At 32.3% G+C, this 143,515-nt stretch overlaps 8 protein-coding genes across 8 annotated transcripts; 4 read left to right on the plus strand and 4 right to left on the minus strand.

Moving 5' to 3' along the window:
- Nucleotides 1–555: 555 nt before the first annotated feature.
- On the plus strand, nucleotides 556–17,549 carry LOC132714383 (serine/threonine-protein kinase MAK-like; the record flags this gene model as incomplete). Its single annotated transcript, XM_060697245.1, is given in 10 exon segments — nucleotides 556–635; nucleotides 4,796–4,928; nucleotides 5,810–5,981; nucleotides 6,564–6,731; nucleotides 6,948–7,193; nucleotides 8,121–8,332; nucleotides 8,890–8,999; nucleotides 11,418–11,603; nucleotides 11,875–11,995; nucleotides 13,711–17,549. Coding segments are annotated over 10 exon segments (1,444 nt in total), but the record flags the coding sequence as incomplete, so codon positions are not given.
- Nucleotides 17,550–24,786: 7,237 nt separating this feature from the next.
- Nucleotides 24,787–29,577, minus strand: LOC132714384 (general transcription and DNA repair factor IIH helicase subunit XPD-like). Its single transcript, XM_060697246.1, has 2 exons — nucleotides 29,429–29,577; nucleotides 24,787–27,502 (listed from the first exon to the last, which is right to left on the minus strand). Exon 2 carries the CDS (start codon nucleotides 27,410–27,412, stop codon nucleotides 25,130–25,132), a length of 2,283 nt encoding a protein of 760 aa, XP_060553229.1. The 5' UTR covers nucleotides 27,413–27,502; nucleotides 29,429–29,577; the 3' UTR covers nucleotides 24,787–25,129.
- A 3,374-nt stretch (nucleotides 29,578–32,951) lies between these two features.
- Nucleotides 32,952–51,817, plus strand: LOC132714385 (probable serine/threonine-protein kinase yakA). Its single transcript, XM_060697247.1, has 13 exons — nucleotides 32,952–33,177; nucleotides 33,926–33,980; nucleotides 40,343–40,464; nucleotides 41,109–41,188; nucleotides 41,799–41,931; nucleotides 42,866–43,037; nucleotides 43,812–43,979; nucleotides 44,704–45,545; nucleotides 46,051–46,109; nucleotides 46,448–46,499; nucleotides 49,708–49,914; nucleotides 50,309–50,379; nucleotides 50,711–51,817. Exons 1-13 carry the CDS (start codon nucleotides 33,071–33,073, stop codon nucleotides 50,791–50,793), a joined length of 2,151 nt encoding a protein of 716 aa, XP_060553230.1. The 5' UTR covers nucleotides 32,952–33,070; the 3' UTR covers nucleotides 50,794–51,817.
- Nucleotides 51,818–53,334: 1,517 nt separating this feature from the next.
- Nucleotides 53,335–56,081, minus strand: LOC132714389 (sodium-coupled monocarboxylate transporter 1-like). The gene has a single exon (XM_060697252.1). It carries the CDS (start codon nucleotides 55,855–55,857, stop codon nucleotides 53,992–53,994), a length of 1,866 nt encoding a protein of 621 aa, XP_060553235.1. The 5' UTR covers nucleotides 55,858–56,081; the 3' UTR covers nucleotides 53,335–53,991.
- Nucleotides 56,082–77,910: 21,829 nt separating this feature from the next.
- LOC132714390 (sodium-dependent multivitamin transporter-like) lies at nucleotides 77,911–79,764 on the minus strand. Its single transcript, XM_060697253.1, has one exon. The coding sequence runs from the start codon at nucleotides 79,762–79,764 to the stop codon at nucleotides 77,911–77,913; it is 1,854 nt and encodes a 617-aa protein (XP_060553236.1).
- Nucleotides 79,765–82,861: 3,097 nt separating this feature from the next.
- LOC132714386 (uncharacterized) lies at nucleotides 82,862–114,138 on the plus strand. The gene is made up of 21 exons (XM_060697249.1): nucleotides 82,862–82,955; nucleotides 87,819–88,951; nucleotides 92,523–92,685; nucleotides 93,509–93,654; nucleotides 95,075–95,232; nucleotides 97,143–97,463; nucleotides 97,800–97,976; nucleotides 99,634–99,741; nucleotides 101,827–101,970; nucleotides 102,853–103,065; nucleotides 103,571–103,735; nucleotides 103,980–104,118; nucleotides 104,945–105,105; nucleotides 105,702–105,797; nucleotides 106,773–106,952; nucleotides 107,580–107,652; nucleotides 108,285–108,443; nucleotides 110,211–110,384; nucleotides 111,449–111,627; nucleotides 112,153–112,330; nucleotides 112,787–114,138. Exons 2-21 carry the CDS (start codon nucleotides 88,486–88,488, stop codon nucleotides 113,140–113,142), a joined length of 3,756 nt encoding a protein of 1,251 aa, XP_060553232.1. The 5' UTR covers nucleotides 82,862–82,955; nucleotides 87,819–88,485; the 3' UTR covers nucleotides 113,143–114,138.
- Nucleotides 114,139–120,626: 6,488 nt separating this feature from the next.
- Nucleotides 120,627–124,053, plus strand: LOC132714387 (uncharacterized). The gene is made up of 2 exons (XM_060697250.1): nucleotides 120,627–120,752; nucleotides 121,076–124,053. The coding sequence occupies exon 2, from the start codon at nucleotides 121,077–121,079 to the stop codon at nucleotides 123,201–123,203; it is 2,127 nt and encodes a 708-aa protein (XP_060553233.1). The 5' UTR covers nucleotides 120,627–120,752; nucleotide 121,076; the 3' UTR covers nucleotides 123,204–124,053.
- Nucleotides 124,054–127,326: 3,273 nt separating this feature from the next.
- Nucleotides 127,327–139,254, minus strand: LOC132714388 (erbin-like; the record flags this gene model as incomplete). The annotated part of the gene is given in 8 exon segments (XM_060697251.1): nucleotides 127,327–129,555; nucleotides 130,416–130,490; nucleotides 131,784–131,876; nucleotides 134,309–134,472; nucleotides 135,216–135,972; nucleotides 136,750–137,392; nucleotides 138,254–138,431; nucleotides 139,116–139,254. Coding segments are annotated over 8 exon segments (2,157 nt in total), but the record flags the coding sequence as incomplete, so codon positions are not given.
- Nucleotides 139,255–143,515: the final 4,261 nt, after the last annotated feature.

The following is a 143,515-nucleotide window of genomic DNA, read 5'->3' on the forward strand; positions in this document are numbered from 1 at the left end:
ACTGTGTTTTAGTGCGTTCTAAAAAGAGTGGTGCAATATGGGTTTTCCTGCCAACAGTTAAGATGGGCAGTTTCTATATAAATGTGATTGTTAAACTTAAAACCAAAAGAAAATTTATTAATACATGTACATGAATATTCTTGACTGTGTGACTATTTTAAATTGGCTATATGTGGCATTATGTGGGAATAAATTATTGAAGCTTAGAATATGTCATTTGACTACATGTATGTTGTAACATTGCATTACACAGATGTACCAATTATATGTTAATGGCAGCATTTTACCTTGGATTGTGTAAAGAAAACTATTAATTTACATTCATGATTATATTGGAGAAAATTATCAATTTATCAGAAAACAATTAATTTAAATGAAAGTCAGACTGAAGAAAATGATCAGTCCACCCCAGTATAATTTTGAAATACAAGAAAATAATGTTTAATTTAGATACATATGTATAGAGATACACCTGGTGGAATCTTGTATGATTTGATTATTGCAGTTCAGTTTGTAAGTGTTGAAAATACAAATGTTTTTATTTTATTTTTTCAGGGACAAGTTATTCCCAGAGTCAGTCATACGAAATGTTATATACCAAATTTTACAAGGTTTAGCTTTCATGCATAAACATGGTAAGTTTGTTCTCTATCTGTCTTCCTTAAAATTTGTGCTGGTGCCCCTTACAGGTGAGGGGTTGTCTTTAATGGTTGAGGCATAAGAATTGCAGCCACCATTTATCCCTGCTTGATGGTAAGAGGTAACTGAAATAGTCTATGCATTTCTTAGCTCCAGCAGATGAGGCTGTTTTGTCCACTAGTGTTCCTTTAAGTTTATAACACCCAATGTTAGCCAAAACCATCTTTCCTGTTTCAGCAACCATATGACATAAACTGTGTTGGTGCGCTGTAAAACTAAAAAAAACAGAACTATTTATGCTCGTTACATGATACAGAAATGTTTTACTAGTTCATGATATTTGATTTTAACAAAAAATAATACTTATTTTATTCTAAATTGTTGAGTTAGAGTAAATATCTGCCAATGTAAAGCCACAAAAACGTTTGTAATGAGCACAATAGAGCTTGCATTCTTATTGTATAAAATGCCTTTTTGTGATATTTAGAGACTCTCGATGTCAAGAAAGTAAGTGTATTAAATAAAATATGTACGCTATTGGTCTTAATTTTAGTAGGTGTTGACCGATTGAATTTCTAATGTAATGCCATAAGAAAACCATAAGAAAACTAAATAAAAATGACTTTAAGCCAAATAAACATTGTGTTTATGTAGATATATTTATAGGAAGCCTAGTTTACAAGATTTTAATCTATAAGTTATATCTTTTAAGCTGTTCAATATTGACATTGTATATATACAGATATATACCATATTTCTTTACATACATGCTGTATTAGAACGCCTAATTGTATATATAAAATATTACGACTGACAGGGTCAGAGGATTTGAATGTGAGGAATTACAGTACATGACCAGAAGATCTTGTGATTAGACTGTTACTGTTAAAATAATAAGCATTATCTTGTAACAAAATATTGGTTGAAACAGTGCACTCAAAATGCCTGTACTAACTGTTCTGTTCAAACTTTGGCAGAGGATTGTTTTCTTCCTGTTATGATTTAATTATAAATAAAAAGAGTTGTCTTATGTGGTGCACTACAGAATTATGTATTATGAACTCGTCTTTTGTATTTCTATTTTCTATCAAAAATTAAATGCAGTTTTACATTTTAGCCTTCTTTAGGCCGGATAAACAAACATATTCCATATTGCAAAAAAATGCCAACATTTTTCCCAAAATGCTGTAAAATAATTCCCAAATAGACATTCATAAATTGGTATTGTTTTTGTTCTACCCTGCAGCTAACATAATTTCATGACTTGAAGTTGACTCACAACTGTTCCAGTTCTGAAAAGGGTGACAAATTAGGGCTGTACTTCAAAATATGTAGATATTGAAGTACTAAATTAGGCAACGAAAATTAAACAGACTTGTCGAAATGCATTTACATGCAGGGTGTCACAAACCTTTACTTCTGATTAGGGCATTATCACAGTCAGTTATAAGGGTTAGAAATTGAAAGTTTAATAGGAGTGCATAAGAAGTTGAAGTATGTCTAATCTTAGGCTTAGAGAAGTTTGAAGTAGACTAAATAATAGAAATGGGATTATAAAAATGTAAGTCTGCACTTCAATCTAATAAACCACTTACCATAAATTATCAGTGTGGCTTTGAATTTTGAATGTTAATGTCAGAATACGAAATTTACTTTAAACGTAAGCTTTTTAGCCTTATTATTATATGTTTACAGTACTAGCAACAGAGCTGAGTAATACTAGTCCCTGCAACAAGTATAAAGTCAAGCTTGTCTGCATTGTTAGGGGCATCATTTTAAGCACTTTCATATTGTATCTTTTATTAATAACTGTCAGTTTTTAAGCTAGGCAAGTCTAATGCGGAACTCAGAGCAGGTTAAAATTAAGGGAATCATACTAAGGGAATCAAACCAACCTTGCCTCACAGTTACTCCGAGTTTGTTGAAAAGAATGCTTTATCTTAGATTATAAACATAATATATCAAAATATGAGTGTCTAATGCTTCAAGCAGATAAGCTTATAATATTAAAAAAAAAGTTACTATAAAAAACGTTATCAAACTTAAGAAACGCCCCCCGTTAAAAAAGCTTCCTTTTTTCTAATATTTCAGTGCATTCCTCTTACCCAAAGCTGCTTATTCAAATAGAATAGCTCTAAATGTTTCAAGGAGTTTCTGTCAATTTGCCAAAATTCAACAAAACATGACTTCAATTTTACTAAGGATTTAATTATTTGATATAAGTGTAAAAGTTCAACACTGTAGGTTTTGTTTTTTTTATATAAAATAGAGACAAGGAAGTGAATATCTTATAACTCGTACGCTAAACTGACAATTATAAATGATTTTTATAATAAGGAGAATAATTTATAATTATTCTTGTAATACTGTATGTTTGTAACATCGCTTTTCATTTGCTAATTGTGATTTTTATATATTTTTATAAACATGGCTGCTGTCAGTTTATGAGGAAATCTTACTTTTTCTCTAAAAAGGGCGTTTGCTGTATTTATGCCCCCACAGAGTGGGAGCATATAGCGTTGCACTTGTCCGTCCTTCCGTCCGTACATCCGTCCGTCCGTCCATCTGTCCGTACGACCCGAAATCTTGTGAACGCAACTCCTCTTAAACCGGATGGCAGATTTTGCTAAAACTTTCAGGGATGAACAACCTTAATGTGTAGATGGTAGTAAAGGAAGGAATTTTCGCTGCGACCAAATTTAACAGAATTATGGCCCTTTGTTGATTTTTTCACAATATACCATGTAAAAATTTTGTGAACGCAACTCCTCTTAAACCGGATGGCAGATTTTGCTTAAACTTCCAGGGATGAACAACCTTAATGTGTAGATGGCAGTAAAGGAAGGAATTTTTGCTGTGACCAAATTTAACAGAATTATGGCCCTTTGTTGATTTTTTCACTATGTACTATGTAGAAATTTTGTGAACGCAACTCCTCTTTAACCGGATGGCAGATTTTGCTTAAACTTCCAGGGATGAACAACCTTAATGTGTAGATGGTAGTAAAGGAAGGAATTTTTGCTGCGACCAAATTTAACAGAATTATGGCCCTTTGTTAAAATTTTCACTATATACCATATACAGTCAAACTTGTATTAAGTGACCGCGCAAGGGAAACATCCAAAACGGTCACTTCATGAAACGGCATCTTAAGACAAAGCATGATATAAAAGTCAAAATTTATAGATGACATCTTTCTTATGCGGTTGGAATGTTTTTCAACATCATTTTTATATAAATGTTAATTAGTACGCTCCGATTATCTAAATGGATGCTTATGTAAAAAATATCTTTCTGATATTTATTGACAAAACAGTTTTGATCCATTACGTACATGTTTGACATTTTGTCGAGAATTTTTTAACTTCTCCGTTGTTTTTCCTTTACTCCAACACGAAAACCCTATTAGTGAAGTGCATTTTTTTCATTAGAAATAAACAACTACATCTTATTGTTACAATTAATTTAATTGCTGATCAAGTTCAAGGTCAATTTAATGCAGTCTAAATGTCAACAAGCGAAGCGTATACACCATCTCAGTAGGGGCGGAGCGTTGCATTGTTTTTTTGATATTATTGGATAATACACGTCACGCATATACTTAACTTCATTTGCATACGCTAAAACGGTTTGGGAAACAGAGTTTTTCACACGTTTATTTGTTGTGTTTGATTTTTGACACTTGTGACTTTACGAGGCGGCGTTCTTTAAAAACACAATTACTTGACGGTAAATGTGGTCGTTTAATGACAAGATTGATCTCAATTAGGTGACAAATTAGCGGTCGCTGGTCGCGTTGAGCAAAAGTCGCTTAATACATTAAAGATATAGAGAGAAAATGATCGGGGGGAATTTAAAGTGGTCGTTTAAGACAAAAGTCGCTTAATACACGTGGTCGCATGGGCAAGTTAGACTGTATATGATGTCGGTGGGGGCATCCGTGTCCTTTGGACACAGTTCTAGTTTGTGTATGTATTTGATAATAAACATTATAAAAGTATGTAGACCAATGAACACCTCACATTGATTCCACCATTGTCTACTATTATTAGCTAAATAGGGAGAGCATTGGTTTTATAATGCAAATGTTAACATAGAGCATTTTTTAAACTTTTTTCATATAGTAAGGTTAAAAGATTTGCTTAATCTTTTTCAGGTTTCTTCCATCGTGACTTGAAACCAGAAAATTTGTTGTGTTCAGGGCCTGACTGTTGTAAGATAGCAGATTTTGGTCTCGCACGTGAAATTCGATCTCGTCCACCTTATACAGACTACGTATCAACAAGATGGTTAGTATTATTATTGATTTAAATATTTCAAATATCATTAAATTGTCATGATTTGGAAGACAAGTTTAAATATCACAGCACATGGATTCCATAATTTAATAGTGAAATATTAATGCAGTGTAATAGAGCCTTTGTGACATGGATGCTAGGTACCAAAGAATTTTTCCTTGCAACTATTTTAGAGTCAGGCTAACATCACATTAATGTTTTGTTTACATTTTACACATACTATAAACATTAGCTGCTATAGTTTTGCACAATTAAATATTGTAATCACTTACATAAATAATTGATAGTTCCAGATTCAAAGCATTGCATGGTTTTGACAAAGTGATCAAAAATGAAAATATAAAGAATAAAAAAAATTCTTACTAACTTTGTAGAGAAAATATTTAAGACCATGATAAAAATATTGATAGTGTATTCATTTGCCTTATCTTAACAAAACACTTAATTATGTGACCTATAAAACCATATTGTATCTTCTTGGCAACACGCCAGATCATTTAATATTATCTTTATGTATAATATCTTACTTTTGTAATTTTTAGACCTCTGTGGCCTTGTGGCTAAGGTTCACAGATATTGAATCACTGGTAATTGATATGGAAGTTATGATTGTTTTTATGAGGAAACTATCCTGCTTATATGCAGACAATTTGTTGTTCTACTGGGGTGCCTACAAAAGCTATAAGGACTGGTACCAAAGAGTTTCTAGTAGGGTCACCAATGGGCTTCCTCCTTCAGTAAATCTAAACAGTGGCCATGGCCATATTACCCTTAAAATGTTTCACAAGAAACCTAATGAAAAATAAGAATTTTTGTAATTTGATAATGTTCAAAATACGATAGATTTTATCGTTATTTGTATGATATTATAGGTACAGAGCACCAGAAGTTTTGTTACGGTCAACAAATTACAACAGTCCTATAGATATCTGGGCAGTAGGTTGTATAATGGCAGAAATGTATACATTGAGACCACTGTTTCCAGGAAGCTCGGAAATAGATGAAATATTTAAAATATGTACAGTACTAGGAACCCCAAAGCAGGTAAGTCTAAAGTGATAATTTAAATGAACACAGAGACTATGAAACATACATAAGAGTTAATGTTATGAAACTTATTGTCAAATAATATTATGAAAATCATTGTTAAATTATTAATGAGAGAGTTTTTGTCTCCTTTTTTAGGACTAAGAGATCTCATGAATCATACAATGTTTAATAAGAATAGAGACCACTCATAATTTTATTGAGTTAATGCAGAGACTATAATGCTTAAAACACACATTATGATTTAGACTTTAATCAGTTAAGATTCAACTTGCTTTGGCAAAGTACACAAATGTAACAATATGTGAAGTTGATATATGTATGTCAGTTTATAGCCCTTATCCTACTGGTGGTATCAGGTTCTACCCATGCAAGCAGTGCAGACCAAGATCAGTCACCTTGTCCATGCATCATGGTCTGTACTGTTTGCTATTCAGTAAGTACACATTTTGAAAATGTAGCCCAAAAATGATGAATGGTTTTGTCAGGATTGAAAGATGGAAAAGTCTTATTTAAAATATAAAGTGGAAAAAAAGAGTTTGAAGATTTTGATGATATGTTTAAATCTTGTATATACAGGATGATTGGGATGAAGGTTTTAGACTCGCCTCTGCAATGAACTTCCGATGGCCACAATGTGTTCCCCAGAATCTGAAGACGTTGATACCAAATGCCAGTCAAGAGGCTATACATCTAATGAAAGACATGATGCATTGGAATCCACACAAAAGACCTACAGCAAGTCAGGTATACAACATTACTTATAATACTCTGCTTTTGTAATGTCAATTATCATTGGCTAATAGTTACGTTTATATAGTTTTATTTACACAACTGGTGTCAATTTTTGAAGAAACATCAAAATTATTTTGCTTTATTCTCTGTAAATTCATTTCCTGTTTGAAATATATACCTCATGGTTTAAATGTACACGTAAAGTTAAAATCATTTGTTTTGTTTCAGTGTTTAAGATATCAATATTTTCAAGTTGGCCAGAATCTTGGTACAGCCATGCCATCCCCTGCTCGTCCACCCGCTCAGCCCATTCACTCACAACCATCATACAAGCCCCCAGAGAAACCCAGTGTACCGTCCCCACAGCATCACATGACAAATAGACCGTTTCAGGAGAAGCCCACTATACCTAACCAACAACAACCATTGGTGCCAAATTATGCTCAGAAACAGCAACAAAACCAGGATATGGATGTAAGTTTATATTATCACGTACCCTTACAGCTTTTTCGACTCTAAAAAAGCTGTATTGCACCATCGTGTATATATTTTGCCAAGACGTCATTTGCAGTATTAGAATATAGCTTAAGGATGCGCTTAATATTAAGGCACATTACGAAAAGTGATTTTTTTTAAAGTGTAAACAGTTTTTATTTTGGATAAATGAGGCTCGCGTAAAAATTTTTTATTTAACTTGTTCAATAAGTTGAGTATTCAACCTACACTCAATATCCTCTATATATTGCCTTTTTTCGCTTGACAAAAAAAACTTTTTATAGAATTTGTTAGTTGATCAATTTTTTTTTCTGTTAAACTACAGCTCAATACAGTATACTATTTGGATAGTGTTAGCGATTTTCCCTAACTTTACTGAGTACCTGGGACTCAGTGCTAATAGATCTGTTACGTCCCAATTCAAATGGAACGAGTCCTCAATTACAAAAATGTCAATGTTTGCATAACTTCATAATACAATCAAATTTGATTTGTGACTGTTGATGTTCGCGGATACCATTGATAGGTTGGCCCAAAACGAGGCCGAGCACTTGCTCCTAGTCTACGTTTGGGATATAAATCTGCATTGCTAATGAGAAAGGAACAAATGAAAATGAGGTGAAAGTCAAGTTCTTATAATACAATTTATTTAAAGTGAATAGAAAATCATTTTCAAGCAGAGCAAAAAAACTTAAGAGAGAATTGACCAATTATCGGGGAAAAAGTGTTACATCCCAGGGACTCAACAGCCCTTTTTTTCTTTCCTCCCTGGCAATTTTAGAGAGTAAATTGATATGTTTACTCAGTAAACGCGAACACTGCAGCCTACGTCTTTAAAACTATTTGTGTCCCTTATATATTAACATGAGTAGTTAGAATATAAAAGTGAATTGAATTGATTTCTAGGATCCTTTCCAAATGTCTGTAACAAAGAAGCAGAGTGCAAGAAAACGTTGGGGTGGTGGAGTGTCAGACACGTGGGATGATTTCGATGACCTAGATTTCGGTGTTCCACGTAAACAAAAGGCGGCACCAGCAAAACCTTTGCCAGGTATCGGTGGTAAAAGAGAGGATAAGAAAGAAAATGCGTTTAATGATGACGAAGATGATTTCTTAGCGTAAGTTAATAGTATTTTTGATATGTTCTGCATTACAATGTTTTTTATAGTAAAATGTGCAGGACAGAAATATATATATAATTAAGATGTGAAACTTTTGTTAAATAATGTAGATTTGAATTTGCATGAATTTTAAGAATCTGAATGAATTTTAATGGCAAGTTATCAATCGTAGCATTGTGTTTAGGTTAGAATTAAGAACTTTTGTTAATGAACATTTGTTAGAAAATTTAAGTTTAACTTAACATTTAGCCTGCTGTCTGCAGCTCAATATACCCATGCAACCAGTGCAGACCAAGATCAGCTGGCACATCCATTTGTCCAGATCATAGTCTGCATTATTCCCTATTCAGTCAGTACATATTTTGAAATTTTCCCTTAAAAGGTTGAATGGTTTTGTCCAGATTGAAAGATGGCGAAGTCCAATAAAAATGTTTAGCGTGATAAGGGTTAAATATTTCTGCTAAAGTGCATTTGTTATTGAAATTAAATCATACCAAGTATTGTGTTAATTTACTTAAATGATATTTATTTCAATACATATATATATTTACCAGGAGTATATTAGGTAAGAAGTCATCAAAAGGTAATCAGAGGATACCTTCAGGCAGATCTCGAGAATCTTCAGCGAAACAACATTATCTCTCTAAAGCAAGATATTTACCAGGTACGTGGTTGTGATATCATATATAACCATTAATGAGCCGCGCCATGACAAAACCAACATAATGCGTTTGCGACCAGCATGGATCCAGACCAGCCTGCGCATCCGCACAGTCTGATCAGGATCCATGCTGTTCGCCTACAAACCTTATTGGAGTAGGTGAAACTGATAACTAACAGCATGGTTCCTGATCAGACTGTGTGGATGCGTGAGACGTGAGAAAATTGCAATATTTTTTAGAGCTCTTAGCACAAGTGAGAATGTGGATATTTTCTTAACCCAATGTAGATATTACTGATTAGACATTACTACAAAAAAAAAAAAAACAACAAAAAAACCTCACATTTTCTTTGTTTGATAAACAAACTTAGTATTTTTGTGCAGGAAACAGGTGCATAAATTAGATTTAACCTTAGACATTAAATGATTGCAAGATTGTTAAAAAAAAAAAACATTAACAAAGATTCAAGTTTAAAGTCATCTTTTCTATGTAAATTTTCAACAATTTGAATAAAGTAGTGATATTTGAATCAAGAAATATGCCACAAAGAATGAAACACAACTAATTTGAATGTAATCATAAAAATTTAAAATTTGCATCAAAGGAAAATGGCTTGCAAAGCTTTGTCACTCACACTATGAGTGATATACTGTGAGTAATAAGGATTTTATTTTACTGATAAATTTTAAAACCTAGTATAACATAGTTAGGACAAAATAAATATTTGTATTAGAATGACAAACAAAAAATGAATATATTTATGGAATGTTAGCGTGCATATATTTGGCTAAATAATTTCTATGAATTTTAAAAGACTAAGTAGCTAGAAATAGTTGTAAGTGATTGTTAACCATCAGATGATGTCAATATTTGTTATTGAAGAGTTCTAGATTTAGTCATTGCTCACTTTATTTAGTATTAAAGTGCATTAGAAGTGTGTTTTAGCCGTGCTTAAGTTAGATAACTTGTTGCTTATTAGGTATATCAGCACCATTTAATGAGAAACCTGGTGGTGCCGCTTTAATTACGGTCAAGGGTCATAAACCGGCGGTCGTTAAGCCCATTGAATACTGGACCAATCCTCAATCTGGTAAACAATGGTGCACATAGACTGGCTTACAGCATTTTATGTTTGATAGAAGATGGCATGCACACATTGTGAAAAATGGCTGAAAGATTGATATGTAGATGTTGTTAATGTTACAACAATAAAAATGAAATGAAATTTTGACATATACATGTAATATATTTTAAGGAAGAAGATTAGCTACATTCATTTCGTCTCAGAAATGGCAAGATCGTCTTCAAACAAAATTTTCATGATACATCCAGTGTTTTACTTGCTTTTTCTAAATTTCTTCATATACATCACCTTTCAGACCATTTCCTGTTTTGCAATCTTTGTTTCTGTACATAAAAACATCATCATATATTTTTCGTCATTGTTATTTTAATATTCTTACGTTTTGTAAAGTTGAGCACAAGGATAATTTATTACAGGATATCTTATCTGATATGACACATTTTAATTGCATCAAACTTGTTTTCATGATAACATCTGGATACTGTTTGCTTTTTATCAAAAAATGTAACTTGTGAGTTGACTTCAAAAATATATCTGCACTCACAGCTGTGATTTTTTTGATGTCCAAATGCATGATGATTAGATAGCTTTTGTTTTTAAATTCAGTCCGCAATTTTCATCTGCTCATTTCCGCAGTGTGTCAAGGTCATAGAACATTGTTAAAACTATGGTTGTTTGATAAATGTGTTAATTGGTGTATCTATTTCCATGTTTTGACCATACACTAGTAAGATTTGTTTGAACCTTTTCAAGTAACTGGAAAATATTTTTTATCATGTATTTTGGATGTGTGGGGAAGTTTGTCGTGATTTTCTTGTGGTAAAAATTCATGGGTAGTGTGAGTTGTTGGGAAAAATAGAAAGGTTTCTTTTTTCCTAAAAAATGATAATAACACCTTTGTTAAAAAAAAAACATAGTTTTTCCCAAGCTAATTTTTAAAAATAATTTAAAAAAATTTTGGAAAAAAGTACTAAATTTAAAAAAGAGTACAGGTTCAAATTTAAAAAGGTTTCATTTTAGATTAAAGATATTTTTCAGCATTTATCACCATATTTTTACTAACGCAGTGAGGGATTTTATGCATATTTGAACCTCGTTTTGGTAATTTACATGGATTTTAGTGCCATTTGCAATGTGTAAATTGCTTTTCTTGTTCATTGCACAATATTTTACTTCTAGATACATTTTTAAACTGTCCATGAACATTAGCATGAATCTGTAGGCATGCTGCTTCAACCAAATTTTACCAGATGCTAAGAATAATGTTGTATATTTGTCAAGGTTTTAGACAATTTTAGAAACCCAAAATATAGCATCTTGTCTCGTCTATTTATAGGAATAAACCCAAAGAGTAGTTCAAGGAAGGAATCAGGAGGACCAAGTCTAGGTCCAAGCACATGGGGCAGTCCAGCCATGAATAAACCTGGTGGTATGAACATTGGACGAGCAAATCAGGGTCAGATGGGTAATCAGGGATCTCCATCATATGTACCTTCATTCTTATCAAGTAATAAACCTAACAGTGAGTATCTACGTTATTGTTAAATATTTGTTCTTAACCTTTATGAATAAGCGTAAGTGCTATGTATAAATTTTGATATGTGAAAAGATTGATTTCCCAGCATTGGTTAACATTTCATGCATTTCAGGACAAATGCGTCTGCTTGCTTATAACTTTAAGTTTAAATGTCATAACTTGTGTGTTTCATGAAAATATTATTTGAAAAGTATGTTAACCATTTTATTTTAAGATTAAACTCTTGTACAATTGTTGTCATACTTTATTTTCACAGATTATTCAAATGTAAGTTGGAAACGAGCACAGCCTGCACCTTTATCATTAAACAAGAATTCTGCCGGCTACAGACAACCTGTGGGCGGGGCAGCAGCTGGCAGAACAGATTGGGCAGCTAAGTATGTACCTTATCAATAAAGCACTATATAGTGGTGGGTCTTGACCTGCTAATGCCATCAATAGACGGTTAATGAACCTTTGTTCTTGCATTAAGGACGTTTTCAGGAGTTTTCATATAGACATATAGGCAAAATTAAAACTGTACAATAGAATTTCTTTAAACTTGGCATGTTGTTAGAATATGATAACAGAAACATTTAAAGCGAAAAAAAAAAATGGGGTCACCCTTATGGTAACCTGCCTCTGAATCAGAATTTTTTACTCATTTGAGGTCATTTCAAAGGCAGATAACTGATAATACTTAAATGAATTCTTGTTTTTACTTCTGGATTATGTTTTTCTTTTTTATTGTTGAGTACAATACATAATTACATGCAATTCCCTGTTAATTTTTTTCAATGAAAAATGTGCTTTATTAATTATCATAATTATCATTAATTGATTTATGTATCGTAACGTCTGTAGGCATACATGGTAAACAGTCATTATTCTAGTTATGTATACCTATATTCCAGTGTTTGGTCAACTTAGTATGGCTGTCATTCTCAAATAAGTGAGGAAAACATTTAAATTTACTTTTGCTTACTTATTTTTCTTTAAGAGAAAATATTTCATAGGAACAGTTAAAGGGGAGTAACTGCTACAATTGTCTGAAAATAAGTATGTGTTTCATGTTATTGAAAGGATTTTTCAGAAGTGAAATTTGTTAATTATTTTATTTTTTGACAAACTTTTTGCTTAAGAAAATACACAAACATCTATTCTAGACACTATAAGAGAATTTCGGAAATAAGCAAAGAAGGCCACAACAACACACTGGTCGTTCTTATTCTGTACAATATGCATTTACATGTCAGTACATAATTATGGTTCATTCATCCCATAGTCCTAGATATCCCTCATTTATTACATGCTTTTCGGTGGTTTATAGAAATTTATCAGTGATATAAAACTGATAACTTCACTGTTTTGAATTTAAGCCCCACAGTACTGGAAACCAACCTAATAACGTGACATTGTAAATGACGTCATGTTGTATTATTATTTGGCGCGCTTTTCATTTAGTACTAGGTTTAATGTCTTTTTAAAAGGTTTCTTTACATATAATTAAAAGGAAATTTGTTTAGTTTAGTGTAAGATCGAAATATATTTCACTTTGTGAAATACCAAAAGTTCATATTTCATTCGTGGCTGCGCCACTTGTGAAATATACTATACCTTTTGGTGCTCACTCGGTTAAATATATTCCAATCTTACACTGAACTAAACAAATATCCTCTATATAAAATGCACAGTCAACAACTAAGTTATCGAATGTTAATTGGTGATTTCAAAATTTGTTATACTCGAAATATTTGCATGAATAATAAATTTATATATGTATTATGTAGTATTAGCAGATTGGAATAGCCTTATAGTCATACAAATGTACACTGTTTTCCTCCCCATAATTGTTCTTGCATGAAAAGGAAAATGTATCTGGATTTTGAGTGATTTTTGATACAATATTGCATAGTATATGAATCAGATGTATCCTTGGTGTTTATCTTTGTGCATATTTGAACTATGTACTGTGCTATATTATAACATAAAGCACTCGAAATGCAGATATATTTCCTTATTCTGATGGAAGAATTTATTCAATTATGATGTGCCATGCATGATTTTATAATGTTTCAAATTTAGTTATCATTTTTTTCTTTTTATTTTACAGGTACTTGAAATCTTGATAACTTCATTCATCAAGGGACACAACTCTACTCAACATTCATTATTTCTGTGTAAACTGGGTAGTCATTATCTGAGTTATCTCTCTTTGGAAAAGAAAAATTGGAACTTCGACGGAAATTAAGTTTTGATGTAATGTAATTGAAAATAAGATCTTTGAGAGTTTATCTGAGGGAAATAAAAACTATTGGTTTTATGTTTACCATAACAAACAGACAATCTTGTAGGATGCATTTCATGTAATGTTTTAAACTTTGTGTATTTTCACACGACTTCCAACATGGCAGTTGTTTGTCCTTTATTTTTTAAAAAAAGTTTATTATAATATGTGTAAAAATTATTGATGCATGTATATATTGTTAAAGACAAAATATATTTAAACTGTGATTTGTTTTTATTGTTTTTAATCATGTTTTGATTGAAGAAATTTGACGATTTTTGCCTGTGATGTCAATAGGTCAGTTTAATTATTTTACACCATTTTATAAAGTAAATCTCTTGCCTTTAGTTGCCAAATCACCATAAATGAGGTACATTAACATGCAGATTCAAGTACCACCTTATCGTAGCAATGAGTTAACTCATTTTAAATTATGTAAGGAGTTAAACCATTACTGCACTAAGGTGATGGTATAATGTTGTAGATAATTCTTACATGTAAAAACCATTATTTACAACAAAATTTCGATGTGCTAATTCTCTTATATTTTCAATGTATTATATATTGATATACATAATATGATCTTTTCAAAGTTTCATTTTATATGCAATTGAAATTGATAAAGAAAAAGTATTCAAAATTTTGACCGCATTTAATTTGTTTCATATATGGTGTGGCTTGCTTTTAATTTAATTTTAGTCGTTTTTGCTGAAACATCTTTCTGATGTATATTAGTATATGTAATTATTTATAAAATAATAGCTCAGAAAGTGTTACTATCAACTGTAAAAGACTAGATGATGAAAAAAATTTGCCGACTTTAGGTTGAAAAAAAAAAAAGTTTTGCAGTATATTGACTCAATGTGCTTATTATTAAACAGAAAAAAAACTTGGTAATAATTTGTTTGTTGTACATTAAATGTACTCTATTTTATGTTTACTCTAATCCAATTGTGCCAGCGTTAAAATAAAAACCTGTAGTATAGTTATTTGTTGAAGTACTGGGGCCAAGGTTATAAAGAAATGAGCCGCGTCACAACAAAACCAACAAAGTGCATTTGCGACCAGCATGGATCCAGACAGTCTGATCAGGATCCATGCTGTTCGCTGTCAGTTTCTCCACTGGTAATAGAGTTGATAAGCAAACAGCATGGATCTTGATCAGACTGCGCGGATGCCCAGGCTGGTCTGGATCCATGCTGGTCGCAAACCCACTATGTTTGTTTTGTCGTGCAGCAGCTCAAATATTCTAATCTCAAACTCATATCTCAGGTATTTGACTGGTCAGAAACACACACAGAATGTGAATTGACCAATGAAAATCCTGAGATTCGAGCTTGATCTTATGAAAAGGTTTTATAACCTAAGACCCTGGTGTACATTATGTTAGCTCATATACATGTACAGGGAATGTTGACACATTCACCTGAAGTTTGTAAAGACACATGAAAGTTTTAGCTGCAGTATCTGCATTTCATACTTACATGTTTATCTTTTGTTTTCAGTCTCATTTCTGTGTAGGTGTACATATATTTGGTAATTTTATGTATCTAATTTAGGTTGAAATAGTGTTTTAATTGTAAACAATTGAAGTTATTCTGATAAGTGACAAAGTCACACATGCAAATATTAGATGTGTATTTTTTTACATTTAGGCTGGACAGAGAAATATTTGGTCCTGATAGTAAAGTAAGGCCAACTGTAAAATGACTTGGACTGAAGTGCCTAATATGTTTATATTATATAACCCATTGCTGTTGGGTTATATAATGTTTCAGTCATTTATACCTGGCCATATAAATGGTCAAATGTCTTAACAACAAATTTATGATACTACAGAATTGTTTTCCTTGATTGAAATAATAAATAAAAAATTAAGTCTTAAATTTGCAGCTGCAGTGTACCATATATTCTTTAATTAATGCCCCCTTTGGGGAAAATGAAATGCCCATGGGGCATTTGTTAGAGAATATATGGTATATATATCAGTGTTGGAATTGACCAATGAAAATCAATGTTTCAAATGTACATAAAGATAACAGTGTCTGTAGTGTTAAATTTCAATATCTTAACAGTGCTTAATTATTTATTTATTTATTAAAATTGAACACAAAAAAATTATTAAACTAAAAAAAAACTGTTTATTCTAAATGAATTATGAATCATTTTTCTTGGGGCACTAGTACAGTGTTCATATAATCAATGAATTATTTCTGTTTTATTTTATGTTTTATTTTCGTGTATAATCTGTATTTAGACCCATTTACTTTTGAATTATTTTGTGTTGATAACAGATAGTACTGAGTATTTTATGTAAGTTAAAAGTTACATGACTAAAAGGAAATTTTCAAACTCATTTTGATATAGATAGGAATGATGAAAAAGTATGTGTGTTACTTGTTTATGAAAAAAATGTGTACAGATGAAATTGTGTGTTAATAAATGAATAACTTGTTTATGATGTTGCAACATGACTGTTTATTAATACAAAATGCTTCATTAGTGAAGAGATGGTCAGTTAGTCTGTGATATGTATGTAATTACCAAGTTTTTAATTTTTATTTCATATTGTTTTGGTAAGATGATGATGTGTAAAACAACAAAAGGTTCAAAGCAAAATGTTATTTTCATTCACAGAATTCACTCTCATATATAATATACACAATATACTCTCATTTATTTAGAACATATCAAGTTGGGATTTTATTTTCCTCGTATATCATATACTGCATCACTTTTCTTGTTTGTACATGTATTTCTATGGGTTTTTTTTAAACACAACTTGAGACAGAGGAAACATGTTTGTTTTAAGTGAGAATATAGGTTTTATTTCATTGAGCGGTGAAATAATAAAAAGGAATATTGCATATGTGTATCACATATGAGATGGGATGAAAAATTTCAAGTTAAATTTTTTAAAATTAACTGGTTAAATTAAAAAATATCCCTCTATTTCTTGATAAAATTTATATACACATGTGCATGTATTGCCAATAATATAAGCTATTAGTATTCAATAGCAAGTTTGAAATCCCTTTACATCACACCATTTTTCTCATTGCCCATAACTTACAATAATTAATGTATTTTGTTACACTGAGTCCGTCCAGAAAGGATATCTCGTACATTTTAATCAACCATTTTAGTCATTATTTATGAATTAACAATGCTTTCACCTTTGAAATTGTTCTTTACCTTTTCAGGAAAAAATGAATGGCTGTTTTCAATTTCTTTTTCAAGGGACACAAATCAGTACTTGGAAAAGTTTATATGTTAGTATACAAAATAAAATAACATAAGTGTTTGAATAATGTGATTTACATGTATATAAATAAATAAACATTGAAAAGTTTTTTCTTTTTAAACAAAAAAAAAAGTCAATTTCAGCTTTATCATTTTATGCGTAGAATTCTTATTAGCCTTTTTTTAGTAGCAAGATTTGAGTTCATTTCATATGTTATATTTTTTTAAAATCATCATAATTACAAAGCATGTTTTTTATTGTATTAATGACCTCAACTCTGGTATAAATGGTTGTATATATATTATATAGTTTTTATGACTTTTTTTCAACATGACAATGTTACACTCTGACATCACAAGAGAACAAACTGTTATACCGTTGTAAACACATTACAATAGAAAAATAAAAGAAATAAAAAGTGCCTCAAATTTTGTGTCTTTTTTCTTTTTTTTTGTACCTATACATGTATATAACAGTCCTATTAAAGTGACTGCAATATATTCTAGCATTCTGAAGTTTAGACAGGAAATTAAAAAAAAAATATTGATCTTAAATGTGTCCATACAACAAAGATTGCTCAACATGTTACATTTTTAGCTTGGTGTACAACCATCACAATTGTTGCACGTGACACATCCGGATCCTTGTTGACAGAATAGAAAGTAGACACACACAATCTGACCTCTGACCTTCAAGTGCAACCTTCACCTTGAGTAGGTTAGAACATGGTTCTTGCATAGTTAAACATGGTTCTTGCAAGGTTAGAACATGGTTCTTGCATGGTGAGAACATGGTTCTTGCATGGTTAGAACATGGTTCTTGTAAGGTTAGAATATGGTTCTTGCATGGTGAGAACATGGTTCTTGCATAGTTAGAACATGGTTCTTGCATGGTGAGAACATGGTTCTTGCATAGTTAGAACATGGTTCTTGCATGGTTAGAACATGGTTCTTGCATGGTTAGAACATGGTTCTTGCATGGTTAGAACATGGTTCTTGCATGGTTAGAACATGGTTCTTGCATGGTTTTAGAACATGGTTCTTGCATAGTTAGAACATGGTTCTTGCATGCAACACATTGATTGTGGTAGAGGTATTTACCTAATATTTAGTCAATCCATAAAGAAATGACAAGAGTTATAAGGCATTAAGTACAACCTTGACTTATAACAAAGGGGATTCTTGTAATGTTTTCAAAAAATCATTTTATAAGGACCTGGTGAAAAGTTCTAAAATCTGAATGGATGACAAAACTTGCTTTGTTAAAAACATATTTTGACTAAAACAACCCCTTGAAACATTAGTCCTCACAAAGCTGTTTCATTATCCAACATGTGTTTGACACTCATGAATATTTATTAGCTTACATAAATGTTTGTTTTGCTTACTTGCTACTCTTAATGAATCTAACTTTATTGTTCCACTTATCAATATAATTATGTGACACTGGTATTAATTTTATTTGCTGTGCTTGCAAATATTGAATTGCAGCACTCACAAATTTTTATTTGTTGCACTTATAAATAATTAATAGCTACACCTATACTGAGTAATTATTTAAATCAAATTGAATTTACTATTCATTTATGGTATAGGTAATAATCCAAGCCTTAAAGGCAGGAGCTACGAACCAACTCCGGGGAAGGTTGGGTGTAGGGATAGTGATTCTGCTTGGCAGTTTTTATTATGGTACACAGCTATTCCAGTAATTGTATGACTGTGTTCCTTCTTTATTTATATAAGTCTTAGTGGACCTTTGAATAATATATTAGCGACGTCATCAGGGGTCTAGTAACTGCCTGAGCGGGTACTATTATGTTTTTGCCAGACTGCTAGAATTAATCTGGGTATAACTGCAGGAAATATTTAACAAAACGTGCAATTTATGTGCTCCAGTCCCTTAAATATGTCTGTGGGATGACTGATTGGTCACTTTTATTCTGAGGCCTTTAGTGCTGTGTAAAATAATGACAAAATATTAATATATTTTACAGCTGCATGCCTCCGGGTTTGTTCTGAAGGCTAGTGGTGATCTGAATAGGTCTACTACAATATTGAATCTGCATGGCCAGCCTGCTCATCTGTGTCAATCTCGAGTATTTTAAAGTCATAAAACTCAAAGTAGGACAAATTAACAAAATAATCTAAATACTTGAGAGGAATCGATTTTAACAATTTTTGTAAAAGTATTAGTCACCATATGTTCATTCCTAAAAGTTTTACTAAAAATCTACCAAGAGGCTGAGGGGGTAATGTCCTGTAACTGTTTTTCTATTCTTAGCTCTTACCACAATCTGTTTCAGAAGATCTGATGATCATTCCTGTAGTTTAATCTTGGGGGTTTAGGAGATATTGTTCAACTAAAATGACATTGTCAGAGCCATCTGATAGCAATAATTGACTTTCAGCCATATAATTATGCTCAAGTGAGCTAAATTTTACATTTGAATCAGCTATGTAAGTCACTTTGTCACTTAGCTTTTTCCTTTCAGATTGTTATATATTTTATTTTTAAATAAGAACGGAATTTCAATTGTAAACTTATTCCAAAGAATGAGGTAAAAGAAACTAAAAATGATGCAGGTTAAAAAAACAGTGGTCTGAAAGTGTACCCTTCAATTTGGTGTCAAAGTCTACATCCTCATAAAATAAATTTGTTGACTGTAAACGCAGGAATAATGCATCAGACAGATAGGTGATACTGTCTGTGAACAATAAATTACATCCTAGGGAATTTATTTACATTAGCTATGCAATTTCTAGAAAGTTGGTTTTTTATGTGTTGCAAGTATAATTGGTTATTAACGGCAACCTTGCCACTTTGCGAGGCCCCTGTGAATAAATTCTCTAATCAATTGAAAATTGATATGATATAACATAGCGATAGGAAAACATCACAGAATATCATGCCCACTGAACAGAATATTTTAAATTTTGTTTATGAAAGAACTTCTCACTAAAGTACTAACTTAACTTACGGTACTTAGACTAACACGGCCCAACAATTGCTCTTCATTTTATGTGAATATTTATTTCATAAGCTTTTTATCTTTTGGTGTCCTATTATCATTTAAAAAAAACAAACAACCCAGAACTTTTATATCATGAAGCTGAACCATTTTAAATGCTACATCAGTTCTTTGGTTATTTGAATATTTAAATAGTTTATATAATATTTTTTATGGAAGTCTGTATACCACTCTTTGTTTGTTACCTTTAAAGCACATTATTTCACATTCACTGCTTACTTTCTACCAATGATAAGCATCTAACTTGCTAAGTATTTGCCCCTTCTGAACAAGGAAAAAAATTTAATTTCCAAGGCATAAGGAGCCCTTAACCTGTAGGATTTCTTAAAGTGGACCCGTTTCATTAATGTAAAATTGAACTTTCACTGATTTTTGTTATAATTGAGTGCAACTTTGTAATTAATGGATGAATTATCTTCATACTTGTACATGGACAATATAACCCTATGGAAAAGTCCTTCTAAATGTTTGAACTGACCTTGACCATCAGCTTATCTTGACCATCAGCTTATAAATTTCTTGAAACAATCCCAGCAACTTTAACTGATTTGGTGACTATCATGAGAATAAGAGTTCACTTTACTTACATATTTAATGAAACATATACCTAGACAGCCAATCACATTACTATAGTGACTGTATCACTATTTATCAACAGAGCACGGATGTACCTACACCTCTAGCATCCCCAGGTGACCCAGTCTAATTTAACATTATCAAATATTCATTATGTTTGTGATAGAATTTCACATTCGAAATTAATTTTTCATTGTTCCATCCAAACGGATGTCATGCTTATCTGGGTGGATCCAGTCAGGTTGCCTCTGTGGGATACTTTTATTTATGACGGCCTTCTATCGGAATTGTTTGGTTGTTTATTCATGTAAATTTATACCTGGCACAGATCTATCCTAATCATAAAAAGTGATTGGTTCATCAATGTTAAACCTTTGTTTACTTAATTATATTGTTCTTGTACAAACTTCAAAAGCACATTAATTTTTCCTCAGAAACATATAATTTTTTCTTTCTATAGAAAAGTAAAATATGAGTTTTTTATAATGTTTAAATAATGTTTTTAAGAGCATCCCCTGAAGAAAGTAGAACTGCATGCGAAATTATTTGTCATAAAAACAGTAAAATGTAAACAAAACATTATTTATACCTCCATACAAAATATTTCATCACTGTAACAGTTTCTGTACTAACTGCCAAAAAATCAACAGAAACAAAAGATGGTTCAAGTCATTGGCCAATGAGGTACTCATTGGACATTATTACACATTTACACCAAAAATAAAATGTCTTTGAGAAATGAAAATAAAAAGCATTTACTGGTCATTATGGGCTTCAATTTCACAAGCCTTCTTCACCTCTATAATAAATAAATACATGTTATGAACTTCTTAATGAGTATATAACAATGAATAAGCGATGTACGACCTCTCTTGACACAAGGGGATAATGGAAAAATGAATAATTAATCAGTCTACTAGTATCATACACTGTATCTCTAGGTTGCCAGGTTTTTAATAACTGAAGCAGATATATACAAATGCTTATGAATTTTAGATTTTTTTTTCAATACACTTTTATGCCTCAGAAATGCTTTTATTTTCATTTTGAAGAAGCTTTTTAATTTTGCTGTCCTATTTAATTTTCCCAAAAGGTACTCATTGGCTTATTATTTTAACCATCTGTTGCTTTTTTTTTTACAACTACTAATAATATAGTGATAAAGTATTTTGTATGGAAGACAAAATACTTCTTAAATAACATTTTGCTTCTTTTATAACAAATATTATCACATTCAGAGCTACTACTTTTTTCAAGAGATAAACATCTAAAATTCTTAAATCCATTTTCTTGCATATCAGACTGGCGTTTCTGTGAGTTTTACCCATGCCGGAAATTTCATCTGGCATGGGGTGTGCCAGATGAATCGCCTCCATACAACAACAGCATTTTTGCGCACTTTATGAATGCATATAAGTAGTGAAAAATTTGTTTAGGACGACATCATTTCGGAGTTGTTATTTAAGTTGTAAGTTCATACGCTACTGTAAGCAAATAGTTACTTGGGAACCTGCCCATGGGTAGGTCCCCTTGGGATGGATATTCTGATCCAAATCGCAACATATGACAGATATTATTAATCTAAACGATATATAAAACTAACGGCTGACCAATCTGAAAAATGAAAAAAAACAAGAGGGCCATGATGGCCCCCAAGTTGCTCACCAGAAACAACTGCTTTTCAGTGTTGGAAATTATCCATTGTCAATATTTTCTGATATTAAATTTGAGCCAATCAAATTAATATGAGCAAACTTGATAAAAGACTACCTAAGAATGCTACAAAGTTTGGTGATCATCCATCAATTAGTTCTGTAGAAATAGACGTTTAAAGGTATTTCTATTTTTAGCTTTAGCTGCCCCTAAAAGAGGCCAATCACAATAATATGAGCAAACTTGATATAAGACTACCCAAGAATGCTACAGAAAAAGTTTGGTGATCATCCATCAATTAGTTATGTAGTAGAAGAAGACGTTTTCTATTTTTAGCCCTAGAGACCCCTAAAAGGGGCCAATCAAATTAATATGATCAAACTTGATAAAAGACTACCTAAGAATGCTACAGACAAAATTTGGTGATCATTCATCAATTAGTTCTATAGAAGAAGACGTTTAAAGGTTTTTCTATTTTTAGCTCTAGAGACCCCTAAAAGGGGCCAATCAAATTAATATGAGCAAACTTGATAAAAGACTACCCAAGAATGCTACAGACAAAGTTTGGTGATCATCCATCAATTAGTTCTCTAGATATAGATGTTTAAAGGTATTTCTATTTTTAGCTTTAGCGGCCCCTAAAAGGGGCCAATCAAATTAATATGAGCAAACTTGATAAAAGACTACCCAAGAATGATACAGACAAAGTTTGGTGATCATCCATCCATTAGTTCTGTAGAAGAAGATGTCTAAAGGTTTTTCTATTTTTAGCCCTAGAGACCCCTAAAAGGGGCCAATCAAATTAATATGAGCAAATTTGATAAAAGACTACCCAAGAATGCTACAGACAAAGTTTGGTGATCATCCATCAATTAGTTCTCTAGATATAGATGTTTAAAGGTATTTCTATTTTTAGCTTTAGCGGCCCCTAAAAGGGGCCAATCAAATTAATATGAGCAAACTTGATAAAAGACTACCCAAGAATGATACAGACAAAGTTTGGTGATCATCCATCCATTAGTTCTGTAGAAGAAGATGTCTAAAGGTTTTTCTATTTTTAGCCCTAGAGACCCCTAAAAGGGGCCAATCAAATTAATATGAGCAAACTTGATAAAAGACTACCCAAGAATGCTACAGACAAAGTTTGGTGATCATCCATCAATTAGTTCTGTAGTAGAAGATGTTTAAAGGTTTTTCTATTTTTAGCTCTGTTGACCCCTAAAAGGGGCCAATTGAAATGACATGAGCAAATTCAAGTGTGACTGTCACAAGGATGCTACAGACCAAATTTGAAGTAAATCTGCCCAGTAGTTTCAGAGAAGAAGACGATTGTTGATGCATGATGAGGGACGCCGGAGTATCCCCCTTTGATACTAATAGCTCACCCCGAGCCTTCATCTCTGGTGAGCTAAAAAGAGATGGGGATGATGGACATAAACAAGTATTTAAAGTTTCTTAGCAATACCTTAAAGGATATAGGAAATAGGTGGGGTGGACCAAAAGTGTGATGCAGACACGCCCAGGTAAGTATGATAGATATGCCTATATAAAAGGGACTCCACTGAGGTTTTTTTGACGTGACAAGACTGGAAATTCCAATAATTGTGTACCATTTGATGCATGTGTAGACCAAAAACTTTTTTGCAATTTTCAATTCATTTCCCCTCCCTGTTTTTCCAGAATCATCAGTTTTATTGTGCAAAATCACCCAAAAATGAAAAGCGTTCCAACACTTTTCACTCAAATCAAGCCAAGAATATCACAAAAAATCAGTTTACAATTTAATTCTGGGCATATTTCTTAATATCTTTTGCAGATTTTTCCATTTTTAGAGCTTTACTTGATTTATGTCAGAATTTTATGTTTGAAGGTTTTTTGACCTCATCTAGAACATAAAATTCTTACATAATTCATGTGAAGCTCTAAAAATGTTCAGAAACTTTATTATGAATTTTCATTTGGTGAACACCAGTAATCTGTTTAACATCTAGTCTTATACAGATTAGTACATTTATTAGCATTTTTGAAATAAAGCGTCATCAAAGGATGAAATTGCACCACCAGTCTATATAATTACATGAACTAGATGTTTAATACATTAATTTATACAAGTCTTGACACAGCACTTACCGCCTACTTAAGTTTTGGCATTTTATTCTTATATAATTAAAAATGAATGCGTCATTTCATTTCGTAAACATTGATCTAAATTTGGAACTACATGTATATATATATAAGCAGTCAGTACTTCTGTATGAAGTGAAGTATAACAACTGTTATGTCACTCTAGCCTCACACCTGTTATATTTCACATTACTGCCAGGTGTTCACCAAATAAAAATCGTAATATAATTACTGAACTGATTTGTTAAACAACCCATACAAAATACAACAAATTGAATGCACTTTTGTATGACATTTTAATGTTAAACATCATTACCAGTTTGGAAAGTTGTTTTTGTCTATAAAACACCCAAAAATAAATCTTATCATGAAATCATATAATGAAAATGGCTATCTTTTCAACATGATTAAGTTTTACATAGCACTTCAAATGAAGCACTCAATATAAAAAATCTTTAACAACTGATGAGAACCACTTTGAGAGTATATATCTGAAGGCATTTAATTACACTTCAGAAGGAGCGTTTTTATGACTATTGTTTCTTGATCCTTTGCTCATTCACACATTGCTAAAAAACATGTCTTCAAGCCCAACAAAATTCATATTACTTCCTACAAGTTTAGACATACTGCATTTTACACTCAATTTTCTTTCTCATTTCTTCCGACTGTATTTGTTCCAATGTGAGCAGTGACAGACCAAGTTGATCTTCCTGACTGAACGGCTGTGCCATCTGTCTTAGAAACCGTTTTGCCACCTGCACTCCCTCGTCTGTTGACAAGTTGCATAAACTGTCTTTAAGATGCTCTTGTATCCACTTTGGTAGCTTACCTCTCTTGTCGGCTCGGGCGAACCTCTTATCTGCAAACACCATGATACCATAGTCAGTTTTCCCTCTCAGACATCGACCAACACACTGCGCCGCATTTCTCATTGCATCGAAAGTCAGGAAATCGTTTTCTCGAATCTGGAAAGTTTCCCTTAAATATTCGAGACGGGCTTTGAGATACCTGCTTTGTGTGTAGACATATGGTACACCGAACATGATAACAGCTCGACCTAGATGATGATCAAAATCGACACCTTCTGAAACTTTCCCTCTTGCTACAGACAGTAGTACAGCTCCCCTACCATTCTCACAAGCTTTCTGGTAATTAAGTAGTGCCAAAGTGGTCTCTGCTGCATCTTGTGTTTCTATAAACAGCAACTTGTGTTTCTGTATCTGGTCAATGATTCCCTGCTCATACCAGGAGGCCACTGTAGACTCCATGTAAATATAGCTTGTGAAGAAACACACAAGACCATCGGGCACTATTCCGCACATTTCAACAAGTAGGTTACCATAGTTACGAATCACTGCAGGATCTTCTCGAGACTCAAACTTAGAACTCATTGCAACCTGATCATTTCCTTTACTGATTATCATTGGACAGATACAAGTCCTTGCTAAAGTCATTGTGAACATTGCCATATTTACTGGACGGAAATCAAGGATCTTTGGGTACATGTCTAAGGGTGAAAGAGTTCCAGATGTAATCACAACACTCTGGAACCTGTCAAAGACCGGCTTAACTGCTATTGATGCATCCAAACAACTGAAGTTAAGGATTGGATTTGAGATAGTTGGAGTTCGGTCATCGAAAGGCTCAAAGATAAGCATGAACCCTTTCGCATATGTGCTGACAAGTGTAGCGAAGTGTGATATTAAAGTTAAAGCCTTGAAGTCAGACACATCTGCTAGTTCTAAAGTACGCAACAATGATGCTAGCCTTTCTGAACAAAATCTCAATGGCTTTCTTTCAATACATACTTTCTGTGAACAATCCTTGAGAAATGATGGCGGAGTTTCAGACACTACATGTTGTACTCTTAACCTTGTCTTTAAATACTCACAAAACCGACGTAGAAATGAAATAAAATGTTCCGCATTTCTTATATTTCCTGGGACTGCCTCTTGCAAAATCTCATCAGGAATGACCGGATTTGCCATTATAACATCTGTTTCCCTGTTTAGATTTGTTTCCTTCAACCCCTCCACTAGCCTCTTATATTCTTCCTTCAATCTTTCAGTGTCAGATTCTTTAATCCTGTTAATGTGACGTGTAAGAGTGTCCATGTTTTGCTGACATCTGTCTAATGTTTTCTTTGTAATCTGAACACTCATAGACTGAATACATACATTATCAATATTGTGCGCCTCATCGAACACCACACACGATTTCTTCGAGAGTTCTTTTGATACAATGTCGGCTATTTTCGGATCCAGGAGGTAGTAATAACTGTACACAACAACATCTGCCTGCATTATTGCATTCCTAGCTAAAAAATATGGACACCAGCCTTTCTTTGCGCCATATTCTTTCAATTCATCCAAGCCATATATTCCTGTAGGTAAAACCGACCCTTTTCCAGTTTTATCCCAATTTTCAAAGAAGTCACACAACTCAATCGAATCATCATTTTTATGTTTGTTTCGGACATATGATACTGTCATTTTCTGACACTCTGCATCAACAGAGGTTCCTTCTAGTCCTTGGGAAGCTCTAGGATGTATACACAGATTCTTTCTTGACGACAAAGCAAGTCCCAAAATATTTTGTTTCTCACATGTTTCTTTTTCATAATATTCAATCAGATTCTTCAACTCCTCTACAACTTTTTCTAATTCTGGTATAGTTCTTGAGCAGTAAATCATTTTGTTTACTTCATCTGGATTTCCCTTAATGTATGCCACTACCAGTGACAATAATGACACTGTTTTCCCAGTACCAGACGGCATTTCAAGGACACAGTGACCTTTGGCATCCAGTGTCTTCTTTAGCTCCATCATGTACATAAACTGTTCTGGGTATATATAGTCATACGGAAAATATACGAGCAGTCCATCCACATTGAGCTTCATGGTCACAACACCTTTGTTTCAGTCTTTGTAAAATATGTCTTTTTTCAGGTAACTATTGACACTCAAGGTTGTGCTCCAAATCTTCACTCACTGCAAATAGAAGAAAACACTTGTAAATTTACTTTCTTTACATAACAAATTTCTGATCATATAAAACAATAGTTAAGAAATACCTTACATCCCTTTAGCAAAAACCATGTTATTTCCAATTAATACAAACTGTCTCTTCACAGCAATAGTAAAAATACAATCAATTTGAATGTGTGATATAAATCATTGAGTAAATTTTCCAATTAATTTTACAAAAGCTACAGCTTTCTAAAATTTGTAAAACTTTTATTTATACCAGTTTTACTGGATTTTTTTTTTCAAAATAAAATATGTAATATGGTAATAGATAACATTAAGAGTACATGTATTCACAATTGCCACTATTATATGTATATGCAGCAAAAATAGCTTAAATTAATTTAATTCCCCATACAATGAATACAAGGTGAAAATTTTGCCTCATACAGGTACAGTTACTGTTCCACGAAAACAGAGAGTGAGCTCTGACAAAGTACATCTATTATCAACTTCTATGGAAAAAAAAAATGAAAAAAAAACAAAACAACAACAACGAAACTAGCACAAAATAAATCATCAAACCAAAACAATATGTATGGAGATTAAAATGATCATCAAGGCCATATGTAATAATGAATCAAAAGTCAAAACAAAATAGTAATATACAAAATTTTGTTAATTTAGACCAATATTGTAATCTTCAAATATAAAACATGCACTGATCATATAAAGTGAAATAATAAAGAAGAAACTCCATCATGGAAAGGAATTAATGTACTGGTCGGGGACCATCAACCGGACACTTTTTGAACAGATTTCATAATTTTTAACTTGGAGACCAAAACATTTGACAAAGTTCAGCTAGGTTCTTCTCCTAACTAACAAACTAGTTTGTTTATTTCTGATTGTATTGGCACTTATCTGAGGCTCGTCAAGGAGGGTATCAAAATTACCTAACTTGTCTACACTACAGTACCATGTGTCCGGACATTTATGTACACAACGTGATTTAATTCAGATAAAAGCTTGGCTGTCTTGGTTTTTTATTTTTAACATGATATACAGTATTTCAGCAACAAAATCTGAAGTTTTGGATATTCTATTGTTTACTCTGCAAATGATTATAGCTGGTATATCAGGTCAGGCATTGCTTTCTTGACCCCCATATTTCAATGTCAACATTCTTGAAATAGACATTAAAATATTGCCATTTCTGGAGGTTGACTTAATTTTAGAAGAAACATGCATTTATTGTTGATAAAAAAGTGACTGACCACCACTGAACAAAGAAAATACTAAATTAAGCATTTTTGGGGCTATCCGGATTTGGTGGTTGTCCAGTTTTGGTGGTCCCCAACCAGTAAGTGTAATGCTTGTTTTTCAATCTATATATTTTGTGATGTAAAATGATACACGTTTGTAATTCTACTAAATAAAATATGTTTAAACTAAGGCCATAGGCCTTGCGGCCTGAGACAGAGCAAACATTACCAAGGCAGACTGTACCTTGGATCAGGGTAGACCCTGACTTAAAACAATGCAGAGCATGTACTAAAGATAAAATTTTAACTTTTATAATTATAGTATATATCTTTTATTATACATTTTAATACCATCATAAACATGTCATGTATGAGGCCTCTATTCTTTATATTCCTGTATTTAAAGTCTAACGGCTTAATCGGCATATTTGAAGCATGCAATATTTTCAATTCAAATATAAATGTCAATTTTAATTAACAGATTTATTTACAACATTTCATACATTATTATAATAAATGACGACATTATCAAGTTATTGTATCCGATTATATGATACAACCGAATGATGGTACACCGGTGTTTCCCGACGCACTAAATATCTAATAAAAGTTACTTGTCACGGACTTTAAAATTAATTTCACTCATGCTTTTTAAAGTTCATGTATGAATATTATTTGTTTTTACCCGATACTTCAACAGAAAATCCCACGAGGAGTCATTAATCAAAATGCTGAATTCGCACGGAAATTATCATGAGAATTGAAATATCATTAATATTGCTCTTTCGAGGTAGCGAACCACTAAATTTATTCACAAGAATTGCCTGACAAATGTGTGCTGAAATGCAAAAATGAAAATAACAATTCATTATATTCCACATCTTTTGCAACATTTATGAATGATAACATTGTTCTAATAAAGTATCATCACATAAATAACATGCCGCGTACGAAAGTAACTACTGGTTGTATGTAGGTATGAATGCTCTAAAAGCAAATAATGAATTTTTTATATTTAATTTTAGTTTAATATTACTTTATTGCTTTCCGTATATATACTTCATAACTTTCTCGAAGGGCCTTCCAATTTGAAAGACTCTTCTATTTACAAATTACAACAATTTTTGAATAATAAGTTCCCCCATGACTTGCAATTGTTTGCGAAAATAACGGTAGGATAATACGTCATCGCGCACCCGCTGAATGCTCCCACTCGGACCATTTTTGCAGAAAATCCGTCGCCTCGAAGATAAAATACAATTTTATTATCAGAAATAGTAAGATTATCAAAAAATCATGTAGCGCACCAAAACATGGCTATAGCCCTTGCGATAATTGTAAAAAAATAATCATAGATTTACTGCCTGGTTTAGACCAGAAAACGGGATGAGACATCTAAATGCTCCCACTCGGACTTTTCCCACAACCTATAAGAAATAAGGTTGAAAACCTTATTGAAAGTTTTTTTGACGTACTGGAACATAAACAGAGTCATTTTTACACATTTTTCTAGATTGGATTAAAAAATTTCTATTCAAAAGTCAGTTTTTCTTTCTTTTGTATAAATTAGGAAAATGCTCCCGCCCGGGCCCAAATAAATACAGATTTGATTCGAAGGTAACACGTTAACCTTTTACCTCATATAGACGTGTTTTGACAGCTTTTTGCCCCCACCTCTTTTTTTGAGGCACCAAACAATGAAAAAAATGCCCTATTTAGGCCCGAAACACTGTTTTTCGTTGAGAAATGTTGTTAAAAAAGTGACCACTTTTTCGGCGCCGCCCCCATCAAAATGGTACATCAGGGGGCTGCCAGAAAGACGATGTGCCCCTTCTGTTTTGGGGGTTTGAAGGGGGGCGGTAGTCAGGGGGCTGCCAGAAAGACGATGTGCCCCTTCTGTTTTGGGGGTTTGAAGGGGGGCGGTAGTCCACCTCATCGCCAAGAAAATTTTGGACATGTGACAGGCTAAAAAAGGCCTCAGATCGATCTTAGGGTAACTAGTAACCGACGCTGAAAAGCCTTTTACTCTATCTCAATTCATTGAGATGTTATAGCACTTTGAAATCAGTTTTGCTGGAAAAAAAACAATGCAAAATAGTGATTTTTCGCAATTTTGAGACGCCCCCTGTTGCCATGGTAACAAGAAATTTACGATTGAGCATGCTGTTGCAGAGGCTATGATCCAGTCAACATTTGTGCCAAGATTCATCAGTATTGAAGCATTTTTTTAACAGTTTCATAGCAGAGTGAACTTGTAACAGGAGGCTTTTCAATGAAAACGGCCATTTTTTCACAATATACTCATGGGGGTAAAAGTAAACTCGCGGGAAAATTCAATGTTTTTGTTTCCTTGTTTTTTTTCCAGATTCATTTAGTTATATGATAAATTGTACAATAAAAATGAACTATGAAATTATTTTCTTAATATTTTTTGGCAAAAAGATTAACACGCAGTGACATTATTAAATTTACTCTATTAACGTACCCACGCACATCAATGTAATTTTAGTCTTGCACACGTCATATGCATTTATGTTTTAGTGATCGGAATGAGTGTATTTTTTTAACCGAAAGCAAAATATACCTAAATCTGGCATATAATATAATTCATTGATGCGACAGCACATTATTTAAGCACTTTGTTTTAAGCTGGGGTTTCCGAAATAAGGCATCATCAACATCATCGTCGTCGTCGACGTCGTTGTCATCATCATCATCATCATCAACATCATCATCATCATCATCATCATCATCGTCATCAACAACAACAATTACATTGAAATAAAAATGTGAGAAAGCGCCCGAATATATTGGGCATGCAATTATTGCTCCAAAACGTCACCAATAAAATAAAAGTCAATCAATATGTAGTGTCCGGTTATAAAAATGTGGACAGGACGATTTGACTTATCGGATTCACAGTCGCGGTTCTCAAGAGTCCCATAATTGGAACTTACTAACAATGATTATGTCTATGTTTCATGTTGTCATGCTAATTTGATAGATGATCGCGTCATAAGTCAATTTCTACGATATGTAAACATCGTTTTGATGTTGAAGACATGCAATATTGCGTTAGTCACGGACATTGCTGTATATATTGTTTACATTGGCTGTATTTATTGAAGCTAATAAACCGATATCTACAGAAGGAACGTGTTTGTTGTTGTCTTATTTTCAGAGCGATTATTTTAAATGTTCCTAAGGAGAAAATTTTATGTGATATCGTAAAACACAGCTTATTTTTCATCGGATGATTTATTTTGTCACAGTCAGCTAATCAGATAGCACCCAAGTTTAACTACAAAGTGGCTGAAGTAATTAGGTTTAAATCTTTAAGGTAAATGATGCGCTACGATAGACGCAGGCAGTTCAGGTAAATTATTCAGATACATATCGATTGACAGGTTGGGTATCAATCTATTGCCTAAACAAATATCTCTATGGTGATCACTAAAACAATTGCGCTCATGCTGAAAGTGCAGGTGCGGATCTGTTAACGTACATGCAAGAAAACCATGCTGACATTTTGATGACATAAAAGAAATAAGGAAGGATGAAATTGTCTGAACATTTTAAAAAATGTTGTTTTTTGTCAGTTAGAAAAGAACGATTTGTAGTTAAAATACCATCATGATTAGTAAGAGAATGAAATTATTTCCCGATATCTATTTTCTATCTATGCTTCATTGAAAATAAGCATTGTTATTTATGTTGGAAGATACTTTTGAAGAAAAAAAAACCCGGTATATATCCTTCATACATGTTTATATATGTAGAAGAATCCGTAGAATAGGGACCAAGGCCCGGATCTATATCCAGTAGTAGTAATTGCTCAATCTTTTGACAATTTGAGAACACAAAATTGTAAAATTTTTAGAAAGATAAAAACACGAATGCTACGAAAAGTGTCATTTAAAATTAAAATTGATTCTTTTTTCCTATTTATGTGTCCATATTGAAGGAAAAAACTTTAAATGTTATGGAAATGTTAAATAGGTAAAGCTGCTAGCTTTCTCGATCTGTTATTGAACATCACTATTCGTTGTCGATACGCACCTGTTCAATGTCCCATGGAGCGTTTCATGCAATATTCACCGCAATTAGTTTTACCTATATTGGAAAGAAATCAATCAAACTTTGCCCACAAACAAGTAAACATTTAGCGGGATGATCTCTTGCTAGCTTACTGGTAAATATTAATCTTTAACGAACAGGCCGGATAATTTTTTAGAAGAAAAAAGAGATAACAATATATATTGGAAAAATACTTTTGCTGGAATAGATGCTTTCATATAAATAATTGGAGAAATATAAAATACTAAAAATGAATAAGTTTAAAGTGTTGGACCCGAAGCCGATCGACGAGGGACCATCTTTCAGGACTCTTCTTGCCAAGAATCTGAAAAGGGACGAAAAAGTAGCAATGAAAATGTAAGTGGTGTTTTATAATCAGATTCAATTAAAAAAAAAATCACCAAGTTGCAAAACATCTTAGATTTCATTATTTCAAATTTGAATATCATAACGTTATTTTATAATTTTTTAGACGAGATGTATATATTAAGTATATGATTAATGGTTAAAGAAAATGAACATTACATACTTAGATGAATTCTTGAAGAAGAAAACAAACTGCAGCAGCAACAAAAAAAAACACCAAAAAAAAACAACAACAAACAAAAAAACCCCAAAAAACTGCAGCAACAAAAACAACAATAAAAACACGTAGTTGAATAACGCAAGGAAATAAAAACATTGAATATAACTGTTATAAACTATAAGAAATAATGATATATGTAGATGTTGTTAATTTTTACAATGACAGATAAATGGCCATCTGTTAATTAAAGGATGTCATAATAAATTATCTCAGGTGCCGCTTTCTTAATATTATACTATCTTTCAGAGTAGAAATAATTAATCTTGTTACAAGAAAAAACAAAACATAACTTGCAGAATAGCCTATAGTCTGTCTCCGACATAAAAATATAGAAAAAATAAGTTCTGAAGATAAATTTTAACACATACTTATATAGTTGCAATAATAATTAAGACACACATTATTGTGTCACTATTTTATGTCAAACTCACGAATAGGGACCCATGGCACTTTATTCTTAAGCCCGATATAATATTGCTTTAACTACTACTAAATTCAGTGTATATTTTTCTTTTTCAGTTTGAAGAAGAATTACTACTCATTGGAAGAATGCAAAAGACATAAAGAAGTCCAGGTATGTAATGAAAAATAATTTTATACGAAATAAATAACGACTTATACATGTATATATTTTATTACAAGTTTTGAAAACGCTAAAAAGTTTTGTTTTTGTTTCTGATATTGAATCATTTAAGCATTTAGAATGCTAACTCGACGTTTGTACGAGTAAATATACAAATGATTTGTCCCTGAAGTAGGACATAGAATTTGGTGCTTATTTTATCATTATTGTTCATGTAGTTCTGAAATTGAGTTAGGTATAATAACGATTTTTATTATTGAAGTGATATGTAAAATCTTTTAACGCTAAAATGTCCGGCTTGTCTATTTGTAAAATGTATGTTTGCTACACATATGTTTAGTTGCATTTTTTACGTGTCGCAAAAAGTTCTAGTATAATTTTGTTTGGGTTTGTCGTTGTCCGTTTTATTGAGAGGGGAAAAAAACCAACCCCCAACAAAAACATAAAAGAGAATCAACAACATAAAACAAAAACAAATTGTTAATAATATGCCGCTAGTACATACTGTTTTTATTAATTTATAATAAAATGAAACTTATGTTTTTGACGTAAACCTAAAATGGGGAAGTTGAAGTAGAGTACCATTGAATCCGAACATTTTTTTTTGCCAAACGCGCCATTCACATTCAGAACGAGAAATAAAAAAAATATGTATGTGTTGACAATATATTTATTATATTTTATACAAAACTATGAATATAATATCATTTACAGGCACTAATGAATTTTGTTTCACAATGATTAAGAGGTTTGAAGCAATTCAATGTATGAAAACGTTCGTCGATGTTGACCCGGTCCGTAACTTTATTCGTAAACAATCTTAAGAATGATGTTTCTTGTGTTGTGTAATTCATTTGCGTTGGATAGTTTTTTGTTAAATATTTTTTGCATGTATGCACGTTAATGATCTTTCTAACCATATTCATCTTACAATATTTGATGAATTAAGGAAAGCCAACTAGTTTGTGAAAAATATAACCGTAAGTTAATGACACGTGATTGCATGGTACCAAAATGCAAAACATAAGTTTCAAATCTCAAAAATTTCATGTAGCAAGCTGGATCAGTTAGGCATTTTTTTCCCTCATATAGTTCAGGTTCCATCATAAGTGAGATATTGCTTTTCTTTAACACTTAATATACTGTGCTGTTCTATTTTAAATTCTGGCCGCCCTCCGTGTTCATACGATGCATATTAAAGAAGGAAAAAATAACCATTAATATAGACCTAGATGTGATATATAAACCTTGCACGTCACTAATGTATTCAAAATAATATTAAATATTTAACGAAAACACTTGCCACTTATTCAATTGTAACAGAAGACCATTTATTGATAATGAAATCTATATAAGCAAGGTAAACAATATTAATCCAGCTACGTTTATGTCAGTTCAGAAACATAGAATATTGCATGGAAAAAAGACATATTTGTTTCAACATTTGTCATAATTCACAATGTTCAGCTTAGTCTGGTGGACGGTAGCTTGCTTTTACCACTGCTACCGTTTATTAGCAGTGTTTAACAAACCGAGTCGGCAACACATTCAATTTTGCCGTTTTGTGCGTTTTTTGGGGGTTCCGTTTTTCTTTATTTCATTTATCTACAGTAAAAGATCTGTAACTACGCAGTGGTATTTAGTTTTTTTACCATTTACCTTTTATTAATAATCATTCTTTTGTCGCGTTATAATGGACATACATTAGAGTTAATTATTAAATTGATTCACACCAAGATCATTGATCAAGTAAACCATTATCTCACAAATGAAAAGAAATTGATACAAACGTTTCCGCAGATTATGATGTTCACATTCATGTCATAAAACATGAAAAAACAGCAGGTATCAACAGATCTATTGTTCCAATCAATATGTCATGCAAAATAAAACATCACTGTTTCTGAGCAGTGTTTAAATATCATAAATAATCCACGAACTTCAATTAATATATCATTATCGTTTTTATTTTACCGGGGAATTGTTTTGACATTTAAAGTATTCTTTTTATTTAATTCTTGGTTTTTTGTCGTTCTTTTTCAGTATGAGTCATATTGCAAACCAACATAGTTATAAAAGTTAAAAACAACAAACAAACAAACAAACAAACAAATAATTGGATTTATTCTTTAAAAGTATTCATTTTGATAGCACTGATGAAGTTTTACCTATTTGAGCCACGTCATGACAAAACCAACATAGTGAGTTTGCGACCAGCATGGATCCAGACCAGCCTGCGCAGTCTGATCAGCATCCATGCTGTTCGCTTACTAACACTTTTACAAGTAGAGAAACTGATAGCGAAAAGCATGGATCCTGATCAGACTGCACGGATGCTCAGGCTGGTCTGGATCCATGCTGGTCGCAAACCCATTATGTTGGTTTTGTCGTGACGCGGCTCATGTTTTTGGAAAGAAGAAACAAATAATGTGTGTAACGCAAAAACTTTAACGAAGCTTTTACATGGTTGAAAAAAATGCACATTCATATAGCACATGTATCTAAATGTAGCCATGCATACAATTAACTGTGATGCGGCCATACATAATATGATGCCTAACTAATCGATGCTGAATATGTCAACAAATGCATGTTATGCACGAGTTAATTAATAAAACATTACACTAATGTGACATTGAATAACTTATAACGTTTGATTGAAAAACATGACATTTTATTACGTTGTTGCTCTGAACAGAAAAAAAACCTCCGCAAGAAAATAACAATGGTAAAAGTGACAAAACACAGATACAATGTACGAGTATATAAAAGCATAACGACTTTTTCTACTCTTACTTTTCTTTTATTAACAGATTTAAATGAGTAAATACCATGTTTGCTTCTGGTTTAAATCGCCATTTAGATATGTTTTGATAATACCCAGGCTTCCTTACTTTTGTTTATAAAGAATCGTCTGCCGATGAAAATCTTGGCGATAATTGATATTAAGCCATTATCTTAAAAAATCCTCAGAAAACATTCATAAAGAGAAGGCTTCTTAATTGCAGTACATAAGTAAATCGGGTATGGATTTAACTGGTCCAGTATCAGCAGTATTTGAAAAATGATATTCATTAATGACACGATAATTACGGGAAATAAAATACGATATCACATAATTAAATGAAATAAAAAAATAATAAAAAAAATAAATAAACATTCGCAATAACATTAAACTACAATATTAAGGAAAGACATAAACATACGGTATCACAAAATAAACGTACAACATGGATGGAAATAAACATACGATATCGTATAATTAAACGTACATTATAAAGGTAAGAAATAAGCAAATGATATCACACAATATTGTTTAGTACAGTAAAAAAAAGAAATAAACATACGATATCACGTAATTAAACGTTCAATATAAAGAAAAGAAATAAGCAAATGATATCACATAATTTAATGTACAACAAAAAGAAAACTGACATAAAGGATGGAAATAAACATACTAAATCATAAAACTAAACATTCAATATAGATAAAGTATCAAATATGCAAGGAAACTGACAGAATTAAACAATGCATATGTCCTAGATATTTTTGTTGCTAAAGCATTGTGACTATCCTTTTCATTTAATTAAAATAATTATAGTTCTTAAACTAGATAATGGTTCAAGTATGCTAACTTCAAACAATATTTTATTGCTCTTTCAGGCAAAAAGAAATTAATATACTTATGTCACTCGTATCTATTGTAAAATAGAAAAATAATTGAGTGGGCTCTGAAGTTGACTCCGATCCACCTATATCTCGCTTTTGTTGTTTCAAATTCACCACGGATTTTGAATTCTTGTATTTGAGGCAGTCACCACTAGGCCACCGCTCCCCTCCTCTAGCAAATGTTGTAGAGAGCAGATATAACTTATAAAGTGCTAGTTCCATCTCTTGATCTGTAATGATACTATATATGAAGGAAAAGGAATGCTTTCCAAGGTATAGATAGAAGTCACTAACAGAAAAAATCAAAGCACAGAAGGCGCTGAATTTGTTTGGGTCTCAGAATGTAAGAAAGGTGCAGGTTGTGAGATTATATGTATAGTGCCACCAATGCTTTCCAGCGTTTTAATTGTAGTAAATTGGCTATAAGACTAATTGCAACACTGATATTCAATCCAATGTTTATTTGACTTTAACAATTTGAAAAAAAATGAGTTACCTTTACTGGGATTTGAACTCCAGACCTCTCGCTTCCTAAGCGAGCCCGAAAACCCTTCAGCCACGGTGAATTTATATGTGAACGGGCTGAAGAAAACCATATTATTCTAAATTAAGGCTTGTAACGACTTTAACTGTTGTTTAACACAGATGTAAATAATCCTGCAGCTTACTATAAGCATTTATATTTATAAAGAATCAAAGGGCTGCAAGTTCTGTGGTATTTTCTGATCTTTGCAATCTAAATCGTACTGTATATCTGTATGCATTTTCCTGTATAGGTTTATTTTTATGTATTATAATTCATTTTGCAAGGCACCAGAGTTTGATACATACGGAATTCTGCATAACTAGAGTTGCATCAAAAAATCATTTATGTTCATTTTTTACGACAGCCACACTTTATCCTTGCATATCATGGCTACTTCCTTAACAAAAACACTTAAAAAAGAATTTAACAAAAAAAAAGTTTCCTCGACTGGGATTCGAACTCGAGACCTCTCACTCTCTTAGCGAGCGCGTTACCACTGTACCACGGAGAATTTATACACAGAAAGTCTGAATAATATCAAGTCATTCTAAATTTAGAACTTCCATTGCATTTCGGGTTTGTAATCCTAATTAATTTCGAGGTATTTTGTTCAGGGTAAACCTGTTGTTTAAAATTGAAGTAAATATTTTAGCGAAAATCCTCTCGCCCAAACAGTCCGACATGTAGAATCTATATATTCCACTACTCGGTTTGTGTAGTATTCGGTAATAAATAGTATTTTCATTGATAAAATCATATTCATCCGCGTAATTTGTGATTGTGCATTTATTGACAATTCTATAAGCCAACGCTATTGTTTAACTTTAAATGCGTTGTAATTTGTTGGATACTTGTAACAAAATAAAATATTTCTTTCTTTTAAATCGCTAGTTTTAAGCTGTTTTGAGAACTACTTGTTGTTAGGTTTGTCGTAAACTTCTGTGTCAGAGATTGAATGTCCGCTTTGTATTTAGTTATTTTCGATCAGAAAATACAATAAAACAATATTAGAAATCTTCGACCATTCGGGAATTACTTTGCTTGAAAATTGATGCGCCTGTCTTTGACCATCTTTACGCAGTGATCTCCCCTGAATTTTTCGGCTTTAGTGTACATACAAAAGGGAAGTAACCGCTTCAAAAAAGTGGACTACTTTCGGCATTTGCAATTAACAACATTAGACTCTGAAATTTCGCTACCATTATTTGTTTGGTCTGACGACCCAAACAAATAAAAACAGCACATGCTTGTAGAATCAGTAAAAGGTTAGGATACATTCTATTCCAACGGTCAGACAATGTCAGTTCATGCCCTATGTTCATGAAAGATCAATATTAAAAGTATGACAAATCAAATGACACAAAATGTCAAAATGCACCCTTTCTTTTTATATTGTTTTACAAAAGAGTAATAAGTATTTTCCGTCATGGAACCTTTGTCACCATTACAGGTCAAGTTCAGCCTGCATATCCGTACAATCTGACCAGGATGTATACTGTTGGCTGACTAACTTAACTTTCATATTCTATCTATGTCCCAAAAAACTGATAGTGGACAATCCCAAACATTGAAGCCGGAAAAAAACAGTTTAAGAAATTCAGCAGGCTAAGAGTAAAACCCTGTTTGTTTATTTGTTTTTCTTCTTCTGGTTTTAACACCTAGTTTAACATGTTGAAACATTTAGATATAAGCTAAAGGACAAATCAGTAAAACACGTTCATGATAAAAAAAGTAAGAAATTTCCTGTTCTATTCACAAAAATAAGAATCTATTGGGGTTCAAAAAGGAAGTATGACGGTAGCACTAGTTTAAACCGTAGCATCATGCTCGAAAAGATTGAATTAATCTAAAGACGGAAATGGAATTCTCTAGTGACGAATAAATATGTATGACTTGCTGCCGTAACGGAAATGAAAAAAGTTATTTAATGTGTTATGCAGGACAAAAGCCCCGTTCTTTGTAACTAATGTACTCCTTAAAGTGCGAACAACCAAAAATAAAATGAATATAACAACAACAACAACAACAACAACAACAACAACTAAAACAAACACAAAACAGAAACAATAACAAAACAAAAAAAACAAAAAACAACGCAACAACCTGTTTAAAGCACAGTCAATTTTTGAAATTTACCTATGTCTTTTTTTAATTGTAGGTAACTCAGGCACTGGACCACAAAAATGTGCAGAAGATGATGGAACTTATGAATGACTCAAATGAACTGATAATGGTATTGGAATATGTCCCAGACAATGTCAAAGGAGTTATGAAAAAGAAGTTTGTAGCAATAAGCTTTTAGTATCAAGTTAATCAAAATATGTAACGACATATGTACCGCCATACTTATTTCACCAAACAGAGAGATTAACCCAAGTGTAACGAAATTATTGTTAACCGAATATCACTTGTTCTTGAATTTTTATTAAATGAAAACTTCAATTATGTATGCTTCCGACGCTAAAGACATAAATTTTAAATTAATACATTAAAAAATACATTTCTTACATTTCAAAGCTAGCAATATATTTTGAATTACCACTTAAGATCGAAATTTCTTTTATTTTTCAAGACAATTGTAGTTTCAGTCTTGGAATATTATAATTGCTTTTATATGACATATTACTTTAAGTATGTTTTTGTTCTACATTAATCCTAAACATTTTCAGCAAGCATATTCTAATGTGATATAAAAATGTATGTTTCGGAATAATTCAACTTAATTAACATTATAATCAGAATAGACTTACATACATAAACTTGGTATCAGGTAGGTCAAGTGTATTTTTTGAAAAGAAATGCATTGGTATCGATACAAACCTACTCAACAAGCTCAAAGATTGTAAGAATGATAAAATCTATGCAATTTATATATTAAGTCCAAATAATTATCTCTAATATCTGTTCTTCGATGACTATTCAAGGGGAGGGCCGTTCACGGAAATGGAGACAAAAACAGTCATGCTTCAGGTGTTCCTAGGTCTGTCGCATTTACATGAGATGGGTAAGATATTGATACATCAACAAAAAGCAAATGTAGAATGTGTTTTAGACGATGAATTTGCAAAAAGAAAGATTTACTTTCAAATTAAAAGAGCAAAAATGTAAAGTTTTAAATGATGAAAAGATATTTAAAATGAAACAAAATGACATGTACAACTAAAAAGGCATTTTAATGTTCAAATGTCATTTTCTGAATAATTCGGCCCCAAATTAAAGCTTTCTGTGTTTCTACATATGGTGATGACGACGATGATGATAATAACGATGGTGAAATGATATGATACACCTCATATCGTTGTAAAGGGCAAATTTAGTTAAATGAGAACATCATTATAATACTTTCAGAAGTTCACTAAGAAAATAATCATGTAAAAATATTTGGAACTGGAAAAGAACAATAAAACTATTTCAAATATTAATGTTATGTTGATATGAAATTTTAACATCCATCGTATCGACCCTTTATTCTGTAGACATTACACTTTTTATGTTATCTTTAGAAATTTAACATTACGTACAAATTCAAATTTTAAACGAACATTAGATAAATTCTTGGAAATGATTTTAAAATAAGCTCTTTTCTTTATTGAATGCGCTAATGTGTTTTAAAGGGTTTATACACAGGAACCTGCGCCCAGAAGTGATACTCTGTGATAAGGAATTGACCACCGTGAAAATATCTGACTTTTCAATGACAAAGTCAGATCAAGATCAGCTTGGAGAATATGACGTTATTCCAGTCTGGTCAGTTCTACATTTTGTTTTTGTTTTGCACTTTAAATGAAATTTTGTAAAGTGGTATTAAAATGAAACATTTGTTATTTGAACTGGGCGTGTTCCTTATATGGCTTTAATTGGCCAGCCAAGAAGTACATACAAGTTATAAAAAATACTAACCAAACTTACTCAGACTGATGGTTCTACTCACGTGCCTGTTCGTGCCTGAAATACAACATGAACGGGCACCTGATGATTTCCTCAACCGGTAAAGCTGAAAAGTCTTCATATGATTACAGTTTTGGCGCGACGTAAATCCCGACAGCAAAATACAACAAAAAAACACGCACAAAACACGCACAAAACACTCTGATTGGCTGTTTGATTTATTATTTTTACACTTTATTCATTTACAAACATCGGCGGTATTACATTTTCTATTCTTTCTTAATTATAGACACACCTTCCAAACTTTAAACATTTTTATTCTTTCGTTTGCGAAGGGGATGGAGAGAGGACATTACATGTATTTGTTTTGCTACAAAAGCAATTTTCTTTACATATAGTTTTGCTTTATTTCCTAACAAATAACTACCTATTTCAGTATTTCTTTTAAATGAAAATTGGATTTTAAGATAAGATAATGCATTTCAGCAAACCTGACATATGAATACACAAAGCTATATTTCGATAACCAACAAAATGATTAGATAAGATAAAATTGTTATTATCCTGTCATACATTTTACAAGAAAGAGGTGAAAACTGGACATGACGATGATGATGTATATATAATTTTCAAGCAATGCATCAAACAAATTTATGAACATTTTTTTTTATATATCTTTGCAGATTTTATTGTAATTCTTTGATTTCCGCAGAATACCGGTATCGATCAAAACAGGTTCTGTTATAAAATATGTGTTGAAATAATAATTAAAGTTTTAATGTTATTACAATAGGCATCAGTCTCCGGAAGTGTTGCTTAGAGCATCGACTTACACGAACAAGATAGACTGTTGGGCAGCCGGTTGTATAATGGCAGAGCTTCTGTTAGGGGAAACTTTGATGCCGGGAACTTCCAACAGTGACCAGATGAAGCTGATATGCGAGCTCATTGGAATCTTTTCACCGGTAACAATTTTTATTCAGTTATAACATTTTTAAAATATATATCAAATTAAAGACAATCTTACTTCCGTTAGGGTTAGCACTAGTAAAATATGATAAACAAGATCAACAAAGAAAGGCGAGTAAGATCGTATTTTATTCATAAACCGACAGACCATTAAAAAGTTCATACATGTAAATGACGTTAATGCATGATATCAATCACAACTAACCAATATATTATATATGGTAAGGAGAGTGGTTTTGGGGGTGATGAATGGGAAACCGAAACCGTAGGTTGTTGGTTCGAATCCTACCAGTTGTGAGATTCTCTTTCGACTTCCATAATCTACACTTGTGCGATAAAGGTTTTGACGCCCATGAAGTAGTCATATAGCGTATCTTGTGTATATCTCGGTCCAAAAAATGGGTTTGACATTAATAGGAAAGCATCAAACAATAACATGCTACAAGCACTGACTACTTTTATTTGATGTACGTTACATATAATGTCATTCGATATATCTCGTTTTTCATATATCTTTAAAACATTAATTTGTGCCTTCGAAAATGAATAAACTTTGACACTAACATGGAAAGTAAACACAATAAATTCAGATGTAAATAATTCATACGATGAAATATATAAATAAATAAATAAATATGAACATATTTGTAAAATTAAAATACGATTCATTATTTTGATGATTGTTGACATCTTAAAGAATTAAAATTGTTATAGTTCTTGATAATGTAATTGAATTGGAATTATAATCATATTTTCACCACACGTTTTAGCGTCACTGGACTGAAGGCGCTAAACTCCGACGTCTTCTACAATATCGTCTCCCTGATGTACAAGGTAAAGGACTTAGTGGAGCTGGTCTCCAGGCAGGTAGTGATGCAAAGGGTCTTATCATGAACTGTCTCGAATGGAATCCAGACATAAGAACTTCAGCTAAAGAGGTATTTGTGCTTAATGATGCCTTTCACATTTTAATGGATTATGCCATTTAAATATAGAAGATTTTTGATAGATTTAATAATTTCTACTCCTGCTGTCTTTTGAACATGTATTTGCACACGTACACGAACATAAAATTAACTGTGTAATTATGGCTACCAAGGGCTATTGAATTAAATTTTGCAAATATTTTTTTACAATAAACTGTGTTTCTGACTTTTATGTATATATTTCCATTCCATTTTCATTTGCATTCAACTTTTAAATATGCCTTTCCTAATCAGTTAATTAATTAATAGCAAGTCATGCTCTGTTCAGTAAAAATATATCTTTTCAATTTTGAATTCAAAATATGAAAACAAAGATTAACAAGGAAGGGGTCTTTCATTGAACGTCTCCCCCATCGGCGACGAACCATTCTTCTCGTAAAAATGTGTTTATCAAAACATGCTTATTTCAAATAGTATCACTAACTGTATAATTTATATATGTAACATAACTGAAATGCATGACTAACACACACATTTTAGGTGCAATACAAATTAAAGCGGTGCTCATGTTGGCGTAGATCATATTTCATCTACCGGCATAACTCGTAAAATGATAGCATTATTTCGAGTTTTTGAACTTGTATATCGATTATAGGGAATGAATCTTACACCAATTGATCGTTATCTTTTTTTTGTATTTGGTATTTTGTTTTAATTTAATCTTTTTACATAATAGGCGATTCGACATGAGTTTTTCAAGTCAGACGGAGAGTTCAAAAACACAAATGAATATCAAGAAACTATGAAGGGTATAGGACTAGAACTATCTAGCTGGAAAAAGAAGTGGGAATCGGATCTAAGCAAGGGCCCTTCAATGGAGTTGGATAACATTCTGGACAAACTCTACCAAAAACCCCAGCACAAGGACAGAAACAGCAACAGGCAAAAGTTTACAGGGTTTGAGACATCTAATCCGCTAATTGGATTTAGCACTCCTCGTGATAAAAAGTTTCAGCAAATGCAGCAGCAACAACAGCAGCAGCAGCATCAGCAACAATACTCACAACAACAATATCCACAACAACAGCAACAACAGCAACGACAACTACACCAACATCAACAACAAGAGCATGGTAATGGTTACGATCAAACCAGAGATGACCCATTTCAGTTTCAACAATCGAATGGTATCAGTCATCAAGCACGGACATACCCACTTGACACACAATATCCTGACAAGGCTGCTGAGAAGTCTCAGTTCGAGGAAAATTTCTCCCCCAGAGAGGAAAAACAATCTAGACAGAGCATATCTGGCGAGGATCCCTACGTTGCACAGGATGCACAAATGTCTTCGCGGCAATATCAAGATCCAATTTTTTCCACAGATGGTCATATGTCCCCTCCCCGACAACGACGCAACAATGAATCTCCTAGACGCAAACAAAAAGACCAGATAGGCTTGCTTGGTGGCGATCTTGATGATGCTCAAATAGAACGTGAGCAGAGGGAAAAGAGGAGAAGAGCGGAACATCTCAAAAACACGAACAGTGTGAAGTACAATACTATTTACGGAAAAGGGTAAGACAAATAAGATGCAGTTATCTTGCTGAATTTGCTTTATTCTATGTTTAGAATTATACCCAGCAGAATTTCCTTTTGTTTAAATAAAACCTGTTTTTCATCTCCCCTAACACATCACATTAATCGTTTCAAAAAACACACCAACTTAAGATATCGTACATGGTGGAAGTTTTTATCTTTTAGCAACTACATTGTACCGAAATGAATATAACGTCAATTTAAGTAAATGTCTCAATTATTTATTTAAATGACATTTAACTAGCCTATGAAACTATTGTAGTTTCAACTTAATTAGCTTTTATAAATTTTTAATAATTTACACAGATGTCAATAAAGTTTATCGGTTGGAGAAAAATATTATTCTTACTCTGCAATACTAGAGAGTTCACATTTCCATTTCATTATCTCGCATGAACAGATTCAATACTGTCTTCTGTTTGCTCTGTTTTCATTTCTCTTGAGAGATCAGATTCTTCTCTATATATTTTGTTTATACTATCAGGATATTTGGTGATGTAGATCAACCAAAATTTGGAGGTACCCCTACACGTTCAAGGCGAGGTAAGCAAAAAATTAAGCTTTTAAATAATGTCGTGCAAGGTTTTAGAAAACCAGGAAATGTTTTCGTATTTTGATAGCATTTTGTTCTGTTTTATATTTTGATGACAAACATGGTAACCTTGGTGAATTTTGTTGTAAGCAGAGAAGTAGTGCATATATATATGACTAAATTGACGTGTTTGTTAAAAATGAATTCGGACACGGTAATTAACTTACAAAGTATATTTTGTAAATAGCCAATATCATCAGTTTGCGTATCCATATTCCTGAGGACCATATCTCTGAGGATCAGGGAATATTATAATTACAATACTAGATTTATCTTGACTATATTTCAGCGAATAATGATGCTGGGAAGTCTGATGATCAGAAACAACCGATAAGGACAAGGTACGATGACTTTCACAGTAACTACCAACCTAGCTGGGCGGAGAATAAAAAACAGCCCATTAGCAATTAATCCATCTGTATGCATGGACACACCCTTATGATATGCATGATGATATATGAATAATAAAAAGACAATGTTAGTTTAATTAAGGCCAAAATTTGAAGAAAATAAACAACATTTTTTTTTTTGTTAAATGTCAGTTTAATTGTTCACTATAAGTTGTGCCGGATACTGATTCTGAACAAAGTATATACTGTAGCTTTTCCATAATACTGACTGGTCATTTTTATGCTCCCCGTAGGGTGGGCATATAGTCGCTGCTTTGTCCGTCCATCTGTCCGTCTATACGCTTTTCTTGTCCGGGACATAACTTTGAAACAACAAGAGGTATCAATATAAAACATTGTAGATAGATAGATCTCATTTAGTAGGTGTGCAGTGCTCAATAACCGTAACTCTGCCTTGCCTAATTTTTGAATTATTGCCTTTTTTATTTTTATACTTTGAACATTGTCCGGGACATAACTCTTAAAGTATAAGAGATATCAACATGAAACTTTGTGTAGGTAGATAGATCTCATTGAGTAAAAGTGAATTGTTAAAGAACCATAACTCTGTCTTGTCTAGTCTTGGAATTATTGTCCTTTGTTCATTTTGACACTTTGAACTTTGTCCAGGACATTACTCTAAAATTATAAGAGATATCAACATGAAACTTTGTAGGTAGATAGGTCTCATTAGGTAGAGGTGCAGTGCTAAAGAACCATTACTCTGCCTTGCTTTATTTTGAAGTTATTGCCCTTTGTTTATTTTTACTTTTTGACTTTTGTCCAGGACATAACTCTAAAATTATTAGAGATATCAACATGAAACTTTGTAGGTAGATAAATCTCATTGGATGAAACTGCAATGCTAAAGAACCTAAACACAGCCTGGTCTGAGTTATTTCCCTTTGTTCATTTTTACACTTTAATTTGTACCCGGGACATAACTCTGAAACTATAAGAGATATCATCACAACACTTTACAGATAGATAGATCTCATTCAATAGAAGTGCAGTGCAAAAAACATAACTCTGACTTGGCTTATTTTGGAGTTTTTGCCCTTTGTTCATTTTTTTTTTGTACTTTCTTGTGTCCAAAACCTCGGGGAGCATCACCCGGTTCAACCGGTTCTTTTTCTCAATTGGTCAATACCTATGTAGTAAATACTTGTAGTGTTTTGTTGACACTATATTAAGGGAACGCACTGTTTAAATATGACATTCATCAAAAATGCCTTGGGATATGATAATATCCATCAAAGTATTGTACATATAAACAATTATTGATAACAGTAACTTTACTAGCGATTGATTACTTTTCTAAACTATGCATGAGTACTCAATATATATGATGATTTATTATCTACACGTAACAAAATCAAATGACCTGTATTAAACAATGTATATTTTTTCAATTGCACAATATTATATTTTATCGTTTCCTTACAAGTTGTTTTCCTTTTGCATTATTGCATGGTTTACTTAATTTTTCTTTCTAGCTATTTTTGTTTTATTTTAGATTTGATTTTATATATGCCTTTAGTTAGGTTTCCTCTGCCTACATGGATATCAAGCATGTAAGTTTTATGATTTAAGCTTCATTATTTAAAATGTGTATCTACTTTATCATTTTGACAAGTTCAAAAAAATCTAATTCAATGTCATTTGCTTATTTTCTCTTCTTTTCATTTTCATTTCAACGTTTTGATAGGCTAATGTTATTTTCAAATCATGATCAATATTGCTGTAAAATATAAACATGATTTCAGACACACATTTTGGTTAACAACGTTTAAATGCGCGTAAATAATGTACACTAAGTATTTTTGATCAGTACCAAATTTTTATGAGCATAGAAAATATACACATTGTTTTTCAAAATACCAAAAAAACAAAGCTTATTGATATGTTCTTCTTAAAATATTTTTGTAATAAATAAATAAACAAATCAAACTAGGCTTTTTTATAGAAAACAAAAAGAAAGTCGAAAATTTTCTGTACATTTTTATATAATTTTTATGTAGTGAGTTCTTAAAATATTTTGATATATTCATAAACAGTTGTTATAAATTTCAAATGTTTATTATTGTTTATTTAGTAAATATAGTCTATGTTGATATTGTAGTGGTTTATTTTTTTCTTTCTCCTCCAAGTAGATTAGTGACTCTAAATTATGTAAACATTCATTTTGTTCTAGATTTTATACATTTCCTAATTTTGTAGCATTTTCTCATGAATTTTCTCCAATAATATTTTAATTCCATCGGATTAAGTTTTATAAAATTACGTAGATACGGAACATCATAAGTAGTTGTCACACTGCTTTATAAATTAACGTGGATATACAATATATTTCGGCAAATTAAAAAAAATAACGTGAACATAAACGTGGACAGCGTTGCAAATGGTGCAATTTGTAAAACATATGGGGTGACGCATTGTGTTTGAGTATAAGTTCATTAGCATCTCTGCTGTTGAGCTTATTTTGAAAAAAAAATACTTGTATATGTATCTTTTTTAATATATAAAAGTCTGCCCTGTACCATTAATATGCCAATGTTCTGTATATTATTATGGTCTTATTACTTCAATTACCGACAAAACAAGACGGCAGCCCAGGCCTTATTAACAATTCCTTATAAAACTCAATACGGAACATATGCCAGTATATTATTTTGAGATAGCCGATCAAATTAACATGCTTCTTTCGACTTGTACCTGTAGTACAAAAATCATTTATATAGTTTATTATTTATCCTTTGTAGCTTTGTTATAACGTCAATCATTTTTCTTGAAGTTGACAAACTTAATTTTCTCTTCTTTGTTACATTTGTATCTGCATTTCTGCTCTAGACAATTATTACAATTTAGCTTAGTACATATTGCTTAAGCTTTTATTTCTTCCTTTCGTGTCTTAATTTTTGCCCCTAAGCTATGATATATCTATAAAAATAGATACAAAATGAAATTCCGATAATTTGTATTCAACTGATCATACCAATACTCGGCGTCTTTAGCATTGAAAAAAGTGTATTGTTCTTTAGAATAATATTTTCAAACCAAATAAAAATAAAACCTACATATAAAAAATTTAACTTTAAAAGCTAAAGATTTCAAATTAATTAAAGAAAATGATTTGATCAATTTTTGATACTAAAAACAGACAACAGAACGATGACGGACTCAATATGACGAATGGATTCGGTCCAACTTCAGACAATACCCAAATGAATGCTAGAAACCAACCGCGTCTTAAAAGAATGGACACTTTTGAAAGGATTGCAGCCATTGATCATACAAAGAGATCTGAGCAATTGAGACAACAGAACCCAGTCAAACAGAGGGACAAATACGGCGATCCATTCATGAGGTGGTTAATTTTTAACCCTTATCATGCTAATTATCATAAATGGACTTGACTATCTTTCAAAATTGATAAGACCATTCATAATTCAAAATATGTACTTACAATATAATTGTTATCTAGAATTTTGCATATTATTTCAAAGAAGCTACATTTCACAATGCTTAAACGTTGTTTGTATTTATAGACGTATCACGGAATGTTGCTTAAAAAAGCTTTTTTTTTCACCAGAAATTTGAATTGATAAATTAATTTGTTTTGTTCAAATACATAAAACTTACATTAAAATATGTTCTAAATGTTAATCATGTGAATAATTTGTTCAATGTCATCAACAGCTTATTTATGTTTTATGAAAATATTAGCATCTTTTTTTATGAATTTACGGTTTTGTTTACAGCCAATTGCTTGGACAGAAAATGCCACCGAAACAGCCGCCCCAAACTTCACAATCACAATCAAACTTTGGAGGTTAGTATTTTCAAACATGATAAATTGAAAATTAATTTAAATGTAATATGGATGCTAATGTAGCCATGTTGGATACGAAAAGCAAGCGAGAGAAAATTTCGTGTTTTGATTTTGTGACAACATTTTACTTATTTTGTCTTTTGCGCGATTTCATGATGTAACTTTCTGAAAATGTCTTCATTGTTTTTGTAACATAAGCTGTTAAAATAAAATCGTGTTGTTAAGATATTTAAAATAATTGTAAAATTTAACTTTAATTAACGTTACAGATTGATGTCTTATCAACCATTTCTTTACTTGTATGTGTTAAAATAAATGTTTTCTATTCAAGGTTATGGCGATAATGGAGAATTTGGAGGAAGTGGAAAGTACACACCAAGCTGGTCAGCTGACAAGCAAATGAGGACTCATTAAATTTATTACCAGTACATTTTGTACAAAACTTATATTTAAATACTGATCCACCTAGTCAAGACAACATTTTTTTCGGAAAAAGGTCAACAGTTCGTGATTTAGATTGGCGTGTCTACATTAATTATAGATTTTCAGACTTTGCACGTTTTATGTGCTTAAATAAGGTAAACCATGTATTCGTAACGGAGCGTACCTTAGATTAAAGAAATAGTTCAAACTACAAAGTTCTGGAATTTTATCAAAAAATGAACTTGTATACGTCCGAAAATAATTTTAAGATCCTTTGCTTTTCCTTAAAAGTAGGTAGTGTATCTGCTACAAATTAAAGAGCTTTTATATATATTTTCCTTTTTTCGTTAAAGGTCCATTATGTCACAGAAATGCTTTACATTTTTGTTTCTTATTTTTTTAATTTTATTGATGTTCTAAAATAGTTTCCGAAAAAAACAAACAAAACAACAACATTAATTGGAAAATTACCAGGGCCATCTTTAGCTTCTGTTGATATTATGTAATAATAAATACAGTTATAATGATTTAGTATTTTATAAGGAAGTCAAAATACTACTGTGTTAACATTTTTCAAATTTTATGACAAATAATGTCACACTCAGCGCTATTTTCTTCAGGTAATAAGCCTCTAATAAGTACTAAACCATTATCTAAACATGTTGAAACTTTTGTTTGCCCTTTATTAAGAAGAAAATGTTCATTTGTTTCTGAAGCATAATGTGCCTTTTATTTTCGATAGGAAAATGTATTTTGCTGTTAAACATATTGACTGTTAATACTTGCTCATATTTATAAGTCTATTTATTGATGTTTTTATTCATAAATATGAAAGTTTATAGTTGCGATGCTTTTCTTTTCAATATCTGTTATTTTTACAATTTCTCAACTTGTTGTATACATATCAAGAAAATGTGATAGGCCTTGCATTTTAGAATAAATATATTTTTCTGACTCTATGAAAATATGTTTTTTATTTATTTCAATTAAAAGTTTGATAAACCTTCACAAAATTCTTAATCATAGATACTTTATTGCTGATGTAAAAAGTGACCAAATATAGTTTTATTTTGCAAGTATTTTATTTCTCTGATAACATAATATCCATGAACTTTCAATTGATAAATATACATTACCGAAAGTATTCAAATATATGGTATTGCTGGTAAGGGGAAATCCTGTACAGAAAAAAAAATGATATCAAAGAAACCAATAATCCCATGCCTGTTGTATAGTTTCGGTATCATAATGCATTGAAAAATCGTTAACTCTTACTACAATGTTTTTGTCCACCTTTCAATCTGGATAAAATATCAAAATATGCAGTGATTGAAAAGCGAACAGTACAGACCTTAATCAGATAGCACGGATGTTCTGGCTGATCTTGGTCATGTGTAGATTCTGTTAATGTAAGGTTAAACTAACTAAGCCTTAATAAATGGCAGTCCAGGGCTGCGTTTCATTGAAAGACCTAGGTCTGAAATGAGTCTTAAGACCAAAAGTGAGAAAAAGTTGCGTTTCAAAGAAAATGTCAAAACTTATGACATCTATGTTATGTTATGTATATATCAGAATAGCAATGCTGATAGGCATTTACACATTGCGAGTAAAAGGGTATGTTATTGTCTTTTTTTAAACTTTTCTCAGGAGAATTTATTTAAGGTAGAACGCGACACTTTGCGAACTTTCGAGTAGCGTCTTGAAAATTGGCATGCAGAAAGTTGACCATATTTCTGATTTGATTCCGTTGATTTTATTCCAATAGCTTCAGCCAATTTTTTGTACACATGACGCCAAAGTTGACCATCAAAGCCCGTTTTTGAACATGACGTCGTTGCGTATCCTTGGCAACTGTTACGGGTATTTCAACGCCATTGGCAGACAAAATATCCTAAATTCTACAGCATTCGACGGAAATTATTGAAATAAAATCAACGAAATCCAATTAGAAATATTGTCAACTTTCTGCATGCCAATTTTCAAGACGCTACTCGAAAGTTCGCAAAGTGTCGCGTTTTACCTTAAAGTCTACAAATAGGCGGTGGTAGGGGCGTGATGGATGTTGCACTTTTTCATTATCCCTCATGTACAGACTCAATCAAACCGAGTCTGCTATTTTTCATGTTATTTTGTTGTAATTAATGCTTCCGAGGAATCACACTTAATCCAGATTTTTGACTGAAAATAAGTTGTCAAAAGTTAGTTATATGTCTTAGGACTAAGGATACACTTAGGACTTTCTGTTAAACGCAGCCCTTATCGAAAAAAAAATTAGCGCTGTTTACACCGATTTTTACTAATTTTTGTTGGAATCCTAAATCTTCCTTACCGTATTTATCGGTCATATATAAGCAAACCTTTTCATACATGGCAATTTTTTTCAGTAGTCTTCTTTTATTATACTACGTAATTTTATCGATGATAAACGATTCCTAAATACTAAAACTAAACTTACCGAAAACTCAACCTGTAAGTATAAGGTTAATAAAGGATTTTAAAACACGATGTAATAAGACTTTAAGAGACGTTTCTATATATTTTATTGAAGAAAAATAAACATACAACATACACATGAATCGAGCATCAGCTACCTGTATTTATAATTTTTATTTATATATTTAACTACATAAATAATGAAAATAAAAAAAATCTTCATTTATTATTTATATGCGGTAATAAAAGACATAATACATGTATAGATATTCAATTGATTTTATTATCAGGAATATTGCGTTCTTACATCTTACAGGATTAAAAAGTGTATAAAAATAGTAAACACGTTACCACTTTATTTTAAAACAACCAACAATTACAATCAGACAAACTGAAACACAATTTGTTTTATATATAAATGAGATATGATCAAAATGTAGGCGTGCAATCGTTGTAAGAATACGAGTTTATCCTGTTCTGAATGCATTAAAACAAGTTTTTCACCCTTTGATTTCAAAATTTGAATATACACAAACTATGCATGTATACTGATTATATAGGAGTTTTAATGCAAAAAAAATCTACAATAACAACAAAAAGTGTAGAAAAAATGCACAGTGTTTTAAACAATCACTTTTCTCGTGCTTTTAAAACGCATCGAATCAAAAAAAAAATGTTTTGATTCGTTAAACACAACATGTCTCACAAACACATTAAATTGTACAGAATTTGACAAACATATGAATCAACATGGATCTATTTTTGATTGTCACACGATACATTTAGACTTATTTCTTCATCGATTTTGTCGTCTGATAATGTGTTACTGTAATCAACACCGAGGTACAAATATCGCCTTATACTTTCTGGTAGAAACGGAAACATTTTATAGAACAGCGGACTCATCAGTTTACTGTTCACTTTCTTCGGATTTAACGGGCCTGTAACAAAGCTGATAAATAAAGACACTATGATATTTATGATCATTCCGAAACTTGCATACCACATATAGGACATTCTGTAAAAGTCATAAACTCGTGGCTCTTCTTCAACAGTTCCTATGGATACAATAGTAGTGTTATTAGGTAAAGTATGGCTATTAAATGACAAATCAAGCGATGTGTTATATACTAATTGAGAATGGTTAATGCTGTTTATCCATCTACAACCATCCGTTCTCACTGGCAATGGCTTTATTCCCGAAGGTCGATTAATCTGTGCACCTAACACAAGCCAACTAACCATTCCCAAAGAAGTTATTAAGCCTATTAATGCACCCGTCTTATTTGTCCACGGGAATATCATACCAGCAATAAAGCAGCCAAATACAGGACCTGACAGTATGGCATACAATGAATAAGAAAGCTGTAGTGCAACGACGCTGTTAGCCTGTGAAATAATTACAGCAACAGCAAAATTTGCAAATCCAAACATAAGTACCATTAATTTTGAAATAAACAACTCTTTTCTTCCGGACAACGATTTGCAACAGAAATGTTTCAGGTAGTCCTCAGTAACGACTGCCGACATAGCATTGAGTCCTGATGACATGGAACTAAGACTTCCACTAAATACACTTGCCATAAATATGCCTGGAAGTCCTTCATAACTACCAAGCACGTCAAGCACCATAAGTGGAACAAGTTGGTCGGGTTTATCAACAAGTCCTACTTTTACTGGGTCACATTTGCTATAAAAGGCAAACATGACAACACCGAGAAGACAGGCTAGTGCATTGATAACTACAAGAGCTGGAAAATTTAACCATAGAGCGGTCTGGGCTTTTGTCAGTGTTGGGAGGGAACATTGGCGTTGTACCTGAGCTTGGTTCACTCCATATAGATATGACCAAAATAAACCTCCTCCGATAGAAACAGACCACACTGAGTGACGTGTGCGAGGATCAGGTGAAAAATTTGCTAGTTCAATTCTACCATGTGTACTTGCAGTTTCCCATGCTTTTGTAAGGCCACCAGTTCTATTTAATCCCGTGATAACTAGAGTTAAAAGTCCAGCAAACATAATGATAAGCTGGAGGCTGTCAGTCCATAATACTGTCTTTATTCCGCCAAGCATCGTGTATAGTGTGCAAACAGCAGAAACGCCAATCATTGTTCCCCATAATGATAAACCAGTAACTGCTTGGAAAGACAGGGATGGAACATAAAGTATAAATCCCATGTATATCAGTGTTTGAAGTATAAACATAATTGAAATAATTACTCTTACGACTGTACCAAAACGCATTTGTAGATAAGCCAAGCAACTGGTTGTATTTAATGAATAAAACACAGGCAAGAACACATGGGCAGCACCGGCAGTTGCAATCAACGTTCCACAAATCAACCAGGCATACATCGTCCCAAATTTATAAATCTCGGCCGGAATTCCAATTAGAGTAATTGCCGACAAGAACGTGGCTGCAAGTGAAAGACTTACGGGTATTGGGTGCATCTGTCGGTTTCCAAGATGAAAGTGTCTCACGTTTGAGATTTTTCTATCTTTATATGCATGATAAACTCCTATGAATGTTGAAATCACGAATAATATCGAAAACAACACATAATCCAATAAACCAAATTCTCGCTTGACTCCGGCGTGAATACTTATATCTTCATCCATTTCTTTTGTCCGTTTGGAATGTAACAAAGATTGATATTATGAAGTTATATTTTACACACTATCAGTAATTATATACATGTATAATACGGCGTCTATATATCAAAATACATTGAGATAAATCACAAACTTTTATTAAATGAGTTTAATATATAACACAGCGTAAATACGTGTGTGCAGGACGCGTATCGATATTTATACTACTATTAGAGTGTATTTACTCTTGATCCAGTTGTGCACAAAGCTTATAACACACTTTCAGAAAATAAATCTAAATTATATGATTGTTCATCAATGTATAATATAGTTACGATAAATTTTGAAGATACAGAAATGTTCATAAAATCCTTTAATTAATTTAAAAAATTAGTTTGTGTCATATATTTATTTTGGAAAAGAGGACATTACTCGGAAGCAAAGAAAACAGAAAAAATCAGGACTCTTTTTGATTAAGTCTGTTCAAGATAGATAATGAAAATGTTATTTATCTCTACTTCTATTACCTGCCTTTGTGGCAATCAACCTTAAGAACTTATTGTCCTAGAATCAATTATCCCGAAGGACGAGAACAAATACAACAAAATTGAGATTAAATATGGGGGGATCTTTTACAGCTGCCACACAACTATTAACACCTGCTCACAAATGAAGCTGACTTTCGATCTCATTTTTAAAACATTTCAAGGATTAGCCAACTTTCCTTTAGCCAAATGAGCTTTGGAGCTGAAAATAACACATTCCTTTCTAAACTATAATAACCCAGTACATTTATAGTATTAAATACATGATTTCTTTTGTTCAATTTATCATCGAAATTTTGTTATGTCTGATAATGTACTAGGGTTAAATGCTGCCTTGATATTAATTGACAAAATTTCATTTCTATGTATCTCGTCGTGCAATTTATCATCATGATGTATGTAACGTTTTAATTAAATTGTATATACAAGTCCCGACTATTTTTCTACAAATCAAATTACTACTGTGCGTTTGCAAGAAATACTTATTTTTAAGACAAGCAATGGAAATGACGGAAGAATAAACATACACCAGTATATATCAATGCTGAAGATATTTAAATAATCAATCTACGTTTGTATTAGAATACCTATCTTTGATTTGAGAAACACATTAAATTCAATCTTGACTTTATAAAATCGAAAACAAACCCCAACACATTTTAAAATGTTTCGGACAAATAAAGATATAACCTAAAGTATTCGAACATGCATATTAATGTGTACATATCGGTTGACAAAAGGCACTTGACATCTAGGAAAACGTTCTTTGAAAGTGATGTTGAAATCGTCACGTTGACAATCTTGCTAGAACTGAATTCAATAATACTCGCTAAAGGAAATTTTTTACTTGCGAACAGTGACAAACCGGATTTGTAGAGCAATATTCATGGAGAACAAAACCACTCATTATGACATTATCATTCTAAAACACTTAAATATGTTAAGTACCCCAGAAAAGGTTACTCAATTCCGCTTGAACAATCTATACTCGTATCGTAATAGACATATAAAAACAACATCATCTATCACTTGAACTTAAACGGAAAAGGCACTTTAATTTCCACGTTGAGAATATTTGTTTGGGAAAACCCCTTTCGCACACATTTGTACAGGAACTTTAATATCTAAATTACTATTAATAGATTCTAGAATTAGGGGATTATGATGCTAATTTCGTCTTGTAAATGATAGTGGCAAGCCAATTATAGAAATTTCGTCACCTTTTAAAGTTCATTGAATTCTGAAAATAGTAGTGAATAATCTATAAAAAGACAACCCGGAAAAGTCAAATACAATTAGATCGACATTGACATTTTAAGATAAATCTGTAATATATGTTTCAATACGCAATATGTGCACACAAACTATATTATTCTTTTTAAAGGGTATTAACCTGTATCTAATGAAATATTTTATTTAATTTATAGACAGTAAAAAAGGGTTGTTTCCGTAACCTCGTGGTCGATTCTCGAATAAAATGAAACATAGAACATGTCTTTTAGTAAACACCGTAAACAGACTTAAATGTTCCGGAACAAAATTTTTGCTGCTATTTTAAGTAGGATTTCAACAATTCACCAACGATTTCACACATGCGCCATACGATATTAAGGAGAAGAAATATGATATAATTAAGTTACATGTACACGTTACTTTGCATAGATATATTTAAATTGTATAAACATATGCTTCAAAAATTATTCTTTGAATCTTCGAAAAAAAATCCTTTAAAAATAAATGAATGTAAGTAATAAGTTTTATTTTTCCTTGAAAGCAAATAAAAACAAAGGTTTTAACTCGCTTTGATGAGAAATCATAAAAAGCAACATCAAATACGCCCCCTATCACCGGCTTAAATCACCAAAACATAGAGTATTGAAATCAATGTTAAAGGCCGAATAAGCTCGAAATCTTAACATTTTTTATTTCTCAAAACGTTTATATTTTTGGTATCTTTTTACAGTTTTCAAAAAGTTAATCATTGGCCATATAGATGAACTATATTTTACTTTTTTTTGGCAATTGGTATAATTATAGAGTATATAATAATAGTATAATGGTATTTTGTATGAAAGTCAAAATACTACTTGATTACATTTTGCTATTTTAGGACACAATATTGCACATTTTGCCCTACTTTATTCAGATTTTAACATCTAACATACTCTTAATAGATTTTAGAGTACTATTTAACACATATTTTCTAAAGATTTAAAAAAAAATTAATTATTGACACCTAATGTGCCTGACAAATTAATCTGTACTACTTAGTATTTTTATGTTTTGTTTTATGAATTTCTAAAGCAACGTAAATTGTTTTGAGACAGAACAGAACTGTTTTGTTCTGTTTATTTGAGACAAGTGCACTATTATTTGAGAATTTTCTATATCAATATTATGTAATTTAAAGTGTATTCCATAACAAAATTCATTGTCCTTGTACATACATGTAGAAACATAGTAGCTGTAATTAAAACACATGCTTATTTTACTTATTCAGTATCATATATAGATGACACAACTGTTCAATTAGACGACAAACGTGTATAAAGAGAAAAATGTATTTCATAATGTAATAATAGTTAAATCGTGAAGAATAAAACCTGAAATCATAGCCACTCTATCGTTTAAGTTTGTACACAAGGTGGTATTTTGCACTGTTTTGTTTTTATATCTTTCTTCCCAGTCATTCTTGAATATTGCATAAAATTCTCTAAAATGGTAGGAACCCCAAGTTTTCAGGTTTAGCTAAAAGGTATCCATTTACTTTTGACCTTGAAATGTCATGGGCCAGTGTGACAGCGTAGCAACTAAACAAAGACGAAGACGTTCTGCCACATTTCTGAAAGCAGCTTTTTGTCAGATATGTTGGTGAATTTCCGAAAGAGCAATCAAACATGAATGTTAATATTTTGAAAATGATTCGTTTTTCATATGTAGCAAATGAGGTTCATGGACAGATTGTCATGGACAGATTGTTTGGAGTTTTAATTTTTTTCTCGATTGACGGTAACTTGGCATAAATGTTGTGAATTTCGTGTATATTCTTGATATTAAAGAGAAAAAAATTTCAAAAAGGGTTATCCCTAACAGCAATGAAAACAACAAAAAAATATGAAAACGGTAGACTCTTTTTTATTAAAACGGTTTACTGTTTATGACAGAGGTAAAGCTTAACATTGCAATAGTCTTGTTGCTATAGGACTAGGAAAGGCACACGTGGTTTCAATGGTGTGGTTTTTCTATTTTTAGATATTTTATCATGTATGTGTTGCAAATATGTTTGATATGTAAATATGGGTTATATTTTGAACAAAAAAATGCTCGAAAGTAATTGTATCTACATTAGTTAATGTCTATATCGTCAAATATGCTGATACCTTTTTAAGAAACCATGATTTTTTTTCAAATTTAGATACCGCATTTTGTCTTTTCAATACTATGATCAATTCTCAAAAGAACTCCACTGATTATTTTGAGAAGTCGGCACTAAAAATATGTTTTTGAGTTTTCTATACCATTTATGTTGGTCTGCTATACCATTTATGTTGGTCTGTCCAATAACTTGTGTGCAAAACTTTCAGATCATTTGCTCAGTCCTTTTTTCTAGAATTATTATTTGTGAAAAAAAATCCTCCAAATGATAAAAAATTATAAAAAAACGCGCTTTAAAAAGCGCGCTTTAAAAAAACGCGCTTTTACAATAGAACACCATACTATATTCTATTTTACTCCGGGTATTTATTATCTTTTGCATATTTTTTTGTTGGTTGTAAGTGCCAATTGATCATTGTAAGAAATTTATGGGATTTATGCCTTTGGATTCCAGTGGAGTTCCTTAATTGTGTGTATGATTCCGCACCCAATATTGCCACAAAAACGGAATGTCATGATGATTAATTGTTATAAAAAAATTTAAATGTTAAATAAAACATGAAACAAATCAAAATACAAAAATGTAATTAAGAGAATATAATTTCCAGTCAGTATGTAATAATTGTGTTTACAATTATAAATACACATACTTTCATTAGCAATTTAAATACTAAAGAAGTGAATGTCCTAGAAGCATTCGCAATAAAATTGCAATTATATATTATAAAGTATTTATTTGATCTGAAAATAATTTCATAAAACAATTTGAAAATGATCATAGTAAATTCAGGGCAAAAGTAAATAAAACTGTTCTTGATCTTTTTAAGTGCATTATTTATGCATGTCTTCCTCAAATACTTTCTAAATTGTTTTGACATGAATTATGTCCACGTGTTTAAATGTATGGTTTTTACTTCACGTAACTAGAGGATTGATCCCATAATTATGTCTTAAGTTTCTTTTTTACAATAATAAGTAACTTATTCAAGCATAGCTAGGGGTTTGGAACTTAAATGGTAATTCATATTTACATGAGTTTTGCTGGGACTCGAACGCCTCAAAACATAAAATTTGAATCTCCTCCATAGATCAACTAAGGCTTTTAAAAGTTAACGATGTAATTGTTAAAAGATTAAAAATAGATTTTTTCGTGTTTGAAGTTGGAATTGATTAAAAGCATTTTATTTTTGGGTCATTCTTCACAGTAGAGGATATTATTCTGGACTAATGGAATGAACGAATGATGATGTTTTTTACAGACAAGTTGTTGGTTTTGACTAACATTAAATGGTACACAAGTCATAAAGAATTATTTCCAGTCCTTATATGTCAAAATTTCTCAGTGGAAGCCCTTCCAAATTTTGGTTGTTTAATAAATATGAAACAAATACGATATTTTTCAACTGATGAAAACATCTTTGTTGATATAATCAATTTGTTTTGTTTCCCAGCTATCTTAGCTTTTTTAATAGAGATACATGAAAAGCATTTAAAGAAACTGAACATAAATTAATCGAATTTATCACTTTAATTAATGTAATAAATGACATCGTTGGGGATAATTCTGTATTTCTGTACGGCATGACTTTCAGTAAGAGTTAATTGCTTTTACCTGAGCGAGTAAGCGATAAGTCGATACCTCTTTTTAAACAAATTTCTTGATTGCTTACACCCAATTGCGCTCCTTTTGTCAATTAAGAACGTCTATGCTAAATATAAACCTAGACAATTAATTAATGATGAGTTGATGGCAAAAACAACTGTTTCAAAACAACCAAAAATAGACAAATTTGCATTTTATTTCATGAAGTAATTTCTTGATATACGTTTTGGTTCTGGTAACTACGAGGGGTGTTCAAATATGAATGCAACTTGGTCAATTTTCAGAAGTGCTTAACAAACAGTGCCAAAATAATTATCTCAATCCTTCAAAAAATACTCACCGCCATGTGATATATAAAGTTTCAGTCTTTTAATCCAATTTTTTAATGCGTTTTTTTATAATCTCTTCGAGGTATACTTTTCAGACACTGGAAAAAAGCCTAACCAAGATTTTTTAAAATACTCACCACCAAGTGATATACAAAGTTTTAGTCTTTTAATCGAAGTTTTAAATGCGTTTTCATAATCTTTTCGAGGTATACTTTTCAGACACTGGAAAACAGCCGAACCGAGATTTTTTTGAGCATCGGAAAAAAGGAAAAAGTCACAAGGGGCAAGATCTGGCGGATAATGAGGGAGCTCGACAACCTTTCCCTGTTTCAGATATCCTCTTACAATAGCCGCTTTGTATGACGAAGCATTGTCATGCAACAACCTGACACCACGGAGACCAGTTGCTGGTGGGCGGTTTTTGAAATATTTCTTTAATTAATGAAGGACCTTGCCTTTGTAAACGCTTGGCATTTACAGATTTACCCTTTGGTACAGAAAAGCAGGACCTTGATTGGTAAAGAAAATTACATACATGGCCTTTTGACGCTTATGGTGCGTTTTGCTATGCAAGGTCTTTGACTTCCTTTCGTTGTCGATATTTTGTTATGCATCTTTCGCTCGGGCTCAAAACAGTGAACCCACGTCTCATCGCCAGTGATGATATTTGCGAAAGATCGATTGTTGTATCAGCAATTGTTGCTCTTTTGTAAGGCATCTGGCATCCTTCTTATTTTCGAGCTATGTCAAAGCAAGACTGAACTGATTAACACATGCATTGTGTCTATTGAGAGCTTACACAACCGTGCAAAACGTGGTTAAAGGCGAGATATGGGCCTTGTTGCATTCATATTTCAACACCCGTCGTATGTAGTTATTAAAAAGACATGATATTATATGTGCTGTTTCATCCTGCTTGTTGAAAACAGTATAATCAGTCAATTCTGCCTTTCGTAATTTTTCGCACGAATGCGTGTGAAAAAAAAAGTTCATTTACGAGAAAATATTTTTTGAAGAGAAAGGGTTATTTTAATGTCCTCTGTACAGTCAGTTACACGAAGTGCCTAACGCGATTTTAACTTGGGTGGTTCCAGTATTCCTACTTGAATACTGTATAATCACCCTTGGGGTATGTTGCCTGCTTTTTAAGTTTGTCTTTTGATGTCATATCTTTGATATGCAGGCTTCATAATCTCAGATCCCCTTTCAAAATTCCATTTTATTTAGTTCCGCCCATTGTTTTCTCGTTTAGGGCACAAGCATTCTTTTACTTGGGGACCATACGCCGCTTTTCATGGAATGGCACTACTGTGTCACATTGAAGGTTCCATGATAATCGCCGTACGAACACATCTGCGGATGTTTCTAAATTCAAAATTTCACCATTTTCGTGTTAAATGTTGAATTCTGCTTAAGCCGGTGTTAGGGGACGTGGACGGTAACTTGCACTTTCCATTACCGTCCATGAACAGGCTCAATCAAACCGAGCCTGCAACATTTTAAATTTTGTTGTGTTGGGCTTTCTTTAGGGATTCTGTATTTCTCTATATTTGTTTTTGATGATTCACAGTCATGTGTTGCACGTGAACGTTCATCATCCGAGACTCTGATAATGTACCTATTGGAATATTTTGTATTATATCCGCATTTTTTAATGGCTTAATCGTTGATTCAAGGAACCAATATTTAAAATCTAATTATGTAAAGGAAAAATATGTTTAAAATTGTTGTGTCTTATCATTTTAATTTACTTATTTCCTGTTGTGAAGTTAAATGTCATGAACTATTTTAACAGAGTATTCATGTATAAGCACTCTTAAAAATTGAGCATAGTTGAGAATAGCTAAATTAATTTCATTGATATTTTTACACGTAAAATACATCATAGACTTCGGACACAGAAACTTTCAAATTAAACTACTATGTTTTAGATTCTAGAACTGGGGTCAGGGGTATGTTGCTATTTTTGTCAAAATAATAGTGACATGCGAGTATATATATAAAATATATGTATGTTCATGTATCAAAGAACTTTTCCACATTCGATTTTGGTGCAGAATCCGAATACCATGTACAGGAGATAATCTGGCTCTTTCTGTCGTGTATGTGTTTAACAACAAAATGAGTAATAGTGATGTATTATCTATAAAAAGACAACAAGGAAAAACACTTTAACACAATTAAGATCGACATTGACCTTCAGAGACAAATCTGTAAAAATGGGTCAACATATACACGTGGTCAATGTACTTGTACTTATGCTTAAATTGATATTACACTTCAACAAACAGAAAACACAATTATGATATTAAATATGTATGCGTAAAAACAAATGCCTTCTTCCAGGATATTTGAATATGTTACTTAGTAAACTTCCCTTAATTTCTGAACATTTCGATATCAAAAATTTACTTCAAAAAGTGAAAACCGAAGGCAATCTGTCTGAAATTTGTTATGTATAAATATCCAAACAAACAATTATATATTGCAAGACATTTATGTGTCCGCAGACATACAGACATGTTGGGCAATAAATGAGGTTTGATTTAGAAAACAATTTTAAAAAAATACAAAAATGAAACACTTTTATGTCCAAATTTAAAGCATTTATTCCACTTTTTTTTGCCGCTTGATATCTATTAAAGATAAAATTATCTAATAGCGGCACCTCTCCAAAACTTAGAAACTGTATAATACACTGTTTTTTTTTTTGTCCTTGGAAACACAATGAACAAAATGATCACACGCATATTGCTTTTCATGGGTCCAGATGATAATTATAAAAATGCGAATAATACAGAAACGTTAATTGGTTAATCTTGTGATTTTTTTAAAGTCATGATATGGCTCTGAAAAGACATACAAACATTTAACACTTTTTTATTAATTTGATTTAATATAGAACACTTCATTATTTCTTTTCACATCGCCAGCAGAGTTAAACTTAGCCTTTGAACTGAAATCTTATACTCATAATTATCTATCATATCTATTCATAAAATATAGCTTAAATTATATATTTAAACATTTACATTTTAATATTTTGTCGTTGAAATATACTTAAGTTCATTATGAGGTAATATTTGATGGGCACTTCTATGAGCGTCAAGATGATTGAATGAAAGCGATTAGCCAGTTGTTGAAAAAACTTCAAACAAAATTATTTCCGCGTTACATACTAGGTATATGCTACGGAAATAATAATAAACAAAATTGTTATCATGTGACAAAAAATGGGGATTATAATATTCTTAGTAAAAGAAATTAATATCAATTTTAGTCACAGAGCGGTAATGTTCCTCGTCCGATAACATCGAAATAAGTATTGGGCCATAAAAGACGAAAATTATCCTCATATAGCAACATATAAAAACCCATGTCAGACACCTAGATCTTCATAGCAAGTTTAAGACATATCCAAGTCTCTACTTATGCTATTCTGAAGCAAAGGATCACAAATATCATAGTATTCAAAGTCTGTTTTATACAAAGTCTATATAAGTAAAATGGTAAGTATGAATTTTAATGATTTAACTTAATGAGTATTTAAAACACATTTTGTTCTAGAAATAGTTTTTTGTTTCAATCTAGATCAGGCACTCTTCTCTTATAAATCAGTTTGAAAGTTAACATTCGGTCAGAGATGTTGTATTTCCAAACATTAAAAAATTATTCAGCACGACATCATTGTTGTGTTTGTGGTAATTTTAGTTTATGATATTTGAACTTTTTTATTGGGTTGTTCCATTCTTATCAGCTGAATAATGTTTAATCAACCTTAAGTTCTGTTGCCAGCTTTTTGAATTTCATTTGATGTCTGTTTGTTATAATTATGTGCAGTCTTCAAAACCTCTGATACCATTTCAAAATTCAATTTTATTTTGTTCCACACGATGCTTTATCGTTTAGGACACATGCATTATTTTTACTTTGGGACCATACTGACATCTGCAGATGTTTTTAAAATTGCCATGGGCCACTGTTGAATACTGCTTTACTCAAACAAACTAAGTCTGCAACGGTTTTAGTTTTGGTGTTTTTTTCTAGTTAATTTTAGGTATTTTGGATTATTTCGTGATTTGCATATACATTAATATGATTTTAACTTTCTGTCAGATGTTTCAGTTGATATCATCCGTCGTCTGCTTCACAATCATTTGTTGTGCAATAAGCAGCCCAATAGAGACACGTGGAGAAGTGAAGGTCGTCAAGAAGCAACGCAAACATACACAACTGTTCACCACAAAGTCATTCATGATGGACAAGGATTCTTACATGCAACTTATTTCTAGCAACAGAAAAACAATGGCGTCTGCATATAATCAACAAGATCCATACGACTTTGATCTTATGTGCCCATCACAAGTAATGACTGGACCAAACGATCCTCCAAACAAGCGGTCAACATGTCCTTGGTTTTACAGCTTTAAACATAACCCTAAGCAACACCCTGCTACCATTATCAACGCTGAACGTCTTTGTGAATACTCCATCGGTTCAAATAAATCTCTGGAATGTGTTCCTGTTACCCATAAAATTCCGGTACTTCAGTTACAAAATCAACAAGATGACAACGATAATTATATATGGACAGAAACTACAGTGACGGTTGTGATTGGCTATACATCGGCAGGTAGACGGACCGACTACAGTTCAAACACTCAAATTAAAGCTGAAGAGGCTAAACCTAAGTTTGTATAGTTAAACTGTTACATGTGAACAATGAAGTTTTTTTTTCACAGCACTATAAACAGTATAGAAAATTTAATATCATTTAAAAATTACATATGAACAATGAAGTTTGTTAAGAACACGGAGAACTGTAGTTAAACTTGACATTTATTATATTATGTTTAACATTGAAAGATGAAAACTTTAAACTGTATTGAGTCTGTTTATGAAAAATTATGATTTTTTAATATGTAAGGAAAATGTTTCTATACTTTTGAGAGGAATGTATATATTTTATACAGTAACTAGTGTAATATTTGAATTGAGGTACGTTAGTATAGAAATTGATATCATGTTATGACATTGTCAAATGTCTCATTGATTTGAATAGTTTTATATAATTTTTATCAACAATTTTTTATTCAATAAAAGAAAATATTTCGGTGTATTAAACCTTTTCTTAGAATATGTTAGTAAAGGAGAGACATTCTTTCCTAAAAGCCGTCAGTGTCATAGACCTTGCATTTATGCTTGCATTTATGTATCCAAAATATCATAGAAACCTACATTATTACCCATGATATGACCTTCTCATATATCAAAGTGTTGTTCGTCATCAACATCATTTAATGTTATGTTTAACTGTTTTACAAATTTAGCTGAAACACATTTTAATTACTAGTAACAATTTGCTGATTTTGTTCTTACTGGGTAAAAAATATGAGAAATTTGCATGTTCTGAATGTTATGTTAAGTGCTTTTTGTGTGAGTTTTTTTTGTATCTTAAATGCAACATACCAATAAAGTTGTCAGAAAATAACATACATGTATATGCATATGTCGTTTAACGTAAAAAAGTCCATAGGTCGCTCATGTTTATATTAATATAAAACAAAATGTTGCATCATTTGACTGGATCATTTTTTCTATTTAAAATAACGATAACTTTAAATTGAATATACTACTGATAAAATGGAACATAGAGCTCCATTGATGTTCAAACGTCTGTTTTGGTAAGTATGTAGTGGATTAAAAAAAAACATGAACTAATTTTTACTGTGACTTTGCATCTTGCTTGTTGGAAACTGTCATAGTCAATCCTGTCAATTCTTACTATCGAAATACTTATCGAATACTAAATTAAAATAGTTGGCAAATGTGTGCGAAAAAAAAATGTTTATAAATGAGAAAATATTTTTGAGGAGCAAGAGTTCTCTTACAGCCTTCCTAATTCATTTGAAACGGCTGACGCGATTTTGTTGACGTTCACGTGAACGTTCATCACCCAAAGCCAAGCTAATGTACTAATTGGAATATATTATATTATATCCGAATTTGTAGTAACTGGCTGAATCATTGGTTTAAACCACTATTCTTTAAAATTTAAATATACATGTAGTTGTTTAAAGTTGTTGTGACTTAATGATTTTATTTCACTATTTCCTGTTTCAATGTCCTTAAATATTATAGCAGGGTACTCATGTTTTAGCATTCTTGAAAGCAGTCACATTACTAATACTTGGACAAGAGTATCGATACTCCTTAACAGTGCCTCTGTCATTTTAATTTTAACGGCAAGCGCGTTCGAGCGTAGTTGATGATATCTTTATTTCATTGATATTCCTAAATGTATGTATCGGACATAACACTTTACACATTTAACTACTATGCTTTTGGCGATAGGAACGCTGCTTTTTTGTCTTGTAAATAAAAGTGACATACCCAGACGAGTATATATAAAATATAATCTTGGACATATAACAAAGAACAAACTTTTTGACATTCAAATTTTGTATAAAATCCGATGACCACAGGAAATGATGCCGTGTATATGTTTAACAACAAAGCGAGTCTCCGTGAAACAATTCAATCATAAAAATACAAAAATTTCGTAAACACTTGAAACATCATTGAAAGCTCAAATAGTGATGTATGATCTATAAAAAGACAACCCGGAAAATGCAATTCAATCAGATCGACATTGACCTTGAGAGACAAATCTGTAAAAAATGGGTCAATATATACACGTGATCAGTGTACTTATACATATGATAAAAATTAACATTCTCCACATTTTCACGCTTGAGACAACAGAGAATTATATATTTATAAGTAACTTACATACGTAAAAAACAAATGCCTTCTTCCAAAAAAAAAAGTGGACACGTTACTAAATAATAAAGTCATGACAAACTTCCCTGACCTTTAAAAATTTCGTGATCAAAATAACACATCAAAAGGCGAAAGCGAACCTTTGTGCCTGAATTTTGTTTGTCCAAATATTCAAATGACGCTATGACAGTTAAGTGTCTGCAGACAGGCAGAAAACCAGACATACCGGGCAAAAAAAACGATCGATTTAGAAAACAATTGAAAGAAATACAAAAAAGAAACACTTTTTTATTTTAAAATTAGAAGTATATATTTCTCCCTTTTTGGCCATTTGATATCTTTTAATTATAAATTATCTAATTGCTGCATTGCATAACTGCATTATCAAATTGATTTTTAATGATCACACGTAAATTTACGCTTTACTGGGCAATCACGATATTTCCTCATTACACATGAGTTGTCAGCAAAAAAGTAATCCATTGAATTCTAATCAAGGATTTTTAAGAGTCTTTTTGAAATTTAGGTTAAGACTAGTTTAACTACAGATTAAGAAAATTTTATTAGTTTAAATAAAGATCCATAGTTTTAATAGGAAATTTAAAAACTACAATTGTTCAAAACATGTTTGATCATTATAAATATAACTTGTTACGCAATTCTCTAAGTTATGACACGCTTTTTTACTTGTACCGATGAATTCAATTTAAAGTTTCTTAAAAACGCTTTACCGGAGATGGAGTCATGACCATTTATGCTTCAGAACAGTGATAAATAATTAATCAGTTGCGATTTGCATTCTCATAGTGCCAATTATTTCTGTATTTTAGTGTATGAATATAGCTCTTTCCCTAAACATAATAATTTTAAATTTTATGTAGAATTTCATTTATATTATTTCTTCTCTCAAGATCTTTTAGAACACAGTTAAACTTTGCCTTTGTGTAGCTGATCAAGATTCAGTTAATGAAATGTTGACACATAAATATCTATCTATCTATTCAGAAGACTTAGCTTTATGATACTTCAGAGACATTGTCATGTGTAATAGTTTCTCCAATCTACTTAAGATGAATATGCGGTAATATTCAATATACAATGTTAGAATAATTGAATGAAAGCGATAAGCCAATTGGTAAAAAAACTTCAAACAAAATTATTTCCGCGTTACAAAGCGTGTATATCCTACGGAAATAGAAGTAAACAAAACTTGTATCATGTGACAAAAATGGAAATTCTAAAATTCTAAGTAAAGATTAATATTTTTAGTCACAGAGCGATTTTTTTCCTCCTTCGATACAACTTAAACTAAGTATTGGTAAGCCACATGGGCCATCAAAGACGAATATTATCCTCATATAGCAACATATAAAAGACCATATATGACAGCAAGTTCAAGACATACCCAAGTCTCCATTAATCCTATTCTAAAGCCAAGTCAAAGTCTGTTTTATACAGAGTCTTTACGTTTAACGGTAAGATCTAGTTTAATAAGTATTTAAAGCAGTTTTTCTCTCAGAACATTTTGTTTTAATTTTAAAGTTACATTTTATTTGTTCCGCCCAATGAAAGTGAATTTGAAACGGTTTCAATTTTGTCGTTTGGAGCATTCTATAGTGCCTAAGTTTTAGGTAGATTGAATTATATCGTACTTTTCCCAAACAATAATAAAATTTAAACTTTATGTCAGATGTTCCAGTTGATATTATTATCTGCCGTCTGCATAACGATCATAAGTTGTACAATAAGCAGCCCAAAAGAGCCAAGTGAAGATGTGAACGCCGTCAAGAAGCAACGCAATCATACACAACTGCCTACAACAAAGTCATTCTTGATGGACAAGTATTCTAACATGCTACTCATTTCAAGCAACAAGAAGAAAATGCCGTCTGCATATAATCAACATGATCCATACGACTTTGATATTATGTGCCCATCACAAGTAATGACTGGACCAAACGATCCTCCAAACAAGCGGTCAACATGTCCTTGATTTTACAGTTTTCAACATAATCCTAAACGGCACCCTGCTACTATTATCAACGCTGAACGTCTTTGTGAATACTCCATCGGTTCAAATAAATCTCTGGAATGTGTTCCTGTTACCTATAAAATTCCGATACTTCAGTTACAAATCATTAAAAATGACAACGATAACTATATATGGACAGAAACTACAGTGACGGTTGTGATTGGCTATATATCGGCAGGTAGACGGACAGACTACAGTTCAAACACTCAAATTAAAGCTGAAGAGGCTAAACCTAAGTTTGATTAGTTTACATAGTAACAATAAAATATTTTCACGATAATCAGAACAATACAGTTAATTAAAAAATAAGTTTTTAAGTAAATTAAAGTAAAATACAGTATGCATATTAATAACATACAGTATGTATATAATAAAATACAGTACGATATAATTGTGATGCAATCCAAAATACAATACAAACATAAAAGACAAGAATAAAATATACAATGTATTACTGTTATACACAATAAAATGTATGGAACAGAGATCCATCTAGAACATTTAAAGGTGAAAACTGTAAACTTTATTGAGTCTGTTAATGAGAGATAATGATTTTTTAATGGGTAAAGAAAATATTACTATACTGTTGCGAGAAATGTTGATATTTTATACCGTAAAAGTATAATATTTTATTGGGACATGTTAGTATTATAGTATTAATATCATTTATGACATTGTCATAAAACATCCTTGATTTGAAAAGGTTTATTTGTTGTTTGTTTCTTATCAACAATATTTTTATGTATTTTCCATTTATATTCGAAAGATGCCATTTATTGAGCAATATCGGTTTTAATTAATGTACGAATATGACAGATCTATAAATTCTGTAGAAATATGTTACAACACACACAATTGCGTTAACAGTAAATATATCCATCATTCTTCGTGTTTCTTTTATGCGTCGTTCTTATAGAAGAATATGAAAAATAAACGTTGACTCACAACAAAAGTAACCGAAAGTGACCCACAAAAAAACCTTTTTTCAATTTTATACCACTTCCAGGCATTGAAATAATAGTTATTCTATATACACATTTGACAAAAAGACATGTAAGCATCTAAAATTAGGCATTTAAAATTTGATTACATACCTTTAAATTAGAAAAATATACATTTGGATTACATTGGCACCCGTGGCGTGTTTCCGTATCAGGTTTCAGGACGTGATAGCAATAAATTGAAAATCATCATTTGCATCAAAAGGACGGCTGTTTTGATGACAAACAGGTCGTTGATAATGTAATTCATACAAAAAGAAAATAAAGAAGAAATGGAAACTATATTCTAAGTATACATTATTCGACCAAAATACATGAAGTATATTTTTGGTAAGTATTTTCGGTGTATTTAACCTTTTTAGGAATATATTGGTTAAAAAGGAAAGACATTATCGCCAAAATACACACTTTCTTTTTTTATATATAATTAAATACAAGAAAGATCGCAATTGCAACACATCAAATACACTTAAACATACAATCAAAAGCTTTGTCAAAGCTGAAACCAAAAACCAAAACACGACTTGCCAAACACCATGCATTCATATAAATATCATATTAACCCACGCCATTTTCGTTTTTTATACCCTTCGCATATGGTATAGTGTCGTTTATTATAAAAATCATAGATGCAATGTTTTATTTGTTACATCTTTTTTTTCTCACGCTATTTAATTCAATTGACAAGTTCCTGATTTTCAAACTTGGAAGGTAAGAATCATGAGAAAACGGCATAGACTAAATGAATAGCGAACCTCATAAAACTTCTATAGAATGCAAAGATTTTTTGTATCAATTAAGAAAGTAATTAAGGAACCAATAAAGTTGATAGAATACTAAATAATATATGATTGTGTCGTTTAATGTAAAAAGGGTCCACAGGTACACACGCTCATGTTTATATAAACATAAAACAAAATGTTTTATAATTTGAATACGGCATTATTTCAATTAAATTTGAATATACATATTGATAAAATTGAACATAATATTAATGATTTATAAAATATGTTTTTAATGTTTTCTTGGAGGAATAAAAACATATTGTATTGAAAACGTTTAATGATCTGACGCTGACGTTTCAAAATGGTAGCACAGAGAGTAACGGATAGAAAGACAGGCTCTTTGCTGGCATAACAGCCCTTTTTAGCGGTATCTCCTTTTCATATTGCCTCAGGATACTGTACATTTAGGTTCTCATTGACCTACTGTTGGCTCGAAACTTATAGATAAAGTATCACTATTTTGTGTTTCAAATTTAACTCTTTAAGGGCATGATTATGGAAATGTCTGGGATCTATACTCGACAGCAAATACTGATTTTTTTGCCTGAAAGGGGGGATGGACCCTTATTAAGCATAGACTACCGTGACGTTTCAAATTTGTTTTAATATTCAAGCAACGTATATACGACAAACTATTCAGGAGAGGAAAACAACATGACCAGACAATGACTACAGCTGTTTATTTAACCTTAAAAACAATACAACAATAGACATAAACAAATAATAATTTTGATAATGCAAAACTTGTATTATATTATTTCCGCAAAAGAAAGAAAATGAAGAAACAAATGAACATTAAGAGCAAGTGATTGTAGAACAAAACAAACAAACGGACAATAATGACTTTTTCTAAAACAAAACACAGTCAAAGAAATTTTTAATCGAAGCGGCATTTATATATTTTATAACAACAAAATCGATCAAAAAATTTGGTAATCCATTTAAAAATAATTCTTACATTTAGATGATCTTTTGAACTGTCGTTTTTGGCCGTATTTCACAATTGTTCTAGAAAAGTGTATAAAGGTCTTATCTTTTTAGTTTCTGTTAGAAAATGTCTTTTTTCAGACTCTTGAATATCAATGGGAAGTTAATCTCACAAGCCCACATTGCGTTCTGATACCCATGTCGCTGAAAGTCTTCCTGTTTGTTAAACGGAACGAAGGAGCTACTCCTCTACGACGTTGCGGCGTGCCGAAGGCGTATTGGTACTACTAGTAGTTGCCGAAAGGAAACATGTCAGATATGCTTGCTGGTAAATTCCCGATTGAGCTATCGAACATGAATGTGAATGTTAAAATTTTGTTTTACAAGTAGCTAATGTGTTCATGAGCAAATATTTTTGGAGATGTCATATGTCCTCCGTATTTCCACAAGTTCAGAAAAACACATTTTCCATTTTCTGAAATTTAATCGAGATGGCTATATTCACCTTATAATTGCATTTAGCTTCGTTTTAAATCCTCAGTAACATTTCACTAAATGATCTAAATTGCTGGTTTAAATATTACTTTCTAAATTCCAGTTATCCACAATGAATATGCTCGTTAAAAATTGTGTTTTGAAGTCAAATTTCAGATATGATAAGTATTCTCTAAAATAGTACACTTGAACAATCTATTTTCGTATCCTGGTACGCAATAACAATGCCTCTATCACGTACACTATCACGGAAAAAGCACGTACGAAGGACCTTGAGAAAAGTTTCATTCCATTTTTTTTTTATTTTGTCTTTATAGATATAAACTTGACCCATATACACGTACATGTAAGTATGGGAAAATCCCTTCCCAGCACACTTGTAAAAGCACTTTTATATCAATTGCTATTTATTAGTTTCTAGGACTAGGGGAATATGCGGCTATTTTTGTTGTGTAAATAAGTGTGACATGAAAAAGTCATTCATAAAATTTCGTCACCTCTTAAAACTTCATTAAAACCTGGAATTAGCTACATTTGTATATATAATCTTAATAAAATACAAGTTTGAAAAGTCCAGTACAATAGGATCGCCATTGATTTTTTTAGGCAAGCCTGCAAAATCAGGTAAATTAAATATATACACTTGATGTCTGGGCCTGGGTCCGTTTTAACAATGGTAATATGGCCATGCAAATGGTTGTTGTTGAGGTAAAGCGTACATACAGAATAAAAAGTAATACCGTTATAGCTTAGTTTCTTTCTTTAACGGAATGTAGACACTAAAAATGTCAAACAGCAATTTTCTTATTTAACTGGTGGAGGAAGAGTCCCGTGCCACGTCGTGCATTATTTCAGGCACGAGCGGTTAACTTAGTAGAACCACCGACCTACCGCTAAATAGCTGTATAGCTTTATCCATGAAAGAATCTAAAGTCCTTGACATGATTCGAACCCACAATGGTGTTAGACAAGTGAACCTTAAGTCCCATTTTAGTTAAGTGTCCGCAAACAACAGTCTAATAGACGGGGCTATAAATAACGTTCTTTTAATGATCCGACATGCAAATAAATGCAAAAAGGGAAACGTTTTAATTTGTATTCGTATGTATTTATACAAATTAAATCTAATAATTTTATTTATTTCAATATGATATTTATATGATTGTAAAAATTTGGTAAGCACAAAATCACGATCCCGATACCTTAAAAAAAGATTTTATGACATTACAAGAATTTTGATTTTTGAGACACACCTTTCAGCAAGAACAAACACAACAATGTATTCATTAGAAAATTAACATACACACATAAGCATCATAATAATATAAACTCTTCCCTAATTAAAGTTAATTAGGAGGTAAAATAAGATAGATAAACAAGAACAAGATTTATTGATCAAAATAATCAGCCTACTAAGACGAGTGTAATAACAATTGAATGAAAGCGATTAGGCAAACGTTAAAACGTTTCAAATAAAATCGTTTCCGCACTATGAAGTGGGCGGAAAAAGAGCCCACAATTTTTTTGCCTTAAGAAAAAAATGGGGATTATAAATTATTGAAAAAATATCTAATATATCGTCTCTTACAGATTTTGTTCCTTGTTTAATATCAGCGTTATAGGTTTTGGTCATCTGCGTGGGCCATCAAAGCAAAGTTTCATCCGCCGGTAACATATATAAGCCCAAATAAACATTGATTTTCAAAGCAAGTTTGACATAGGTTATCTTACACTGAAACATAAAAAGGAAAAACAATACCTTCCAATTCCGTTTTACACTCAGTATTAATAAGAATAATGGTAAGTATAAAGTTTCATAATGTTAACAACAATTTGTTTTAGAAATATTTAAAAGTTCTGAAACGTAATCGTTATCTTATAAATGAATCTTTTCAAAAGTGTATCAGAATTATTTATCATTAATTTCTTTGTTGAATGATTTTTTTAAACTTTTTGCCAGATGTTCCTGTTAATGCTTTCCGTCGTCTGCTTCACGATGTATAATTGTGTAATGAGCAAACCGGAAGAGCCACGTGCAGAAGTGAACATTGTCAACAATCGTGATCATATGCTACTGGTGACCGAATCGTTCTTAATGGATCGGTATGGTTACATGCAGCTCATTTCTAGCAACAAGAAGAAAATGGCGTCTGCATATGACCAAAATGACCTATGCGATTTTGACCTTGTTTGTCCATCACAAGTAATGACTGGACCAAACGATCCTCCAAACAAGCGGTCTACATGTCCTTGGTTTTACAGTTTTAAACATAACCCTAAGCAACACCCTGCTACTATTATCAACGCTGAACGTCTTTGTGAATACTCCATCGGTTCAAATAAATCTCTAGAATGTGTTCCCGTTACCCATAAAATTCCAGTGCTTCAGTTACAAAATCAGCAAGATAACAACGATAATTATATATGGATAGAAACTACAGTGACGGTTGTGAGTGGTTATACATCGGCAGGTAGAAGGACCGGCTATGGTACGGCCCCACATATTAATCCTGGTGAGGCTCAACCTGAGTTTGAGTAGATAATCTTTCACATATGAGCGATCGCGTTTGTTCACGACACATAGTATTATAGATAATAAGCAAGACAACTTATTTTAAACAATTGAAACGAAGCTGTATACAGTACAGGTACAATACATAAACAATACAAATATCATGCAAACGTATCATGCAAATGAATTTATTTGAGCAGTGTTACTGATTAAATTCAATTCTATGTAAATAATTTTGGAAAAGAGTAGATTCCTCGAGAGAGAAGTAATATAATATAATTAGTTTAAACATAGTTTATTTCAAACAAGTATACACATTTACAATTTACAAATAGAATTTTACAACACACGAAATGAATGAAAAAGGATCAGAACCGAAAGCTGATGCTTATATAGGTCTTACCCTAGTTTTTATTTGCTATATATTGGTAGTAATATAATATAATTAAATGGTGAAAAGTGTCTGTTCAAGACAGATATTGAAAAAGTGCGAAATCCCAAACGCCCATAGCGCCTGTATAGCTTGGCAGTCTGCAACACAAAATGTATTGGAAACCATGATAAGAAAAACTAATATATCTTTATAAAATATAAAAAACAGCATATTGCCTTGTTAGAAACTATAATTGTTTGATATTTTTTATTTGATCATCTTTTGATAAACAAATTAATAAAAGGGACGTTTTATCTTTACCATATATGCCGTAGAGACTAAATACCAAATTATAAAAATCACATACATGTAAGGCAATATTCTTGACATAAAAGCATAAAGTTTTCTACTTAAAAGAGACAAAAATACCGTTATACATGTGAAGTAAATACTTAGATACATTTCTACGTATTTTAATATTGTGCAGCATTTTAAGCACAGAAGAAGTGATACAAATTCAATGATATGTACATGAAAATATGTTTTCTTCGTGAAACAATAATAAACATTTTTTGTATGTTTTTTCTCCTTTTTTCCTTCTTTTTTATCTTTAAGTTTACTGTTACTGTTCTGCAGAGAGGATTGTGCAATTCATCCTCTGTACACCAACACCCTTTGAGAGTCAAAGATTTGAGGTTGCTGCTGAGAGTTTTTTAAGTTAATTGTGAAGTCTTGTATAGTGGTAATTGTTTTACAGATGGTCGCTCTTCAGAGGGTGTACACTTTTAACGGAACAATAATAACATTCTAACAAATTTCATAATAACGTAACATTGGAACTCTCACATCCGGACGAAAATCAAAGACACTTGAACGATAGCCATTTTGTGTTTTTCGACTCGTTTGAGTCAAGCGTGAGAATCCCTCCACGTCATTCCCTTGGTTGATTCAGAAATCCATTTAGCTGATTTACAAATTGAATTTAAGTAACAAACAAAAATTTGAAGAAAATAAATGAGAACTAATTTATTTCGGTATTTTATTGGCAAATATGTCCTAACAGGGTAGCAAACGTTGTTTGTTTTCAACACAAACTTATTTCATAAAAACACAAATAAGATAATTAGATCATGTACGAGCAGTGCTTATATGATAAGAATAGTTTAAGAATGGTTCACACAGTAGAGCTACAATGTTCGTTCTTTGCAATATGATTTCTTATAAATAACTATTATCCTCGTAGCAGTTAATGTTTGACATGATTGGAAATAAGAAATGTGAATTTCCTTTGAATTTTAATGGTTTTAATAAATCTTGAATTCAAAACGCGTTTTCTTTAACATAACCATTGTTTTCATTTTCAATATATTCCACGGACTCTTTCTTACTTTGAGTGTTACCGTTCAATTTGATAGTACCCTTAGTTCTTTTGCTTCTTGGTAAACATGAAGACAACTTGAAAAACAATGGACTTATCAGCGTATCATTCAAAGTTGCACGGTTCGTACGGCCAGTAAAAATACTGACAATAAGTGACGTGATAAGGTTGATCAACATTCCTAATCCGGTATACCATTGGTAAGATATTCTGTAAAAGTCGTATACAAGAGGCTCAACTTCATTTTCTACTGTTGTTGGCGTCGTGACGTTATGGAGTATTGCCGATGTCTGCATATTAGATATACTAGTTGTCGTCAGTAAGCTAGAATTTGTACGGTAACATCCATCTGTATGCACTGGCAATGGTAATGTCCCTGGAGGTCCATCGAATACTGCACCAAATCCTAGCCAACACATTATTGTGAGAGAAGTGGCTAACCCACAAACGGCTCCGTACTTGTTAGTCCATGGGAAAAGCATGCCACCAACAAAACACCCGAGCAATGGACCAGATATTAAAGAATAAAGTGTGTATGATAGCTGAATTATCATTCCTCCAGCCTGTGAAATGAGAATAGAGATTCCAAACATCGTAAAGCCAATTATGATTATAATAAACTTCGTCAGAATCAACTCTTTCCTCCTCGTCAGTGATTTCGTGCAAAAACGCTTGATAAAATCTTCGAGAAGGACAGCTGACATTGCACTAAGTCCCGATGATATAGAACTTAAACTACCACTAAACACACACGCCATGAATATACCAGAGAGTCCAGGTATATTTCCAAGTACATCCAGGACCATAAGTGGCACAAGTTGGTCATTCTTTGAAACAAGTCCATACTTGATTGGATCGCAGGTGTTATAAAATGCAAACATAACGACTCCAATTAGGCAAACGAGTGTGTTAATTAATACAAGCGCCGGAAAATTTAACCAAACAGCCATTTGTGACTTACGCAGGGTAGGTAGTGAACACTCACGTTGGACCTGAGCTTGATTTATACCATATAGGTATGACCAGAATATCCCTCCTCCAATACCGACGGACCATACAGTGTGCCTCGTGCGAGGATCAGGAGATACGTTACCAAATTCAATTCGCCCATGCTCTTTAGCAATCTCCCAGGCCTTTGTGATTCCCCCAGTTGCAGATGTTCCTTCAATTAGTAGGGCAAGAAGACCAATAATCATAACGACTATTTGTAGACTGTCGGTCCATAACACAGTCTTCATACCTCCCAACATTGTGTATAATGTACAGACCGACGCCACACCAATCAGAGACCCCCACAGAGACAATCCTGTCACAGCTTGAAAGGCCAACGACGGTGCATAAAGTACGAATCCCATGTATAGTAAGGTTTGCAACAAAAATAGAACGCATGCAAATACTCTTACTAAAGTCCCGAAACGAAGCTCTAGATACACAAAACAGCTTATCTTATTCGTTCTGTAGAATACTGGAAGAAACACGTGCGCTGTACCTATTGTTGCAATGAACATTCCACATACGATCCAATAAAACATAGTTCCAAATGTATAAACTTCAGCAGGTGTTCCAATTATTGTCAATGCTGACATAAAAGTAGCAGCTAGCGAAAGACTCACTGGAATTGGATGCATTTTCTTTCCTCCTAGATGAAAATCTTCGATGTTTGTGTTTTTCCTGTCTTTATACGCATGATAAAAACCTATTAATGCTGATGCCACGAACAGAAGTGAAAACAAAACATAATCCAATATACCAAGTTCTCTTTTCTCGCCTGTTTGAAAGCTGTATTCGTCGCCCATTTTGTAGTTTTGTTTTAAACTAAACTGTCCAGTGGTTAAGATAGTGCATTTATACGGGATCAGCAGTGCATAAAGGCATCTTAATTTATAATGGCCTACATCCCATTATGATTAGTTGTCCTTTGTCAACAGATAAAATAGCATGTTTATATCGAATGTAATTGGTCATAATGAAGACTTACAATTTAGATTTAAAATAATAAATGTTTGTGACAAAGAAAAACACATACATAAAATACACAACTGGAGCACACACGAGGACGTACGTGCCTTAAATAATGCATACATTAATCGTTTTGTAAATTCGATGTAAAGTATTATCATAAAATAATGAATATGTATGAACTTACCACTTGTGTGTACTTTTCACGGTCATTGCACGCTGACAATTTACATTTGGCTGACAGCGTCTGCATATAGATATGAAGTTGGTGATGTACTCTTCATTGATGTTGACGTTTATTCATCCGTATGTAGAAGAGGTGATTGAAGGGGCAGTGTAAGGGTAAAAATCATCCTCTCTGTATCGAATGGGCAGTGTAAGGGACATATCTATCCCATTCAGGTCCGTTAATCTTGTAAGCAACTTGTATACCGGGGAAGATTCCCTTGTATATACATGATAATATTATTGCACTCGACTGCCCTTAGTAGCTGTATGTTTATATATTGTGAAACCTAATAGACGTTTGTTTTTATGCCTCTATGTACAACGCCGTGCATTGAAATAAATAAATCTATTGATTAATATTTCGAGTGTTCTAAAATGTTCCATAATTATCACATAGATGTATTTTATTTTATCTCCTATAAACAAATACAATGAAGAGAGTTTCATTATCAAATTTAACGCCCAGTATTTTCCATGATATCTTATTGGTCTTTAACTTTTAAAAAATAATTTACTATATAGTCTGTCCAACAAAATTTGAATCTTTCACAACAGAATCCGGGCTTTAAAAATCGCCAACAAATGCTTCATTAACTTGCAAATCTAACAAGAAATATGTAGAAAGTGGTATGTTCAGCATTTGTTTGCTTGTAACCACAGTGCCTACTTTAACTAGCTCCCTCGCTAATGAGACAACAGATCGACTCGTGCAAATCATAAGCATATGATTTTGCTTTCTAGTTTGAGCAACCAAACGTAGGCCTATATACTTTAAGCTCGTAAATACAGATTTAACTTTCCGTCTCACAACATGTCCAGAAATACCGGCAGTGATTTGATGTCATTAAGAATAAGTTTGAATTGGAGCGTTCAATAATTTAAGGGACAATTAAGTTTCTTGTACTCGAAGTGCTACATATTATATTATTATGAAGGGGAGATCGAGCCAAAGAGAAACACCGAGTGATGTCCTCAATAATTTTAGCCTTCCTTAAATTTGAAAATATTCAGTGAAAAAAAAAAAACTTTTTTTTCTTGGGAGAAAAAATACCGCATATTGTATATTTTGTAGCTAAAAGAGTAGGCCTAGTTTTACAGAATTTGAAGTTATAAATAACGAGATAATATATAGGGAAATCATTTCTGAGAAATATACGATATCATTCTATCGTTGTTAGATAAACATGTAGATGATGATAATCAGTTTGTTAAAAGGCACTTTGTTTTTCATTTCTTCTTCTTCTATTCTGGTTTGCATAAATTATATATAAATTTTGATGAAACATATAGAAGATAATAATATTTATGTGTATCATAGTTTGGGGACCTTTCTATTGAAAATGTGTCAGAGTTAAATCGTGTACATATACATGCACAGTGCGTTAACTGGAGTGCAGATATTAGTTACCCGCACTCCAGAGCATAAACATTGATTTGCTCATTTTTGCTGGGGTTTACTTATTGTGACGGCAGAGAAAGGGAAAGCGACAATAATTTCATATTCAGTTGCTCGTTCATTGGTTACTTTTTCTGGGGTTTCATATTGTGTCAACAGGGAACGTGTTTTAATGTTTGACTATGATACAAAAGAGATAGAACATCAAAACACTCGGCAATCTGATTTATACTAGGGGGTTACGCCCCCTATAACAAATCAGATAGCCTCGTGTTTCGATGCTCTTTCTATTACTTATTCATATGATGTAAACAAATAAAACTATGAGAATTATTGAAATTATGTTCAATCTTAATTTTTTTTATTCAGGGAAAAGGACAAAGATGAAAAGCAATGTGACAATTGTGAGAAACGATTTCATTCGAAATACACCAAATTGCAGCATGAAAATATGAAAAACGTTGCAGGATTGTAAAGAAACGAAAGTAGGATAACACTTGTAAATTTTGTCGACAAAATTTTTCGATGTTTTCCATCCGTATGAAACATGAACAGAAATTTAAAGAAAAGATTTTTACTAACATTTGCGACAACATTACTTGCAGCAATCATGAAAAAAAGATGAAGAACCTAAACCTAACACAAGCAGAGTCAACCTGAAAAAAATAAACCAATGGTATAATATTAATGTTAGGACTAGAAAACATGAAAACTTGAAATGTTGGTTATTTCATGTCTCATACGGTTGGAAATATTATTAACCTAATAATATTGTTCACATTTTCGCGGTCAGTATTTATAAGAGATATACGAACACATGCGGGCCTAATAATTCTCTGTTCGTTAAAAACAAATAACGTATAAAGAAGGCTAATGGAAATGCTGAAGCAAAGAAGAGACTTTTATTACAGCTCTGTGCACAAAGTAAATTTATAATTTCCTATTTCTTTTTGAGCATCTTTTTTAAAGATTTAAATCATAACATCAAAGTTTATTTATTTGGTTATTATGATAGCAATGAAAATACATATCATCTGCTGATATTTCAACCAGTTTAAGCGATTTTTGGATTTATTATCTTCACAACTCGCTTAAAATTCAATAAATTATGTAGCCAACTTAGAAGTATATGACCCTATTTCTCTATCTTTTTGTAGTTTGCATGTAATATTTATAAAAATAGGTACAAAAAGTTTCTCTCTAAATGAATCTTACGAGATATGTGGAATTAACTTGAAAGTACAAAGAACAAGTATTTCAAAGAGAGAGTGTAAAGATTTAGTTGTGTTCGACCCAAATAAATCATTTTCTTTAATGTTGAAACGACCGCGCACCTTAGAGACGATTATTAATGGTGTAAGCGGCTGTGTAAATTATGCGACAGGTTTATTGGATTTAGTGCAGGTATTTTGTGTTATTTTTGTTATGAACTACATTGATAAATTTAAAAAATGCACTCTGTACCAGTGTGCATGAATATGAATGTTTGTAATATTTTGCATTTTTTTTACCTACAAATGCGTATGCAGTAAACAGGTAAAGTTGCACCCTTTTTTTATTGGAGATAGAAATATGTTTTTATTTCTGCTTAAAAATATATCCACAAACAGTGGTGATTTATAGCTTGACTACGTTAAACACAATTTTGAAAACTATTTCCGGAAACAAAAATGATCTGAGACTGAGTACAGTCATGATAATTAACTGTACAGATTATAAATTAATTACTAATTTACTACACAGGACTATCAGTGAAAGACTATGCATTTTCATTTTTTTTACATTTTTTGTGTTAAAGTGATAAAAAAAATAAGCCTGTTGTCCATGACTAATTGCGACAGCCTTTATATATATATATATATATACATGGCAGATAGTGTGTAATGTTTGCCCTTTTTAATTGTAGTGGCTTATATATAACTTTAATTCTAGTGGCTTTAATAACTTACTTTTAATGTAGTGAATCCTAAACAATATGTTTACAATTTTCCATCTGCATGTTATTGCTAAAAATTTCTGAATTTTGTAACAAGCATGTTTTATTATCAAAATACAAGGGGCATAATTATTTGAATTAGTGTCAGCGACTCAGTTGGAAAGATTATTGATTTTCTAACCAACAGTCTACTTTTTCACGGTTTACACATGCATTAATATTATAGCAGGTTATTTAAATACATGTAGTTTTGTATAATGCATTACTGGTTGTAAACATGGCTAAGTTGCATTTTGATTTGGGATGGAAGCAAAGAGCTAATTGCAAAATTCATGGGTTATTGGGTAAATGGGCATCAGAAATAACAACGGATCTACATGTAGATTTAGTTTTTAGAGAAAATGCCCTTCAATATCTTACAATTGCCAGGTGGGTGTCAATGTTTAAGGAACAGAAGGTAGAACTTATAGCTGTCATCGATAGAGACAATATCGATGTACTGTTGATATTTTTCTGTCGATCAATAATCATTACACATTTTAAAAAATAGATTATTTAATTAATTATTTAGATGTCTATAAAATATGAAATTTCTTTAAAAATATATATAAAAGCTGGTGGCCATGTCCTAAACTAAGCTGTTGTTTCATAATGGACACATTTCATTGCAGTGATGACAAAATAATATAGTCCAAAAAAATAATGCATTTAGGTCCTTTAGAGATGGGATACAACATATTTGCATGAAAAGAACATTTATGTTACTGAAATCATTTAAACAGGTATGAAAATAACTGTTAACAGTATTTATTGATATATCGGTGAATAGCTGATATTTGTCAACCAATATTGATGAATCAATGACAGCTACTTCTGAAAAAGACATCAGCACTAACTGTCAAAGCCATAGTTGATGAAGATATACCTTTTCCCTGCATCGCACAGTTACAGCATGCGCAGCAATTAACTGATTATAGAACATATCAAATTGAGATAGAAAATAATATTAGTTCAATTAATGTATTATATTTGTAAAGCATTAATATGGTCACTTAAGCTAAGTTTACCATGTGCTTTGGGGTACATGTTTATTTTTGTTTTATGACTGCCAACAACTATTAATTACTTAATAATAAAATATTTCTGGTAGCAGCAGGGATTCTGTTATGAAATTGCCAGGCTGTGGTACTTTCATGTGCTGCTGCATTATTGTTTTGTTAACAGACATCTACATCACACAGTTACTACCTGCACCCAGCAATTAATTAATTATAGAACATAGTATTGCACAATCTTCAAGATCATATCGCAACAATTGTCTTTAAAATACTGCTGTGTTGTAATAAAATTAAATATAATTTTTCCAGGTTGTTCGGGAATATTTGCAAAGAATTAGTTTTATCACATAGGTAATTTGTCTGCTTGAATTTATGTCTACAAAGTCATTTTATTTTTTATTTCATATAATGATTACTAGTGAATATGTTTTTGTTTTTGACTGTGTAATGCATGTCAGTTTTGTCATCGCCAATGATGATGTCCAAATTTTCACAATTCATCTGCTACAACCAAGCGTAATAATATACTAATACGTTCCTTGAAAATCATATATCTAAAAAAGCTAGTCTGAGTTTGAAGGTATCAACTGTTTGTTCCGGAACAACCCTTTCTGGTAATTCGTTCCACGAGTTAACAATCCTAATGGAGAAAAAGTTTTTAAGCAGTGAAAGTCCTTTGTTGTAGTGTTGGTTTGTAAACTTTAAGATGATGTCCTCTAGTGGCTGACATGTTAATTAGATAAATTTCAAATCCAGAGGTCAGCAATATCCTCTGAAGCTACATGTATGAATGCTTTAATAGAAAAACAAATTCAAACCCCAGTGTCCGAGTTTTTTTAGAAATTCACAGCGTTTTAACTCAGATACATAAATGAAAGCTTCAACATGTTTTTGAAGTGCCTTATTAATGCTAGAAGAGCAAGTTTGATCCTGGCTCCAAGGTTATAAGGAAATTTGCAGTGCTTAAACTCAAATTGCAAATATTTGAAACTGCCACAGAATGTTCATTGACCAATGAATATCCTGAGATTTGAGACAGAACTTAGAAAATTGTTTAATAACCTGAAGGCCTGCTTTGGTGGCAGACATATAGAAATGTGTCACATGAAAAGCATTTGGAGAGTAATTTGAGTAATTTCTATTATGTGTTGATATTGGCATTGCTTTACATTACATTATTTGCTTATACCTTTTTTTTCGTTTTACAAAAAAAAATACAATTTATGAATTGATGTACCCACAAAAAATGTCCTGTTTTTCAAAAATCTGAAATTCCATGCCAAATTTCAAATCAGTTTTGTGTAACCATCACTTAAGACTTGCATCTTGGGTTCTCAATGTTGAACTCTGAAATGCACATTTGAGCCGCATCACAACAAAACCAACATAATGCCTTTGTGACCAGCATGGATCCAGACCAGCCAGTGCATCCAGGCAGTCTGATCTGGATCCATGCTGTTCGCTATCAGTTTCTCTACTTGTTATAGGGTTGGTAAGCGAACAGCATGGATCCTGATCAGACTGCCTGGATGCGCAGGCTGGTCTGGATCCATGCTGGTCGCAAATGCATTACATTGGTTTTGTCGTGACGCAGCTCATTTAATATTAATTACGTGTATAATAAAAGATAGAATCAATTAGCACTTTCTGCATTAATATTTAGTATTAACTAATTCATCCCAACTTTATAGTTGATATGCAAATAATTCAAAGAACAAGAAACATAATCAAACATTTGCCCCATGTAAATATTCTTGTAGCATAGGGCTTATGCTTGATTGCTGACGGATATACAAGACTGTGAAAACATAGGTGGGTCAACAGCATAGATATGACCAAAGAATGTCTTAAAATTGTTGTAAAAAAACAGCAGAAAAAATCCAAAGAAATTTCAGTAAATTTTAATTTAGATGTAAATAAAAGTTAACTTGAATGTATTCATGAAATCTTTTACACACATAATAATTATGTTGTTGACTTTTGTCTACATTATTTTAGAAATGAATGAACAGTTTGCAAAGGAAATTTCTGTCTAGAGCCAAATCTTAGAATATAGACTTTTTTAGAGTAATACAGCAAATTAAGTTACTTCCCATGTGAAATATCCACTACTTTAAGTACACAATTAGAATACTGCTGGACTCAAATTTCGTCATTTCAAATAATTAATAACTATAATAAGATCTTTGAAATGTGACTCCATTGAAATTGCCTTTAGACTTTTTATTTATATATACAGTGTGCACTTGCATGTACATTTCACAAGGTAGCTTTAGTTCCTAAATATCTGGGTAAACATTTTTATGTTAATTCTTTTCTAATTGAATGCCATGAAGTTAATAATTTGATTATGAATTGTGTGCCTTACTACAATACATTTAGCTGCTATGATTGTAGAATCATTCTATAATAATGAAGGACAAAGTAATGTCATTTACTGTATGAGCAATTTCCTTACCAATTTTGTATTCACTCATATTGTTAGGTTGTAAATACTATGAATCTTCAGTAGAGGTTTTTTTGTTATACAGACAGCATATGATATCAATTCTGAAAATTTGCATGTTTGAACGGAAAAAGTTGATGTCTTAAAAAGACATTTTGGCCTAAAATTAAATAAATATTGTTTGAACCATCGTACAGCTACCGTAACCCACAAAAATCACTGCCATATGAAAATGTTAATTGCCTAACAAGAAAAAACATTTTTTTTCACTAAAGAATGATACATTTTTTTTACTTAAAGATTGACACATATGAGCCTCGTCATGACAAAACCAACATAGTGCATTTGCGACCAGCATGGATCCAGACCAGTCTGCGCATTTGCCCAGTCTGGTCAGGATACATGCTGTTCGCTATCAGATCCTCTACTTGTTATAGGGTTTGTAAGCAAACAGCATGGATCCTGATCAGACTGCGCGGATGAGCAGGCTGGTCTGGATACATGCTGGTTGCAAACGCATTACGTTGGTTTGGTCATGACGCGGCTCATATGTGTCTCCTGGATTGCAAACTTGGCTGTATATAGAAGAAAACTTCTGGTGAAACATTTCACAATGCTGCATTATCTTGACATTTCAACGAATAAGTACATGTAGGGTGTTTCTATACTCACAGAACATTTTTTATTTGTGCCATTATGACACAGTCTTTCTTTAAGTTGTATGTAATTTCCTTATGCAGGAGTCCACCACTCCAGATAAGTAATGAGTGCACATTGTTCACCTGTATTGGTAAAATAAAATTTTGATATTGATTTTTCCATTCCAGCTTCACAGACACCTGTGGTAAATTTCCAGTGACATCTTAGATCAAATAAAAGTGTGTAATACCTGTGACATACAAAGGTGTTCTGTTTTTCCAGTGCGTATATACTTCTATAGATAAAATGTGATAGCAGCATATCATTTGCACACTATATTTGTTGCAGATAGTAAGAAATTCTTCCATTAATGATAAAAAGATGTGAATCATCCAAACAAATGTACTTTAAGTAATCAGGATGGAGTATAGATAATTGAGGAATAATGTAAAGCTTACATTTGAAATATGTCATGGTTTTTAGAAAGTATGGATTTTCCAAAAGCAGATTATGAAAGGATTTTTACGTTTTTTCATGTCGATATTTTTGCAATGGCTGCGTAAACCTGGGCCTAATACTACCATATTTGGGGTTTAAATAGGGGAGCAACAAATATCTTGTAGAAAGATTTGAATGACGAGTTGTAAGTTTACATTCTACAGATTTCATAGATTTATTCATTAATATTTACACTCTTATCAGTTATTTGAATAGTATGGGTGTATAAAACGTTTTTTATTTGAATTGGAGTATGTTACTTTTGTGGTCTTTGGAGTTTGTACCATAAAATTATCGTTAAAAATTTAAGTGTTAGTAGGAATATATATGATATCGATGTAGATTGTTGACAGGAAAATGAAGTTTCACAACATACATGGTACGGGTATAACATTATCTGATGCTAAGACCTCCGCTACAAGGTCCGATTCCTATTTTTGCAATGGAATTGTCTTTAGTGATCAACCAATCAAAGTTGGACAAAAAGTTGGTGTGGAATTAACATGCACAAGTAATTGGAGTGGTGCACTCAGAATCGGATTCACAATAAATGATCCTTCAAAATTTGGGAATCAGGAATTACCAAAATACGCACTACCACATTTGGCAAAAAGAGATGGTTACTGGGTGCGGCCTATCAGTGAAAACTTGGCAACAGATGGGTGTCAGCTAATGTTTTATGTTAGTAACAATGGAAATGTGCAGTTTTTTGTGAACAATGAACACAAGGGGGCACTCTTTGTTGGACTTCCTGTTGACAGAGCATTCTGGGTACTGTTTGATATATATGGAAACACCAAAGGCATGAAGTTTATTAAATCAGGTGAGAACATTTTTGTAAACTTATGTAATGAATCACTAGTTTTTTGTTTGATTTTTTGATTTGTGTAGCCTCTACGGAGTAGTGGCGACATATAGGGATCACTTCTCCGTCGTCTGTCTGTCCGTCTGTCTGTCCGTCTATCTGTCTGTCTGTCTGTCCGTCCGTCCGTCACAAAACTTGTCCGGACTACCCCTCATAAACTACTGGTGCAATTTCATCCAAACTTTACAGGAATGATCAGTACCAAGTCTAGTTGTGCATATTGTCAGCATTTTCCGGTTCAATGATTTTTGTCAGAGTTATGGCCCTTTAATAATTTTTAATTTTAAAGTTTGTCCGGACTACTTCTCTTATACCACTAATGCAATTTCAATGAAACTTTACAGGATTGATCTGTAGCTCAAGGCCTTGCGCATATTGCACTGGTTTTCCGGTTGAATGATTTTTGGCCGAGTTATGGCCCTTTGATAAAAAGGTGTTTTTTTCCGTGTGTTGCCAGATACACAAAAGCTTGTCCGGACTACTCCTCATAAACTACTGGTGCAATTTTATCCAAACTTTACAGGAATGATCAGTACCAAGTCTAGTTGTACACTGTCCGTCTGTCTGTCAGTCTGTCACAAAACTTGTCCCAACATGAAATTGGCCATCATGAGGCGACACATGTGATTACTGATCGCTCTTGTTTAAATTAAGATTCTAGAAAGATTTTTGAGGTAATTTATTTTAAATGTGGATATTCTGTAAGAAATAGTTGTGTCTTCTTACCACATCCTAGAAATGATTTATATCTTTGTACTTTGTAAAGAAATCTATATATGCATATATACTCTGTATTATTTATGCAACTCTGTTATTGTTGCAGCTGCATTTTGAAAGTCTTGTAATGTGTGCATTGTCATGCATGCATTGCATTTAAATGTTGAATTAAAAACATATTTTACCCTGTTCAACAAAAAAAAATGCAATGTTTCTGCTTCACACAAAATAGAAATTATTTTGAGGTTCACCATTGAAATTCAGTGCAGGCATATTAAGGAAACATTTAATATGTTGATAGAGAATAAAATACAGGGTTCCATGCTATATGTATGATTTATTTAAATTTGACCATTATTTTATATTAATATCAGGAATGAAAATATTTGATTATTCACATAAGATGCATGAATGAAAAACAAAATATTATACTTGAAAATAAAATAATATTATTTTCCATTTTCATGAAAACCAAAGTAGAAATAATTTTGATAAGCATTAAAGCATGATATAGTCTGATTTTATTGACCTGTCAATTATGAATACATTATAGGACTCATTTAAATTTTCGATCCCACTTCGGTTTGGTCCGTGTAGTTTACGAGAATTAATAAGGAGTATATTAGTCATGGATTGAAAGTCACGCCAGCCTTATGTGAAGATTTTCGTTAATTCACAGTACTAAGGACAGTCGGTAAAGAGATTGTCTGATAATTGAGTGGTCTGTGGTTCGATCCTTACTGTTGCCATTGTTTTAGTACTCTTTCTTTATTTTTGCAGTATATTTAAATGGAACAGATTTGTAGTGTGTTTTACGGCATTGAAAAGACATTTATTGATTTTAATCCTTTTTAATTTTAAACATGAATTCTTAAAAAAACATGTTATTTAAAAAGAGTATATACATAACAAAATTAAGTAAAACATAATAAAAAAACAAACAACATAAAATAATCATATATAGATTCAATAATGTTGAAAGTATTAATAAGACAAAAACATGGACCAACGCGGCCTAGAACTTAAAACACGTGTGGCACTTAGATTATAAACTCATGATTTAACCTGTTGCGCTATAACGCTGAGTACACTTAGTTTAGAGATACAAATTAAATTAAATTCCATCGTACAGCGTACATCTGACGGAACTTACCGAACATCTACCGAAGATTAATATACTGTGTGCATCGACCGTGTAATCAGTATGTAGTTGACAGGTTAATAAAACCAAACAATACCACTAATTTGTATAATGGACTGATACTGCTTTGAGATTGGAACTGTTCATTATTATTATAAAGGATTATGATATCAATATACCATGTAGTAATATTGACTTGCTGATTAACAGAATAGATTTTACATTTATACTGTAAAATGTACTTGCCTTGGTTTCAATTTTGATTTAAGTATGTTTTAATATAAAACAGATCAGAATTACAGATTTTTCACATAATCAAGACACTTATAATAATCATCACCCGCAACAGCATTAAAAAAGTTAATCCTTTTCTCACTAAATATTTAAACTGGACTTGCATTAATTTAGACAAAAAATATTTATTATCTCAGGGGAAAATTTCATTATATGTACTGTTTGAATACTGCACAGTGCAGACTATGATCAGATGGCACAGGCATGCAGGCTAATCTTGGTTTGCACTGGTTGCTTGGGTTGTTGCCAGCAGGGTAACAAATAAGTACCACATATTACAACTTTAAAGCAGCACGCCTCCAGGTTCATGTTAATTTTCATGAAAATTTTAGAAATGTATTAAAAAGTAAAATATTGTGAGATGAACAAATAAAGCAATTTACACATTGCAATCGGCACTAATATAATCCAAGAAAATTACCCAAAAGTGGTCAACAGTCAACAAATTGCAAAAAAGCTCTTATTGCATAAGTAACGCAGTATAAATATGGTGATCATATACTGCAAAAGCATTCTTAAACTGCATAAAACATGTAAAATATCACTTGGATCTTGAATGTTTTTACCTTTCTTAAAATTCTTAACATTATTTTTCTCAATATTGATTTTCTTGAAATATTTTGGCGTGCAGTTTTAATATTGTGTCAGTAGTTTTCATGTAAAAGTTATTTTTAAAATATAAAAAAGTAAACTTGAATATCTAGGTAACTGTTAACAATAATCTTATAAACAATAATCAATTAAAAGACTTAAGCTTAATCAAATACCACACTTGGGTTATAGTAACCTTTGATAAGAATGATAAAAAAATTGAAAGAGAAATGTCAAGATTACAGATCAAAGGAAATAAATGTTGTTGTTTTTTGCCCTAAGTAGTTATAAATCTGCCATAATGTATTTATAAAAGAACTTTAAAATGGTTATATAATTTGAGTTTAGCCAATGATATGCAAATGTTATTCATAACAAGCGCATGTAAAAGCAAGACGAGACAGGATTTCTTTGCAGATATTTTCTTTCAAGTCTGATATATAATCAGACGGCTTTTTCCCCCGTCACCTTGAATCAATGTGAATCACCTTGATCGTGTTATATCATAACATTATTTGCTTGATTGATTTAATGTGCCTGTAACCATATTATATTCAATTTTTCAGAAGCAAAGGATATTTATTTTTAAATCGGCAGCAGACGCCTCATAGAATCATATGCACCTGATTTTCTTTAATTTATAGTTAATATTGGAGACATATAAAAAGATAAACCTTGTGCTTGATAACTCAGTTGTTTAGTTCCAGCAAATGAAATTTATACTTTGAGCAGAGAAAAAACATTCCTGGTGAGGAAAAATGTTAAAATTTTGTAAATTGTTTACAGACGATGCACCAAAGGAGATAATGGCGAGGGGGCCAGAGGCTATCAAAGCTTTTGAATCAGCATGTATCTCTGGCATGAAACCGGTCTATAAAACACGACTTATGCTTGTTGGACAGGATAGGGCAGGAAAAACAAGTCTGAAGAAAGCATTACTAGGGCAACAGTAAGTTATAAATAGTTCCTTGTTTTCATTTTTTTGTGTGCAATTTCTTCTGTTTTACCTTTACATGCAATCAGTTACTAATAAAATTGCAAGTTGGTCCTATTAGATACATAGATTACTCGTGCATACATTTGGGTACTTAGGTCACAACAGGTATGACTACAATGATAATTTCTCACATTGACAGGTGCTAAATATTACGATCAATTTTTTGTATCAATGTTATATTGACATAGTTTAGATTGTAAAGTAAAACAATAATGTTTCCATCATCAGATGTGATTTATCAGGAATAATGTCAAGAAATTGATAAATCAGTATTAGTTGTCAGTAAAACTTTGGTTTTGCTTAAGAGAATGGAAAAGGTCAAGGTCACTTTAACCATGTTGTTTGAAAACATGTTGTAGTATGTTTACCATATGTTTACCATACTGTTATCTAAGAACAGACTATAGCTAGTCTATACTTGCAACCTGGCTGGAATTATCCGTCAGTCGTTGACCAGCTACACTTGTAGTAAGATCGCTTGATCATATCATTATATTACTAGTCTTGTAAATAAACTGTATATATATATATATTTGTATATCAGACTTTGTTATTATACTTGACTTTATTATATAGTTACAGCGATACAACATGTCTTTAAATATAACAGTATAAAAACTATAGTAAAATGAAATTCTTAAAATATTGTTATTAATTTTTAAGGACAAGGTCGTTATAACCTTGAGAATGGTTCTTAAGGAGAGTTATTGAAAATTCATGTTACATGCTATCTGTAAAGTTATAACAATATAGATTTTGTGTTTTTCATTGACAGAAGTGTGAAAGGCAGCACAGAGGAGACACAAGGGATAGATTTATCTACTTCCTGTACATTCTGTGTTGGTAGCCATGACAACTGGACTGAAGCTGGAACAAACACACATGATGTGACACAGGATGATAGCAACAAAGGCATTATGGGTAAGAAATTTGGTTGGTCAACTGATCTCAGTGAAACCATTGAAGTTTTCACTTACACAAAAAAACAGACATCATCTAATACTTGATAATGCATTAAAATTATAATATAAAAACTTAACTAAAAAAAGAAGCCACAAAACATGATTGGTCATAGGTACAAACTTATTGAAAATAGTACAGGAGGAGAGTCAATCCATCCTAGTCATTATAACTGTATCTACTGTATTCCTAAAAAAGATTTCGCGCGTTTTAAGTTAGCGCTTTTCGCGGTAGGCATGATTCGGCGAATCTTTATAGCCGCGAATATGTCACTTATAACAAATCCGCGAAAATTTCTAGCTTCAACCAAAGATAACATAAACATGCAGAATATTTATTATAATCTACTTACACAAAAAAAAATATAAACACAGGTGCTATAGAAATGTGTAAAGAATTATTTATGTATATTTTTGACACTACAAAAATGTAGTTTGCACGCTGGAAAATAAAATATCAATTATTAGTTATTATCATGCTTATTGACGTTTTTCGCTAGTCACGGCGTTGACAAACGCATTTACAGTTTGCGTACATTGAATGACTTGGATTTTATTTGCTTGGAGTAGGTGTAATCCTTTGTTAAAAGTACACTAGTGCTACTTTTGATAACAGCTGTTATGTTGTTATAATGAATGATGTTATAATATGATGTACAGTCCGATACTGTGTAAAAATACGTATCGACATTTTGAAGATAAAGTCAGTTATGATTCAAATGAGAATAAAAGCTAACGGGTCTGATTAAATCTTACTTAATCACATAGTGAAAAAGGTAAGGAAATATGATTTGTTCACAGAACAACCGTCCGTGTTCGACAAGTCAATAGATGAAAAGGTATCAAGTAACGTTGCGCTTTAGGTACGACTTGTCCAAAAAAAAAAAAGAATTAAAAGTACCCAACAGGCAAGGTCATGCATCCGAAACGTAGCCTTCAAAAACTGTAATTTAGGTCGTACCAAAAACTGTAATTTAGGTCGTAGCGACTTAATATTCGCGGAATTCGCGGTTACTACAAATCTGCAAAAGTTTGTCTCTGCGAAAATGCTGACTTTGTGAAAAATGCGAAATATTGTATCCGCGAACATTTCTTAGGAATTTACAGTATTTCTTTATAAAAACTTTAGCTTAGCTTATCTTTTTGGAACACAGTGGTCTACTCAGGTCCCGTTCATGTTAAAATAAGGTTGGAAGGGGACCTTTTGGTCTTTTTTCCCGATTTTTTTGTAATGAAAAAGGGTGGGTTTCATAGGGCTGCCATTGTTTCAGTTACCATTAAAGGGATAAATGAATTCACATTTAATAACATAGTACATATTTCTTTTATTATGCAAAGCATTGTAAGGTAACTGATATAAAGCATTATAATATATACTACAGGTGATGTTGAAGGCTTAGAAGAGGAGTATAACCAGGCATTAGCCACCAATATTGTTCAGGAACTTTTATATCAGAAGAGACGTAAAACTTCTGTGTCACAGAAATCAAAACCTGCATCACGTGAGTCACAGAGAGGATCTACAGCTGGTAGTAGAAAGGTTGGTTTTATTTATTAATGTACGGTTCATGTACTTGATTTTAAATGGTAAGGTTAACCCTTCTCCAAGATGTTTTCAGATAGCAGCAGTCTAGTACCTTTCTAAATGTAAATTTTGAGAAATAGTCCTCCTTTGAATTTTGAAAAGTCATAATCACACAGATTTTTTTTGAGAAAACTTAAATTGAGAAGTCAATTGTAGGTGTTGTTTGACCATATTGCAGGGGATAAACAAAATCACTGTACCATGTCTTGCAAGCCTGTACAATTCAATGTGTACCCTGTCTTGCAATTATAGGCATATATCACTTCTGATCACTATACCCTGTCTTGTGAGCTTATATACTGTAACTTGAACATTTCTTGCCATAACAGGATGTAGACTTATGTTTATATATACATGTACATGTACTATGTGTATGGTTTACAGATTAGCCAACCGCCTCCTTGGTCGAGGGGTTAGAGTCGATGACTTCTAATCCAGTTACCTGTCTGGCGTGGGTTCGATCCCCGGGAGACGCTTTGGTAGTTTAGCGCGGAGGAAGGTAGTCTAGTACTGGTGTAACTCTCCAGGAACGATGGTTAGGAAACTACCCACCTATATGACTGAAATACTGTTGGGGAAAAGGCGTAAAATGAAACATACAAACAGATTAGCCTGACTCTGTATATGAAATATATTTGTCTGTTATTATCACTGCTTATGCTGACAGGTTTAAGGTGGTCCATGTTGGGGTATTTCATCATTTATGGGACGAAAGCTTCATGAAATGTAGATCATGAGTTGTTTCATATAGGAAAGTTCTAGAATAAATAATTGGAAATTGAATAAACATGTTAAATAATCAGTGTTATGATATGTTCTTTGCATGTTATTTTGGAGGAGTGGTGCAGCTTTTAATATCCTTCATATCTGTTATTTATATTTCCAAAAAGTAAATATAAAAAATGCAAAGTAAATATAAAATAAAGCTGTCAAACCAGTTTGGAAAATAAAACTATGTATGCTTATGGCTTCAAGTCAATACTATACTTTTTAATAGTTGACTGGAGTGAGCTTGAAGGACTTAGTAGCATGTATTCATGTTGCATAACTTTAAGTTAGTTGTAAAAATCAAATGCAATAAAAGTGGTTCTAAATTTGAATCTGCATTCATATTACCTAATAGGCATGCACTTTACATTGATCTGGGGATAACTCTTATTTTTTCAAATTTTAAAACATTCAAAGAGTTATTTCCCATGTTGCAAATAATTGTGTTTCAACATTTTTGACACAATGAATAGGTTTTCTTTTACATTTCTAATATAGTAAATAGTTGAAACATGTTTAGAATTATGTGTGATCTTAGAATATCAAATGTCAACTTACAATATCTGTTGATTATTTGGATAAAATTTGAAATCTTATCATATTATAAGATGATTGGTTAGACACACCACACACTTTCCCAGCTGTCTGTGTAGCCTGGGCATCCGTGGTCGAGTGGATAAGGTCCTTGACTTCAAACCACTTGCCTTTTACCTCTGTGGGTTTAAATCCCAACAGATTCTTTCATGTGAGGAAGCTATCCAGCTAGCTTACGGAATGTTGGTGGTTCTACTCAAGTTCATGCCTGACATAATGCATTGTGGTGTACTCCACCAGGAAAGCTTGAAAGTTGCCATATGACCTTTTACTACGTTAATTATACCTTACAAAAAAAAAGTTGTTTATTAGGAATAGCAATTTACTTAAATAAAAATGGAAAGGTCTTTGAAAATCTTTCTTTGAATGAAATTATAATGAATGAACAAACTCTCATCATAAGTTAAGATCAGAAGTTTTAAATTTGTCATAGCACCTGCCAATATTTAGTTTGTAATAAAAACAGTAAAGCTGAATTTTCTTTGACATTTTTTTTTTTTCAGATTTCAAGTAAACCATCTTCTGCAAGTATTTCAGCCAAGTTCAGTGAGATTCCGTCAGAAATGTTTAAGGAAGTGCCAGATTCTGTGGTTGAATTAGTGCAAAAAATGTTGGACAATTCTTCTGTGGAAGTTAAATCCCAGGACTCCGTTTCTTTGGCAACTAAGCCTGTAGATGGAGCTAAAATGGTGCTAAATATATGGGATTTTGCTGGAAAAGAAGTTTATTATGCGACACATCAAATTTTTTTGACTAGTCGGGCATTATATGTTTTTGTGTTCAATTTGACTAATGACCTTGATGAGGTGACCTCTGAATCAGAGGTAAGCATTATTATATACAGTCATTGGTAAAAAGAATTGTACAATTTTGTAACTTTATATCTAAGGCAAAACTGTGATACAATTTATAAGCGAGTTTAAAACTGGAAGTTAAAAATTTTGGATGGGTTTTAACTGTCAGAGTTTTGAAATTATTTGTTAGGGGATAAGATTTTAAAATAATGAAACATATTGATATTAATATGTAAATTATGATAAATAAAATATAGCATGGTGAAAACAGTTGGAGCCATTTTAATATAATTGTAGCAAATAAAAAGCAGTGAGTCACGATCTGCAATATTTACCTTATAGATTAACTGTGATTTTAAATTTCAGGAAGACTCTGATAAACTTTCTACATTAGAATATCTAGATTTCTGGTTGAGATCTATATATGCTCATGCCTCTACAACTAACAAGACTACAGAGTTAAACACATATTCTCCACCAGTGTTGATTGTGGGGACTCATAAAGATTGTTTACATTCTGAGACAGATGCCATAAACCAGACTGTAAGTTATGTTTATTTAATTGCCAGGATAACTTAAGAATTTTGGTTTATGATAGTCCTTTACTGAAGTGGGCTCAGTTGCCAAGTTGTTCACCTTGCTGACTTGAAACCACTGGATTTTCACTGTTCTCTCAAGGGACTTGATTTCTTTTATTATTATTATAATACAGTCAAATGAATTAATTATTGTCTAATAAATCCCTACCACTGAAGGTTATTATCAGAAGTTAATGTTTTTATGTGGTTATTTCACTGATATAGATACCTTAATAACTATCAATTTTTATCTTGCCGAATGGTAAAGTGTATTTGTGCAACATATTGTTACAAATACAAATGTATCATTTTCACTGGTAATACCTAGCCCTAGTAGAAATTTTCTATTTTTATGAATTTTAGGAATTCTTTTTAGCTTTGAAATTCAATGAATTATGCTGTTAGCTCACCTGAGCACGAAGTGCTCAAAGGTGAGCTTTTGTCATCACTCTGTGTGCGTCGTGCGTCCTTCAAAAAATGGCGTCAAACTTTTCAAACAACATCTCCTCCTAAACTACATGGCCAATTGCAACCAAACTTTACAGAAATGATCCTTAGGTGGACCCCTTTCAAAGTTGTTCAAAAATTTAAATTCCATTAAAAACTCTGGTTGCCATGGCAACCAATAAGAAAAACTTAAAAAATCTTCTTCTAAAAAACCGTAAGAGCTAGAGCTTAGATATTTGGAATGGCATGAAACATCTTCTAATGAGTGCCTACCAAGTTTGTTCAATTCAAAGCCCTAGGGTCAAAATTGGCCCCGCCCCAGGGGGTCATTGATTTTCCCTATATGCATATAGTAAAAACTTAAAAAATCTTCTTTTAAAGAACTCAAAGAGCTAGAGCTAAGATATTTAGCATGAAACATGTTCTAATGGGTGTCTACCAAGTTTGTTCAAATAAAAGCCCTGGGGTCAAAATTGGCTCCAACCCGGGGGTCATTGATTTTCCTTATATGTGTATAGCAAAAACTTAAAAAAATCTTCTTTAAAAAAACCCAAATAGCTGGAGTTTAGCTATTAAGCATGAAACATCTTCTAGTGAGTGTCTACCAAGTTTGTTCAAATAAAAGCCCTGGGGTCAAAATTGGCCCCGCCCCGGGGGTCATTGATTTTCCTTATATGACTGTGTATAGCAAAAACTTAAAAATCTTCTTTGAAAAAACCCAGATAGCTAGTGTTTAGATATAAAGCATGAAACATCTTCTAGTGAGTGTCTACCAAGTTTGTTCAAATAAAAGCCCTAGGGTCAAAATTGGCCCCGCCCCAGGGTGTCTTTGATTTTCCCTATATGCATATAGTTAAAACTTAAAAAATCTTCTTTTAAAGAACCCAAAGAGCTAGAGCTAAGATATTTAGCATGAAACATCTTCTAATGAGTGTCTACAAAGTTTGTTCAAATAAAAGCCCTAGGGTCAAAATTGGCCCCGCCCCCGGGGGTCATTGATTTTCCCTATGTGCATATAGTAAAAACTTAAAAAATATATTATATATATATACATGCATACATATACAACCAAGTTTGTTCAAATAAAAGCCCTGGGGTTAAAACTGGCCCCGCTCCAGGGGCCTATATACAGGTGAGCGACTTTGGGCCATCATGGCCCTCTTGTTGTTTTACAGGTTGAAGAAAAGTTTTCATTAATACAAGAGTTCCTGATTGGTAAACCTTATGTGAAACATCTAGTCACCCCATTTTTTGCCGTCAACAATACACTGGACGATACTGTGGTAAAATTTGTATATCATTCTTTGATTACTGCAGACGGAAAATGAAATGAGAACATTTTATGAATTTTTGCTTGGAAATATCTATATTAAGCTTAATAATTTGCTGATAAACTGCATGATTTCAGAAGGTGTTTAAAATAACAGTTTAGCAGTAATGTTATGTCTACTAGTGCTATTACTTTATTTGTTTCCTTCCTTGCAAGAAATGACAAGAATAATTATACCTTCCTTGCAAGAAATGACAAGAATAATTATATTCAGTTTCTTTACAAATGTGCTAATCAAAACAATTCTCATGCAATTTTAAAAAACAGCTTTTTTGGATAGGGGAGATATAGCCAATATTCACCAGGCTGTAAAATAAGCAAAAAAAAAAGGTTAAACGTCAAACTGTAATAACTTTCTTAATAAATTTTATTTAGATACATCATTGTAGTGGAACTCTTACTAAAGTTACTGGTAAATGGTCTTTGCCTCCTTCTCTTTTTAGCTCACCTGTCACAAAGTGACAGGGTGAGCTTTTGTGATCGCTTTTCGTCCGGCGTCCGTCCGTCCGTCGTCCGTCCGTCCGTAAACTTTTACTTTAAATGACATCTCCTCATAAACCACTAAGCCAATTTCATCCAAACTGTTCCTTTGGTGGTCACCTTTGAAAATTGTTCAAAGAATTTAATTCCATGCAGAACTCTGGTTGCCATGGCAACCGAAAGAAAAAACTTTAAATATCTTCTATTAAAAAACCATAAGAGCTAGAGCTTAGATATTTGGCATGAAACATCTTCTAGTGAGTGTCTACCAAGTTTGTTCAAATAAAAGCCCTGGGGTCAAAATTGGCCCCGCCCCGGGGGTCATTGATTTTCCCTATATGCATATAGTAAAAACTTAAAAAATCTTTTTTTAAAGAACCCAAAGAGCTAGAGCTAAGATATTTAGCATGAAATATGTTCTAATGGGTGTCTACAAAGTTTGTTCAAATAAAAGCCCTGGGGTCAAAATTGGCCCCGCCCCGGGGGGTCATTGATTTTCCCTATATGCATATAGTAAAAACTTAAAAAATCTTCTTTTAAAGAACTCAAAGAGCTATGGCTAAGATATTGAGCATCAAACATGTTCTAATAGGTGTCTACCAAGTTTGTTCAAATAAAAGCCCTGGGGTCAAAATTGGCCCCGCCCCAGGGGGTCATTGATTTTTCCCTATATGCATATAGTAAAAACTTAAAAAATCTTCTATTAAAGAACCCAAAGAGCTAGAGCTAAGATATTTAGCATGAAACATGTTCTAATAAGTGTCTACCAAGTTTGTTCAAATAAAAGCCCTGGGGTCAAAATTGGCCCCGCCCCGGGGGGCATTGATTTTCCCTTTATGCATATAGTAAAAACTTAAAAAATCTTCTTTTAAAGAACTCAAAGAGCTATGGCTAAGATATTTAGCATCAAACATGTTCTTAAAGGTGTCTACCAAGTTTGTTCAAATAAAAGCCCTGGGGTCAAAATTGGCACCGCCCCGGGGGTCATTGATTTTCCTTATATTTGTATAGCAAAAACTTAAAAAATCTTCTTTGAAAAAACCCAAATAGCTAGAGTTAAGATATTAAACATGAAACATCTTTTAGTGAGTGTCTACAAAGTTTGTTCAAATAAAAGACCTGGGGTCAAAATTGGCCCCGCCCCGGGGGTCATTGATTTTCTTTATATGTGTATAGCAAAAACTTAAAATCTTCTTTGAAAAAACCCAAATAGCTAGAGTTTAGATATTAAGCATGAAACATCTTCTAGTAAGTGTCTACAAAGTTTGTTCAAATAAAAGCCCTGGCCCAGCCCCAGGGGTGTCATTGTTTTTAACTATATGTGTATAGTAAAAACTTAAAAAAAATCTTCTTTTAAAAAGCCCAATGAGCTAGAGCTTAGATGTTTAGCATGAAACATCTTCTTATGGGTGTCTACCAAGTTTGTGCAAATAAAAGCCCTTGGGTTAAATTGGCCCTGCAACTTAGGGGGGTTGGGGGGCCTATATACAGGTGAGCGACCTCAGGGCCATCATGGCCCTCTTGTTCTTAATATGTTTTTATTGCTTTATTTCATTAGTTAGTGGAGTTGCGGAGGAAAATAGAAGAGATATCTTGCCAAGAACCTTATATAGGAGAACGTATGCCGATACGATGGATGAAGTTTGAGCAGGAGATAAATACTCTAAAAACACAGGGGACACATTACGCCTCTTATGATCAGGTAAATGAATAGTTTTAAATACTAACTAAAAGTTAGGAACACCAGTCTTGGATAAGATTAAATCCAGTCTGCCTGGTTTGAATTCCTGGACTGGTTCTGCTATAAATCTAAGCTGTTGCATTGATTTTAGAATGAAAATATCAATATTTAGGTGCTAATAGCTGCCGAGAATATAGTTTGACCACTTGCAATATCAGCCTGGATTTATTCTAGTTGCATAGGTCTATATATAGGTAGCAAAAACAACAACAACAACAAAAAAACCCCAACACTTTCATAGTTATCTCACACTAAAGGAAATTATTTTTATGCAAAACTTCAGACATTCAATACATTAATAAGTGCAATCTTTCTTTTAAAGTGGCATTATGCCCATTTGAATGTAAACAGTAAATCAAAAGGTAAAACTAAAAAATGATTTGACATTTTGCTATAATTATGTTCAGTTTTATATTTTACTCTGAAAAAATAATTAATTATGTCACCAAAGGAAATTAAGTATGGTATAGAGTGTATGTGGCAGTTTTGTATTATAGAAATTATTGTTCAATCACCATTATTGTAGCCAATCTTTTGAAATATATTAATAATTCAACTGAAATTAACAGGGAAAAAAGTGAGCATTTTGTCACTTTAAGTGAAAAAAATACCATTAATTATCTTGCATGTAGGAGAGGAGGTGAACTGAGAGTATCACCTCTGAATAAAGATTACTTGAATACTTGAAAAGAAAATATAACATTTGTTTTTTTTTAAATCAAAAACAAAAACATTTCTGCTACATTTTGTGATAGACATTCAAATTGATCTATTAAAAAATGATATTGAGAAAAAAAAGGAAATAAGTATAATGTAATATTCTAAAGTTTGTTATGATTTCAGGTGACGGAGGTAGCAGGACATCTAGGTGTTACAGATTATAAAGAAGTTATGACAATGTTAGAGTTTTATCATGATCTTGGAAGTATAGTATACTATGGTAGTGGAAAATCGGCTATAGATAATCTGTTACGTAACACGGTCATTCTTGATCCACAGTGGCTGGTTGATATGTTTAAACATGTGATATCCTCTGCATGGAGACCAGAGGATAAGGTATGGTTATGATATTTAACATATAGAAAATAGTTACTGTACAATAAACTTTTTGTTTTGGCCAATATGTTGCACCAACACAGCAGAGGTCATATGGCGACTTTCCAGCTTTACTGGTGAAGGAAGGTCTCCGATGCCCCTCTGTGCATTATTTTAGGCATGAGAGAGTACCAGAGTAGAACCACTGATGTTTCATAAGGTTGCTGGATAGCTTCCTCACATACAAAAAATCCAGAGTCCCTTTAGGGATTCAAACCTACAGCAATGAAGTGCAGGTGATTTGAAGGTCAACGTTCTTTACCACTCAGCCACGGATGCCCCCAACAAAGTAATAAATTATGTGGCTTTAGTAGTTGGTCACATACAGAGAAATGGGTTATTACTGGTTAGTTATCCAGGAAATGTTAAGTTGATCAACTTCTGAGATATGACCAAAATAACAACATTTTGATATGTTAGAATTGGCTTAAAAAAACGGGAAAAAATGTAAAACTTAATATTTCAGTGGAATTTAATTCGTGACAAGTGGACTAGATTAGAGGAGTTTGGTATTTTAGAAGAAACTCTGCTTGAGACATTGTGGCACGAGGCATTGGATCAGAAAATGTTACTTCTAGGATTGCTCGAGAAATTTGATCTGGTTTGCCAACGTCTTCCTAGTGTTGCGGAGGTAAATTATATATTCCTTACGTAATCAAATGTTGTACTTTTTTCTATCAATGCACTTTTATTGTTACTTTTTACATTGATTTCGGCTGTTTTAATTGCATGTGTTAAGTTAATTTCAAGTAAATAATGTCAATAAACCTTGATAATGATTTAGATGATTTTGCACTTATATTAAAAAGCTTCTTACAAGTTTTTGCACAATCGATGTTCAAGAGTTGTCTAGCTTGTCTTACTCAACATTTCAGTCCCAGGCTTCTGACTACATGACAAATAGATGTTTTTACGTACCTGCACGGTTGTCACGGTACCACGGTTCAAATAAACTTTACACAGTCGGAGAAAACGATGTCACTTTCTACATTAACTTCCATGGATTTCTACCAAGTAAGCAGTTTCTTAAATAACAATTCAGATAAAACTGTTTTCCAGTTTCAGCTCACCAGAGCCTGAGAGACTAAAATGTCAACTTAATTGATCAATAAAATGAAAATCCTTACACTTCTACATTTGTCTTATGGTTTTAAACAATCCACAATTTTAATAGTTCAATAATAGTTTATGGGATTTTATATATAATTACTAACACTGAACAACTGGGGCATCCGTGGCCGAGTGGTTAAGGTCATTGACTTCAAATCAATTGCCCCTCACCGCTGTGGGTTCGAATCACGACAGGGACTTTGGATTCTTTCATGTGAGGAAGCTATCCATCTAGCTTACGGAATGTCGGTGGTTCTACTCAGGTGCCCGTTCGTGCCTGAAATAATGCACGGAAGGGCACTTGAGGTCTTCCTCCACCAGTAAAGCTAGAACGTCGCGATATGACCTATACTGTGTTGATGTGACGTAAAACCCAAAACAAACAAACACTGAACAACTAATAATGGAGAGTATGATAAGACTGCATAATTGTAAAAGTTTACCTGACTGTATTGTTTGCAAATACCTGTTACTGTTGCATTATTGTCAAAAGTGTCGAAATTACCTACTGGTAGGCCTGTCGTCAAAAGTTTTGCCCTCTTATACATTTATGATTTAATTGTGAATGGTAAATTGCCCTCTTGTACATATATAACTTAATTGTTAATGTTCCCAGAAGGAAATGACTATGAAAAAACAAACAAAAACAGTTTATTTACAGTTTATTAAGTTTGTGTATAGTTATACATATGTAATGAAATATATAATATATTTCACTATTATTGTTAAGGTGGCTTGTTCCAAAGAATATTAACTCGTACAACAAGATGGAGCCAGGGTATTGGCGGCCAAAATCCATACTTCCTGTACAAACAAGTTGTACGATTCTTCCTGGACACGGAGCATGATTTTGTTCTAGAAATGTCACCAAAGAAATACAGTAGAATTAAGGTATGTTTTAATGATATGATCTCTTATAATAACTGGTGGTGTAAGATATGTGATTTTATTATTCATGTTGTATATTTTTCATAGCACAATATTTCCATTTGATGTAGGAGCAATGCATGTTTAGCCAACTGAAGTTCTATTCACTGTACACTTAATTAGTTTAAAGATTGTTTTGGAAAGTGATAATATTATAGCTTAAAATTTGATACTTTTAGATGATGGGTAACATGTAAAGTTATGTTCTAAGATCAATGCTTTTCTCATATTGTCTTGGCTTTGACATTACAAGGGATTTCTTGTATCCTTACTCACTTTAAATTGAATTCCTATTTGACTGTAAAAAGCTAGTAGCTGTTTTTGTATGCATATCAATAAGTTTTCTACTAAGTTAGTGGTTTGCTTAGCTTAATTTGAGAACATTAAAGACATTTTCACATCAGCGATATTGTGCTTATACCCATGAAAATGCCTGATGCAGGGATAATTCTCAATAATAAATTCATTCATAATAATGTTGATTTGTGTTTACTGAAATGCTGTCTACGTACATGTACACAATAAACATAATAAGATGACATTCATTCATTATTATATAGGTGGTTATTTTGAGAGTGTCGGAATCAGAAACTACTCGAGTTGAGAAACAAACGCTTGCCAAGTTATCATCTCCTAAACCAGAAGCTTGTGCCAAAGTAAGATATTTATATGATATGGTAATTGAATTTAAGTGCTCTGTGTATTCATTTTGTAATTAAGTTATATTTTAAGAACCATTTTTACATTTCTTAAGTCATTTGTTTTTCAAATCATTGTTAAAACCTATTAAAGGAACTCCAACGAAGTCTAAAGCCTAAAATGAAATTTCATACATAGATCAACTAGGGCAGCTAAAAGAGAAAAAAAAATTAAAAGATAATTTAGAAATATACTCGGATATAATTTGAAAATTGTAAAAAATTTTATTTTTATTTTTTGCTATTCCGAGCCTGTTTTGAGCCATTTTTTACGACCAGAGTAACTATTCAGGAAAAATGGAGTGAGCTAATTATCTAGAATTTTGCACACAAGTTATTGGACTATAACTACATCAAATGAAACATTAATTTGGGGGGAAAAATCCAGTCCCATTGTGTCAAAAAACCTCAGTGGAGTCCCTTTAAAAGCAGCAAGCAATGTTTTGTTTGAAATTCTTGTTCACAGTTTTTGTTAAATAATTCATGTTTGTTAATTAAAAGAGACATTTTTGTTAAGTCTTCAAACCATAGTGATGTGAAGACAACAATGATTCTACAGTTTTTTTAATAATTTCTGTATATTTGGCAGTTTTTAGCTTTCAATCCATTAAATGGTTTATTTGCCTTTGTTTTTTCTCCAGATTTTTTAGCAGTTTTATGTAAGTTATAAGTGGAACAGAGTATATAAAACTTTCTATAAACTGCCATACATAATATGGCTCATATACTGTTCTGAAAAATGCAGAAAGATATTATAGAATCAGTTTATGTTATTTACCATTTAACTTTATAAATTTCTTTTTTGTCAAAAGAAATTAAAGTACATGTTTATAAAATGTTTCTTCTAAATGTGCTAAGAGATCAAATGTTCTAGCAAGTATTTTAATGTTTTAAATGGTTTATATAAGAAAAACTGTTAATAATTTTTTCCAGGTTCGGAATTTTCTGGAGTCTAGTCTATGTGAGTTACGCGAGATGTGGATGAAGAGAATATCGCACACTGTGTGTGTAAGTTGTCCTTGCGTGAGAGTGTGTGAGACCCACAAAACTGAAGGATGTTCCCAGGAATCTTGCCTCCATTTCTTAAATCTTGATGAATGTATAGCAAATAAGGTAAGTGCAATATCAGAGATAATTATTTTTTTACATATAAGGATGTTATTCAAATCTATTTTCAATTAAAACTACTTAGCTCAATAGGGAGTGCATCTGATTAAAAATCTTAGGCTCTCTGGTCCAATTCTGTGGCAAGACAAAATTTCTCTGCGAAAATTGTCCTGGGACATTGTGGCTAATAATCATTTGTCACCGACTTCTGATTCAGTTACCATGTGGGATTAGTAATCAGTCAGTTGCAGAGAAATTAGTAATTACTGGATAGTCATCCATGAAAGTTGGTTAGATAGATCAAATGCTGAGATTTGACCAAACAAATGTGTTGAAATCAGGGTAAAATGTAGAAAAACAAACATACAAAATTAGATATAAGGAAAATGAAGCAGTATAATGCGGCTAATTTCAAATTACTTTACATTAAGTATTTATAAACATATGAGATGCAGAAATTGTCCTGTACTGCCACAATTTTTTAGGTAGGACATTCATACTCTTCTGGTATCAGCCTTTTGTTATTTCTTTGGAAAAAACAAGTAACAAGTTATTGTTCAGCCAAAAGATACAATTTTGCTATTAGGACTTAGAACAGAAAATTTTTTATGTGTTCTTTATTTTCATTTTTAGGTTGTTATGTGTGACCATAGAAGAATCAAAACTGGAACTATAAAGAAATGCTTCCCGGAACCATTGTCATTAGGTAACCACTTTTCTGATCTATTTAATTGCTTAGTTATTAAGCCATGTAAAGTGATTTTTTGTGACCATTTATGTAACTAAAATGAATTAAGAAATTTGTTAATAAACAAATTTGTCTTTATTTAAGAGTTTGTTAGCATAACAATTAAAAGTCAGTATTATAAGTGATGAAGATGTCATGTTAGCTGAAACCTTACCACTCTAAATATCTGAAATGGACTAGTCCATCTTTCAATCTAGACAAAACCATTCATCATTTTGGGGAAAATTTCAAAATGTGTGCTAACTAAATAATGAACAGTGCAGACCATTATCAGGCTGATCTTGGTGTGCACTGGTTGTATAGGTATAAGCAGATTAAAGAAGAAAGATAGTTTGTGATCTACCTTAATCAGTGAAAGTGTTTGTTTGACATAGTTGAAAAAACTCTGCTCCCTCACTTAAAGATATATACATATTCATGTATATATAAGTATATCTTACACTATATCAATTGATTGTAACTTGTACTGGCTAATAAGAAGTAATGTCATACTTTTCATAAATCGCAAAGAATATTTCTTATCATTTTGTTGTTGTTATTTATCTATTAATATTTGTATATGATATGATTCTGAATGTATGTTTGTGTAGGCTTTAATGGTCCTGTCTTGCCAGCTGTGTCACTAACAGATACCTGTGGTAACATAGAGAAACATTGTCCTACATTGCCAAACTGGGTGAAAAGTGCTGCCAAACTTCTCAATTCTGGGGAACCAGGAAAAGACTGGAACACTCTTGCTAAAGAATTAGGTATTTCAAAGTTAGATAAAGCAGATAATAAATTGTTCTAGAACAAAATATTTTTGTCTTGATGTAAATGTTCAATTAAATCACTTAAAACTCTATTCACCATTTTTAGCTCACCTGTCAAAAAGTGACAGGGTGAGCTTTTGTGATCACTTTTCGTCCGGCGTCCGTCCGTCGTCCGTCCGTAAACTTTTACTTTAAATGACATCTCCTCATAAACCACTAAGCCAATTTCATCCAAACTTCACAGGAATGTTCCTTTGGTGGTCACCTTTAAAAATTGTTCAAAGAATTTAATTCCATGCAGAACTCTGGTTGCCATGGCAACCGAAAGAAAAAAACTTTAAATATCTTCTTTTAAAAAACCCAAAGAGCTAGAGCTTAGATATTTGGCATGAAACATTTTCTAGTGAGTGTCTACCAAGTTTGTTCAAATAAAAGCCCTGGGGTCAAAATTGGCCCCGCCCCAGGGGGTCATTGATTTTCCCTAAATGCATATAGTAAAAACTTAAAAAATCTTCTTTTAAAGAACCCATAGAGCTAGAGCTAAGATATTTAGCATGAAACATCTTCTAATAAGTGTCTACCAAGTTTGTTCAAATAAAAGCCCTAGGGTCAAAATTGGCCCCGCCCCAGGGGGTCATTGATTTTCCCTATATGCATATAGTAAAAACTTAAAAAATCTTCTTTTAAGGAACCCAAAGAGCTAGAGCTAAGATATTTAGCATGAAACATGTTCTAATGGGTGTCTACAAAGTTTGTTCAAATAAAAGCCCTGGGGTCAAAATTGGCCCCGCCCTGGGGGTCATTGATTTTCCTTATATGTGTATAGCAAAAACTTAAAAAATCTTCTTTGAAAAAACCCAAATAGCAAGAGTTTAGATATTAAGCATGAAACATCTTCTAGTGAGTGTCTACAAAGTTTGTTCAAATAAAAGCCCTGGGGTCAAAATTGGCCCCGCCCTGGGGGTCATTGATTTTCCTTATATATGTATGGCAAAACCTTAAAAATCTTCTTTGAAAAAACCCAAATAGCTAGAGTTTAGATATTAAGCATGAAACATCTTCTAGTAATTGTCTACAAAGTTTGTTCAAATAAGAGCCCTGGGGTTAAAACTGGCTATGCCCCAGAGGTGTCATTGTTTATAACTATATGTGTATAGTAAAAACTTAAAAAATCTTCTTTTAAAAAACCCAATGAGTTAGAGGTTAGATATTCAGCAGGAAACATCTTTTTGTTGCTGTCTACCAAGTTTGTTCAAATAAAAGCCCTTGGGTTAAAATTGGCCCTGCCAAAGGGTGGGGGGGGGGGGGGCGGAGGTCATTGTTTTTCATTATATGTGTGTAGTCAAAAAACTTAACATCATGAAACATCTTTCTAATGGGTGTCTTCCAAGTTTGTTCAAATAAAAGCCCTGGGGTTTAAACTGGCCCCGCTCCGGGGGCCTATATACAGGTGAGCGACCTCAGGGCCATCATGGCCCTCTTGTTTTTCAAGAAATGTTATATAATAATATCCAAATGTTTTGCATTGTTTTTGTCAATATTTGATACACTTGTGGAATATGTGCTCAAGGTGGACCAATCATCTTTAAAGGTGTATTTTGGCATTAGAAAACGGGACAGAGGTTTACTTCCTTGTCTTTATCTTTTAAGGAGATTAAATTCAAACAACAGTTGTAAATATTGAATTTTCTAATGCATTTTTGCAATTACAAGATAATTATATAAAAACTGTATTATTTATATGTTTTCTATGTATTTATACAGGTTACAAGCAGAATCAGGTGAACAAGTTTAATGATGACCTTAATCCTGGACTGGTTCTATTAACTGACTGGATTATCAGCAGTGGTAACACTGGTTTATCTGTAGATATGCTCACAGTCTACTTAGAGAAGATAGACAGAGATGATGTTGTAGATATTATACAAAAAGCTCAAGGTAACTTAAGGCCAGTCTAAAACTAAATTTAACTGAACTAATTTTATCTAGTTCTATCTTTTTGACTGTTTATAGAATACTTTCAATGTAATGTGATGTGAGTTTATTACAACTTATGAATGACAGCTGCAAAAAAGTATATCTATGTAATCTGTACTGTCACATCCTGTTGCCTGGTCAATTTAACAAATAAAAATTGATTGCTGATTCAAAGATATTAAATATTATTGAAACTGGGTTAATGAAAAATGTATCCACTTTGTTATTCCTCTTATCTTGAAACTTATGGGGTGATTATACTGCTAGTAGAACTAATTAAAGCCCTCAATGAAATTTACAGGCAGGAAAATGAACGATTTTACAGATTTGGACCCTGAACCTCTTTAATATTAATTTATATGAACTATTTTACATACTGCCTCTGTGGTCGAGGGGTTAGAGTCGATGACTTCTAATCCAGTTACCTCTCTGGCATGGGTTCGATCCCTGGGAGATGCTTTGATATTTCAATACATTATAGACGTTGAAATATGAAATTTTTTCAAAACGGCTTATATTAAAATTTTTTTTATATATATGATCAGTACTGGACATGTGCTGGGATTGACAAATATGCATTTTATTTGGATTTTTTAGGCGTTTTGAGCTCCACACCCCAAGTGTCTGTGGTTAAGTGTGGAGGAAGGTAGTCTAGTACTGGTGTAACTCTCCAGGAACGATGGTTAGGAAACTACCCGCCTATATGACTGAAATACTATTGGGAAAAGGCGTAAAATGAAACAAACAAACAAAACAGATTTTGACTATGAATATCTCAAATATAAATTTATATTTTCTATTTTACAGATTTGCAACAATAACCTCCTGCTAATGTTGATTTATATGATCTTTTTTCAGATTTGTACCATGAACCTATCTTTAATAATAATTATAAAAATTTAACTTTTTTTCCAGAATTTTACCATGAACCTCCTCCCTTGTATAAATTTATATGGATTATTTTTGCAGATTTGGACCATGAACCTCCATTATATAAATTTTATTTATATGAACAATTTTTACAGATTTGGACCATGAACCTGCCCAGATATTCATCAGTTACCAGTGGGATAGCCAGGATGAGGTTAAGCAGCTAAGGGACCGGCTAGAACGCTCGGGTTTCACATGTTGGATGGATATAGGTCAACTTGGAGGAGGAGATCAGCTTTACAACCGTATAGATGAAGCTGTCAGACAATGCAGAGTAAGTTCATTGTTCCATATATCATACAATACTTTCAAATATACATGTTTTCTGATATACACTTTTAAGTGGCCAATCAAAATTTCTTCTTAAAATATTGTACAAAAAATGTTTAATTTTGTAATGTTTAAATTCCTTTAAGGAATTAAATTTTTGTATTTGGTTGATTCAAAGTATAACATTTTAAAATTATTGTAGAAATAGAGACAAAACTTTTTGAAATGAGCTGTAGCTTTGTGATTCTTGTTGGAATACAGATTAATAAACAAATATTGTGATTTATTTTATATTTTTTTCTCAGAACCACTTCATTTAGCAATGCTTCTTAAGATAAAATCTAGATTAAGCAGGATATAAAATATTGTTTTCAAAGGAGCCAATATTCACTGACAGGCTGCATGCATTCTATAAGCATTTTGTGGCAAATATTTTAATTTATAAAGATGATTTCTTTTTAAATATGCAAACTTTAAATTAATAAAGAGAATTTGGTTAAGATTGATGTGTGGTTTGATTTGTCAACAGGTTGTGATATCATGTGTCAGTCCGAAATATGTGGTATCATCTCACTGTATGAAGGAACTTAGTCTAGCTGACCTGCTCCGTAAACCAATCATCCCTGTCATGATAGATAAAACTGTGTGGCCACCACCAGGGGGCATGGCCCTCATTTTTAGCCAGCTTGTCTACATAAACTTAAAAGGTAAGTAACTGGAAAGGGAAGATCCCTCAAGAGTGGTGAAAACAAAAACAAATAGTTGACAATTTTATTGTTTCTGTTCAGGAGAGATAACGTAAAGTGCATCATCTCTCACTCCCTAGCACTGGCTTAAGTGTTATTCAAGCCCATGCCATATAAAATAAGGCGACAAGTTATCCCTCTTAACTTATTTAGTGCATTTTGCTTCTGTATGGAACACAATATAAAATTATGACGTTTTGAACTACTCTTGCTTTTTCAATTTGAAAAGAAATGTTAAAGTATGTCTGTGTTATAATAAAGATATTCCTACCTACACATTATCATAATTTTTTTTTGCTCAGAATGATTTTTCTTGGAAAAAGATTGTGGGTAATTGAGATAACAAGACATAGATACATTACTTAATGATACATTACTTAATGATGCAAAATCAGTCAACTGTTTATCCTTTATTAGGTATAGGAGGCCACGGAGGAACTGGAATACATGCAGATAAGAACGACAAATATAAAGAGATTGTACAGCGAATCAGTCTACACGCTACCCCCGATCTTTCACGATGTACAGACACGGACACAGAAATCGAGAGTAAAAGTCAGTATTTAGACCACGATATCATGAGTTCGAACTATTCCGTTCTGGATGGTGGTGATCGATATAGTCTAGCAACGAGAAGCTCGTTAAATTCAGCCTTCAACTTACGCAGAGTTTATGGACAGGATGTGGCTGAAACTGTGACTGTCCAGAGGGCAGCACCGAGACCGGTAGAAGAAGTTCATGTACATCAGTGTCGTGTTTGTACAATATTGTGATAAATAATTACCATTGTTATATATTAGATTATTAAATATTTTAAAATATAATAGTTTTATATATCAAAGAAGCTTATAGGCCAGTTTATCTCATGTATCATGTGTTTGAAGACAATTTTAACCATTAACTTGCTGACCATTTCTTAAATGGACTTGACCACCTTTTATTTTTGGAACTGTCCATATTAATTTGAAGGATGTCAAGTTTGTCAGCCAATAGAGTAGAGTCTGTCATACTGCATGGATTTGCAGATTGGCACGGCAGTTTAGTGGTGGCGAAGGCTGATCAATTTCGGTTCAAGGGTAGGTTTCGGATTAATATGATTAAAAAAATTTCGTATAATTGTTGGTACTGTTGGGTTTCTTGTTGATACCTCATCAGGATATTGTTGTATTCAAAAGGTTAAAGAGTATCCTGAATACTGTTATAGTTCAAAATGGAATTGTTCAACAAGGAAGGGTGAAGTTGAATGTTGTTACATGTTATTTTTTAAAGGGCATTTTTATATTTCTTAAGATAAACCTAGATGTTTGATAGTTTATAAATATGATAAGCTTGTTCAGAATTGTTATTATTTTATTTACGATTAAGATTTACAAATGTTTTTTTTTTATTTTTTATGAATGATAAATGATTTTTGTTAAATGTTTGCTTTAAGTAACAGGGTTACATATTTTTTTGACAAAAAAAATTTTTTGCTATTTTTTTAAAATGATAAGATATATGAGCCGCGTCACAACAAAACCAACATAGTGTGTTTACGACCAGCATGGATCCAGACCAGCCTGCGCATCCACGCAGTCTGATCAGGATCCATGCTGTCCGCAAATGCACTATGTTGGTTTTGTCGTGACGCGGCTCATATTCCAAAATGTTTTAGTTGTTGTGGGTGATGGAATCTCTTTTACTATACAGATCTTATCCCCTTCTTATTTGATAGTCAGTTCTGTTAATGTTATTATTTAGTATTTTTGTTTATTTATTTTGTATTACTATTTTTTGTTATTAAAAGAATTTGAATCTTCAATTGTTTCTTTGTTTATAAATCTTGCATAATAATTATGTCTAAAACAATATTGAAGGCACTGCATCACCGAGGTTGTTTGGCTTCAGATTTTGTGCAATTTTTATGAAACTTTAAGAAAGATTCCAAAATGCCAAAACTTTTCACATATATAGATAAAGTGATTTGAATTGTACTTATACATTTTCTCTCCTACAAAAAATACCCACCAAAAAAGAAAAAAGAAACACAAAAAAGCCAATAAATAAACGATGGCCCTCTTTGAAATAAAGTGATAAAGATAGTAAATGCTGTCATATCTTATTCATTATGGATACTTGAACATTTGTTTTAGCTTACTTTGAAATTTTGTTGACTCACCTAGAAGATTGTACAGTAGCCTTAAATGAAAATATTATTTCAAAAGGTACTATCATTCATATTTTGTCATAAGCCAACCTTGTTCAGGTAGATTGTGGTAACAACAACTATCTTCCAGATGACCAAAGATATATGAGCCGCGTCACGACAAAACCAACATAGTGCGTTTGCTACCAGCATGGATCCAGACCAGCCTGTGCATCCGTGCAGTCTGATCAGGATCCATGCTGTTCGCTTACTAACCCTTTCACAAGTAGAGAAACTGATAGCGAACAGCGTGGATCCTGATCCGTCTGCGCGGATGCACAGGCTGGTCTGGATCTATGCTGGTCGCAAATGCACTATGCTGGTTTTGTTGTGACGCGGCTCATATGCAATTCAAAGTTGGTGGTTCTCAAGTGGTCATTAGCACATGAAGTAATGCATGGAAGGGCACTCAACATCTTACTTCACCAGGAAAGCTGGAAAATCACCATATGACATTTTCTGTATTGGTGCGACGTAAAACAAACAAACAATATATATATACATTTGTTCAAATATGATATTGTTTGCATATATAAGTTAGCCATATAATCTGTCAACATTCTTTATAATGAATTTATAATATAGCACTATTTGTTTACTAGAAAAACATACTTCCTAAAATTCTGAAGTTGTGTATATAGTTTAATTAAAAAAAAAAGCATTTGTCCAATGAAAAGCAACGTTACAAACATGCAGTATTATAACACTACATGTATAAAGCATTTCACTTACAAAGCAATGCCTTAATTATTTGCACATTTTGACACATTTAAGGCAATTGATAAGATGTCATGATAACAAGTGTCGAGTTCTGCTTTAACCCGATTTTATGAGGATGTGGAGGATATACTGCATTTATTTATGTAAAGATGTTTCATATAATTATGTAAAATTTAAATTTACTTTAGAAATGTTCTTTCAATTTTTAGCTCGACTATTCGATAAGAATAAGTAGAGCTATTGCAGTCACCCGAGCGTCGGCGTCCGCGTCGGCGTAACCACTTATGTTAAAGTTTTTGTAATAGTTCAAATATTTTCAAAGTCAATAGACATATGGCTTTGAAACTTTGCACACTTGTTCACCATCATGACCCCAACCTGTAGACAGGAGGAGGTAACTCTATCAAGCATTTTGACAGAATTATGCCCCTTTTTCGACTTAGAATTTACGTTAAAGTTTTTGTAATAGTTCAAATATTTTCAAAGTCCATTGACATATGGCTTTGAAACTTTGCACACTTGTTCACCATCATGACCCCAACCTGTAAACAGGAGGAGGTAACTCTATCAAGCATTTTGACAGAATTATGCCCCTTTTTTGACTTAGAATTTACGTTAAAGTTTTTGTAATAGTTCAAATATTTTCAAAGTCCATTGACATATGGCTTTGAAACTTTACACACTTGTTCACCATCATGACCCCAACCTGGAAACAGGAGGAGGTAACTCTATCAAGCATTTTGACAGAATTATGCCCCTTTTTCGACTTAGAATTTACGTTAAAGTTTTTGTAATAGTTCAAATATTTTCAAAGTCCATTGACATATGGCTTTGAAACTTTGCACACTTGTTCACCATCATGACCCCAACCTGTAAACAGGAGGAGGTAACTCTATCAAGCATTTTGACAGAATTATGCACTTTTTTTGACTTAGAATTTACGTTAAAGTTTTTGTAATAGTTCAAATATTTTCAAAGTCCATTGACATATGGCTTTGAAACTTTGCACACTTGTTCACCATCATGACCCCAACTTGTAAACAGGAGGATGTAACTCTATTATCAATCATTTTGACAGAAAAATGCCCCTTTTTGACTTAGAATTTACGTTAAAGTTTTTTTAATACCTCAAATATTCTCAAAGTCCATTGACATTTGGCTTTGAATCTTTGCACACTTGTTCACCATCATGACCCCACCTGTAGACGGGAGGATGTAACTCTATCAAGCATTTTGACAAAATAATGCCCCTTTTTTGACCCAAAATTGACGTTAAAGTTTTTGTAATACCTCAAATATTCTCAAAGTCTATTGACATATGGCTTTGAAACTTTGCACACTTGTTCACCATCATGACCCCAACCTGTACACAGGAGGATGTAACTCTATCAAGCATTTTGACAGAATTATGCCCCTTTTTCGACTTAGAATTTACGTTAAAGTTTTTGTAATAGTTCAAATATTTTCAAAGTCCATTGACATATGGCTTTGAAACTTTGCACACTTGTTCACCATCATGACCCCAACCTGTAAACAGGAGGAGGTAACTCTATCAAGCATTTTGACAGAATTATGCACTTTTTTTTGACTTAGAATTTACGTTAAAGTTTTTGTAATAGTTCAAATATTTTCAAAGTCCATTGACATATGGCTTTGAAACTTTGCACACTTGTTCACCATCATGACCCCAACTTGTAAACAGGAGGAGGTAACTCTATCAAGCATTTTGACAGAATTATGCCCCTTTTTCGACTTAGAATTTACGTTTAAGTTTTTGTAATAGTTCAAATATTTTCAAAGTCCATTGACATATGGCTTTGAAACTTTGCACACTTGTTCACCATCATGACCCCAACCTGTAAACAGGAGGAGGTAACTCTATCAAGCATTTTTTTTACTATCAAGCACTAAGAATAGTCGAGCGTTGCTGTCCTACCGACAGCTCTTGTTAATTATTTCTTTGAAAACATTTAAAGAAATTACATGTTGCTCTATGGGACATGACATGTATCTTTAAAAGCAATTCATTTAAAAAAGACTTGGCATAAATTATGGAGTTACATCTTCATTCATAATGGCACAATTTATTTATAAAATATGTAGCTTATGGAATTACAACATTTATAATGTAAAAATGACTTCATCATAAACATCAATTCAGTTATAAAAGGCGTAGCATATGGATTTACAAATTCATCATAATGTAAAATTAAGTCATCTTAATTAAACATCAATTCATATAGCATGTGGTTTAACAACTTCATTCAAAATTGCAAAATGATGTCATCCTTAACACCAATTCATTTATAAAAGACATAGCATATTGATTAACAACTTCATTACAAAAATATTAAAATGACATTATCCTGAACATTTTGATTCATTTATAAAAGACATAGATTGTCATAACTTTGTTATTTATTTACAGATTTGATTTAGACTTGAACAATAGGTCCCTGTTAATGGACCTTTCCGGTGTTTACAGTTTTATGTAAATTGACTAACTCGTTATCCAATCGCTACACTGTGATAATACATAGTCACTGGTTGACCTGGTTTGCACAAAAGAGCACGTGCTTATGTTTGTGATACTGTTTGTGAGCAGTTGACCTAGCAATGAATGGAAAAGGTGTGGCTAAATGTTTCGCTACGAAAAACCGGAAAGGTCCATAAAACCCATTTTGTTGAATAATTAAAAAAATGACCTTGACCTTTATTGTGAAGGTCAAATTATTGAAATTCACAAGTTTGTTATTTATTTACAGATTTGATAATTATATGAGCCGCGTCACGACAAAACCTACATAATGCGTTTGCGACCAGCATGGATCCAGACCAGCCTGCGCATCCACGCAGTCTGATCAGGATCCATGCTGTTCGCTGTCAGTTTCTCTACTTGTAATAGGGTTGGTAAGCAGTAAACATGTGCGATATACATGTGCGTGTACGGAAAAAACATGATGCATAAATATTGATTAGTAGGAGGAGTAAACTTCAAGATCTCTGCACTTCAGCGCTCTTCGAAACTTAGCTCCGCCCACTTGCGTTTTATAATATAAAACGTCCAGTTTATATAAAATCTGTTCTATTAAGATTTGAAACCTGAAAATTTGAAAAATCCTCGTCGGTGATTGGCTTAAAAAAAATGGCGAGCACTAATTTTTCATAACTCATAATGTACTACTTGTGCTAATTAAACTGCTATGAAACTATGAAAAATGCTTCAATGCTGATGAAACTTGGCACAAATGTTGACTAGACCATAGCCTCTGTAACAGCATGCTCAATCGTAAATTTCCTGTTTCTATGGCAACGGAGGGACTTCTCAAAATTGCCAAAAATCAATATTTTGCATTGTTTTTTCCATCAAAACTGATTTCAAAGTGCTGCAACTTCTCAATGAATTGAGATAGAGTTAAAGGCTTTTTAGCGTCGGTTACTAGTTACCCTAAGATCGACCTGAGGCCATTTTTAGCCTGTCACATGTCCAAAACTTTCTTGGCAATGAGGGGGACTACCGCCCCCCTTCAAAGCCCCAAACAGAAGGGGGCACATCCCCCTTCTGGCAACCCCCTAATATAACATTTTGTAATTAAGTACCTACATTAAATTTAAGAAATTGAAGTAAGATCGGCAAAAAAAAACAAGATAACATACGCAGCCATTATCTGTGATTAATTACCATACCACAGACCACGTGATGTTACAATCTGCCAACTTAACAACTCAAAAATGTCTATTTAATGCCCCGGTCACATATTCACGGATAATGCCACGGAAGAGCTACGGTCTAATCGCTCACGGATCACTACGGAAATGTGAAATTCCGTGGTCCGCTACGGTTCCAGTACGGACACACAACGGTATGAGTACGGAGTCCGACGGATTTACCACCAAAAGCCCCCGGAGAGACACGGATTGTGACGGACCGACACGGTTTGATACGGAGTGACACGAATCAGGACGGACGCACTACGGATACACTACGGTCTGCTACGGTATAAGCACGGGTTAGTACGAATAAGTACGGTCTGATACGGAGAAGAACGTATTGATACGGAGAAGAACGAATTGCCACGGATCTATACGGACCTAATTCATCCGTCCACAACCTCTTGCTTGCTTATTTTCAAAATGCCTCAAAAGAAAAGAACACCTAGAAAACGATTTGCAGAGTTCAATGATTTTAGCGGGGAGGATTCAGCCTAATCGCGTCCGACCCCCGAGACACATCAGGTCCAATTAAAGTGAATTTCTTAAAGGACGCTGGATCCTCAACAAGTTCGGCCATGAGAGCCTCATACTAAACATAAAGCGGTCTTCGTAAAAGCCCATCCCTAGTCCACCATCTCGCTCTTACCTGATTAGATATGGACTAGTTATCATTAATGAAAAATGTTGATCAATACTGCTTCTCTTTTAATTTTAAGATTTGCTGTTCATCTTACAATTACATTAATTATCGTGATGTTTATGTTTTAAAAATATGTAAAAAGCGTGTTAATTAAACTTATTATCAGGGCCAGCGTCCGAGGCTTATGAGACACTTCGTTTTATGTACATACTTACTCCAATTTCACGATCCAGTGTTTGTAAAATATGTAGCATTAAATGTTATTCTATTACTTATGAATTGTAGAACGATATTAATATAAATTTACTTCTATGCATGTCATCAAGCAGCTCGACCACTGCCTCCGCATTCTGAGCCATTTCAATATAAAGTTGCAGCCAGTAAATGGCAATTATCATTTATTAAATGTTCCCGCAAATATGTCTGTTATTAACAAGAAGGTAATATATATACCCTTGAAAAAGTACATGATACTTAATTTATCCGTTCTAAACAGTGGTGGACCGTACCATTCCGTGTTGCAACGCAATAAACCGTATAAGACCGTGCTAATCCTTGCCTCTCCGTAGTACAACGTATTACGATGGTGGCTTTCCGTGACAATGCCGTATTAATCCGTATTAAAACCGTAGCTTATACGTAGGGTAACCGTACAAATACGTAGTTCTCCGTACCAAACCGTGGAAATCCTTGACAAGTTGGTGGACTACGAATCAGTACGGACTAATACGGTTTTCGTACGGACCAGTACGTATCAGTACGGATTAATACGGACTAGTAGGATACGCTACGGTTGATTTTTCCGTAGTAAATTTTTGTGCATGTTCAAAAATTGTCAAGGATCGCTACGGATATACAAGGACTACTACGATTGATTACGGTTACAATACGGAGAGCTACTGACCATTACGGGTAGCTACGGACGATGCCGGAATTAATCCGTGGCTCTTCCGTGGGCGTTTTCCGTGAATATGTGACCGGGGTATAACTTTTTATATTGCGTCTTTTTAAATTATTGTTTGAAAAACAAGTATTTAAAGTAATCGTTATCTTACCTTTAGTCTTGTTTAAACAGAGAAAAAGGAGTCTTTAAGTGTTTCAGTTTCGGATAAACACATTATAAGGTATGGTTATTTTTCTAGCTCAAAAGGATTATTTTATACATAATACATGTATACATTTAAAATGTTAATTTATTATGAAAATTAGAATTTTCTTTTCACTTATTAATATTGACCAAGATAAATTGTATTAAATGAAAGATAAATTGTATTAAATGAAAATCTTGATATAAGTTAATTTTTGACTGAACATTTTGACTTCATGTGGGTTGAGCGTCGACAGTCTAGCCCATTAATTATTTAGATCAGTTAAGTAAAACACATTGAAATAGTTTTTTAAGAAGCAAAAGTATTTACATGAGAACAATCCTCTTTTGTCTTTTCAGAATGCTTTTTGAATCGGATTTCACAAGGACTGTATCAATGAGATTGTCTGAAGTTTTTGATGACATATGCGTGAACGAGAAAATGGTGTTAAAGAGACGAAACATGTTTTTGTTACAAGAATGCATGCAAACACTAATAAATCTGAACGATGAAAATGAAAATTTACATTACATATTTGGCAGTCAGTCTGAAGGAACCACTACAAATGGACTTAACTCTGACATTGATAAACTTATTTGTTTTTCGGAGTTTAATGTTATACAAAACTTAAATGAGTTGCAACAACCAGATGTACCGAATTTATTGATGATACAGGATGAGACGGTTTCTCCTGGATATTGTTTGATTCAGTGCTTGGGGAAGTACGCTCCTTTTCAATATGATTGTAATTATAGTGATCATTTTTTCATAGACAGATTGGGAAGACTTCTGCTGAAAAACACATATGTGTTAAAACGAATTGCTGGTTTACGTGAAGGAAGTGTTCAGCATGGTCCAGCATTCGCAGAAATGGACCGTGTTGGGTTTTGTGATGTTGATCGTGTTGGAGCTTTCCGTTGTAAATCTTGGCCTCAACAAGCTAAACAATGGTTACAGAATCATGATATTTATCGAGGTCAAGCTCAATGGCCCTCATTCGAGATGAAGAGGTATTGCAAGAGCACAGGATGTTTTGTTGTTCCCGTTGGTAGCACGGACAGTGCTACAAAAGAGCTTGAATGGAGAATATCAACATCTCTTTCTGAGCGTTGTATGGTGTTTAATATGAACATATCACAAATCAGATGTTTTGTATTAATGAAGATGATACTGAAGACGTTCATCAAACCAAAGTATGACACAATTTCAACTTACATCTGTAAAACAGTTCTTTTTCACTGCATAACAAACACGCCAGCTAGCATCTGGAGAGAAAACAATTTGATTACCTGTTTTTGCAAATATCTGTTATGGCTGTACAAATTTGTTTCGGATGAAAAGTGTCCACATTTTTTTATAAAACGTAACAATTTATTAAAGGGAAAGATTACATCAGGATGCAAACAATTTATGCTTGCACTAATTCATGATTTTATAAATAGTAATGGCAAATTATTATTGGAAATAAAATGTAATTCTTTCGGTGAAAGACTAATGTTAAAAATGAATTATCTATCACCACAAAAGATGACTGAAATAACATCTGGCTATCTCCTCTGCCTCACTGCTGTAACAATCAATGCAACAATCAATACTGTGATAAAAGATAGCTCACTTGATTTAAGTAATTGGAGTCACAAAGTAGTCAAAAAGAAGTTAGTTAATTACATTTTCAGATTGAGGAATATATTCTATACATGTCAAGTAATGCAGAAAAAGGCGTGCAAACTTATTATTACTCATTTGTGTTCAATTCTGGGATCTGTTCTAGCTTCCCAAAGCATTCAACAAAACAACATTATATCAGACGATGCTCAATATTGGATGGGGCTTGGTCTTTATGCAGATGTTGCATCTCCTAAACTGAAACAAGCTTCCATATTTTACTGTGTCGGAAACATTCAAAGAACAGAAACTGTCCTGAATCAAACTGAAGCAGTGTATGACCTTAACGTTGTCAAGCCTTTTTGTTCCTGTAACGGTAATACTCAAAAACTGAAAAGAAGGGGTTTCTTTCAAAAATCTGATAAATTTAACTTAGAAGATGCTAGACAGCTTACTACAGCGTCCTGTGTCCGATTCTTTCGCTGTGAAATGAACTGCGTTCCATATGAATTAAAATATGAACTGTTTAGATCAACAAAAGAAGAAAAAGTTAATAGAGAATCAGATGCCATTTGGATGGACTTTGCTGTTATTGATTCCCTCCCTTTTCTATATTTCCTTCAGTTCAAGACTTACAGCCGTCTGGAAAAAGAAAAAGATAAACAAAGAGCTTTGTTCAACCTTGCTAGAACTATGGACCAGGAACGAAATATTGGTCACCTGGAAACAGCTTTTAATCTATTAGGAAAGTGTTTGGAACAAGAAGGTCGAGCTAGAGCAGCTTTAGAATGTTATTTACGATCATTAAATCTGAGGAAAAGAAACAATGCTGCAAGACTTCATATTTGTGTTCTACTAGCAAAAAAGATCAATAGACTCTGAAACAAATGAAGTTGTGATATGAAATAGTATCCACTGTCAATCTTGTAATCGTGAAAAAAGCTGCTAAACTCTCTAGTTAGGGAACATATTTCTTGAACATAAATTCATTCTATAATCATAACATAGTGGTAACGAAATTTGAAGTAATCGGTTATAAAACTATTTCGTTTTTTCATTTTATCTCAATGTTTTTATGATCTCATTACATTGATCTCTCTTGGTAAACTGCATACCTGATAAATTTAGCTTTATCAGTGACACCCAGCTTTATCAGATACCTCATCAATACACACTGAAATGAAATAAAGATAAAGGAGTATTTTTACCTAAACATATAAATTTTGAATCGAACAGAATGTTTTAATTTACAGTTGACATTATTTCTTATCGATATGACGCTTGGTTGTAAATTCGCACATAAGGGCACGCGGCATGAACTCGAGAGGGTATTGGCAGGTTATTGTTCCATTTGGAAATTAAAAAAAAAAGAGACGCTAATTAAAATTGAAAATATGATCCGAAGTTTATAGCTGCATAAAATGAAAATGTCTAACACAAATAGTAGACTGCAGCATGACTGTACTTTGGCCTTAACTTGGTGTGATTAATTATCTTTTACTATAATTACTCAAATGTCTCAAAATCACATATTCTCTATACTGTCAAAAAATTTTCCCGTTCGCCTGGATAAGATTTTCATGAGTATTTTTTTTCGTCACACAGTTGGTCGTCATTTTTCTATCCAATTAGATGTAAAGTTATAATCAATCACGCAAGTCTGTCTGGAACCTTTTCAGACATTTTGAGAGGCAAGTAAATCATCAATTTATTATTTACATTCTACACTCAATGATCCCTAAAACATTGTCTTCAACATTAAATTGTTGTTTTTTTTATTATTATTTTGAAAAATGTTTTGATGAAATTCCAAGATCTCATTTATTTCGTAAGTTAATTACAGAGAATTTTGAATTCTATAAGAGCTTCGTATAATGCAGTGAAAGCTTGCCTAAGCACTCCCGTTTTTTACGTCAAATATTTGGGTTAAACGGAGATTCAATTTTCAGCCTGATGTTGTTTTTTTTTTGTAAATGACATCCTTTTACATATGGCATAAATGACGTCAAATTATATTGGTTGATTTTTGCTGACGAAAAATAAGAACGTAAAAGAGATTACTGTCAAGTATAGCTGGTGCAACATATAGCTGGTGTAAGAATGAATTATCATTAGGACGATACCTAGATGTAATACAAAATAACAAATTCGTCTCATTAAATGATTGAACAAAGAAGACACATAATGACCCAAAGAAACGATCGAGTATGTTCAAAATGCAATATGAATGTAATGGAAAATGAGTACATTTTTCTCATTATGTGCCGAAAAATACAATAATTTACAAAAAAAAGCACTATTTTAGCCCTTATTTTTGTCATTGGCATATAAAGCAAAAGTTTATTACAATTGTGACTTAAGACTCTGTGTTAAAACTACAATGTACTTTTAATGTAAGTAAATTGATTTATAAAACTTATCGATCATTAGTAATAAATTTCAGACTTGAATATTGTTTAAAAATATGTCTAACAAATTATTACAATTGTGACTTTAGACTCTGTGTTAAAACTACAATGTACTTATAATGTTAGTGAATTGATTTATAAAACTTATCATTTGCAATAAATTTCAGACTTGAATATTGTTTAAATATATGTCTAACAAAAGAAATCTAATATTAATGTACGCTTATTACAGAAAATATTGAAATGTTAGAAATATTTTTACAAAATACTATTGATTCTTTGTTTACCATGAGCTTGCCCTTTATATGATTGTGTAATATGTGTTTTGTTAAGGCAATGAATGTTATAACATTTAATGCCGATAAAATATTGTTTCATCACTTTTAAGAGTTTAATTGTCGTTTAATCTAGATTGTTTTAAACTTTAAGTATATTAAGCTACATATATGATGCCTGTTGAAAACAAAGTCATTGAATTTTGGAAAAGGATATTTACAAAATAACTATGTATATAAAAGAAAAGGGTTCGAATATTTTCTTTTGAGCGAATGAAATGGTGCATGTGCATTAAATGGTAAAAATCCTATGGAGGGCGTTCGTTGCTAAAATTCCAGACATATAGATGGGTCCTTTTGAAAATGCGAACGTGTATGTAGCATTTTTATTGTATTCGTGCACAGCAAATAATATGCCTCTTTATCCAATCTTTTAATTGAAGGCACCGCATTTTAAAAACAAGTTTACATGTAGATCTTAACAACTGACCTAACATAAAATCCTACTTAAAATAGCAGAATATTTTGTCCCGAAAAATTCTATTCTGTTGAAGTAAAATATTCATGGCTTCTAAAATAACTGATACATTTTATATTACTCTTTCAAAATCTATCATGGGACTTTGGGGAAAAACATTATTTTTAGTTTGTAAATTTATTTTATATGAATAAATTTCATTGGAAATCGTGATTTGCATCACAAGTTTTTCATTGTTAAATGTTTATGCAGTTCTCATCCTTTCTTCAGATATGTATACATCACAACAGCCGGTATCAAGTGATGTGCTGCAGCCGTTACCCCGTACATCACTTCAGTGTTGTTATATTTTTCTGGTCCTTCTGGATCATTGATTCAAGTTGAAAATGGAGTACCGCTAAAGCCGGTGCTAGGACCGAAAGGGATGTTACACTTTTTCATTATCCCTCATGTACAGACTCAATCAAACGCAATTTTCAGATAATTTTGATGATTTTAATGCTTCTGAAGGATCACCCTTTCTCCAGATATTTATAATGTAGACCCTATCTACTAGAGTTCAATGGTTCAAGCATAAAGAAGATAAGGAAAGGGTAAGGAAGAGAGATACATTTGTCTACAAGTCATTTGACCTAGCTGTTTTTTCTCTCCTTTTTTTGTTGACAAGCTTCTCATCAAGTTTCTCATCTGCTCATGTCATGTGACATAGACTACAGAAACATTATCAAACGTTAACAAAGACTTGTTGTTTTTTTTGTTCAGGTTTTATTTTTCTCTTTTTATTGAGAATATCATATTAAAAACTGTTCACAGAAAAGCACAAATATTTGATGTGTACCATAATGACTTGATTTTATATACATCAATTAATAATACTTTTATGACAGCATGGCATGTATTAGATAATAGAGACAAAATCAATTAATCATTACAGATACAGATTTTAGAACAACCTGTCATAGTTAACATGATAACATAATGTTTTTTTTCTCAACTTTTGACAAACACAGACATGAAAATGGTATTTGCTGTTTTTTATATTTAAAGGGACTTCACTGAGGTCAAAAGTCTAAAAACATAAAATTTGAATTTCGTTCATAAATGAGCTGGGGCACTTAAAACAGACAGATACACAAAGATAGTTAACAAATATACTTGGAAATAAATTGAAATTAAAACTTGTGTTTGTCCTTTTCTTAGTCCAATTTGAGGTCATTGTTAACAATTTGAATTATTCTGGATAAAATGGAATGAGCAAATGATCTGAAATTTTGCACAAAGGTTATTGGTCTAGACGAACATCAAATGGAATATTTATCTCAAAAAATCATTTCCAGTAGAGCAATGCCAAAAATCACAGTAGAGCCCCTTTAAGATACATGATTATAAACACAAATTTTAAGATGATTTATATTAAGAATAACATAGAAAACAACAAAATGTTTCAAACATAAAGTGAATGATAAGAAAATGTGAACAATTATTGATGACTTAGTTAAAAATATGTACTGCTGCCTTTGGGATAAAATGATTACAATCTTTAATTAACACAACTTTATAATTCTTATATTTCCTTGAAATATTAAAGTACAAATTCTAAATACAAATTTTTCAAATAAATTAGATCCATGTTGATTTCTTGAAAAAAAAATAATAATAAAAAGATTCAATCATCTTTTTTTAACAAAAATATATATAGAACAAATTCTCATGCATTTTTAAAATAATATATCTCTGATTAGCCAAAGGTACAAACAGAAACTTTTGGGGAGTTTGTTATCAAATAAAACTTTTCAATTTTGTAAGTCTTAAAAAGAAATTCATAAAAATCATTCAAGAAAATATAAAAGATAATCTGATAAAAAAATGTGAAAAATATAAAAAATAAATAAAGTTATATATCATGAAATAAACAATTTATTTTATTGGCATACTTTTACACTATTCATCAATGAAATTAGAGAATTAAACATTTTAATGTTTGCCAAAACATTGATGAACAATTTCTAAATACAAATTTTCAAATTCATTTGATCTGGGTTGATTTTTCTTCAATACAAATTATTCATTCATCTGTTTTTCACAAAAAAAGAGAAAAAGATATACAAATAAAAACAAAGCTTGCAAAACTTGTATTCAAATGAAATATAAAGTTGTAATGAACACATACATAACCCAATTAACTACATTAATAATGTAGCACCATAAAGTTAATGAGAATAAATAATATTGTATATTACATATTTACAATAAAAATATAGCTCTAAAACAAGGTAGAATCTTATATTTTTTACATTCATAGGAAAAATAGAAAGAAAAACTTTCAAAAGGAAATCAAAAATAAAATTCATGCGCATGATCAAATATTAACTTTATATAACTCTCAATTAAAATGGCTAATTCAGCTCTTTGTCTTGTAGATTTTATTACATCTTTAGAAAAAGACCTGAATGTTGAAAGTCTAAATAAAGACAACTTTTTTTGATTGAGTTTAAAAATTCCACAGACACTGCCTAGGGTGACAATTTTCTATCTTATACTGTCTGAGGAAGTCCACCTATGCATTATTTCTGGTATAAAACGGCTCATGGTTAGTATCACTAATATCCCTAAAATCTAGCCCAACAGCTTCCTCACTTGCAAAGATTGCTAAATGCCTGACAGGATTCAAACAACAACTTCCTCACTTGCAAAGATTGCTAAATGCCTGACAGGATTCAAACCTACAACAATGGGAGGCAAGTGATGAGAAGTTTGCAACATTCTTTTTCAGATCCCATACTTTATTAAGTTACTATGGATACAGGGTATTACATTGTTTAAAAACGATCATACTTTACTTAAAACTTATTCTTATCAACCTTATTTAACTATGGTTAATTATTTGCAATGGATTTTTCATGTCGGAATATGTAATACTCAATTACAAGTCAAGAAGATTTCAGTATCACATAATCAATAATTATTAATATAGAGTATGGTAGAGAATTTTTTTTATATTTTCATTGTTAACTAAATATTGGATATAAAACATTAAAGGAAATAACCAAATGCCACATAAAAGAGGTATATAAATATGAATAATGGCATCACAGTGCATGTACAAAGGTAAGTTTCTTGTCAATAAATTATTCTGAATTAGTTTTATTATTCAAAACATTTAACAGAGTAGATAAGGAAAAAAGTCAGTATAAAACAATAATATATATCATCAGCAGCAACAACAAAATTGAAGAGATCACATTGAAAAACTACATGTATATACAAACATGGCAAATTATTTCAATATATATGAGTGCCTGAGAAGTGCAGCAGGCTCTACCAGATCTATGCATACCAGGACTACTTTTAAACAACACAACTTATTGTCATAACTTACCAGGAAACGTAACTAGCTTTTTTTTTTAAAATATATCCATTGCTATTCCAGAGCTTAATTATTACTGACGAAACTTTTGTTTACATGAATTTTGTTAAAAATTTCATTATAATCAGTTTAAAAGATATTCACAATAGGCTGAGGCTTAATTATTCACGCCTTACGTAAACTTAATTTAGTATCTTTGAACTGAAAACATAATCTAGAAAAAAAATACAGTAAAATCTTGTAAGATTTGTTATCTTTAGGTAAAAGAGCAAAGGCAATAATCTAAATTAGATGTTTCCAATGACCTAAATTAATATAAAATGTCAAATATTGTAAACATAAGTAATAAAAATTTCTTCAGATAAGGCATCTATGACAAATTCTAAAATTCCTTTCCGATAAGGCATCTATAACAAGTTCTAAAACTCTCCTCAGACTTATATAACATGAAATTTCAAATCAAATTGAAACTAACTTTCTATTGAAAAAATAAAATTTCATTTTCAAACTGCACCTAAATTCCTACTAAAGTTGTGTTGTATAAAGGGAGATTACTATGTTATGACTAGATCCAGGTAATAGCCTGCTGCTCCTCCTGTCAACTAGTTATCTCCCTTTCTACACAAAGTTGTACAGAACTACCCGTTGACTTCAGCACATTTACAGCTTGTGTGTGCTGAATTGCAGTGAAATCTTGACCATTAACCTGTTGAAATAAAATAAAGATACATGGTAAGGAAACAGTTATGGATAAATTACTAGGAAAATATAATTATGGTGATGCTTTGGGCGCAAGTGTAAGAAGAGTTAAGGTTAGAATTGATATATTTCTGGTGTTATTTATTCACTTAATCTAATCCTCTGTCCCCATAACTCAATTGGGAAAGCATCAGACTAGTAATCCAGGGGTGGCTGGTGCGATCCTGGAGCAAAGAGAATATTTCTCCACGACAACTGACATCGAGTCTCATGGTCATTCTTCTCACATTGTCAATTTAGTAGTAGTTGATGTTTTGCAGAGAAATTGATAAATACTGCAGGTTCAGTTGATCCACCCAAATGTATTAACATTGGCATAAAAAACCCACATAAACAGTACATCTAGACAGTTTCATACAATGTTGCTGAAAGCATTAATTAACTTAGCCTTGCAGTTGAATATCCCTTTTATTTAGTTTATCTCACCCTTTTGCAGCAAAGTTCAAGATAATGATTACTAACTGTTTTAGTATAGGTCAAAGTTTATAAGTACGTATTTACAAAATTAAATTGGTCAGGCTGCGCGACCAATTTAATTTTGTAAATACGTATTAATAAATTTTAACCAGCTTGGTGTTTTTAATTATTTCTATAAAACAGTTGACTTATTAGACTGATTAACAGTTTGTCAATCTACCAAATTTAATGTGTTACGATTCTGCAATCCTATTGGACAAAATATAATTTCAAACATTATGTGCTATTCTAAGTGAAAATTGCATCACTGGAACCTAACTGAAAAGATTTTAGTCACATTTACAGTTTATCTCCCCTTTATGAATGTAAAGAAATTAATTTCATGGTTACCTCTAATAATTTATCTCCTCTTTTCAGAGTAGAGGCGGCTGGTCCACCTTGCTGTATCTTTGTCACAAATATACCCTGTATGTAAAACAAAAATTTCTATCAATTCTGTAACACATTTTAATTTTTAGTTACTTCACATAACTTTGTTACTATAACAATAATTAAATTAAACCACCATAAGTTAAACATAAACTAATACAAATTAGTAGCTTTTTTAATATTAAACCTAAACAGAATCTACACTCAAAAAGCCTCTTTAAATGTTGTTTGACTCATAACAAGATAATTTGACCATTTTTCACAATTTAACTTTTCTCAAAAAAATGCAAAAATACTTTAAAAACACATATACAATTTACAATGAAAGAACAAAAATTAAAACTGCCATTAGTCAAACAAAGTTGCCAAGTAAAAAACAAAACAAGCAAAATAGACTTAATCATGATCGTTTCTAAAAAAACCCAAAAAACACTACATTTTGTACCAATTTTCTGAAATTGTGGCAGCTTTTGTGAAGACTATGTGTCAGCTCACATAAAACCAAAGCAACGAGTGAAAACACACAAATGATTCATGGCATGTTTGAAACAATACTTTTGTGAATACAAAATTTTTCTAACTTTACAAAAATGTTCACACGCAAAAAAGAAAATGAAAACAATCATATTATATTCTGTAAGAAATTTATAACCGGATAAATCCTGTAGTGATTTTAAATGTAACCTCGCAAAATTAACTTTCTTACCACATTTATATTCATCTGAACCATCAAGCATATAGAAATACATTTATTTAAGAACCTATAGCATAGCATAGCAGCAAAACTTGAACATAGCTTCAGTTATAGTACATATAACATGTATATCATTTTGTTATGTGCTCATTTTTATTAACAAAAATCTTAAACCATCACCATGCAGATTTACAAAGATAGTCAGTCATGACATGCAGTAGCCTCCCTTTAATATACATGCAAAATTGTCTCCCTTTTGTATCAATAGGAATTGTCTCCCTTTAATAGTAATATAGATATGTATTTGTCTTCCTTTATGTAAATGCAAATTGTAACCCTTTCAAATTAATTTTTATCTCCCCCTTTCTTCTAAAACAATGTTAACTGACCCCTGTCATTTGAATATTTTACCCTTTCTTATCAATGCAAATTACAATGTAGCTCCCTTATTTATTATTTGAAATACCCTTCCTGAACATATCAGCTATTAACTTAATGCAAATCATCCCAAAACCATAATTATTAATAGCAAGGGAAGTTAGATTAGAAAATTGGTATTCAAAGGGATATTAATATACATGGTTTTATTTTATGTTATTTCGACAGAGCATGTTAGAAAAGAAAGAGTTAATTACCAAATCAGTGGGCCTAAAGGGATTCCCATAAGTCCCTTTGCCGCCTGCAATGCTGAAACCTAACCCTGGATTCTTTGTTATAGTCACACGAAACTGAAACAAATTGCAACACATGTATTTCTACATCTACGTGCAAACTTCAGACTATTTCTGCTTCACCTAACACACTGCAAGGCTGTATAGTGATTACACGAACTATCAAAGATGCAAGAATACGTCATATAAACCAAACATACACTGATGTCCCTATAAAGGTTTTTCTGTCCCTATAAAGATTCAACTCTGAATAGATGAAAATCAATTTGAAAGTGAAGGTACTTATAAAGGAAGCAAAAGACTTCAGTCCTTTGGAGGCCCAGATAAAAAAGTTTCCAATGTCAACAGGTGCAGAAACAGAGCTGGTCTAAATGTTTAGGCAGTTTTAATAGACTACATACATTTAGCTACTAGATTGATGAAGTGTTTGATTTCCGCTTTATTGACAATGTACTGATACAAATCTATATCAGGACAAAGGACCAGTGTTGCTGATAAGCCAGCTTTCCTCTCTCTGTGTGTTAGGCCCTTAAAAGGATATGCGGTTCATATAATATTGATCAAACTAATGTCCCAAGGTAAGTCTTGTTTAATCATTCCATTACATGAAGACAGAAAAAAATTAACACTTATTGCAAGTCGTGCATCTTTGAACAGTTCATTGGTTTTCAATTTGATACTAAGCCTGTTTTTTTTATATTATACTTCTACAATGTCAAACTGCAAAACATTTCTGATGTTACAAATCTAAAATTCTGTTGCCTATCTACTAGCATTCAAATAAAATCTGTCAATGAAATGTTTACTCCCAGTTACTACAACTATTGCACAATTATAATATACAATGTATATACCGGTATGCTATTTTGAAATCAAATTTGTTTGTATGGGATAAATATTTCTTGATTCCTTGATAGCCATGTGTGTCAAGAAATATATATCATAAATAACCTTTTAACAGTGGCGAGCCTATGCGAACAGTATAGAGCTAGGTCACTCCATGCATCTGTACAGCCAGATTGATCATTTAACCATTAGAAATTCTTAATTAGTATTCTAATAGTGAAATTCTTAACACCCTTATTCCCCAATTCCAAAAATATAATGAGCCGTGTCACGACAAAACCAACATAGTGCGTTTGCGACCAACATGGATCCAGACCAGACTGCGCATCCGCGCAGTCTGATCAGGATCCATGCTGTTCGCTATCAGTTTCTCTACTTGTTATAGGGTTAGTACGCGAACAGCATGGATCCTGATCAGACTGTGCAGGCTGGTCTGGATCCATGCTGGTCGAAAACCCATTATGTTGGTTTTGTCGTGACGCAGCTCATATCATAAAATCATTATGTTACTTCAGTGGGGTAGGAGTTAATTCCACGTTAATTTATACTAGCATCCTTTGCTTTAGTTTCAATTATTCTCTTCACCAAAGTTAAAAACTGTGTCCATACTAAATGGAAAATTTATGAGAATGTTAAGGTAAAGTTAGTAACTATAAACATTTTCCCCATTTTTAATATTGTCACTGATAAATGAATTGAATACAAGAAAGGTTTATGTAATAATTGTAATTTTTTTAGTAAAATATGGTAAGTTATAATAATTTTTTAATTGGGGGTATGAAGATATTTTTGGCTGGAAAAGTAAAAACATATAGCAGTATAGCTAGACTATGAGATAGAGCTTTGTGCATCACCAGTGTGTATAAGAAGACATAAAAACCTTCAGCCTGGCATGTTATTGTGATTTTCTTACCGTTCAGAGAACGGCTGTAAATTTATTCGCTCATCTGACTGAGTTGGGTCCATCTAGAAATGATTGGTTTAAATTAAACATGAGAAACACACTTGTATTTTTATAATTGACCCAATTAACATCTGATTTGTATCCTTGAATCTTATGTCACATCAGCACTTAAAATGTCATATAACGACAGTAGAGGAATACCTCATGTGCCCCTATGTGTATTATTTCAGACACAATCCGTCACTCATGTTGAACCACCGACCCTCAATAAGCAGGCTACCTGGCAATTTACATTTGAACTACTGCTCGAATCAGCATAATAATTATATAAAATTGATTAACTTCATATTTTTTACATGAAATAAATGTATCAAAGAATTTTAGTAGGATACATAACAATATTTTCCTCCTTTTCTTTTAACTATATCTTAGCTGATTCTTGAATAATGAAGCTCTTTAATACAATATTATGATATTCTGATATTCATTTAGACAAACTTTCACACTTTTCTACTTAAACATATACTTTGATAAGGAAAAAAACCACTAGCTTAATAAATTAACTTAAAAATTTTCTGGAAAAAAAATCGCTTATACCATTTTTAATATTTATGAATAACAATTGTAAATTTATGAAAAAAAATCATTAAAGCCTTTTAAAGTTTGTCTATACCCAGTTCTACATGACTTCTATTTTCATGCATGTTTGACGTTAGCAAAGCCACATTCTAATTCTCACCCTATCAAATCTCTGTCCCTGATTAGACGCGTCTCTTATTTGTGGGTCACCATTATTGACAGGAGTTGCTCCCCTTGAATACTGACCAGCACCATCCGGTTGGGAGGAGGAAGTATTTGAATCCGAATTAAAGTGATCCGGAGACGGTGATCCTTTAGAATTTCCTGAAACAATATATTTATGACATAAATTATTAATGGTAAAAATCTTCTTCTAAAATATCTTAGAAGTTTTTTTGTCTACTCAAATCATGCCATTAATTGAATGAGAAAACTGTATCAGCAATTTCTAAAGAAGAAATTATGAGTTTCCCTGAAAGAAACAAAGACATTATTCATCCAAGTAAGTAAATTCTATATATCTCCAAATTAGTAAGTTCTGTATTTACAATTTCCCCAAATACCAAACAAATTACTATGACATTATCAATTTCTAGCAAAAAATTCAGAAGTCTTACATCAATATCATATGTGATACATAAGTATCTCTACGGAAATGTTGCACACTATCATGAATTCTAACAATAATAATAAATTGATTAATATTTGATTTATTTTTACAGTGATGAGTCATTTGTTTGTTGCTTTATTATATGTATCTCTACGGAAATGATGCACACTATCAAGAATTCTAACAATAAATTAATTAATATTTGATATATTTTTATTGTGATTTGTTTGTTGCTTTATTTGTCTATGTTATACACCCGACATTGTCATTTACCCAGAGGTTTACCTTTTACATTACCAATTTCTTTTTTTTAACCAAAATTAAATTTAACATTTTTGTTTATCTAGATTTTCTTCATTATATATGACAAACATAATAAATAACATTTATAGGTGAATGATATTATTTAGAAAGGAAGTACAAGACAGTAAAAGCTACATTCAAATTTAATGCTTACCTGAGAATCTCTGCGTCTCGAGCATTTTTTCAAACAAATTATGCCCATATCCACTATCAGTAGAACTTGATACTTGAGATGGTGGTTCATCACTTTTATACATAGCTATCTCATCGTACCTAGTTGGTATATGTACAGTTGTTGGTTCACGGAAAGAATGATCATATCTGTCAAAATTCCTCCGTGGATCATGAATATAATCTAAAGGAGAATTCCGCGAGCCTCGTCTTTCCTGTACACCTGTTAAAGGCGAGTTTCTCAAATTCACTGGTGATTCACCTAGTGTTCTGTCATGGTAACTATAGTTACCAGAATCTTTTGATGACGCTGATGTGACATCACCTTGGTGAGCACCTATAAACGTTCTTGACACGTTAGCACTGTCCGACGTTGATGTCCGTGGCGAATCACTTTGCACATTATCAGCATAGTTACTTCTACTGTAATTGTCACTATTTCTATAATCCTCCATGTCAAGGTCACTATTTCTACCATTCAGCTGTGACCTTGATCTATTTAAAGATGTGTTACTGTCTCTAGATTCCTTAATATCTGGCATTCGTTGGTGAAAGTCCTTCATTGGAGAATTCCTGGTTTGTCGATCATACATTGAAACACCGTAAGGCGAAGTTCTGTTTGGTGTTTGTGGTAGTTTTCGTTGCCCTGGTGATGAGGGATATGGCGGGGCAGGTTTGTAAGGTGGTACTGGCCTGCTATCATCTCTATTGGATCCCTGAGATTGCACAGAAGTATTTGGCTGCAAAATTGATTTAATTTACATGTTTAATAACTTTGCTGACTATATATTTTATATGCAGAGAAGAAAATAAAATATGTGTGAACACTTAAGTAAATAGAACAGAGTTCACTATATGGAACAAGAGCTCTCCAAATATTCACAGTATACAAAATCTGGATTTGAATCCACTAGGCTGGTCGGACTACCAGATTGGAATATTCACTAGTCCAAAACATATTTCACTAGCATGATTCATTTGTTCATAACAGTTGTTTACATTGCCTTTTAAGATATGGTAGCCCTGTTGTGTAAAGTTTCAACCCTTTCCCTTCAGTAATTTTGGAGTAACCAAGTTTTACATAAAACCTTAAACAAAGTATGATGACTGGACAAGTACAATAGCTTTCCCTATTACCAAGCTTATAATAGTATAGGGAATATAATTTAAATCAAAAACCCTTTTCTGTCCTTCAAATGAAGATCAAAATGTTTAAACAAGCATTCTAATTAACTTTTTGAGATTTACTAGTAGATTATTTCCATAATACCAAATCTGGAATGGACTTTCAATACAATTGTTGACAATTCATACTATTTCAATCATTATAAATTTTTTTATATTAATTTCAAAATTTATTTGATTTGCTAAAAAAGAAGCAACAGGAATTATGAATCATCAATGGCTGTTCAAACCTGCCATCTTGATATCAAAATCTATCAAGAACATGCAAGTTCATAACACAAAATCAGCAGGTAAAAGTTTAAAAAGATAAACATAAAATTATCATATCTTACCATATATCTGTTTTCAGGATCAATAATTCCATCATTTCTATGGTGATCCTGGGCATTAAACAAATCTTTCTTTAACTCAAACTCGGAGCTATCATTACTTTTATAATTACTCCTCGTTGGATTAGGTGTCAATGGTGTTGATTGGTCAACAATGTTTCTTCTTTGTAAAGGACTAGGAGAGGATGATGGGTAATGACTTAAACTCGGGTCGGCCATGTTTTGTTCATACAGTTCGTCATTTCTTACTGTTTCACTATGTGAGTATTGAGAATGAGACTTGGTTGGCGAACTCTGCTGGTTCGTGTCATACGTAAAACTACGAGTCAATGAATTATTTCGATTACTTAAATTCCTATTATCAACAGCACTAGTTTCATGATATGCAGCACCCATTGACCTTTGTGAATATCCTTCAAGGTCACTAGAATAACCGTCACGTCTACGACCTTTTGGTCGAGTCACTGGCACTATTTCACTATAATTGTCGTTAAGTCTTTGGTACATTTGTTGTTGTTGTTGGCGGAATTTGATAAGCTCTTGGTCACTTCTGTAACCTGTATCAGAATCGTAATCTCGCATTCTACGTTGCCTGTGAGATCTGGGGTGATTTCCATGTGAGCCATGGCTTCTAGGATTGTCTGATCTGAAAATATGGAGATTTTGATATGAGTTCAAATTGTTTGTGACATGACATATTTCTTTTTTTTTACAAAATAGTGTTTTCATTCTGACTATCTTTTCTGTAATCATTGCAATTTATTTACATAACAAATTTATCAATGTCTCTGCATTAACGAATTTAATGCGAAAACGTTCACTAAGATGAGAATAGCTATTCTTATAACTGTCATAATACAATAAGATTTGTTGGTTTTCGAACAAATGAAGGAAGTCCTCAGATGGCAAACTATTCATTATTTCTGGCACAGCAGACTGCAGAACTAAACCATCAACATGAAGATTCCTTACCAGAAAGGATTTAACCCAAGAATTGTGATGGGCAGGGTTTTTTAGTTTAGGTTTTTTATGTACCCCAACACTGTCAAGGACATATGGCGACACTCCAGCTTTAGTTATGGAGGAAGATATCAGGTGTGCAATATTTCAGGTATACAACAACCTTTCAGTAAGCCAGCTGGATAGCTTCCTCACATTGAAAGAATATGAAGTAATAAGTTACTTAAACAGCATGTATACCTATTTTTGTTTATTTGGTTTTATGGCTCACCAACATACTTCAGGTCATATGGCACTGATTTTGGCTAACCTCGGGTGTTACAAACTTAAAGCAACACCAGGTTAAAACCACCTCACCTGCTGGAGCAAATAGATGCATATATTTCAGTAATTCAAACCCATTTAGTCGCCTTTTATGATCACGGTGATTGCAATTCTGATGCCTCAACCTGTAAAGGTAACCCCTCCGCAACTAGCGCAGCATAATTACAGTGAGAAGATATCCACAGAGGTTCTACAAACATGATAAACAAAATTAAACAATTACCTTAGAGCTATATTTTGAGACAGTTCTGCAGGTGAGCAGTAAGTGAATTTGTTTGATGCCGCCCTTTCACTAACAGCTGTAGAAATATCTGGTGTAGATCCAAGGGAGCTAACTCTAGGTCCTTGAAAACCACCATCATCATCGTCTGTTGTCTTCAATATAGATTTCCTATCTTTTCCTGTAATCACAATGGAGGTCATTATAAATATGTAACTGGTATTTAAAGTACAAGGTATCTCTATATTATATATGTCAATTTGACAATATAACCAGGAATAAAATCAAAACTGTTTGAATGCAAGAAGATTCATCAACTTGCTTATGTTACCAGTATATAAATACCACATATGTTTGTAATAGTAAAAGTATCATCCCAAAGAAAAATACTGGTATGCAAGGCATTAGCCAAGGGTAACCGTATTTTTATGAGGGATTATATTTTTTCTGTTAGTCACAAACCCATGTGTTGTTTACTTTATAACCCCAAACAAATACTTCATAATTGGGACACTTTTTCTGTATGTTTTTATTTTTCAGATTTTTACTGTGAAAAAGTACTGTTACCTTTGTAACAGCACAAAATTTTTATTCACATAGTACACTTGAATTAACTGTAAGAATAATTCCAATTGGCCTATGGAAAATTAACATGACAAAAAAAGTGAGGGTTAACAATATAGAATAATCTATGTGGACAACTGTTCTAATCCACAAGTAGAAATAAGTATTTCCATGTACCAGTAATTATATTGATAATCCCATTTAGAAAATATTCTAAATTTTAGGAGAGTTCAAAACCATATGTTAGATGGTCAATTAAAACACTGATCATAAGCTTGTTCTTAGTTTGTTTTTCAATTACCTTTTCTTGTACTACGCTCGGAAGCAGTCGGAGAGTTGTCTCGACTTCCATGTTTCTTATGCGAACGTTTATCATCGTCAGTCTCGTAAGACTGGGAGTGTCGCTGAAGCATTCGAGCCTTGTCTTTCGCCAACTTTTCCTATAATACAAACAGATTATTGTTAGTATCATCCAGATATTAATAAAGAAAAGTATCAACAGTGTCAACAATTATGACTAATTTATCATATTTCATAAGTTTAGTTTTTTTTAAGCCATAAAAAAGTCTAAATAACATTAAGCTATTTTTTATCTACATTTGTGTTTCTCTTTTGTTACTTCTAAACATGTAACTATATCAGGTTAAAGTTAGTTATACATAAATAATTCTGCAAAAGCCACACTGATTATATTTAACCCTTGCACTGCTAGAACAAATAATGTTAAGCCTTGGCCACCAGTTCAGAGCAAGGTAAGTCTGTACTTATGTGCAGACAGACCAGGCTTTTTATTGTTGGTAACTAAATTTTTTGTATTTGATGATACTAAATTCAAATTCAAAGCAAGGAAAAGCCATTATGTTAATGGTTTCACAGTTTATCCTCTCCTATTCCTACAGGCAATATTGAATTGTCTGTGTCAGGCTGGCCAACAATTTAAACTAACATAAGTCTGAACTCAAGTAAGTCTCAATCTAATCATCTTGATATTAAAATCCATTAAAGTTATAGTTCTAGGTTCATAATGGTCTAGCTTAATATCTTGAATTTTTCTTTTATATTTTGGTTGGGTTTTACATTGCACCAATACAGTATAGGTCATATGGCAACTTTCAAGCTTTACTATTGGAGGAGGAACTCAGGTGTCTCTACATAAAAATCTTATGCCTTATTTGAGAATAACTCCAATCCTGTATATTGACTTTTTAAATCCCCCAAAAACAGATGCATGTTTTGTATCTGAAATTGAAGACAAATCATGGAAGTACCTTGTCATATTTATAGAGAGTGTAAGGGTCAGCGACAGAAGGGGAACCAGGCTTGCGCCCACGTATACGTCCATCAATACCATCACCTTCTTGGTTAATTAGTGTAAGATGCTCTAATGATGGTGACTGTTGAATACAAACACTGGGTTAGTATAGCTTACATACAGAAATACAAACAAACATATACAAACAGGCTGATAACAAACATAAAGCAGGTCAGTGACAAAAAAGCTATTTAATATACAGTGATCTGATGAAATATAATTTTGTTTTAGTTTCTCTTGAAAATATATACTGGAGCCAACACAAGCAGGGGCCACACTTGACCTTTTTCCTATTTTTAAAGGCAAACACATCAGAGAAAGTACAATGATGTGAAGGTACTAAAAGACAAAAGTTTTGAAAGACAACATTATTTCTTGAGAAAATTTTATTATCTTAATATCAGAGATAAAAAAAAAATTGTCATGTGATATGATAGTGAAAATTATTTCCTTGACAATATGATTGAAGTGATATCCAAATTCTAAACTTTGGGGAAAAACATCATGATTTCATAGGAAATTTTGAAAATTTTCATCAGTAAGTATATTTATTCATCAACAAACTGAATCCAAAAGTAACATGTTCATGTAAATTTTTGGCATTGATAAAATTATTCCCAAAAACAATTTTAATAGAATATATACAAGATTATTGTTTACACTAGACTAAGTGCTTTAACTTGAAAATGTTTCTGTTCTAAAAAATGGAAAAAATACTAAAGTTTCAAAAAGAAATTCTATGGAACATGTTCAAAAACTACTATAAAGTTCTAGGTTGAATACAATTTATTTTTTATTATAAATTTAAATGTCATGCAAATTAAAGGGAGGTTAATATAAGTGATATAGCAAGATCCATAACCCATGCATTATTTCAATAGTTGGGAAATCTGTGTTTCATTATCAGTATTTCTTTAAACCCTTGACCTGATGAATTTGAGATGCATTTTCCCAGTTTTGAACTTGGAACAGTCCATTCAAAGGCTAAAGGATTTCAGTATCAAAATACAACAAAGGGGTTACCATCAGTGTAGAGCCTGGGCAGACTGTGTGGATGTGCAGACTGGCCTGACTCTATACTGGTGGCATAGGCTGGTCAATTTTGGCTCCAGCAGGTCAAGGGTTCAATTCTTTTTTTAATTGACAATTAATGACACTTTTGATATAAAAGTTACAATATCTAAGTTACAATCTATTTGGAATTGAAACATACTAAATTTTCAAAATAGTGCATTTGACCACATGCAGTAAATAGATCTTTAATTTAAACAAATTTAGTCAGTAAATGACTTTTTTTTATTACTATTCCTACTCTGATAATGAATACTTCATTCAACTAACAGAAAAACTGAAAAAAAAGGAGAAAAAAAAAAACCATTCCATTTACTGGTATATCAATTCATACTCACTGCCCAAATATATAACTATGAAATTTCATCTTAATATATAAAATTAACAATGGCTCATAAATGCAAGTTTTCTATAAATAAACTTGTTTGCCAAAACCCAGGAAACTTATCAAGCATACAGAAATGCTAGGAAATTTTTCTAGAGGAAGTCTCATCTCTAATCAGGGTTTTAATTATTAATAGAATGGTGATCCATATCATTGGTTGAAATGCTGTTAAAATTGGTTGTTTTTTTTTCAGCCTGTAGGTTTAAATATCCCCCTTTTTGACCCTTTGCACATCTGTTGCCTTAGATAAAAATGTTGTTGTTTTTTTTTGTTTTTTTTTTTAATATAACTGGGTTAAATGAGTAAGAATAGTTATAAGTATGATAAGTATATAATATGATAATAAAGAAAATGTATACATCCAATATATATGCATACAAACAGTGATTTAAAGCTCACCGATGATTTATTTCTCCGCTGGAAATAATAGCAAAATAAGCCGTAAGCACGCAAACTTAATAATTAACACTTCAAGCGAAAATAAATAACTGTAAAAAAAACAACACAGAAAACTAAAAAATAACAAGTTTTTTTGTTAATCTACATTAAAAGTAAACTATTTTTTATACATTCAGTTTACTGGTATTAAGAAATCCCACTTCAAAAACCAAATTCATAAACATGTAGAATTACAAAAGTTCATGTAAAAAAATTCAATTTTATCACCTTTTTTTTTACATTTTACATTTTTAATAACCAAATAAGAAATTCATATCTTCTTTAGTTCACAATCTGAACCTTGTTTTTATAGGGAAGTAAACCCCCAATAGAAGGTGTCCTATTCAAAGATCAAGTAAAACAAGATATGTTTGTAAAACATGTATGCCCCCTATCAGCAGCCAATTAGTCATGTGATAAGGTTATTATGCATGACTTCTGACCCAGTGATCAAACAATTAATAAGGGTTATAAAGTATCTACTGGTCATGACCTTGACCTTTGACCCCTTGACCCAAAACTCAATAGGGGTCATCTGCTGGTCACGACTAATCATCATACAAAGTTTGAAGTTCCTAGGCTAGGCGTTTTTAGTAAATTGATCAAAATCTGTTTTTACCTACAAGGTCAATGTGACCTTGACCTTTGACCCCTTGACCCAAAAATTAATAGGGGTCATCTGCTGGTCATGACCAATCACCATGCCAAGTTTGAAGTTCCTAGGCCTAAGGGTTCTCTTATTATTGATCGGAAACCGTTTTTTAACGATACAAGGTGAATGTGACCTTTGACCTTTGACCCAAAATCAATAGGGGTCATCTGCTGGTCATGACCAATCACCATTGCCAAGTTTGAAGTTCCTAGGCCGAAGCGTTCTTTAGTAATTGATACAGAAACCGTTTTTACTTACAAGTCATTGTGACCTTGACCTTTGACCCCTTGATCCAAAATCAATAGGAGTAATCTGCTGGTCATGACAAATCACCATACCAAGTTTGAAGTTCCTAGGCCTAAGCGTTCTTGAGTTATTGATCAGAAACAGTTTTTACTTAAAAGGTCAATGTGACCTTGACCTTTGACCCCTCACGTAAAACTCAATAGGGGTCATCTCTTGGTCATGACCAATCATCAGCACAAAGTTTGAAGTTCCTAGGCCTAAGCGTTTTTAGTTAATTGATCGGAAACCGTTTTTACCTACAAGGTCAATGTGACCTTGACCTTTGACCCCTTGACCCCCAAAAACAATAGGTCAATCTGCTGGTCATGACCAATCACCATACCAAGTTTGAAGTTCCTAGGCATTAAGGGTTCTTAAGGTTATTGATCGGACAGCATTTTTACCTACAAGTCAATGTGACCTTGCCCTTTAACCCTTAACCCCCCAAAATCAATAGGGGTCATCTGCTTGGTCATGACAATCACCATACCAAGTTTGAAGTTCCTAGCCTAAGGGTTCTTTAGTTATTGATCGGAAACCGTTTTTTACCTAAGAGGC

This window comes from Ruditapes philippinarum, unplaced genomic scaffold, assembly GCF_026571515.1.
Source record: "Ruditapes philippinarum isolate M1 unplaced genomic scaffold, ASM2657151v2 ctg3675_1_1_1_1, whole genome shotgun sequence".
In the NCBI taxonomy this organism is placed as follows: domain Eukaryota; kingdom Metazoa; phylum Mollusca; class Bivalvia; order Venerida; family Veneridae; genus Ruditapes; species Ruditapes philippinarum.

Coding starts and splice junctions, on each gene's coding strand:
- LOC132714390 (XM_060697253.1), bottom strand. CDS start 79,764: ATGGGCGACGAATACAGCTTTCAAACAGGCGAGAAAAGAGAACTTGGT.
- LOC132714387 (XM_060697250.1), top strand. CDS start 121,077: ATGCTTTTTGAATCGGATTTCACAAGGACTGTATCAATGAGATTGTCT.
- LOC132714385 (XM_060697247.1), top strand. CDS start 33,071: ATGAATAAGTTTAAAGTGTTGGACCCGAAGCCGATCGACGAGGGACCA. Junction 46,500..49,707: donor AAACAACCGATAAGGACAAG/GTACGATGACTT, acceptor TACTAAAAACAG/ACAACAGAACGATGACGGAC. Junction 50,380..50,710: donor ATCACAATCAAACTTTGGAG/GTTAGTATTTTC, acceptor TTTCTATTCAAG/GTTATGGCGATAATGGAGAA.
- LOC132714386 (XM_060697249.1), top strand. CDS start 88,486: ATGAAGTTTCACAACATACATGGTACGGGTATAACATTATCTGATGCT. Junction 107,653..108,284: donor CCCGGAACCATTGTCATTAG/GTAACCACTTTT, acceptor ATGTTTGTGTAG/GCTTTAATGGTCCTGTCTTG. Junction 111,628..112,152: donor AAGCTGTCAGACAATGCAGA/GTAAGTTCATTG, acceptor ATTTGTCAACAG/GTTGTGATATCATGTGTCAG.
- LOC132714384 (XM_060697246.1), bottom strand. CDS start 27,412: ATGAAGCTCAATGTGGATGGACTGCTCGTATATTTTCCGTATGACTAT.
- LOC132714389 (XM_060697252.1), bottom strand. CDS start 55,857: ATGGATGAAGATATAAGTATTCACGCCGGAGTCAAGCGAGAATTTGGT.